Raw genomic sequence first — 144,179 nt, 5'->3', positions numbered from 1 at the left:
TTTTCTATTCTCAAAAAACTTATCTACTCAATAAATACACGAGAGCCAATATTCCTTTTATGAGAGAGAGGGTATGAGGGGTCAGGCCTCTTTACAACAACTGAGTGGCCCAACTCTCCTTTATTTATAATATGCAGGTGAAAGGGGGCAAGGACTGGGAGGAGCTTCTTCTGTGATGGACAGGATAGGGTGGAGTTACAGGAACCATCCTCTTAGGGGGAAAATTCCAGAAGGAGACAGGGAACCACTCCCAGGCAGCACCACATACTTCCAGGCTGGTCCTAGAAGCCAGGATTCTGAGTCCCACGGCTCAACCTGGTCTGATTCTGCTAAATAAGGACAGCTTCCCCCAAGTTTGTATTTTGACAGGGGTGGTAGTGGCACAAATCACACGTGATAAAACGACACAACTGGATGAGCACACTGTACCAATATCATATTCCAGGCTTTAATCCTACATTGTAGTGTCGTAAGATGGATCCCCTGAGAGAATACGCATTAATGATACACAGGATTTTGTCAGGGTACAGTTCGATTTTTGGTGAATCTACAGCTATTTCAAGTTTTCAAAATTTTAAAACAAAAAAACCACAAGGTGATATTTTCCAAAATTGTGCATGTAGCCTCACATGTACAGGTAAGAGAACAGAGGCATTGGGTTCGAATGCAACTTCTTTGATGTGTGCACATCTTTTAAATAAGTTCAAAAGGTCTACGTTTTTCTCCCAGATGTTTGATTTTATAATACACCTCCACTTAACCCCTTAAAGTTACTTAATTGTTTAGCAACATAACCTTGTAAAATTCAAAATTAACATCACAAGATAGTTTTTGAGTTATTGATGACTATGTTATGATTAATAGGAAACATGGAATTTTGGTGTTTAAACAAAATAGGGTGATAGAAGAGAATAAATTAGGTTATTATCAGATGAAAAGAAAATCTAATTAAAATCTATTGTACCAGAAAGTAGTTTAATTAATATTAAATGATCTATTATGATGTTTAGTTTATAGTAAATTCACAATGATGTGGAGCAAATCTTTTAATACATAATTTTTCAAGTTCAGCAACTTTTACATCTGTGTTTAAATTCATCATGTATTTTTGATCAAATGTTCCCTGGAAATGTGAAGTATGTGTTTCCTAGTACTTGATATTCATGAATCAGTCTTTAAACTCTACTAATTCAGTATATCATTAGTTTTTTAGAAAATAATATTTAGTGTTCCTACTAGGTACCGGGGACAAAATAACTAAATGAGAAAGTTAGCCCTGTGCTCAAGGCACTCGGGAGGAAAGGTAAAGAGAGAAAAAGGCCATTGTAACATGCAGGTTCTGGAACGAGGATGGGGAAACACAGGTACCACCAAAGCACAGAAAACGTCAGTAGTAAAATCTGTGCAGGCGCAGGGAGAAGTGATATCTGGACTGGTATGACAGATAAGGACAGTTTCCTCCTGGACACAAGTGGAGACTGTGTCCTGAGGTCAGGTTGGAGTGTTCTACAGAGATGGGGAGATACCCTGGTTTTGAGTTTAGGACTTTGCCTATAGAAGGCAAGTTACGCATCTTGGAGCTCAGACAGAATGGGGTCATGGCAATCTGGGATACAGAAGATGGTGCTGTAGAAAGGGAAAGAACTCAATGATTGTGTGAGATAGTTGAGGGGGAATGAGCAGGACTTTCTGAATGATCTGACATGTTTCAAGAATAATATCCAGGTTTTTGTTATGACATCTTTTATACTCATTGGTTTGATAATCAGACTAAGGTTCTTCATGAAAGAAGATGTAACATTAATCCAGAAACAAACAAAAAATAATGGTGGTGTGTGTGTGTGTGTGTGTGTGTGTGTGTGTGTATACACATAAGAATGGACACATACAGAGGTACGGAGGAGCTGAGAGGATCTTGTCATTACACTGATAGAAAATGGAAACTATGAAGTGCAAAATAGGGTTGCAAGAAGTTCTGCAAAAGAACAACTTTGTTCTTATTGCTAGCTGTTGCTGCCTCTTTATAAACACACTAGTCTCCTTAATCAAAACTGAAAAGAAATCTACCAAATTATGCTATATCCTTGTAAGAATACACTATATGATTCCTGTTTATATATATATATATATAATGATAATGCACTAGTTAAAATAGTAATAATAATAATAGAAGGGAGATTAGTAGAGAAGAGGATTAAATGCAGAAAGGGAGGGAAAAGAATATTTAGCAAATTATGTTATGTGCCTATATGAATATGGTGTAGTGAATCTCGTTATATACAAGGAACCAGTAAAAATGGCAGCAATCCTGAATTTTTCCTTCCAAGCATTTTCACTCACTCTATTAATGTGCTGGGTCTGCACACAAAGCAGACCTAAATTGCTAGGGATTTAATGACCTGGGTGTGACACTAAATCAAAGACGAAGGTGATGGGAAAATAAACCAACTCCCACACCTTTCCCATAGGATAATTCCAAAATGTGTTATGCACTGTCCTTCAGAAATTGCCCATTGCCCACCAGAGGAACCCACTCTACACACTCTTTATTGACTTCTCTCTCCTTCTGGTCTCATTTTTTCTTGGATCCCATTCCAAATACATTGCTTGCAACTGCTTTCTTGTCTTAGGATCTATTTTTCTTTTTACTGTAACTTTGAATAATATACTATCTGATATTTTCTGTTAATTTTGAAATGATATATTTTCTTGGATTAGAAAAGCAAGTAAATATACTTAGATAAGAAGCAAAAGTTAGGATGTTTCACTAGTTTTGCTTCCAGAAGCACCTGAATCAGCTGTATGGTGAAGTCATTGTCTTTACTAGGTGATATCTCACTGGATTTGCTTGTGTGATTCTCAGGCACGCTAATTCTCACTGCCTGTTTTATTCATCCCCTGTACCTCCGAGGTTTCTAGATGTATCAGGTCCTCTTGCAGAACCAGTGCTTTCCCAAGATTGTCACTTCTTATTCTGAACAATGTCATGTGCCTTCCTGTGAATTCCCTTGCAACTGTAGTATGCTCACCAAGTCCTGGACCTGTTCTTATTATTTCCTTATTCAGTCGAGAATGTTTTCACCTGTTTTCCATCCCCAGTGGACCCCATTCATTGTGGACACTAGAGCAGACTGGGTGGAGTTTGGACACCTCTTCCTAATTACATGTCAATTAAGAGGAGTTTTACCCCGTGTCCTTTAATTATACTGCATGCAGAGTCTTATTTTTTGTTGTTGTTTGTTTGGATGCTTTTTTATGGAACTCTGTGGTTATTGGTAAATAGACTTTTAAAATTTTGTTTTAGTTGTAGGTGGACATAATACCTTTATTTTATTTTTAGGCGGTGCTAGGGATCAAACCCAGGGCCTCACACGTGCTAGGCGAGAACTCTTCAACTGAGCCACAACTCCAGCCCGGTAAATAGATTTTAATTGGCATAGCTGTCACTAGTCTGTGAAACTGGAACCCCTCTTTCAGAAAATATGACTTCACTTAAGGAAACAAAAGTTCTACTTACTGGCAATCTGTGAGATCAGTTGGTAAAACAATACCACTGAATAAAGTAAAACCAGACACCTCTTACTATCAAAACTAAAGGCAGTGATTATAAGCTAATTTCTCACGTTTCTCCTTTCATTTGATTATAAGAGTAGGGAAAAAATGGTTTTGAAAGAAGCTTTGTCAACACTTTCAAATAATAAACATTGCCATTTGATAAAAGTCAGCTTTACTAGCTGTTTGATCTGGGCAAGTTATTTAATTTTCCAATTTGTAGTTATATCACAAATTATTTCAAAAGAAATAAATTACAGTAAATTCTTAGAACAGTCACACTTCATGGGACAAAGTTGAAAATGCAGTATTATTGAATTATATGAAGATAGGAAAAATTATGAAATTATATTGGGTACGTATTTGAGTAAATTGATAACCTCTGCTTAACTGACTTTTTTTATTGCTATCACTTTTTTGTTTAATTGTGATTCTTCCAGCATCATCTCAAGGGCGCTAGAACATACTTACTTCCTTGTTTATTGAGGTAAGTTGCTTGAAGAAGCCCTCTCAGTGCGTTTCAATAGAGCCAAAGTAGTGTGTGGGCTCAGAGATGCATACCAAAAAAAAATACAAAAACAAAAAAAGCAGTGATGTTTCATGGAGAGAGAAATGACAGAAAGTGTGTGTGTGTTCTAGTTTTTACAGTTCAATATGTTCTGTATCACTGTGAAAATGACTGGCTTCTAAGGCTGCCAAGTTAAACCCAGCTACTGTTAGAGCTCCCCCTAATGGTGGTTACTCATGAAGGCCTGCTGTGTACCTAATTTTTTTTTCTTCTAATGTGAGTGATTCCTGAAGGTTAAAAACTTACCATTCTTTCCCTTTGTGGTTAGCACAATAGTTAAATGCAAAAAGATCATTTACTTTGTAACATTATAGTAAAGATTTGCAATTCTCGGGATGAGAAAAATTGCCCGCTCTTTCTCTGGATGTGGAAACACAACCGCTTTTAATAGAAAGAGAGCTGACATACTTGAATGCTATCTTAAGATAATCATGGACATTTTGCTCAAATAAGGCATCCCATAGCAATTGGTGCATTAAATACGTCTTTGAAAAGTAAAACAAGAAAAAGGGAAAATATCGTATTCAGAAAGGTTTCAAATTCTATTCACACCATGAAAGAGTCTCCTGTTAGATTCCATGTGGGCTTAAAATAAATTGTCAGGGATTCCTATTCTATTTGAGGTCTAAGGCAGCATGCATGTCTTTACTTGCTGTTCCTGTAAGAGGGGCAAGCACAGTGTTAAACTGATGGCTATTTCCTTTCCAGACAAATATCAGCAATATTATTTACTCTGAGTGAATAGCATTATCAAGATTTGAACCTTTGCACATAATGCCTATATAGTCCCCTAATTCATTCAAGTGCTTTTGTGGTTCTCCTTTGAACAGGAAAGAATAATCTTGAAATATTTTCTAAAACAAATCGTTTTGAGGAAATAAAAAGCAGAGCTGTTCCAATTTTCTGAAATATTTTTAAATGACTACCCCGTTCAAAATAGTACAAAGATACATGAAAAAAGAGATGGCCATAATTTACACTGTACATGATGACGAAAAAAAAAAAAAAAAACCCACAGCATTTTATCCCAAATGTCATGTAATTGCTATATTCTTTTTTATGCATAAGAAAAAAATTGCTAGCCTCAGTGCAGAAACCAAAGAAAGACTGTATTTAGGAGAAGGGACTTTGTCCGACACTATTAAATGGTACATAGTGCCAACAGAGCTTACTGTGCTTCACCTTGGAGAGGACTTACCTGATTTTTTCTGATCAATAGGGTTTCCTTCTAAGAAATCATTTACCCATACAAAAGATGAACAAATCCATTTCCTCATTAGCCAAGAATCACATCAACAAAAGGGAATATTAATTAATTCTAGATCCAAGGAAGAAAGGATTCTACTGAGATCTACTTTTTGAATACCTCTTTGTTAACTTGAAAAATAAGTAATATCCGTGACAAAATTTTCAATGGATTTATCTAAGCATGTTCTTCTGTACTATTACAAGAGAATAAATATTAATTAGAAATTGACTGATATTAACAAGTAAATATTTTGACATGGTTTGAATTAAGTATTTATGCAGTGTGATGGTTTAAAATTTTAAATTATAGAATAGCAGTAATATAAATGTTCTTCCAAGGCAGGGTCCATTTCTTATTATTCTGTGTATCATTGGGTCTATTTTATACCTGAATATAACAAACTTATATAAGACTTATTAAATAGGTGGATGGATTCAAGTTAGATGTACTCTATTTCCACTCTTTTCAATTTTTGGAGATTAGACTATTGAGAGTTCTATTATCATATTCTTTCCTGGTTACTCAAATAATGTGTTATTTTTCTAGTATTTCTTGAATTATCTTTCCTTTTCCCAGGAAACTGAAGACTGAGAATGATCTTTTGCCCAATGCATTTGGGGATATTTGTATAGGTGTCAGGCACTTGGTGAGGCAGCAATGATATATTTATAAAGTTTAGATATATGTGAGCTATGCTTGTCTTGATAGTTCTAAGTGTTTAAAACAACATATAACATAGTTCCTCTAGCTTCTCTCAGATTTAAAAGGAACCCCAAGTTTTGATAATTTCTGATTAAACTTTAGAAAAAAAGCCCATGAAGTAATAAATCCTTGATGTCATTAGGCCGTGAAGAATGGTGTGTTTCTAATTGATTCAGCAGTCTGTTAGAAATGCCAGATGCCCAATAGGCATTCAAGAAGTAATTTATTTATTTATTATTTTTTAAAATTTTGGGTTCATTGTACACAAATGGGGTACAACTTTCATTTCTCTGGTTGTGCATGAAGTAGAGTCTCACGGTATGTGTAATCATACATGTACATAGGGTAATGATGTTTGTTTCATTCTATTATCTTTCCGACCCCCCTGCCACCCCACCCCTCATTTTCCTTTATACAATCCATCCTTCCTCCATTCTTGCCTCTCCCTCCTCCCCGCTCCGCCACGGTTATGTATCATCATCCACTTATCAGAGAATCAGTCGGCCTTTGGTTTTTGGGGAAGAAGTACTTCTGAACACAAATGTTATGAAAGACAGGTACATGAGTTTAGGAATTATTTTAGAAAGTTTCCTATACCCGTCATAATGATAATGTAAAATTTGTCCATGTTTCCAGTGTCATCTCATTGTAAGGGATTCACCTTGTCTTTCTTATTAAATTTTAATCAACTTTCCTATTCTATCTAATTATTAAGGAGTGTTAAAAACAAAACCAGACAACAAAATCAGCTGTGGTGTCTAATAAATCAGCAAAAAATTCATAGATTCATTCATCTGACTGACACTGTTCTGACTGGAATACTGTTTTGTTTTGTTTTTCTGAAAAGAAAATCACTGCTCTAAAAGACTTAGCAAAAAAAAAAAAATAAGTAAATGAAAAATAAATAAATAGATAAAAGGTTTAACAACCAAGACAAGGGATCTATTTAATTTTCCCTTAGGCTAAAACAATTTCTCACAGTACCAGATCTAAACTTCTAATAATAAGAATAACAAAATATGTGCACATTTGATGATAACACAACGTTAAAATTGTTAATATTGTATTGCTGTCTAGACATTTGCATGACCAGTTAGCTCATTCAACCTGTTCAGGTGTGGTTTCATAAAACAAACAGAACATATTTTCCTTTGACCCTAAATCCATGAAATTCTATGTAGTCATGATGCATAATTGCAGTCAGCTGTTACTCAGGAAGCAGTGCAAATAACATTGCAATTGATCACTCTTACTGAACCTTCCTAGAACAACCATGCATGGCAAGTATTTTGCTATTGATATTTTTAACCCATAAGAAAATGATTCGGAAGAAGGTGAAATCACTTTTACATGGCGACAGTTATATGTAGTAGAAGTGAGATGTGGACACTGACAGTCAGACTTCAGAAAGTTCTGGGTTCTACAAACAAGGGAAGTTGAGGTCTGTGGAATCAAGTCCTGTTCCTAGGAATCTTGGGACTTGTAACGGAGTTCCTCTGTTTCAAAATGGATGTGCTAATGCATTTCTTAGGACTTACCATCCTGCTTGGAACCTTGGGGATCAGGATGATAGCCCTAAACAACACCCCAAGCCCACCCCGCAGCATCACTTCCAGCAGTCTGTATTACACTGATCTCCCTTTGCCTGTCTCTTGCTTCCCCTCAGCTAAGCACATCTTAGGAATCCCTCCTAACCTATGGCATCCCCTAGTTTCTGACAAAGCATTTTTCTGTATGTGTTTTGAATAATGGAATCTTTATTTCTCAGTTCATAGGCAAGAAAGTCTAGATCAGTGATTACCCAAACATATTATACAGAAATATTTTCTTGCATCGATGAAAAAAATGTTGTTTTCATCAGGGTTAATGTGTATAATATTTTAAAATTTTTAATGAAACTATTTCTTTCATTAAGCAAAGAGATTATAAATGAGGTTGATTGTGTTCTCTTAGAAAATAAAACATTGCAATTATTAGTATTGGGGTGAAATTTTTAATTGTAGCTAGTCCATGAGATTCACAATTCTGATGTAAAGAAAATAAGACCAAGCTACAAACCTATGTGGATGAAGCATGAATGTAAGATGGAGAGGAGGCCATCAGAAGAATACAGGGTATGTTAAAAAATTTTGCTTAGAATTAGTTAAAATTTATTTTAACAATCGTGATATAAGACGTAAACTATAGTCTAAATGCATAAACTATTATTGTACCTGTTCTAAAATACGAATCTCACACTCTGCAAGCCACAGAGCATCTGCACATGACAGAACTCCAGGAATTGTTATTGGACCAGGTATAGAAACATTTCATAAGTATATCAGAAATGTGTGGAACAACCACGGGCACTGGATGGATGAATGTCAATGTCAGAGTCAGCTGGAAATGCCATGACTTTTTCTTTGACACTAGCATATTCGAATGTTGCATTGACTCGGGTGATGATACTTAGAGTTTGCCTTATAACTTTGAGGTTATGGTTATTATAAATAAACAAAGTGATGGATTACAACCTTAAATACAAAAAGACCTTTAGAAATTTGAAATAAGTTTACCTTTAAGAAAAGAATCTGATTACACAAATTGTTATGTTTGCTTGCCGAAGGAATTCACAACAATAAATTAGTTATCCATAAAGACAAGGTAAAAACAAAAGAGTATTTTTAAATCAATACAAGTCAATTTTGAGTGTGATGGTGTCTCATTTTGTATTAATAAATGATAATTTAAAGTCAGCACAAAGGAGAAACAATTCTTTGCTTTTGAGCAGTAGATACTGTATTTCAGATAATTTGGTAAAAGAGCAGTCTTTTACAAATGAGCCATTTTGTCTAAAAAAAGAGAAGTTGCAGAAGAAATTTGTCTATATTTCAAATATTTATTGGATTTAACTGTTTTAATCTGGATAGTATGTGTTCATAGATGTGCATGTGTGTATGTTTTACCTAAACGTAGAGATTCTATAAAGGTATCCATAAAGAAAAACTACTTTTGATTTATTTCTAAAAATGTTTCAGATTACATAATGTCAAAGTAAATGATTATAGAAACAGGTCTATTACAAAGGAAAATATAATGAAGTCATTTCTCCTGCAGTTGAAGTCACAAAGACATTTTATTTCCTCGAAATGACTGATGAAAAGTATAATTACTATTCAAAACATTTAAATATGGTGTGCTGTGAAATATGCATCTATTTTAGTAAGCTTGATTTGATTTTGCAGATAATACTGTCTTGAAAGGTGTGAGCCATATTTAGAGGACAATAACGCAGTCTTGAATACCTTTTTGCATTTTCACCTTTAAATAAATTTTATTCATGATAAATAAAGCAAGCAAATAATGAGCTGAGCAGTATGTCTTTATAAAGCATGTTTGCATTTGGTTAGACTTGATCAGAAATTCATCTGTGGAGCAAATGGGGTGGATTCAGACACTAAAGTTCATCTGCAACTCCACATGCTCTCTGCAACCCAAATATTGTTCTCCCTTCTGGTTATACTTACATGGCCCTTGGATGAACAGGTCTACTGGTAAATTTGAAGGTGTTGTGGAGAGTTAGACTCTATAACTTGAATAAATGGATTCCCTTTCCTGTGTTTTTAGGTACTTTTCTTCAGTATGGATATCACACTTCAGTGTCTGGTCTAAGGAGAATGTGTCACCATGATGAATGCCGTCCACTTCTCTCAGACAAAGTAAAAAGAGGGCTCCATTACGAACTGTAGTTCATTTCTGGTTTTAACACAGATTGGTTGAGCGACCTTGAGTAATTGGGTCATGTCAGCATATTGGAGTTTCTTGGCTACATCCTCGCCTGCCTTGTGTAAAATGAATGTATTGCATATGACCGAATTTCAATACCAATAATCAAAGTTTCAATAAGACAGCTGCAATTTTGCACTGTTATATATCTGGCATTTCTAATTCCAAACTTCACCTCAGAACTCATTCCTTTAGCAATGTTAGGGAAATACTTCTCTTTTCATCTGTATGTTATAGAGACATCTGTACATTGATTTTAGTTGAATTTACTGAGCTTAGAAAATTGTTCTCAATGTCTTCACCAGATAAATTTGCTCCATAGATATTGTAATTTCCCAAAAATCTTAAGTAAAAATGTTAATTTGTATTCCAAAAGATGTTTATTTCTTTCATATAGATACAATATTGTTACAAAAATCTTTAAAGTGAAAAATAAATCCCTCCACTGTCATCAATTCTTCTTAGAGAAATTATTTACTCTCTACAATATCTCTATTATAAGTGTGTGTAAATTTTTAAGTAATCTCAACACTATTTGACTTAGATGTAATAGTATTTGCTTATTACTTAAAAATATACATTTGAGAATATTTTTCCTCACAATCATGTGCAGATTCCTTATTACTTTAATGACCATGTGGTCCTATTTTAACAGAGTGTCATGACTCAATTTGTGTTAGCTGACATTTGGATTTTTCCAGTATTTGGGATTTGCAAACTATTCTGCAAATATGCTTAGATATATTTCATTTGCAGGAATATGCTTAGATATATATATCATTTTGGGAAAAAAAAGTCTTGGAAGTGAGATTGCTAGGTCAATATGTGATATTAGACTGTGAAAGATATTGCAATAAGACTCCAAAGTTTTATAAATTCACCTTCAATCAATAATGTTGAAATATGTTCATTGTTTTCACTCTCACCACTAGTTTTAAAGATGCCATCTCAAACATATGAATGTTTGTCACAATGGTGCACACCAGTAATCCCTGTGACTCAGAAGGCTGAAACAGGAGGACTACAAACCAGAGGCCGGCCTCAGCATTTTAGCAGGATCGTGAACAACTTAGCAAGACCCTTTCTCAAAGTAAAATAATGAGACCTGAGGACATAGCTCAGTTGTAAAGCATCCCTGGGTTTAATCCCTAGTATTAAAAAAAAAATCAAAACATTAGATTTTTAAAGTCTTATTTATCATCTCTTCTTCTTACTATAAAACTTCTTATTTGAAAAAATACAGAAAATATCAAATGATAAAATATCTATACCTCTTTATCATGGATATTTTTAATTTTATAATATCAAATAGTCAAGAGAGAATAAAGAAATAAAAATCATACCGGGTCTTTTATTCTTTTTTATTTTAATTTTTACTTATTCTAATTAGTTATACATGACAGTAGGATGCATTTATGCATTTTGATAAATCAAACATAAATGGAGTATAATTTTTCTCCATTTTCTGATTGTACATATTGCAGGATCACATCGGTCATACAGTCATATATGTACATGAGGTAATAACGTCTGTTTCACTCTACTATCCTTCCTACACCCATGCCCCTTCCCCTCCCTTCACTCCCCTCTACCTAAGCTAAAGTAACTCTAGCACCCCCACCCCATTGTGAATTGATATTTGATGCTGATACATTACATCAAATGGAAAACCTAGGGATAATGGTCACTTTTTCAGTGTTTTACAAAGAATACCACCAGTTTTCGATACTGTGACTGTAAAGGTACAAACAGAGAAACAAGATGTATCCCATTTGTTTACAATAAAATGAATTTAAAAAAGACAAAAAGAAAAAAAAAAAGGTGGCAACACCATTGTTAACTGAAATTGACCATTTTTAGGTTATTGAGACCTGGTTACATGTAGGAAAACATGGCAGGGAGAAAAGGCTGTATCCTCTGAGTCCACTACCTTTCAGAATGACAATTACAGACACTCCTGCAATTTCATCTTCAGGTGAGCATCTCTGGTCTTTGTACAACTGGTGGTGCTGACGTTGTGCCCTATGAGGATGGAAAGAGGGGACAGGTATTGCCCAGTCCATTTCCCACAGTCTCTTATTATTTATTTATTTATTTAGCTCACTCACTTGCTCATTCACTTTGTTCGTTTGCTTGCTTTTTCCTATCTCATTTCAACAGGCGGTACTAAGGTACCAACTATCTTTTTGAATACCCTCTTACTGTATTTGAGAAATGTTAAATAACTCTGATTCTATCTTTATAGAAATAGTACTTCAGAGTTCCAAAACAAGAGTTTGACAATTACCACTCAAATTTGACACGAACCTCTCCCCTCACGTGTAAGTGCTGCCATTCGTTTAGCCCTCAGAATTGTACAAATGGTACAAATTCTCATTTGTACAATTGCCTTGTAGAGAAATAACAAACATAAAGTAGCTAGCACAGTTCTTTAAATGCTATTCCTGACCCATTTTACAGATGAGGAAATGAAGACTCAGAGATACAAAGTCAAATTTATTGACAGTTCAAGTAGTCTAAAGTCAATAGGAAAGTCCTGTTATAGCGGGGTGGGATGGTGCACACCTGTAATTTCAGCTGCTCTGGAGGCTAAGGCAGGAGGATCACAAGTTCAAAGCCATCCTTGACAACTTAGTGAAGCTCTAAGGAACTCAGCAAGACCCTGTCTCAAAGAGAAAGGACTGGGGATGTGGCTCAGAGGTTAAATCCCTGGTACCAAAAAAAAAAAAAGAAAGAAAATCTGGTTATAAATTCATGGAAAAATAGAATAAAAATAATATTTAAATCTAATGAAAGAAATCACCTAAATTTGAATAAAATTACTATTTGAAACTAATGTAAGAAATAATTTAAAATTGGATTTATTCATAAAACAACCTTAACTTAACTTTTTATTTAGACACAAGCTAGAAACTTTAAATATCTGACTGAGCCCATTAAATTGGTCATTATATAACCTAGTGTAAAATATGAGAATGGACACAAGGAGAAATTCTTTGATAAGACAATTGCCATTCTTCTTCAAGAACTCTCACTAAACTAAATATGTTATGAAAGGAATGAATTTGTAACTTTCTACAGAAGAAGAAGAATGTGAGAGATATTAAAAACCTAAAACACCAGCATTAGATTTAGCATTAGCTGCAACAGAGCCATATACAATAGTGTGCTTCCCATGAATGGGCGTGCTTCAGACCACAGAGGACACCCAAGTAACACCAAGCACAATGCAAGATAAACGTCAGGCAGCAAACAATAGTACCTGTAGTCCAAGATATGACTGTAGTGGTAGCAACTTACTTAGCAACAACCTCTGGTGTAATCTGTAAAAGGCTGATAATTTTAATATGCCAGTATATTCTGTAAACTTTGAAAGCAAATGCTAAGCCTCAGACCATTACACATAAGCCTGTACATATTGAGTATTGCTTGCATTTGTTTCCAATCAGCACTCTGTTTCCCTTCTGTTGGGGAAAAGTTTAGGTGGGTCTGGTCCCACCCCTGTCTTTAAATTTATCTTGTAACTCAGTCTTGGGCCAGCAGAGCACAATGTCTTCTGAGCATAGTTAACGATCTCTAGACAAACACATTGCCCAGTCACAGCTAATTCTTGTGTGTGTTTGCAAGGGTTAATCAGGAGGGAGACAGTCTTTCTCCTATAGTCTTCAACGGTAAGTGTGGGCACAGGCAAGCTCACATGATGGTGTATGTCTACAATCCCAGGGATTCAGAGGCTAAGGCAGGAGGATCGCAAGTTTGAGGTCAGCCTTGGCAAATTAGTGATACCCAGTCTCAAATAAAAGAACGACCTTGGTTGAATCCCTAGTTCCACTCACCCAAAAAAATGTGGGCACAAGCTGACACCTATCTCACTTCTATGGGGAACCTGCTGGGGATGAAGTCAACCCAACTGAGCACCTGAAAGCAAACTAAATAAATAATTCCTCCTTGTTTTATTTACTTAGACTATCTTCATCCTGTCTGCTCTCCTAAGTCTTAGAGTTGCTGTTGTTCAATGTCTAGTTCAGATTTTAACAGCTTCTCACCCAACTTCTTCCTTGAATTCCCGGCGCACTTAGAGCTAAGTTACAGCACATGCTAGACACTCTCTCAGTCTACAGGGGATCACTGCAGCTGAACTTTTCTTGGGTCCCTATCTCACTATTACCCCAGTGCTTCCCAGCAAACACACACACATGCACACACACACACACACACCCTGATGAAAAACTCTCCCAGGGAAGGGAATGTGCTTGCACATATTCTATTCCCTATAGGGCCTACACACGTTGCTTATTGCTTTCAACTACAGAATGCCTAGATGATGCTTGCTGATGCAAAATTATTTCTCAGAATTTCTTTACAATATAAAATACATCCAGTGAATTTGATCCCACTGTGACTTTCGATATGCTCAAAAACCTACATATTTTTGTGATAGGGAATATCTTGTTATATTAAAGTTAACTAGATCTGAAGAAATAAAAACAAAAACAGTGTTTCGATCTCACAGTAAACATGATTTATATATATTCAGAAAGAACACCCTGGACAAAATGCACATGTATAGCACCAACTATAACTAGGAAGTATTCTTCAAAATGTGTCTAGAAGCAGAAGACTTTGGAATAAAAATGCAATAGAAACACAATAGCAATAATATTACCCAACTATATATAATACTTGGAAGCATTAAGTTATTTTTAGAGTGAGATGTTTGGAATCAAGGATGTTGTAAAAGGAAGAGGTTGAGAATGCTGTGCTAACATTTGTATCAACCAATATATGCATTGGGATTCTGTGAAAATAAAATTAAATATAAAAACATTGTCAATCTTAAAAATATTTAGGCTTACATAAACTACATCTGCTAGCTCTTTGTAAAGACACAGCTAGAAAAAAAAAATAATGCTACTACCTGTTACTTTTATTTCCTACTTCTTTGACCTTCCACCTAGCAAGAGATAAGCATTGATCAGTAGAGCTGATTGTAGCTGTGCTTTGATGTTAAAGATGTTTGTGATGACATCTGTGCATATCACTGATATCATCTGCAACTACCCAATTTTAAAGGTTACCTTTGAAGATAACCCTGAAAATTAAGCATGACTTTTTGAATGATAACTTTTTTCTATGGACAAGTCTGAAAACAAACCAATTGAAAGCTTAACAGTAATTTGTTACTTCAAATTTTCACAGAAAATATGTGTGCTTTTAACATAAACTGCAGACAAAGTACAGTTTAACCTTATCTCTTTCCAAGTTCAATTACTTCAGAAAATATTTTTGGCCATATTTAGTTAACACTATTTGGGTTCTGCTACCATTTTTCACTTACTTCTGAACATAGTTCATTCCAGGTTACATAATAATAATCTCTGAATTACATATTCATATTTATGAATTCATATTCTAAATTATTTGTTTCATAATAGTAATTTCTGAATAATAATAGTTGAATTAGGCATTCTGCATTTGGAAATCTTTAAAATGTCATTTTTCAGTGTTCCAAATTCAAGTCAATTTATGATATTCTTTATTAAGCTTCTTCTTTAATGTGCATCTGAGTCAGTCAACATGGTATATGTAGATTTACCAAAGAGAGAGAATGTGTAAAAACAAGTAATATACAGCACTTCAAATAGGTGTACACAATCATATTTATAATACGTCATTCATTCTTCATGCATGTGACCATAGTACTAAGTAATTTATATATATAAACAATTTCTCCTCAATCATCTTGCCTGTTATGGAGGCAATGTTGATACTGAAGATTGTATTTTATTCCATTAGGTAAGCATTGCTTTTTAAAAGACTTTTTTTTTTCTGTACGGTCATAAATGAAGTCAATTTAGGTGCTTTTTCAACAAGTTACAAAATATATTATGAACTTTAATTACCATTATATAAATATTTCAATCTTTGCATGGCCCATTTATGTTTCTTTTATAAAAATGTGACTTTTGAAATGTTTTGTATTTGTTCCTAAATCCTCAAGTATTTGATTCTTGAGTCCCTACTTGAAAGCCATCCCAAAGGAGGAGCATTGTATGGATTTAGCATTAATCCGAACTTTATTAAAAAGTATGATAATAATAATAACTCAAAACTCAGTACACATGCACCGTGTACCTTCCATCACACAGTAGTTCTATGAGCTTTTGCATTGGTCTACACTGCAGAACAAAGGAGATACTAATATCATTTCTCCATACTTTGAGCTATGAGGATTAAGTAGCTTACAAAAAAGATCCTGCTACTAATAAATAGCAGAGCCAGGATTAAGTGAAGTTCTGTGTGGAGTGTTGCATGGATACAAAAGGCAGAAATAAATATCAAGAACACGATGGAGCTTTGGTTTACAGCACGCTCTGAGACTGTGATCAGGGAAGGACACACAGACCTCCAACTGCATTAGTCACAGTCTCTTCCCTAAGCTATAAAGGGTTCTTATATTTTAAGATGCAGAATACGGTGGCATTTTAATAAAACCTCTGTTTAGAATAAATTTGAGCAGAGGCGAATGTATTAGATACATAATTTCATTTAATGATTTTTAAGTATTTTTAATATTTAATTAAAAAATCGGAAGGTAAATGGAATGTTCAGCATGAAACTTTCATCCCAGTGTGAATAGGGAACAGGGACATATGTTATTTTGACACCATTTATTCTTATGCTTTTAACCTAGAACTTAACCTCTAATTCATTAGGGAATATTTTAACTGAATCATATCAAAACTGGAGAAATTTTTATCAAAAAATCATTTTCTTAACCCAATTAAGCAAATATAGTCTTTTAGACAAATATTATGATTGGGACAGTTCAAGTATTATTTTCAACAGGAAGAGTTATTTTCTGATACATTTAATAATAAATGAATTTGCTAAAATTACTGGATTTTTATTTATTTTGAATTTTTCCAGTAGTAGTTTCTTTGATTTTTGGTTTTTTTTTTCAGTGCATCGTAATATAAATTCCAAGGGTGAAATGATAAGGTAATAATATCATAAGGAAACAAAGCACAGAAAAATAATTTTTCAGATATATTTTGTCAATAATAATAGATTTTTATGTCATTTTGTGGCAATTATAATTTTACCAAGTAGTTTTAGAAATAGTCTTTGTTAATTATTTCTACAAAGTCAATATTGCTGTGACAATTCATATAATTTTTAAATGGCATAAATATTAATTTTCTTGTTTGTACTGAATTTTATTGCTGTGCTTGTAGGTACTGTCTGTTGTATTTTAGGTTGATGTTCTTAAGTAGTGGCATGGCTTATGCATTTAATAGAAGATTTATGGTTTGTAATTTATTTCTTGGTTAATTTATACAGCATTTAAGCAAACTGTCATAGTAATGACCTGTTTCAAGAAGGGCAGATGTTATCATTGTAATGGGTTTTTCATATACTTCTAATCCCTATAAATTCAGTAGTTGAAACTTACATGCTGATTTCAAAACCAAAAGCAAATGATTGATCAGATCAAAATGCCCTCAAGGTTAAACAGGTCTTTATGATCAAATTACTCTGCCTGTTGAAAGGCAATGTCAAAACTTGACTCTACGGATAAGGTGCCTACCAAAGTGTCCCAAGTGATTCACCTGGGGCTGAATGGGGCTTGCATTTCAGGTAATTTTATTTTTTTGATAAGCTGTCTTTCTACATTTTGCTGTAATGAATATGTATTCCTTTTGAAATTAGGAAAACAAAAAACTAGCCAAGACACATGATGCAGGAACTTAGGTCACCTGGACCAATTGGTAATTGACAACCTGTACAATTGTAGATTTGGGGTCGGTTTTAAATTAATCAGTAGCTGCAATACATAAAGTCCTTAGAAAGGAACCTCTCTGGTGTCACAAATCCCAGTTGAGGAAACTATCATAGCATCGTAGTGAGGAATGACGTCAGAGTCACAAAGACAGCAGTGGATAGAAGAAAAACCAAAGTTATCAGGAATGAAAAGCCATACATAAGCAAATGGAATGAATTTTGGCTTGAGGCTCTCTGTTGTTCTCAGCATCAAGAAATAAACATCCAAACAAAACAAATATAAAGGGAAATCAATGTCCAAGTGTTTAAAACACTATAGAAAAATAAATTTAGTGTCTCCAGATATTTTTGTTGGAGCAATTAGGTTTGTTTTTTTGTTTTGTTTTGTTTTGTTTTGAGAACAGTTGCCAATCCACTATCAGGGTAGCCTGGGAGTTGAGGTTGAGAGGTCTGCTACATACCCTGGGTGCCAACTGTTTGGAAAATGAGAAGAAAGAGGTTGGAGGTGTCCCACGATTCAGAATTGTTGCATCTGTATAATCAGCATTGTTATTGGATGGATTTCCTTGGAAAGTAGAACTTGGGGCTTCTCTCTTCACCCCTCATCTCTTTTGTTCTCCGATGACTGGGTGTGGGTATCCCAGCACCATTCTTTCCTTTCCATCCTCTTAGGAGTCAGTGACCACATGCAATCTCCTGTTCCTCCTGCCATAATTTTATGGTGGCAATGTCTACAGGGCAAGCCCTAAGTCTCACAGATCTCACTTTGACAAAGTAGGTGACTCAGTGACATTCTTAGGAAAAGGATTAGCAAGACTATTTTTGTTTCCACTCTAAAGACACATCTTACCCAATAGTCCATGTTCATTATAAAGATTTCATTTTGATTCCCACCAGCCTACAGTTCAGCAGATTCTAAACTTGGATCTGAAAATGGGTTGTTACTTATTAAGACTTCTCGAATCCCCAAACCACTGTTGTTAGAATGTTACCACATCTGTTCCTTGGTACCTCAGGATGAAGCATATCAGATTTAAATTATTTAGAGAATAAAATTCCTAACTTCTGTTTTGTTGGTGAGTGGCTTCCACTTGCAGGTATATGTATATGAGGGGAAGTGAGGATGGATAATGGAATCTGTGAGGTCCTAATGCTTCTTAAATAGATTTTCCAGCAATTCTATTTTTTGGTCTGATTCCTCAAGTCCTATTGTCATAAACATTGTTATGTTCAATTCATGGACACTGAATTTGTGCACATTGGATACCTTTTTTGGAAAGTCAGGATATGCGTGTTAAGTTTTCTCTGCTCAATTATGTTTGTTACAACTTAATCATCTCTTCTCTCTCTTCTATAATTCCGTTACACTCTTAGTCAATAGTTAGCTTCTCCCTGTTCATTTTTTCTTGTGGATGTCATGGGTCTATATTATTTGTTTACTGACAATTTAATAGGATTATGGAAAGGGAGCAGTGTTGAATCTGCCATACTTTCCTGGAAGTTCCAAAAGTGTGATTGTCAGTTGATTAGCTAGCCAGAACTAAGGTCACCAAAATTTCCTATAAATAAGTATTAATTAGTAATAAGCCACAGAAATCATTTGAATAATTTCATAGTAATGGAAATAGAGCTGTTATGGCTTATATATGAGGGGTCTCCAAAAATTCATTGTGTGAGACAATGCATGAATGTTCAAAGGCAAAATGATTAAGTATTGAGGTGTAACCTGATCAATGGCTTAATCCACTGATACAGATTAGTTGCTTACTGTAGGCAGGTAGGATATGGCTAGAGTAGGTTGAAAGCAGACAGAACTGGGGGTGTACCTTTGGTATTTCTATTTTGTCCTTAGTGAGTAGAGCTCTTTGCTTCCTGTTGCCAGGTCCTGAGCTGCTCCCCCCGGACAAGTCCTTTGATGTTCTGCCTCACCGCACCTCCAACCCAGAGCTATGGGGTCTGCTGTGTAGACTGAGACCTCTGAAACCCACATTCCAGATAAACTTTCCCTCTCTAATTGTTCTTGGTAGGTCTTAAGGTTACGGGAATGAAAAAGCTGTCTAAAACAAGGGTTCCTATGAATTATTACTATTTAAAGTTATTTTATTTTTTTAATTTGTTCTAATTGGTTATACATGTCAGTAGAATGCATTTTGACACATTGTATACGAATGGAACATAACTTCTGAATTATTACTTTTTATCCATCACTCTGAACTACATTTTAGAAGGGTGTTATGATCTATGATTCATTAGAAAAGTTATTTAAAGAAATAAGAGAAATTTCATGAAAAGCCCTGGGAATAAGAAACCCTGTTTTTATCCTGGTCCTACTTGCTGACTATTTCTGTAACTGTGAAATGCTGGACTATTATTATGCAGTAAATTGTTGACTACAGTAATTTGATTCCAGGTTTTTAGTTTTAAATTTCTGGGTTTCCACCTCTTTAATCATGTTAGTGAATGTGCTTAAATAAAAAAAGTTTGAATGCAAATTACATGCTTATCACTAAAAAATTAAATAATAGAATCTAATATTTAGCAACTACTTATGATGCACTAGTTTGCTATGTACTTTTTGTGGATTTATTTATTCTTATATCAAACTATAGGAATAAGAACTTCTAAAGTCTCCCTTTTGAAAATGAAGAAAGTGAGGAATAGAGAAATGTAATGCATTCTAGATTAAGCAGCTAGGAAAGCTGGCACCCAGAAAGGCAAATTACAAAATCCGTATTCTTAACCAATGTGACTGCCACCTGTGGTACCCAGGGTTTTCCATGATACACTGTAGAGAGAATAACCCTTGCTATTTTATTCACTTTAAATTTCACTTCAGGAACTAGAATGATCCTAGCTGTTGAGTACACCTTGATACTGCAATTGAATGTTGGGTCTGAATTTTGTGCCTTTAAAAAAATGTTATATTTTTAAAAGTAAATATTTCCAAAATAACTGTGGAACCTAAATAGTTGAACATGGAGTGGAAAAGCTATAAACATCACCTGCAGGGCCACTACTCAGGAGAAAAATATTGTAAACAGTGTTGAAAAAGTACTTTAAAAGAATAATTTCCCGGTAGATAAAAAACCATTTCATCTCATTTTGTATTTTAGGAAATATCAATAAGACATATTTTCATTATTTCCACATTCAACAAATTATTTGATTTTATTTCCTGCTATATTCATTGCACATTTTGGTGATGAATTTAAATGTTCAAAAGTTCATCTTCATGAAAGAGGCCTTACTACAAAACCATTTTTTCTGAGCAAATATTTTATTAGTTCTATCCTTCTTGTTCTCTCTCTCTCTGAGCAACTTTCAATTTTATTCTATTAATTCCCAGATCATACAGTCTGACAAGTCTATTTGCCTTCAAGGAAAATATTGAAATTACATGGTTTTAGCCATTGATTTCTGGAAAGTGTTTCAGAAATGATTTATGATACAATGATAAAATGCTTTTTCAAAGCATTATAACTAATAATGGAAACTAGGGCACCAGCAATAGAATGGAAATTTGACAAGAATATAAATAATGAGCAAAATCAACATTTAAAGACATAAAAATGCAACTTGTCAACAGATTCTTGATTCTAGGCTACCCATTATTAATCCTGGCTAAGATAGAGAGTAATTAAGCAAAACAAATCTGCAAAATATAATGAAGGTGAAGTCCTATAAAAGAAACTGATGTTAAATATGATAAAAAACTAATCATTTTATATTCATGTTTAAGTAATGCAAATTCAGTTTTGATATTCATATCTGATAAAACTGCAAGAATATATGCACATGTATGCAAAGTGAATCTGTTAGTGTAAAATATGCTTTAAACCTAAGATGAAAATATCTCATATTTTAGGAATTGGACAATAGAAATAAGTAGGATCAGGACTAGCAGAGAAGTAAATGAATTTGCACCACAATAAGAAAAATTTCAAGGTTTATTTGCCTGTCCTTTGATTTACTACTCTTTTTAATGTGGATGTGATATAAAAAATGTGATTTTTAGGAGACAGTGCTATTATAAACCATTCAAATGAAATAACAAATATTTGTAATGCAACATATACTTTACAGAATTTAACTATATTCTATTTGCTTTGGATATTAAGAAAACAAAGCAAAAATAAATATCCTGTATACACTTACCAGATCATCCAAGCATTGTTCTTAGTGTTTTAGACATGTTACATAGGTTAACTAATCTAATGCTCATAGCAATGTTATGGTTTTAATTATTTTTCCTTAGTTTAAAAATAAAGAAGTTAAAGGTAGAGCTTATAATAAGTAGCTGAGCAGGACTCAAATTCAGGCAATGTGACTACAAGTTTTCTTATACGTATGGCTCGTCAGAGTAAGCATATTCAAACCTGGTTGCCCACAATCATTTTACCAATAAACTAAGTATGAGATCTCATGGTTATACATGTCCTGGTCTACAGTTGGTATCTTCAGACATTTTAATTTTTAAAAATTTGATTATGGTGTATTATTACATTTCCCTAAATCTTATTAAATTTGAGCATCATTCCTTATGCTGAGTAACTATATAATGTTTCTCTAGAATTTTAATTATTATATTTTCAAAAAAAATATGAAGGTATACTTTGCACACAACAAAATTCCCAGAATTTAAGCGTAGAATTTTAATGAATTATGACAAATGACTCTTTGGTAAGGAAGAGCAGACAACTCAGTGAACAGGGTTCTCTTTAGCCCCAGTCAAACCAGTTTTCTCAATTAAGCACATGTTTGGACCCAAGCGAACACTAATTTGTTTTCTGCTACTATCAGATTTTCATTTTCTAGTATCTTATGTAAATGAAATCATAGAGTATCCAGTCCATTTCTACCTACCTAACTTTTTTACTCAGCATATTTTTAGTTTCATTTATGACAACCAAGTGGGATTTATTCCAAGACTGGTTCAACCTTCAAAGACCAAGTAATGTAATAAATCAGCAAACTAAGGATAGGGAAAGCGTATGATTGTATCAATACACGCAGAAAAAGCATTAACAAAATCTAATACCAGTTCACAATAAAAGATGTACACAATCTAAGAAGAGAGGGAACTTACTCAGCTTTATAAAGAACATTTACAAAAAGTCTTGGTTGACATACCTCAGTGTCAGAAACTGGATCTCCCCTTATGATCAGGAATAAGGTAAGGGTTACCTTCCCATTTCTCCTGCTTGCATTATCCTGGAAGTTTTAAGTATTGAAATGTGTTATAAATACAAGTTAGCCTGCCTGTTTTTTTTTTTTTTTATATTGTTCTTATTATGGTACCAAAATGGTTAATAAACTAACAAAGTCAGAGAACGGATACCACCTAACTTTAGAAATTGTCATTTAGCTAACCAAGACCATGTAGTATTGGAGAAAGAATAGACAGAGAAGTCAGTAGATCATGAAACAGAGAATTTAGAAATATAGTCCATTAATCTTTGATAAAAGAGCAAAGGATATTTATTGGAGAAAGAATAGTAATTTTTAAAAAAATTTTTATATGTTCTTTATAGTTAAACTTGACAGTGGAATGTATTTTGACATATTATACAGAGGGAGTATAACTTCCCATTTCTGTAGTTGTACATGATGTGGGAGTTACATGGTTGTGTCGTCGTATATAAACATAGGAAAGTTATGTCCCATTCATTCTACTGTATTTACCATTCACACCTCCTCCCTTCCCCCAACTCCCCCCCAAATCCAGTGAACTTACTCAGCTTTATAAAGAACATTTACAAAAAGTCTTGGTTGACATACCTCAGTGTCAGAAACTGGATCTCCCCTTATGATCAGGAATAAGGTAAGGGTTACCTTCCCATTTCTCCTGCTTGCATTATCCTGGAAGTTTTAAGTATTGAAATGTGTTATAAATACAAGTTAGCCTGCCTGTTGTTAGTCAGCATCTGCATATCAGAGAGAGCATTGAACCTCTGGTTTTTTGGAATTGACTTATTTTGCATAGCATGATAGCCTCCAGTTCCATCCATTTATGGAAAATACCATAATTTTGTACTTCTTTATGACCAATATTTCTTTGGGTATATATACCATATTTTCTTTAAGGGATAGTATTTTTAACAAATGTTTAAATGAAAAACTGGAAATTCCAGGTTCCTTTCCCCCCACAAAAATTTAAACACTAGTCTGTCTTCTTTCAAAGCAATTAACTCAAAATGAATCCTGGACCTAAACTTGAAATGAAAGACTGAGGGGAAAAAAAAAAACATGAAAAGATATCATTGGAGAAAATCCAGGTAATCTTGATTAGGCAATGAATTTTAAGTATGAAATAAGAAGAACAATTGATAGAAGAAGAATATGTTGACTCCATTAAAATTTTAAATCTTCCTTTCTAAGATACAGCTAAGACAATGAAAGACAAACCATGGATTTGGAGAAAATCTTTTCAAAGCTTCATACGGATAAAAACTGGGGTCAAAAACATACAAAGAAGTCTTAGAACTCAACAATAAAAAGCAATCAATTTAAAAAATGGGCAAAAACCTAAGAGGATTTACCTGGGAAGACAGACAGATGCCAAGTAAGCATGTAAAATGTGTTTATGAGCCATGTAACCTACAATATGTATACTCAAAAAATTGAGAAATTACACTCCATTTATGTATGATCTATCAAAATGTATTAATCCATTCTACTGTCATGTACAACTAATTAGAACAAATTTAAAAAAAAAAGAAAGAAATGCAGAATCTTAGGTCTCAAACCTACTGAAATGAAGTCTGTATTTTAACAAAGCCCCAGTAATTTGTATGCATGTTAAAGAAATGCATGTTGAGAAGCACTGATCTGATTAATCCAAATATCATCAGAAGCAATTAAATGATTCAGATGGTTTTTGATGGGCTTTTATGAGTCAGAGGACTAATGAAATTGTAATCATTAAATTCTTATTATAGCATCAAAAAATATACATGATCCTACAATATTTTACGAAATTGTGTTTAAATAATTAGTAGAATGAATCTGAAATAACTTTCCTATGTACATGTATGAATACACCACAGTGAATCTCAATATGTAGATCCACAAGACTGGGATCCTAATTATAATAAGATATATTCCATGAAAGTATAAATAATATATCAAAATAGATTGTACTGTCATGTATAACTAAAGAGAACAAATAAAAATTAAAAAAAAATAAAAATAAAAAAATGCTCAACATAAATGTCTCCTCTGGAATTGTAAATGAAAACAACAAGATACCACTATAAACATATCAGAATGGTTGAAAATGAACCCATTGACTACCCCAAAGGCTGGAGAGGGTATGGGGCCTCAGGCTTCAGCATCTGAGTACCTCTGTAGCCATTTCTGTAGCCATTTCTGACTTCCACGCATTTCCTGATCATGTGTGTATACACCTAAAATATTTCACCTGCCTTATGTAAACCCCTATAGAGAAGTTTCTCCACCCAAAATACCATATTTCTGGAAAATAAGTCAATAAATGAATACTTGCTTCTTAAATACATCATCAACTAAATAAATGAGTGACTTCTGTGTGCTATGGTTGAAAATGAGATATTCCATGTCCCAGACATGGCCAGAACGTGAGCACTCAACAAACATGCTGAAGTGAACCAGGAGTATCAGTGGATCACTCAGGCCTCCTCTATCTTGAGGAGAAACAGCGGTACCATCCACACAGGTGTTGTTTGCCGTCCCACATAGTTTCACATCGCCACCTTCTTCAGTCCACCAGTCCACAGGTGAATGGTGAATAACCAGTTTTATGCAAGCATATTTTTTTTTTGCTTTAACTTATTAGGAATAACATTTTTTCTGATTAACCTTTTTTTAGTTGGAATATTCCTGATGTGGCTATACAAACTACACAAAATTATTTACTAAGTGAAGAGTCCATAAATTCATCTCGTTATTGACTCTGATGTATTTTTGAATATATTATATTATAGTATTCCTTTTTATTGTGAGCATTTAAGTATACTATGTAATATTTTTGTATACAAATATATAATGAAATAATTACTACTGTCAAGCCAAATAATATATCTAGCATCAAACATAGCTGTTTTCTCTCTCTCTCTCTCTCTCTCTCTCTCTCTCTTTCTCTCTCTCACTCTCTCTGTCTTTTTCTACCACAATTTATTTTTTCTGTTCATGCATCAATGTTTGATTAGAGAGGTTACATATCTTGGCTATTGTGCAGAATCATGCAATGAACCTGGGAACACAGATAGCTTTACAACCTGTTCATTCCATTCCCTTTGAATATATGCCCAGCAGAGGGATTGTTGGGTCATGAATATTCTAGAATACACTGACATTCTTAGAGCAAACTGTTGTGTGGCTTAGTTTGATCTTTAGCGACTGGCATCAAATTGCTGTGGTATTTGCTGCTTCTAAATTTTTCTTATTTCTTATTCTTTACTAGGAACTTTTGTTTCTAGATAGTTTCAGTCTGTCTAACTATAATAATGTTCCACCTCATCTAAATTATATTATTTCTAAGAGGGGCTATTAAAATATTTTATAAGATCTTTAACTGAATGAGTGCCAAGCTGCGAATTGGAACCTTTACTATCTAAATTTCTCCTCTAATTCCTTTGAGGTCTTTGGATTACATTTTGATTCTTTATTGCATTATTGAAATAGAATTTAACATATCTAGCTGAATAAATTGATACCACATCTCATGTTAAATATGACTATCTTTATTCCCATTGGATAAATAAATATAACTATATACATAATTTTTCCCAAAAAATATTACCAAAAAGTAAGACTAAGGGGAAAATTATTTTTCTCCTTTCTTTCAATATATTTATTTTGATGACTACCTATTTCATTTTCTGTTATTAGGCTACTTTTTAATAACTTTGTTCTGTTTTTGTTGGAATTTAAACTGCTTAATGTACTTGGTTTAACCTGTTTCTTGTATTTATTTTTCTCCTGTGTAGATAACTAGGATTTGGAGAGCAACAGGAACATTCATTTACCTAATAAGTACTTATGAGAAACTTAAGTCTTTAAAATGTCACACTTATACCTTGAACCACAGTAGACCTGATCAGATAATTTGGGACATTCGCTGTTACCTTTCAGAGAATGTATATAATTGGCATTTCTATTACTGAAGCTTAGAATTATAGAATGGTGTAAGTACATGTTTATTGAATGAAAAAAAATGAAAAAACAAAACAAAACAAACTTCCCTAGAATGAATACAGCTCCATTTATTTCTAAGTCTAAGTGAAGTGACGGACGGTAGTTTTCCAGTTATATTTTGCATGGAAATAGGATTCCTCAGAATGGGATTGGATGAAAAGTGATTGGGATTTTATGGAATTGTAGCTGAGACCATCAGTATTCCTTCATACTTATGCAAAGCATCCTCATGACCTCTGTAATCTACTTTTGTGTTGGTATTCTTGACTTTTCTAGAATTTGCTAGAAAACATAGTCATTGTTTCTTAAAACAAATGAAGAAGCATGTACAGTGCCTTCTCTAGAAGAAAGAAGAAAGTTTCAAGATCCAGTCAGTCTGGCCAGATTCAGATTCAAAATCCTGGCTTCCTACTTAATGGCTACATGAATAGGGAAGTCATAACCTCTACTTACCTCAGGTTTTTTTTTTTCTTTAAACTGAAAATATTAATAGCACCTACCTCCCAGAGTTGTCAAAATGAAATTAATGAATGAATGCAAAAGGTTTAAGAGTTCCTGGTTCACAAAAGCATTCACAAATAATAATAAAATAATCATTATAATATCCAATATGTAAAGCTGAAGAAGTTTCCATAGCAGGCATTTACTACATCGTAGTTTGTCAAATATGTCTGTGCAGCGTGGAGACATGACTACTTTGGTTTTCTGGCCCTGGATGTTCACCAGGTCCAACCTCCCTGAGTATCCAAAGAACATGAGCTTATGCTGGAAGCTATTTAGGTGATGTAATTGGAGAATCATCCTTTCTTCGTCTGAATAATTGCAATTACGTTTTGGAGCATAGCACGTGATTATATACACTGTACTGAAATTCATACAGGGAAAACTTGTTTCTAGTCAATTATGAATCTTTTCTTTCTTGATGATTTGCTTCTTGAAACTGCAGCTTTGCATCTTATTTTTCCATTGTTCAAAAACAGAAAAGGAGAGGAGAGGCAAGAAGAGTAAGAGAAGGAGAAGGTGCTGGAGACGGATTGAGGGTGTTCTTTCAGACTTGAGGAGTTCATTTGAATGGCAGCACTGTGCCCTCCGTGCCCTTACAGTCATATTCCCTTACTCAAGTGTCAGCTTCAGTGATGAAAATAGATCATTTCATTTTCTCTTTTGAGGTCAATTTCTTAGAGATGGAACAGCCCGTCACTGTGTTTATACTGAAATGGGCTTTTGAGTTGCACAGGAACATAGGTGGTAATACACTGCGTGATTACATTTAATTTGTATTTCAATTCTAACTCTCTGGAGCTCTGGTTCTGCTTTCTCATTTTCCCTTTTTATGACAGTGTTGCATGGGGTGATAACTATAGATTTTCATCAGTAACTCCCAAATCCCTTTTCGGGTTGGTAAACTACAGCAACCTTTTTCTCTACAATGTTTTTCCTTTATGTTTTGCTTTGAAATTTGGGCTGAATTTCTTTCTCCCCTGCACATCTTACTTTCGTTCAAAACCATAACATTTTATGAGATCTGGGTGTCCAGCATCTAAGCTTAACAAATAAGATAATTTAATTCACTTAGGTCCAATTTTATCAAACCTTGTTAACATCCATATCTTCCATTTAATTACCGTGGAATTCCATGTGCTTTGAAAATAATTCTTGTTTTCTCAAAATGAGTACCAAAACATTACAGTTGTGGAGGAGAGAAACCGAAATCTGAGCCTTGCAAAAAACTGTTGTTCTTAACAAACCCAAAGTTTTAGAATTTTGTCATTATTTCTTTTATGTGTTCATTTAATAATGTTCTCCCCCTTCTCCCATGTTAAGCAACACTGGCAAGTTTGAGACACTTTTTCTGTGTTCCTTTTACTTCTCAGAGGAAGACCTCCCTCCAAATGAAACAATTGCTGTTTCCCTACAAATGAGTGTGCACTTCAAATCAGGCAGTGAAACTATGAAGTAGGGCATTAAAGGGAATTATAAATTACCATGTAAAAGGTGAAGAATAAGTTGAATAAAACGCAGGTGTTGTGATGTCTATGAATGTTTGTGAATGTTGATAAATGTCAAATTTTCCAAATACCTTCTCAGCCATGGAGTTCTGAATGTAAATCATATCAATAGATATCTGCTGGGCTGCTGCTATTTTCCCCCCCTGGAAATATACTAGTGACTTGGGTACTTCCCCATTGCCGTTTGCATTCTACTAGATTACTATCACTACCAGTTTCCTTCTCTCTGTCCCTCCCCCACTAAACCCCTGCAGACATCCCCTGATCTTCTCTCTGCTTTATGCCGGCAGGTGTCCAGGGCAGTCCCTTCCTCCCGACTCCATAGCACTTCTTGTGTTTCTCTTTGATGCTGAACTGTTTGTATCATTCTCCTCGTGAACTCTGCCAACTGTGCCCTGTTCCACTGCTGCCCTCAGCTTAGCATCCAAATTTCTCACCATGATGCCATAGCCTTTGTTGTTGTTTGGTGTTGGTGGTGGTGGCGGGGGTGGTGGTTTGTTTTGCAACAGCTCTCCTCCCACACTTTATTTTAGGAGACCTTACCGCTCCCATTTCATAGTGTTCTGTTAGGATTGTCAGCTACGCAGCCTGTCCAGGGAGTGAGTACATGAATTAAACTTGACAAACTCTTCCAAGTATTGAATCCGTAATAGATCACCCTGAAGGACCAAAGGTGGTTGGAGCCAAGTCAATGCAATAATTGTGCCCCAAAGAAAATGGAGTGGAACCCTCTGAAATGAAGAGTCCTGGGACTCTCTTTGTTCCTGTGTCTCTTATGAATTGGTTACAAAGCTTCTCCTTTGATTATGTAATTTAGCCAGTTCAAATAATTTCCTTGAATTCCAAAAGTACGTCTACAGTTGAAATTTTTTTTGTTTTTGTTGCTTTATTAATGCATTCAGTTTTTACCACTTTACCTTCTTACAATTTCCCACCACACATCTAAGACTTACTGAATTTTGTATTCTTTGCTATTTTACCATCCTTTCATTGACTGTATATAATGACTTCTTATTTTCCCTTCACATGGAAACCCTATTTTCTTCTCTGTTTTTCTCTACTTCCTATACAACCTTCAGAACTCAGCTTTTGTCATGCCCAGATATTTCTACTCCAACCTCCTGCAGCCCATTTAGCACACTTTCAGTTGTTGCTTATCTTCCATGAAAAAGAAGGACTGGGGTTGTGGTTCAGTAGTAGAGCACTTGCCTGGCATGTGTGTGGCACTGGGTTCAATTCTTAGCACCACACATAAATAAATAAAAAAATAAAGATCCATTGCTAACTAAAAAAAAAAAAAAAAATTAAAAAAATTAAAATTAAAAAACTGTAATAAGTTTTGAGTCTTTTTTTAGTATTCATATTTGGTTCACAGTGCTTAGCTCAATGCAATTTACACAAAAAAAATTAACAAATATTTGTCAAATGACAAATAAATGAAAGCATGTGGGAAAAACTTAAGGAACTCTATAAAACATTGTATAATCATGTTCCAAACTGAATATAATAAAGGTCCAAGAAGTTTACCCTCTGCCTAAGAGAAAAACTGAAAAAGATCATTGCTGGGTCCTGTTACTCTGGAAGGAGACACAAAGGACATGGGGCTTTGGTACATGACAGATGGGATCAAGGAGTTGTAGAAAAATTGTGTAGGATATTTTGACCCCAGCATTGCAAACTTTACATTTCAAAATGTGTGTGAAGAACTTTGTCCTAAGGTAACATCACAACACTATGTAGATATGCTGAAAATAAAATTTATCTCATGTCAATTCTGAGTTTTTGTGGAATAATGAGGCCTCATCTAGCCTTGGCATGAATGAGTGTGGTGACTGATTAGCAATGTCTGCCTGGGAAGAGAAATTAGGAAGTATAAACAAGAGTGATAGAGTATTTTATATCCATATGCTGGTATAATGCATTCTCCTCTATTTGCCTTTTGAATTAAATTGCTCCAGAAAATTCCCAGAGGTATGTAGAAAATGCCAGATTGAGAAATCTATAGAAAGCTGACTACAAAATCTATAGAAAACTGATATAAAATCATAGAAAAATTAAGTTGTTAGGTTGTCCTAAGCATAGTTATTCATGTTATGGATATGGAAGTCAAGGACTAGAGAAGGTAAAATGTTTGCCCAAGACTGTCACCAGTCCATCAGCAGTAAAATTTATTTATTTTTTCTATTTCCTGGTCTAGAGTTTTCAACTTACATAACCCAATTAAAGTTTTATTTTTAAATCAAAGTCTGAATTTTAAAATCACTGTATTAGGACTCTCTAGAGGAACAGAATCAACATAAAGTATGATTATAAAAAGGACATTTCTTTGATTGGCTTACACGACCAGAAGCCGGACAGCCCACAATGTCTGTCTGTAGGCTGAAGAGCTAGAAGAACCAGCAGCTGTGCAGTCCAAGAGATGGAAGCCCCAGTACAAGAAGTATCAACAGTACTACCCTAGGCCGAGACCAAAGATTCTGGAAAGTACCTGGAGAATCACTGGGAGAGTCTGCTTTGGAAGAGTGAAGAAGCGAGAATCTGAGAGAATCTGATATCCTCAGAGGATCCAAGCAGCATTCAAGAACCAGTTCAAGAAGAGCCAAGCTTGCATTTGCATCTGCTTCCTTGTTCTTCCAACTTTTATTCCATCCAAGTCACCATCCTATTGGGTTATGCTGCCCACACTTAGGCAGGGCCTCCAATTTAGTTCACTATCCCACATTCCAATCAATCCTAGACACGCCCTCATTGACACACCCAGGATGTCTCTTAATCCAATCAAGTTGACAATTCAAATTGACCACTACAGTCACTTATTAGTTGTGATGACTTTCCCAATAAATTTACTTTAGCCCTTCTTCGAATTTGTAAAACATGCTTATAATTGGATCACATATTTATGTACTTGGCATTTAGCAAGAAATTAATAATTGTTGGCTAATATTTCCCTTGTGATATTTTATTTCAGGTATAATATTCAACTGACTCATCTCCTCAATCCCTTGAAAGGACTTTGTGTCCATTTTCAAGAATGTTTAAATTAGGGATTATGGGTAAATTTACTTTGCATAGTAGAGGAATTAAGACAGATTTGAATATCATGGGTAGGACTTGGATCATGGAAAGAAGTGAAGAGGACAATTAGAGGACAGAAGGTTGCCTGAGGAAGGAGAAAATGTGTAGAAGAAACCAAAACACCATGCGTGCTATTTAAGTAAGGTTGTCTCCAATACCATCTCTTGTAGTCCAGCATTCAATTTTCAAGATTGAGTTTTCCTTTTCTCACTACAGTGTCAGTCGATTATTTCATTTTATTTACAGAATCAAAGGTGGTGAGAGCAGCAGTCATAATGTTGGAACACCACACAACACTCTTAAGCCAAAAATATTATTATAAATAGGATAGTCAGTGATGAGCAAAGTTAGCAAGTATAGGCAGCTGCTATATGCCAAGCACTGAGCTCCTTGTTCTATTGTCATAAACTTATTTAATCACTGTGGTGATTCTATGGAAAAAAGTCCTCATTTTGTGCGTAAGGAAAAGAATTGCAGAGCCAACTTACCAAAGTCAGGAAGGTAATAACCAATTATAAAAATGCAAAGCCACTCTGTCTCCAGAGTCAACACCTTCGCCATTATAGCAGATTCTAGGAAGCCACTACCCTCCCTTGTTTTTTTTCTTGTGATTTTTCACAAAGAAGGTAACGTCCTCCACCATCATCTCCACTTGAATCAGACTTAAACGATGGCAGGTCCTTGGAAAACTCTCCAGTCCCTCTCCTGTCTCAGCTGCGTCTGCTTAGGGTGCATTATTTGGCTGGGCCAGTCTAAATGGTTTGGGAGAACTTCACACAATCTTTTGTTTCTGCCAGAAAGATCCTTCCTGAGTCATGTCAGTGGTCACTTCCATAACTTGGAAATCTTTCCCAACACTCAGGCATTAGTCAGATCATGTCCTTCACCTCCTCAAACTTTCAGCCTTAGGGGCTTCTCACCCCCCTGCAGCAGGACCAGGGCTGTGGCACTTACTTGCATCACATTATGGATGGAGCAGTATAGAAACTGTTCTTAAGGTCCCACTGTCTTCACAGGTAATGAGAGGACTGCAGAAAATCAGTTTTAACTGCCCTTCTATCCCTAGGCAAATACAACCTAATATGTGCTTCAAGAAAGTATTGAATGTATTGAATAATTAACAATAATGTCATTCCTGAAGAATTCTTTATGCTAGGCTTGTATCTAGTCTTTCAATGAATTGCTCTGTTCAGTTTTTTCAATGTGTCTAGAAGCCAAGAATGTTATTTCCACTTTAAAAAAGTTGGGAAAATAAGGTTTAGAGAGGACATAGGATTTAATCTTGTTCAGACAAAATTTTGGTCTCTTTAAAGTAGAATTCATATGTCACTTTCATTCAATCTCTTCATGAATGGAAATAATACAATTAGGTATCTGATTTTGGCTGGGTGAAGTAGTATACCACTGTAAGGGCATCAACTTGGGAGACTGAGGCAGGAGAATCTCCAGTTTAAGGTCAGTCTTGACAAAAATAAAAAGGACTGGAGATGTAGATGTAGTGGTAGAGTGACCCTGGGTCCTGGGTTCAAGCTCCAGTCCCCCCGCCCACCCACACACAAGGAACATGGTCTTGCCATGGAGGGCAGCATTGACTACTGATCTCATATTCAAAAGTACAATGGCTTAAACAGCCCATTTCCTTGTGCTATCACAGTATGCCCCAGTTGTCTCCAAATTGGCACTTTTGTACTTCTGTTTCGCTCTCATGATGCTTAGTACTTCTAGTCTGCTTATTCAAACCTTACCTGTCTATTTGAAGTAAATGGATTAGCATTCATACTTGATTTCCAAATTCACAGTGATGCACCCACCTCTGAACTCACAGTGCATTCAGTCTTTTCCATTCTGTGTCTTTCTTTTTTTAAAAAAAAAAAAATTTAATTGGTGCATATTAATTATACAGAATGGTGGCTTTCTTCACAGCATATTCGTACATGCAAATAACATCATTTGATGTTTGTACTTTTAGTGACATTTTGTTGTAGTTAAGAGCACAGTCTCTGCAGTCAATCAGAACTCAGTTTGTAAGTGACTCAGAGGCACATTACTTTTGCATTTGATGAGATGTTGGGTTTAAATGTTTGATACATGTCCAGTGCCTCCATGGTGAGTCACCTGGCTAGTAAGAGTCTTAGGATCAGTGATACGAGTGAGAGTGGACAGAACACCTGAGACCAAGGGCAACTGAAGGTTGTACCTCCAGTAAAGAGAACAGAGGAATAAGGAAAGAGAAACATGCAGCTAAATGGAAGGGTTTAAGAATTAGAAATCAGTTCAAACAAGATCTTCCATAGAACTTGGAGAATTCCTGGGATGGCTCAGGCACACTCTCTGAGTCTGAGGCAGCTGAGTACAGGAACTTGAGCAAGTCCGTACAATAGATAATCTTGTCAAGGACAACAGAAGGTTCAAATTGCATATTCCATTTCTGTCTTTAGAAATGTTTGATCTTGTGGTTATTTCTGCCCTTTTCTGCTTTTGATAAACAGGTTCTTTTATGTTGTTGTCATTTTCCCCCTGGATTTATCAATACAAATGGATCAAAGAAAGGAGATTTGACCTGTCCTTCAAAGCAGGAGCCCTTTGTTCTACAAGACATTTGTGTTCCATGAAGAAGAGCCAATGGAACAGTTGGGAAGGGGGAACACACTTATTTTTCCTGTGTTAAACTCAGGTGCCCACATTTCCTGCCACCTGGACCATTCAGCGCCCTGATTAAGGAGCATGGGGCCTGGCAGCCTGTGCGAGGCTTCTCCCAGAGCTGCCCGCACTGCCCCGGGCAGCTCACAGCCTGATGGTCTCCAGACAATCTGTCATTTCTGCTGTGTCCCAGTGACCTTTGGCAACAGCAAAAGCAAACAGGTGCCTAGAGGCTGAGGGATTCCAATAGAGAGGATTTGCCCTTTGTTTATTTTTAAAAATGTAGGTGGCATTGAGACCACAAAGAGTCCTCTAGAGGTTTCTTTTCAATCAAGATCACCTTTGGGCTTGTTATAATTCTAGACCAAAAAATGTGTGGTTATGCACCTTTGTTATGCTTTTTACTCTGTCCTCACCAGGTATGGAGAATAGGAGGAGATATTTAAATATTGATGGAGATAATAACTCAGGTATGTATAGTTCTCTCCTGATGCACATTGTGTGTGTGTGTGTGTGTGTGTGCGTGTGTGTGTGTGTGTGTGTAGAGAGGGGAGAAAGAGAGTGAGAGAGAGAAAGGAGAGTCTAGAATACATTTTTACATATAAGCATACATAAAAGTAAAAATATAGAGATAGGTGTGTATATATATATATTGTGTCTTGCATATTTAACATGCAAGTATATAGAGGAGAGATATAGAATCTTGAATATTTCATATATACATATATCAAAATGTGTAGATACACATATACCTATCTATATCTATACATATGTATATATGTATAGATATAGATATACCTATGTATACATACATATATAGATGAGTATATATGCATCTCTAAATCATACATATATAAATATATAAAGAATGATATCTTGAAATTATACATGCATGTATACACACACACATACACATACACACATATATATAGAGAGAGAGACAGACAGAAAAGACAGCTACAGAGTTAGAGAGAGACAGTTCAGAGAGATTTAAGACTATGCAGTTATTATGTCCCCAAATATAAAAGAGTTAGTTATCCTCTTATACAAATGGGGGACTACATCAAAACGCCTACAGTCCCATTTCTGTTGAGATCAACACAGTGTTACAGAATATGGATCTCCAAATGCCTACGGATTGAGAAATAGGACCATGAATATGGCCAGGCCAGGGTGCTGGGTGTTGGGCAGGGTGATGGGGGAGAAGGGGAAGATAGGGGCTATGGAACACCCTGAGCTTCATGCCCAGTCTGGAAGGGTCAGCAACCATTTACCTCCCCTTCCCTATGGTCTCACAGAATATAGGTCCACTTTGCCACGACCAGAGTGCACACAAGTTCTTTTGACCTACAAATGTGATTTTATTTTGTTTTGAACAAAAATACACCTGCAAGTTGAATCTTGTCCATGCGTCATTTTCTGTAGCCTATAGGTCAAAATGTTCAAGTGACTCGAATTCACTCATTTCACTCCTTCCTCCCCCTTTCTTTTCTACTGTAATATATCTTTAAAATTGAAAGATTGTCATTTTTATTGAGCCTTCATTATTCCTTTAGATTGGAGATGTAAGTTAAAATAAGTCCAGAATTAAATGACGTATTTGTATTTTTCCTTCATTAAATGTCAATATATTTAGAAAATATATTTCAGAGTGATTAGTCTCTGTGCTTATATTTTTCTTATCCCATGATCTCTTCAAAGTATCTCTGATTAATGTTTATTTATCTACTATGAACATGGCTTTTCCCTGTTTCATAAAACCAAACCTATTTACTGAGGTTGAACTATTTTCCTTGTATGTAATAGACCCACATCTTTTCTTGTGTTTGAGTTCATCTAAAGTTCACTGGTAGGAATAATGCAATGCCCACTCTCTGAGTCTCCCTTGTTCAGTTCATTTCATCTTGATCGTGATCTCTGCCCTAGGACATTGGAATTATTTTGGTTTTGACCCATCAGAGAAAGTAGCAGCGTTCTGATACTATTTATTGCAACTTTAAAGAATACATGCCCCTCCAATTTTTCCAGTGCAAACAGCTTCATCTATTGTTCTTCCAAGATCCCTTTCTAATTCTCTGCTGGTAGTCCTTCTTTACATGTGGTTTATAAGTTTATAATTTCCAAATTTAGACTTAAATTTTTCATAGTTCCATCCTCACCCCTCAGGCGATAGTCAATAGATAGGGAATGAATAAACCTCCCATGTGGGAACATATTGAAGCAGAAAATAACTCTGTTTAAGTTTTGGTTCCTAGAAAATTATATTTCATTAGCAGACTCACTGAACTCAGAGCGGGTTTTTCTAACTGCCCTTTCCATTTGGAGAAGAAGGCACTATTTGCCTGTTTTTCTAAAAACTGCTTGGGGCATACACATTATTTTTCTCTCCCTGAAAGCAATTTTCATCTTCTTCCAAATTAACTCTCTACATGTTTTTCTGACTCTGTTACAAAAACAGTTCTGGTGTGTCGTGTTTATAACTTTGAAAGGACACATATTCCTAATTCAGACAAAACCTCCTGGCCATTAGCATTTGATTAACTACAATAAGATCTTGTTATACTTAGAATGAAGTCCAACCTCCCAACCCTAGTCTACAGTGCCCTACAGCAGGTGCTCCTGTATTCCTGTTCAGTATCTCCTAAAACTTTCTCTCTCTTAAGCAATACGTGCTCTATTTCTCCTGTAGCACCAGCTCGACATTTCTTTCTGATTCATGAGGCTTACTGATGGGACTTCTTGTCTTTCATGTCTTAGAACTTCTGTTGACTTCCACAGAGATCATCCTTGGCCAGTGAGTGTTTTATTTATATGGGTTTATGTTCTTAATTGTACTCATTATTTTAATAATTTTAATTATGCTTTTATTATGTGTCCCACTTGAATGTAAAGTCGATAAGATTAGGAACCTGTATTGTTCACTTTGACATTGCCAGTGTTTACAGCAATGCCTTTATTTGGGGAAAAATCATTCTTCCCACTCCCAATTCTCACTGTCTTCCAGAAACTATAGGAAGACTAATAAAATGACTACCTCTGCTTTTAAGAAAATCTGCTACAAGCATAAATGATAACCAATTCATTAAGCTGTAAGAATTCATCATCTACACATGGAAAGCAGCAGCATAGTAAGGAAATAACCACAAGATGCTGCTATTTCTGAAATTCTGCAAAGATGTCTAAGGAAGACATCCAGAATATCTCTGGTGAAGGTCTGAAGGGATGACGTGGAGCAATATTTATCGAAAGAGCGTTTCTCCTTCATGTAGCTTAGCTGTAGATTGAGGCATCTTTCTAATGCAAATGCAACAAAAGCAACCGGTTTCTTTAATCTGTCACTGATTCTTAAGCATTTGGTCTCAAGACCCCTTTGCTGTACAATAATTTATTGAATATGGCAGATTTTTGTACCTATGTTTTTTGCCCATCAATTTTTACTATTAAAATTAAATGAGGAAATATTTAAAATATTCATCACTAAATATTTAATAAGTATCATTTATTATTAATTAAATATAAACATTTATAAAAAATAATAAATTCATTAAATATAAAAATAAAAAACATTTTAATGAAAATTAACCGTTTTTCAAGAAACAACAAGAAGAGTGACTTTGCTTTATTTTTTTGGCAAATTTCCTTTGGAACTTAGTAGAAGAAAGCTGAATGCTCCTTTCTTATTCTCATTCATTCTTGTGTTGTTCTGGTTTCAATATATGAAAAAACTCTGGTCTCATATGGTGATACAGTTGAAAAAGGAAGGGTATTTATATCATCACTGAGGACAGTCATAACTATTTTCTCCTATTACATAAAAACTTGACCAATCATAGTTTCTTAAATGGTAGCTGCAGTGAAGACGCTAAAATGGTATTCTTTAAATTTTTTAGTCTGTTGCATTAACATCCATCAGTCTATGTGCATAACGAATGGATATTTTAAACGTACATAGCTTGTTAAAAAAAAATTATGCACCAGTCATTTGGGAAATCTTGTTTCACTCAATGAGTTATGTAAATCTTTCCTGAAAGTGCAGATCCTATCATGGGTGACAAATATTATCAGTTGTTTTCCTTGAAGAGAGAGGATGACTTCATTCATTTTTGAGACTATGTCTCCCCAGTGCCCAAATTTAAGTCTGTCAGTAGATTTTTAAGTAAAAATGATATTCCACAAAGCAACACTCCAGATGGGAATTCAAAAAAAAACGTTTAAGTGCTTTTCCTTGAGACATCATGGCAATTCATCATGTGGAGAAAGTGGTTTATGTTACTATCCATTTTATCACACAGAATACTAAGAAGGGGTGAACTCAGCGGTTGAGATTTAATAAATCGTTCCACTGCTCTGTCAAGGACATTGCTAAGTGAAACTGACAGTTTTTCCCCCTGCAAGGTGGAGTGGTAAATAATGCAATGACGATTAGTACTTTGGGCTTTAGCAGTCCTGATCTGTTCTTGATTACAAGAAGTTTTGTAATCACAATTGCTGTTACATCATCAGTGCAAATGTCAAGACAGTCAAACAAGGCAAAAATCTTAGTATCATTGTGAAAATGGTTTTGACCATACAGATACCTTTAAAGGTCACAAAACCCCAGAGGGCCACCAAGCACGTGATATTATTACCAAACACTTGAACATATAGCAGGACAGATGGCTTAATCCCCAGTTCATTTCTGGTCATTCAGGCAAAGCTTGGTTCACACTGACAAAGGGTCAATCAATCTTATTTTTTCTCAATGGAGTAGGCAAAACTGTGATATTAAAGAAACTAGAATCATCACATCCAAAGTGAGCTTGTCTTTCAAAGAAGGTGTCCTTTCAAAAATTCAGTTGGACTCCATAGAAGAAAGTAACAAGTAGTTCTTGCAGACTGGTTACCAAGTATACCATCTCAAATTTTAAGGTAATAAAGTATCTTGATTCTGGAGTAATGAATTCAGGAGTGAATATTTAATATTTTATAAATAAATACACATTCATTCCCTATAAAGAATATAGAAGATTTGTTCCACCCCCCCCTGCAGAAGGGGGCCTTTCTTCTACACAATATACATAAAAATATGCTCTTAAATCAATCTTTAATCATGAAAGTTCTTAACAGTTCTTTGTATCAATTTCTCATCTTTGGGACTCAGGTGTGAACTAAAAGACAGTCTTCCAAGGGATAAAAGTAGTAGAACAAAACAAAACAAAGCCTAGGTTTAAAGGGTAGGTAATGGGAATGAGATTGATCGGATTATTTCATCAAATTTTATTACAAATATGGCATAATAATCCCACTATTGTGTATGATTATAAAATATCAATAAAAAATTTTTAAAAATCAAAACCTAGACTGCTTGCACACTATAATGGGTGTGTTTCAAATATAAGTTCTATGACATATCAGAGTACATATCTCCCAATATGTACAAAAATTGAACTTAAAATTATGTGATTTTACCAGACCTGGTGGCACACACTTCTAATCCCAGTGGCTCTGGAGGCTGAGGCAGGAGGATCGGGAGTTCAAAGCCAGCCTCAGCAAAATGTGAGTCACTAAGCAACTTAGTGAGACTCTCTCTCTAAATAAAATACAAAATAGGGCTGGGGGTGTTGCTCAGTGGTTGAGTGCCTCTGAGTTTAACTCCTGGTACCCGCCCGGCCCCCCAAAAAAATAAAGTATGTGGCCTACAGATTAATTGAAGAAAATACTGATGAAAAAATGGAAGACAAAAGCAGGCCCCACTCTCCACCAAGTTAGCTAGTACCTGACTTCCTTAACAAGACCCCTAAAGTACAAGGAGTAAAATCAAGAATCAATAAATAGGATCAACTCAAAGTAACATGCTTCTTCTCAGCAAAGGAAACAATCAATAACGTGAACAGAATAGAAGAAAATCTTTACCACCTGCACCTCAGATAGAGCACTAATCTCCAGGATTACAAAGAACTCAGAAAATTTAACACCAAAAAAATAAAATAATAATAACAATAACCCAGTTAATAAATGATCAGAGGAACTGAACAGACACTTCACAGAAGAAAAATATAATTAATCAACAAATATATGAAAAAATGTTCAACAACTCTAGCAAGTAGAAAAAAGCAAATCAAAACTACACTGAGATTTCATCTCACTCCAGTCAGAATGGTGATTATCAAGAATATAAGCAACTATAAATACTGGCAAGGATGTGGAGAAAAGGTCCATTCATATATTGCTGATGGGGCTGCAAATTGGTGCAACCAATGGAAAGCACTATGAAGATTCCTCAGAAAACTTGGAATGGAACCACCATTTGACCAGCTATCCCACTTCTCAGTTTATACCCAGAGGACTTAAAATCAGCATCCTGCAGTGATACAGCCACATCAGTGTTTCTAACAGCTCGATTCACAATAGCTAAGCTATGGAACCAACCTAGGTGCCCTTCAACAGATGAATAGATAAAAAAAATTGTTGTATATATACGCAATGGACTATTACTCAAACTTAAAGAAAAATGAAATTATGGCATTTGCTAGTAAATTGAAGGAACTAGAAAATATTATAATAAGTGAAATAAGTCCATCCCAAAGAATAAGAAGCAGAATGTTTTTCTGATATTTGGATGCTAATTTACAATAAGGAGTGGGGGAAGAATAGAGGTATTTTAGACTAGACAGTGGGAGTGAAGAGAGAGGAGGAGGCATGGGTTAGGAATGATAGTAGAATGAATTGAACATTATTACCCTTAGTGCATATATGATTACATGACCTGTGTGAGTCTACATCATCTAAAACCAGATGAATGAGAAGTTATACTCCATTTATGTATGTTGTGTCAGAATACATTCTAGTGTATCACTAATACATGTATCATGTATAACCAATTATGTATCATGTATAACTAATTAGATCAAATAAAAAATGGAAAAAAATGGAAGACTTCAGAACTGTAAGAACTGGAACTCTTTAGGCCATAAAGTCTCCTGAGAATTGCTATGCAAATGCAAGTCTCTATACTTGCCTATAAAGGTTTTTTTTTTTTTTTTTTTTGAGAAAGAGGTAAAAGGAAATCAGGTGTAAATTACATGAGACTTACCATCTTGAAAGTCTGTTTCAAATGCTTATCAAAAATCTTCCCTTCTCTCCCCTCCAAAAATAAATAAATGAATAAACAAAATAAGAAATTTACCTTTTTTAGCTTTGAGTTAAAATTGATATGCAAAGCTCATATGCACTAAATATGCATAGGTATATGTGTATCCTTCCTGATGAGTTTATATATATATGTATACATCCATCATCACAACCAAGGTACTAAATACATACATCACCTCCCAAAATTTCCATGATTGTTTTAATCAAATATTTAGCAAGAGTTCTATCCTCTTAATCTGTTAGAAAGAGTACGATATTGTATTGTTAATTATAGGTCCTATGATGTACAGAGGATCTGTAGAACTTAGTCATCTTGCATAACAAAAACTTTATACCCATTGAAAAACAGTCCCCCATTTCCTTCCTTGCCAGTGTCTGGCAATCACCATTCTGTTCTCTTTCTGTGAGTTTGAAAACAACGTGGAGTTCGAATAAGTGATCCCACAATAACCTGGCAAGGACTAGGGGACCAGGACTTTTGGCTGGAAATATTTCTACGGGCTTATAAAGGTGGGTAGAAAAAGTGAATTTAGTAATATCTTAACGCTCTGAATTAGAAAATAGTGCTTTGGGTATAAACAGAGTGTGGGATAACTGGGTCAAAATGTGGCTCCATTTCAAGTTTTCTGAGGATTCTCCATGCTGCTTTCTAGAGTGGCTGCACCAATTGGCAACTCCGTCAGCAATGTAAAAGTGTGCCTTTTTCCCCACATCCACACCCACATCTATTAGTGTTTGTGTTCTTGATAATAGCCATTCTAATTGGAGTAAGATGAAATCTTACAGTTGTTTTAATTTGCATTTCTCTAATTATTAGAGATGTTGAACACTTTTTAATATATTTATTAATTGCCTGTATATCTTCTGTAAAGTGTCTGTCCAGTTCCTTGGCCCATTTATTGATTGGGTTCTTTGTATTTTTGGTGTAAAGTTTTTTAATTTCTTTATAAAATTTGGAGATAAGTGCTCTATCTGAAGTATGTGTGGAAAAGATTTTCTCCCACTCTGTGGGCTCTCTTTTCACATTATTGATTGTATCCTTTGCTGAGAAAAAGCTTTATAGTTTGAGTACATCCCATTTATTGATTCTTGCTTTGATTCCTCGGCTTATACCCAAAGGACTTAAAATTAGCATACTACAGTAACGCAGCCTCATCAATGTTTATAGCAGCTCAATTCACAATAGCTAGATTGTGGAACTAACCTAGATGCCCTTCAACACATGAATGGATAAAGAAACTGTGGTATATATACACAATGGAATATTATTCCACCATAAAGAATAATAATATTATGGCATTTGCAAATAAATGGATGGAATTGGAGAATATCATGCTAAGTGAAATAAGCCAATCCCAAAAAACCAAAGACTGAATGTTTTCCCTGATAAGTGAATGATGGCATATAATGGGGTTGCAGGTGGGAGTGAGAGAAGAATGGAGGAACTTTAGATTACATAGAAGGAAATGAGAGGGAGGCAGGTTATGAAAAATGGTGGAATGAGACAGACATCATTACCCTATGTACATGTATGATTACACAAATGGTGTGAATCTGCATCATGTACAACCATGGAAACGAAGTGATGTAGCCCATTTGTGTACAATGAATCAAAATGCAGTCTGTAAAAAATAAAAAAAAAATAATTAAATTTAAAACAAAAAGAAAAGAAAATAGTGCTTTGGGGGGTATGGCAATATTTTTTAAGCCAACAAAATAACTGTTGGGCACCCACAATGAACCAATATAACCTGGGTTACCATTTGCATGAAAAGTATAAGTAGTGCAGTTTGTTGATGTTCTTACAATAGAAAGACAATCAGGTAAAATACCTTCAGTTTTCCTGGTACCATTGATGCTGATGTGTTGTTCAGACAGAAATAAGTGCAACCAGCATCCTGCAAACAGCATTGCCTAGGGAGGTGAGACCACCTTTCAGACATCACCTTTGCAATAAACTATGCAAATTGGGTTATCGGTTTTCCTGTGCCGTAGTGACCTCATCTTTAAAATGAGGCTACTGCCCTGTATCTACCTTTCAAATTCCCATTACCTACATTTTTACACTTAAAATAAATGACTCTGATTCCTGGTATTTGAATGTTTAAAAATGACCCATTTGGGTTTATTTAGACTTCTTTTTTTTTTCCATTAGGGGTAAACAGTGCTTCTAGGGTTTTAATAAATGAGGTTTTGGGGGTAATGCTTAAAATGATGAAGATGAGCAGACTCAGGAGGATGCTCATTTGATCTGAAGATGTCATTTCCGCTTTATGCAGAAAACAATGCTTTTGCTTCTCCTGCAGCCTTGTTAGATATTTAATCCTATTACAAAAAATAGTTGCTTGTGTACTTCTCAGATTATGAGAATTAAGTATTTGGTTCCAAATGGTGACATGTGAAAAATATATTGAATCCCCATAAATAGTCTTCAAAACCTCTAAGTATTACTAGAAAAAAAATCCTAAAAGTATACCACCCTCCATAGTCATGTGCTCCAGTACTTAAAGACACAGAATCCCTTTCCAGTAGACAAGACTGCTAGCAAATTTCTTAAATTTGAAATTTGAACTCTTAGTTGCTTAGTTTATGCAAGGACTATACCATTGGTATTCAAATCACTGACAATTTAGAAGGTCCTTAATGACAGATCTATTCCAAAAGTTGTGGCTCAGAGAGAACACTCATTCCTCCAGGGATAGGAGAATCTATTTATGTGCTTACTTTAATTTCTTAGGGCTTATATAGCAAATTATCACAACCTGATGGCTTGAAACAACAGAAATTTATTTTCTCAAAGTTCATAAATCGACAAATCATCAGGTCTGCACTCCCTCCTCAGGCTGTGTGGGATGATCCTCTCTTCCGTCTTCCAGATCCTAGTAGCTTCTGGAGTTCCCCCAGGCTGCATTGCTGTGAGCTGTCTCCATCTTAATGTGGACTTCTCTCTGTGTGTTGTCTCCTCTTCTGTCTGGGTCAAAGCTCCTTATGCCACTTGTTTTTACAGTCACTTTTAAAAACTTGTCATTAAAGTTAACACCAGATAATGAAGGCTGATCTCATCTGGAGATCCTTAATTATATCTGCAAAGAACACCCCCCCCCACCACCACCACCACAAATAAGTTCACATCCATAGATTTCAGGATTTTGGACAACATGGACATTCATTTTTGAAGATTGTCACTCAAACCAATTCAAATACAATTGTGTTCATGTGTCCCACCAAACCTTTGGTCTGTTACTCTGCATGGTACCTATGCATTCTTAAAGGGAGAGATGTTCCTAGAGATGGAGGCCATATTGTTACCACCTTTATCTTCCTGAGGTCTAGGACATTTCTTGACACATAGGTCAACTTATAATGTATATGCTCAATTAATGAGTTTCCTGTAATATCCATGGCATGAAGCCACATTTCAATTGTTTTCAACATTGTTTTGATGTCCTTTGGGTTAAATCTGTTTCTTCTTCTTTATAATGTGGCAGAGTCAAGGGTTCAGAAAGCACAGGGGAAAGTCCAATATGAAAGATCAAGATCATGTGTTTATTTCTTGTTAGAATTTGAGAAATGAGTATAATTCTGGATCTTCCTTGACCAAAGGACTTATCCATTCTGGCTTCAATGATTTTTTTATTTATAAAATAAAGTTTATGAGGACAATGTACCTCCAAATATGTGAACTCAGACTCTGTAAATTTTCCAACTCCAAAATAGTCTGTAAAAAAATATGACTGCTGAGGAACCAAAAATCACCCATATTCATAGAAGAATTTTTAAGTACTTACCATTTAGGGATTGAATAACTTTGTTAAAGAGAAGTACTTGACAATATCATGAAGAGGCTCTTATTGTGTCCCTTACTTTGAGATAATTGTGAAGTCAGAAATAAAGAGTGCATTCAATAATGTTTTTTCTCAATCTGCAATAATAAACCTCTAGGCCATGCAATATTATTATATGATATTTATCACACTCTAAAATTAGAACATTGTTAGCATATTCTATACCTCATCTTTCAAGATTGTAAGAAAGAATAATGATTATAATATCCATAAACATTCCCTTGCTCTTAAATCAGTGGAAAACTATATGGACAGAGGAGACATAGCTATAAACAGCAGAGCAGATGTTACTGTTTGACCTACAAATAGATGGGCTGTCATGTAGAGAGGAGAGTATAATCTCATTTATAGTGTTGGAAATTGAGTTTCCTCTTTAAAGGACAAAGCAATTTGATTTTTGAAAATATTTGAGTTTTATTATATAAGAAAAAGACCTCTGTGTTATAACAGGTTCATTGAATTTTATTCCTTTATTTTACATGTACTCACTGTTTCATTGATGGGCAGAATTTTATTCTTGTTACCAGTTTTGTATTGAATGAGACAAAATCTCCAAGATCTATTTGGATATCTTTGAGTTACTTGTCATTTACAGTGAACGGTATATGTTTCCTAATAAAGCCATATTTCATCATTTAAATCCTCTGTCTTCCCTCTTTCCTCTTGTACATGGATCATTGCCTTAAATTCTGAAATAAAACCAGTGAATCCATAAATATAGACAGGGTTGTGTTGCTATCATGTGATAATGTGTACATATCTCAAAGTGTGTCCCATAAACCAGCAGCATCAGCATTGTCTAGGGACTTGTTGGAAATGTAAATTCATGGGCACTATCCCAGATTTGTTGAATTGGAAATTCTGCAGGTTGAGTCCAGCAATCTGTGAGGTGACAAGCCCTTTCAGGTAACTTGAATGCATGATTAAATTTGAGAACCACATGTCTATAGTAATGCACAGCACTCAGGGACTGAAAAATAATATTCCTTGCAAAAGAACGTCTTTGTTTGAGTATGGAAGCATGCACGTACATGAAGAGAAGGGCAGAATCTTTCCACCAAGGTTCTGAACAAATCCGTTGGTAAGAGCATGTGGATTGGATTGTTTACCTAGACTGATTCATACTGTCCCTTAACCCTACTTTTAATTTACAGATAAGAAATTCCTACCTCCCTTTAATTTTTTGATATGGCTGGCCCATTGAAAACATTTTCTTCTCTTTTAACTCGTTTTCAGATCTTTTTTGCAGGTGGAAAGAAGGACAGAGACTTGAAAAAGAACTACATTTTGCAAAAGAAACTGGAGATCAGACAGTATGCTAGATCTGTTCTATGCACTTCATATCCGTGATTCTTCACAGCAGTTCTTCCAAATAACTATCATTATTTTCAGAACTTCGTTACAGGTTAATGGACAAAACATTAAAAGTACCTGTTTTAAATGCACCATTCTGTAAATTGTAGTAGATTAATAAAGTTGTGCCACCATAATCCAAAGGCAATTTTAATCACATATCCATTGTTCTAAAAAGATCCTTTATGTATATAATACAAATTTCTCCACATTCTCAATTTATAATATGGTCTATCATTTAATTATGGCTCTTCCTTGGAAACAAATTTTTATATCATTGTGGACTTAATTTACATTTTTCTAGTGACATAATGATATTGAACATCATTTAATATACTTATTGACCATTTTTTATGTCAAATATTTAACCCACTTTTAAAATTGGTTGTTGGTAAACTCATGGAGTTTTATGATTTCTTTATATATTCTGGGTACATGTCCATTATAGATTTAATTTTCATAAATATTTTCCTCTATACTGTGGTTTGGGTTTTAAAATTTTTCTTCCTTGTTCTAATGTTGCACAGACATTTTTAATTTTGACTGAATATAATGACTATTCTCTTACAGATTTGGGAATACCCAAGAACTATTGACTTAACTCCAAACCACATTTTACTGTCTGTATTTTCTGCATATTTTATAGTTTGGGGCTCCTATACTTCGATTTATGATTTAATTTGATATATTTTTTAATTTGGTGTGAGATGACAGTATTTTATATGTGTCTTGTATCTTTTTTGTTCTTCTATTCCTGCTTTATTATCTCTTTGGTGTTTGGTAGACATTTTCTAGTGTGCCATTTTAATTCCTCTGATATTGTATTTGTTTTGATTTGTTTTGTTTTTAATTTTGCTAAGTTGTACTCTTTTAAAATATTTATTGTTTTATTGGTTGGAGGTGCCAGAGATTGAACTCAGGGGCACTCAACCACTGAGCCACAACCCCAGCCCTATTTTGTATTTTATTTAGAGACAGAGTCTCACTGAATTACTTAGAGCCTCGCTTTCACTGAGGTTGGCTTTGAAGTTGTGATCCTCCTACCTCAGCTCCTTAGTTGCTGGGATAAATAGGGGTGTGCCACTGCACCCAGCTTAAATATTTATTTTTAGTTGAGAAAATTATAAAAATTATCATGTGCACCATATTGCTTTGAAATGTGTAGGCATTGTAAAATGGCTAAATTGAATTTGTTAGCATATATATTACCTCATATATTTTTGTGGCCTGGCCCCTTAAAATCTACTCTTAGGAATTTTCAAGAATACATCATTTTTAACTGTAGATATCATGCTATATGATAGACATCTTGAATATATTCCTTCTAACTGAAATTTTGTATTCATTTAGCCAACATCTCCCCAATTCTACCATTCTACTCTCAACTTCTTTTTTTAATTTTTTAATAGGTTCTTTTTAATTATACAGGACAATAAAATTAATTTTGATATAATTGAACAAGTACAGAATATATCTTATTACTATTCTTATGGATGTATATATACAATGGTGGAATTCACTATGGTATATTCATATATGTACATAGAATAATTATTTCAGGTTCATTTTACTGTCTTTTCTTTTCCATCCCCCTCCCTTTTCTTCATTCCCTTTTGTCTAACCTACTGAATATCTATTCTTCTCCTCTTCCCCCTTATTATGTGTTAGGTTCCACCTATCAGTGAAAGACTTCAACCTTCAGCATTTGGGGATTGGTTTATTGCACTTAGCATCACAGTCCCCAGATCCATCCATTTATTTGCAATTGTCATTAAAGTCATTCCTCTTTACAGCTAATACTCCATTGTGAACACATACCACATTTTCTTTATCCATTTATCTGTTGATGGACACCTAGATTGATTCCATTGCTTAGCTATTGTAAATGGAACTGCAAGAAACATTGATGTGGTTGCATCATTGTAATATGCTGATTTAAAATCCTCTGGGTATATACCAAGGAATGGGATAGTTGGGTTAAATGGTGGTTCCAATCTTAGTTTTTTGAGGAATCTTTATACTGCTTTCCAGAGTGGTTTTACGAATTTGCAGTTCCACCAGCAATGCATGAGTGAAACTTTTCCCCCATGTCCTCACCAACAGTTATCTACTTTCAACTTCTTTGAGTTCAACATTTTTTAGATTCTAGATATGAGCAAGATGCTGCAGTGTTTTCTTTCTTTGCCAGGGTTTTTTCATCCATGTTGTTGTAAATGACAGAATTTCCTTCTTTTTAGAGATTAAGAAGTATTCCATTGCATATATAGCCCACATTTTCTTCACTTGTTCATTCAGCAGTAGATATGAAGGTTGCTTAACATGTTATTATCTTTGAATGAAAGGTCTGTCCTTTTTTACCAGCAGTCATGCCCACTGCTAAAATGCCTGATGAATGTTCAATCATCCTTCAAAACTTAGCTCAATTAATGCTTTCATATAAAAACTTCCCTGATATTACTACCCAAGTATAAATACCCTCTACCTATGCATTTTTCTGTAATGACATTATCACTGGAAGTATTATCACCTTAGGTTCAGTTATTTTCTATAAAATTATGAACTACCTAAGAGTATATTTTCATCTGAAGGGAAAAGATCAATAAATATTATTTCCTTCCCATCATTTGGCATGGTTTTTAACACACTGAAGGGAATCTGCAAATATTGGTAGGATTTTAGTGTAACTAAGTCAGCATTCGAAGTTAAGTGATTTGACTGAACTGTGGGTATAAAAATCAAGTGTTTGTTCTTATTGGCTGTAAGAATTGCATAGATTTTAGAAAACATCAACAGAAGGTTATAACTAACTGGTACAGTGAATTACAAACAGATGGTCAGCAATAATGCCAAGTCCTCTCTCATTTTGATTCTTTTGATAATTATATGGTGAGCCTTGACATGGAATTTTTTGATAGCTAAATAATCATAATTTATTACCACCTTTTTTTTTAAGGAATAAACAAAAATCAATGAATGTGAAGGTTCTGCTGGTTTACATAGGCAGGTTTTTTTTTTATTGAATAAGGAATTTTCTTGGAGAACTTAAGTTTGTTAACTCTTCTAACTCCTGAATTACCTGTAGAAAGCTGAATACTCAACTTGTTAAAATACAATTCACTTTGTTTTCTCAGAACCACCATCTGACAAAGAAAGACTTTTTTTCTCATATAGTCTGCTTTGTAGAAATTGGACTTCATTTTATACTTATCATTGGAATGACTCTTGGTCTTTCACAAGATAATACTTTGATTAAATTGATTATAGAAATTAAAAAATTCTCCATGTAAACAACATAGAGTAATGATTCTCAACCTTGTCTGCACACCGTCACTTGGGAAACTTTTAAAACGATAGTATTCAGACTGCATCCAGAGTCCTAGAGGATAGATCAGAAACCCAATTTCCTGTATTAACAATAGACACAAACAAGCTTCAAAATCATTTTAGCATTTTTATTCTGTTCCATTTATGTTTTATAAGAATCGAAGTGCTACTTTTAATACCAAATGCCAGGTGTTTAATGAATTTCTATTTTTCAAGAAATTCTTCTGTAATCATAGTTCAGGATCAAACTATTAATAGGTCTTCAAAAATCTCAGTTGTCCTGGGTTCCTGACAGTACCTGGTACTCTCAGGTCCTCCTAAAGTAGGGCAATAGATGGGCTTTTTGATAATGTGAAAAGAGAGTCAATATTCCATTTTATTATTGAATAATGTTAGCTTTATTATTATAATAGAATACAGTAGACATAAAATTAAGAGCTTCTGCTAAACTTTGTAAAGCAATACATGCATCTGCCATAAACAACCTTGACTCATGTTAGGTTTTATTGCCACTTCACTGCACTGAGGTGCAATAAACATTCAGTGTCATCTTTAAAAAAGATTTCCTGGGAGTAAACAGGAACTGTCCTCTATAAGAGTGTAACTTTATTTTCAAGGAAGACTTAACTAGTATTACATGGTTTAGCAAAGCACTGTAGAAAAGCTACATAGAATAATTTGTCTCTGATAGTGTGCAATCCATTTATACAATAGAATACTACCCACATATACTAACAAACTAAGAAATGATAGTAGTGCAATCATTGCATAGCAGAAAGCAGACTAATAAGAAATATTCACATCTAGTGAGCAAAATACAGACCAAAATTTAACCATGAGGTGTCTGAAAGGTAAAATGCTCTCAATAAACACATTAGGATAATGTCCAAAAATAACAAGATAAACAGCACAGAAGTTAGAGCCATAATTTATTTTATTTTCTATACATAATATCTACAACATGGTACCAGAGGATGAAAGGTCCTTAGGTTAGCCTTTATTGGCCTAGCTCATGAAATTTAGGCAGGACCAAATTAAACAATGAAGCACATTTAAAATGAAAACCAGAGTTTGTTTAGGAAAACACAGTATATTTTCCTACATCATTGGATAGCAGCTTTTTGAGAAAAACATTGCTCAAATCTCAGATATGGTTCCCGACTGTCTTATTTGGCAATTATGCTAAAAGCTTTACATTGTATTATTATAAATGTGTTTAGACCATGATCTGTGGATTCTGAACACTAAATTTATATATCTGTGAAATTCTATCAGACAAAGGAGACTTCAAAAATACCTTCTGCATAAATATTTATCTCTAAAACATCTGGGCAGTAATGAAACAGACTAGAATTTTGATAGGGAGTATTAATGGACCTCTTTTATTTAAAGCCCTTACATCATATGCCTACAAATATATTGCTACAGTATAAATGAAATGTAATAATATTACTCAATAAAAGCTATTTCCTGTACATTCTTTCATGTATTTTTATATTGAATGCTACATATGGTACAGCACTTATTGAAATAGTTGGTATCAGCAAATATAGCAATAATATACAATTGATTTTCTAATTCCAACTAATGCTTCCCATTTTCTTTTTATTTTACAATAGCTTAAAATAGGAAAATGTGGTATGGCAGGACTTGAGCAGATAGCCACTGATCTACTGTTGAACACTGGACAACAGTTTGGAATTATCAGCTTTCTCTACATAAGTGGACTTCATACCCATATGTTTTAAGTACCATCTGCTTCCTTCAGGCTGTTCTGTTCTTAAATGCAGGCTCTGAATGTATTTCCATAGCATTTAACAACATTTTAACAGCTAAGAGTGGAGATTCCTACTTGGTATTTTAGGAACTTAACTTTAAAAAAAGTAAAAAATGTACAATCTCATGCTGAATATTTACATATATAATTTATATATTCTATTTTTGTTTGCTAGTCATAAATTTCAATCTAAAGCTTTTTAATGTAGTTATATAAAAGAATACATTCAACAATTCTAGAGCTTGCAAAATATTTTTGCCCCTCTAAAAACATCTCCATAATAAGAATCTAGTGATTGTTGGGTGACTGTATTATCTGAAAATACGGTGCAAAATAAAAATTAATTATCACTAATTAATTTTTAGTTTCCATTGAGAACATCTGTTAAGAGGATGCTTCATAGAGTCTAATGGAAAAAGCTCAGATGGTAGCAAAGGAGCCTATTTAAAGCATTTCTCTCCACTGGATTAAATGTGCTCTGCAATGAGCAATTGCACCTTTGCCTATGAAATGTCCATAAATTTCAAAATAGCATTTAACAACAAAATAATGCATTAGAGATCTTTTAAAAGGAGAAAGAATGGGCTTTGGAAACAAAATGTTAAAGCTATACATCAGCTTAAAAAACTAAACAAAATCATAAGCACACCATAATTTGTGCAATAAAGACATAGATTTTTTAATTTTTTCTTCATTAAACATTTATATTTTATTCTTTTAAACACCTTCACACAAAAATATTTTTGACATGTACAGTAGTTTTTTATAATATTTGGAAATATATATCTACAAATGACCTAGGGATTATAGGTAGGCTCTATTTTTCTTCTACTTTTTTTCCTATCATGGGACCTTCTTCCCCTTCCTTTCCTCTCACGTCTGTCTCCTTCTGATATGGTTTTGCTCTCCTGCATCTTCTCTCAGAATCCTGTCTCCAAGCTGCATACTCTGTTCTGCTCTGGACTGCCAGACAGGGGTCTCTTGTTCTTATATGAATTATGGAAATAAGGAAACCTTCAAATTCTTTAAGACAGAGGCAATAAAGCAGGTGGGAATCTCTGCGTTGAGGACAGAAAGCAATTCCCTGTTCAGAGGACTGAACAACAGAACGCGACTAAAAGAACCTATTGATGTGGTGTAGGGGCTTTTAGCTGAGGCTCTCTGTTTAGATACGTAGCCCAATAGACTAAGTTAAAGATTCCAAATAGCAACGGGAAAGCTATTCTTGACAGGCGGTCAATTTTGCTGACACTGTTAAAGGTTTTCTTGGGCTCTGGTGGCTTCGTTTCCGGTTTGACTTCTTTGGGTTCTATGGTTGCACTTTTAGCAATGGTGGCTAAGCCAGGGTCACCCCTTGCCAAGTTAGGGGTGTAGCTGGTTGCTGTTGGAGCATAAGTGTTGTTTTTCTTAATAAGAGGATCTTTCACCTTCTTTGGCTGTAGAAAGGAAGAATAAAACCATTTGTTTAGTAAATTGTGAGAAGCTAAAGTGTCAGCTGCTCAGCAAAGCAAAGTTGTGCTTTATTTAAAATTCTAGGAATGTAACTGATGATGGCCTTTTGGGGAGAAATTAAAACCGTAGACAATATTTTACACCCTCTGTCATCAAGAGGTGGAGTCTATTTCAACCCTCATTGAATATAGAACGGACTAGTGACTTTGGCAGAGCCATGTGACACACGCTGAGGATTCTAAACTCAAAAGGCTTGTCAGTCTCAGTCTTGAGTTTCTGGAAATTGCCACTGCCACATGAAGCAGCCCAGAGTAGACAGGGGAATGGCCAGAGACCACCTGCAGTGACAGGCCTAGCTGATAAGCAGGATCAGGACTCAGGCTCTGAGAGACCCTTGCAGATCTTCTGGCCTGAATGGGAACTTCCAGCTGACTGCAATCACGTGAGCAAGTCCAGGTCATGCTGAAGAAATACCACAGGCTTGCTCCCAAGACAGAATCCAGCATTTTGAGCAAGTATTCTGCTGTGGTTGCTGAACCAATTATTATTTGAATGAAGGAAACATCATGTTTCAAGTGAGCAAATAATACAGCATAGATGGACTGGGAAGGCAGCTCAATTGTAGAGTATTTGCCCAGGACACCTGAGACCCTGGGTTCCCACAAATATAAATAAATCAATAAATAGAGAAGGGTCAAGCAGCATGTCTTGAATTCAATGCCTTTTCAATTTTAACTGCCCAACAGTTTCATCTGTGCAATGATTGACACCTACAGCACTTCTCCGGTTTCTTTATAGAGACATTCCTAACAGGAATCATGGTTTAGAGCTATGCAATCCAACACAGTTACCATTAACTCTATATGATATTTGAAATGTAACTAGTCTGACTTGAGATGTACTGTGAATACAAAACATGCAAAGGGTTTTGAAGGCTAAGTATGAATAAAATACCATATAATGTACCTCCTTAATAATGTTGTGTATGGGATACATGTTATAAAGCTAACATTTTATTTACTGAAATGAAGTACAGTATTAAATTTAATAATAAAATTCCCTTCTTTGTTTATACTTTTAAAATGAGATGACTAGAAAAACTTAAGTTACATATGTGGCTCATATTTTTGGCTTACACTATATTTCTGTAGCATAATACAACTCTGGGAGTGTGGTTCCCATTTCTTGGTTTGCACTGAATTGTGCAAACATTTATAGAGAAAACGTGCCTGTACTTGACTTCATTGAAAACTAGGGATTGTTCACATTGCAAAGTCAATTCAGTCAATCATGACAGTAATGAATTTATGACCAAAGTGATCAGGCTTAGAAAACAACCAAAAGACAATGATTTTCACACTATAAAAATTACAGCGGACTTGGTGCGGAATGTATTTGGGTAAGTTCATTGGTTTCTAATGTCAGATTTATTAAGCCTGTTCTCAAATCTCAGAGACCATAGAAGAGCACATTCGAGTAGAAATGTCGATCTTGCTTTTTCTCCTGCCTCTCCTTCACTCTACCCACACTCCTACTTATCCAAACAACTTCTCCTTTAAATCATAAAATTATCTCTTCAATATGCCATTTACACACATAAGAAAAAAAAGGAAAGAATCCTCATTACCTGCCTCTGCAAGTTTCGTCCAATTCCCTGGGCCCATGTCTTCCAACTTAAAGGTTGAAAAAGGCATAATAGTGATATATAATGGGAACTAGGAAAGTCTTTACCTTCTCTGGAACCACGCTTTTCCCGTCCCATGCGTAACCTCTCTTGGTGAAATAGTTCACTGTGGCAAACTCAATCAGAGCCGAGAACACAAAGGCATAGCACACGGCAATGAACCAATCCATAGCTGTTGCGTAAGCCACCTTAGGGAGGGAATTCCTGGCACTGATACTCAAGGTTGTCATGGTCAGCACCGTTGTTACTCCTACAAGGAAAGACATTAAGCGTGTGGGTTCATACAGCAAAATTTCATCCCCAGAAGTCAATCTACTTGAGCAAAGGGAATCAACAGTATCAAGTACCAAACATGGTTTTTCTTTAATCCCTTTTTGGTTTGGGATGAAGAGATCCTAATTTAACCCCATTGCAGAGTGTGTGTGTGGTATGGCAGTGCTGAGGGGGCCAGTCTGTCCAGGAACTATTAACAGGATCCTAAATAGGCACCTCGTACGGTTTCCTAGGTAGCCTAGGTAATAGATTTTGTTACTGTACCCAACACCTGAAATAGAAATTAAAGATCTTCAATGCCTTGGGTTGCCAAAAAATCTTTAGATCTTTGGTTTTGTTTAATATTCTGGGTCCTAAGTATAGAAACAAGAAAGTCAATGACATCTTGATAATTCATAAGCAAATAATTTTAGGATGAAGATTTACCACATTAATAAATCATCTTCTCTTACAATGTTTTATACTGATTCTAAAATAGACTCATAAAGAATAACCTGGAACCAACATATGTATACATAGCAACTTACATAAGTTATTGTATACAAAAATATTGTATATATATATAATACTTCATATAGATACATAAAGTTTTTTTGAAAATATTTTTTAGTTGTAGATAATCTTTTATTTATTTATTTTTATGTGGTGCTGAGGATCGAATCCAGTGCCTCACACATGCTAGGCAAGCGCTCTACCACTGAGCCCCAGCCCCAGCCCCTATATAAAGTTTTGTACCTTTCTTATGGTCTGACGGCTAAGAGTTACCAAAACTAAATTTTGAACATGTGCTCATCTGCTTCAGATCTCTGATTTTTTTTCCTTTCTGCTAATGCTGCCTTATCTTCTCTACTCTGCAATTGTAAACTATGTGATTAAAATGATCCATAAATAAGGTCAAAGCATTTTCAAGTCAGTTCTTTTCAGTTTATTTAGATATTTAGGTGCGTTGGCATGTGAAAGATGATATTCTTTAATGTTCATTCAACAAATCAATACTGTCAGTGCCAACCAACTATATGTCATGCACCATATTAGATATTAGGTACTAAGTACAATACTATAAGGTTCCTTTTAAGGCATTTGAAAATATTTAAAAATAATTCACAATAACTCAGTCATGGGGGATTATAATCCATGTGACAATGGTCCTGACCTTTTCCAGTGAATAGCCCCAACCTTAGCACTTAGGACTATAGTCATGGGTAAGTAAAAACTGACAGGGACCTGGGTCTCCACATGTGCAAAATGGATGATGTGTTCTTCATTTTCTCTACTGTCCACACCATCACTGAAATTCTCCAAGGGAAATTTCTGCCCAGTCACTCACAAGATTATTGTGAGAATTAAATATAATATTCAGAACTACTTTAAATATTTTACATTACTCATTGCTATGGAAAGTATTGTCATCCGTGTGTCTAAAACTTCTTCCTTCTTTTGATAGTTATCGAAAATTAATAGGATCAAAAAGCCTCTAGGTAGCTAATGTTTGTAAGTTGCTTTAAACTGATCATTATTCTTTGTTCCTCTATTAATTTCAAGGTAGATGGCCTTTGTAACTACATTAGGAAGTGAAATGATTACAAATGAACACTGAGATTTTTATTAAATTTTATTTTAGACATATGGTTAGGCTTGTAAGACATAGATTCACTTTGAGCTCTGGAGGGGTTTCAGAAAAATTTGGGGGAAATATCCACTTTATATAACTGACAAACAGTTTAAGTAATATTGACTGGAAAATTGCCCCCAAATTTGTATATTGATATTAACTAGAGCAAATAACAAGGTAATTAAAAGTCAGTATTTGGGGAACAGAGCAACCTAGTTTCTAGGCTCAGTTCTATAATTGCTGAATGACCTTGGGAAAATTGTCTAACAATCTTGGGCTCCTGTTTTTGTTTTGTTTTGTTTTTTAACTTTTAAAAAATTTTCCTTGCTAATTGATTGTATTAAGTTCAATGCAAAGGGATAGTGTGAATAAGAAATAATATAATGTAATAAAGTGTTTAGTAAATAGCCTGATAGTTACTAAGGGCAAAACTAATGTTTATTATTATTGAAAATTTCAGTGTTGGGTTTTAATTTTGTTTTTTAATTAATCTCTACTAAAGTTTTTTTTTTTTTTAATTTTGGTTATGTAGGGGGTGATCAGAGCTAATTTGACAATGGATATTTCACCAAATGTATCCATAAGTCAAGATCATTGAAGGATAGCATCGAGAAAGGTAGGTGAATGTTTGTGGTCTTGCAATTCTTGCTATAGAGAAAGAGAAAGGAACAAAAATGTACTTTACAGCTTTTACATGCCAAGAATTAAGCCTGACGATTTATATATTTTGTTTTCTTTATTTAATTCTTTATTTTAATTGTATTATTATTATTCCTTTTAATGAGAAGGGATCTTGCCATGCTGCCCAGGTTGATCTCAAATTCCTGCATTCAAGGGCTCTTCCTGCTTCGGTCTCCCAAGTGCTGACACCACAGGCGTACACCATTGCCACCATCATTTAAATCTTAAGTAACACTACTGTACCTTCTTGTCCTTTCCCTTGACAGAGAGTGAAAGCTCAGAACAATGAAGCAATCTGGCCAGTATCACAGTGCTGGTAGGTGGTGAGATTGAATCTATAACTTGACTCTTTTTGACAGAAAATTTATATGACAACATTGTCTCCAATTAAAAGTGAGCATGTGAAGTCAAAACTACGATCTTTTATGACATAAAATAGACTTCACTTGGGTGCATTCTGGATTCCTTTGAATAAACTGCTAAACAATAGAATTTTTTTTTAGGGTTTTTCTTTTTCCTTTAGTATTTCTTTAAATACCAGTGATCCTTTCAGGGAGCTATAAAAATCAGAAGAATGTAGTAAGTTGAGATTCAAAAGAATAGAAAAGTGTACTAAATGTTGAAAGGCTAAAGGTCTAGAAATACTGTACTTGTGATTTCACTGAACTTAAACATTAGAAACTTATAACTTGATACACAGAAATACTTGCCACTGCTGAGTTTACAGATATGTAGTTATGTTCACCAAAAGGGCATGAGTTGATTGAAATGTAATATCGTTGAAAATGTTGAGTGATGTTTATACCTTATAAACATTCTGAAACGCTTTGGAGAATTTCCATACAGAAGGAGTAGGATTTGTTGGAGTGAGAGTGGGAAAAATCATCATTAAAAAAATACACGTTTACATATATATATATATATAATGTACATGTGTATACATATATATATAAAATACATGTGTATCTCATATATATATATATATTCACTATAGTGCTGACCTCATTCTTCAAAAATAAAATAAAGCAAAACATATAAAATAAATAATTTCCATGGTCTAATTTGGTTTTTATTTCCCAGTGACTAAAAGACTAGAATGGCATATATCTATAGAAGCAAACATCTTCCCAAGAGGTCAGTCTTCAGTGGCTTCAATCCTTGCCAATATTGACAAATGGTTATAAAGAAAAATTAATCTGAAATGATCTGCTTTTTGGCTCTGCTGCTTGAAATCATTTTGCACCTTCCTTTAGCTGTGTGCTTAGGCTACTGCCAGAAAGACTATTTGCTGTCACATGTGGCAGAGTTGCTTTTTCCCTCAGATAACTGATTTTTTTTTGTACCTTATACATTGTGGAAGTTGGATACATGGGAATCTCTGCACATGGAAAATCGTCACCTTAAATCTTAAATTTCTGAAGTCTATTTTGTAGCACTGGGTCTTAAACGCAGCAGGTGCCTAGATGGCATTTGGGGAGTGAAGCTGGATAACGGCAACTTTCACCAGTGAGTATGTGCTTGTTATTTCTAAATGAATGATGCTGACCACACAACTCCATTCTGGGTCTTGCCCTTGCAGCAAGATGGTGCACAGGTGACAGTACAGTATCATCATTAAGGCCTCAGGACCCAGCTCCAAAGACCTGGGCCTGATTTCTCACTCCCTCACCTAATAGCTTCTGGCCTTGTATAGGTCACTTAATCTAATGCTCCTTTTCTCTCATTTTTGCACAGTAGTGATGGTGGTAGTATATAGGATGCTTTTAGGGTTCTGTAAGATAACAGGCAAATTTCCTTGAACAATGCCTAGTACAAAAGCACTCAATAAATACTCTCTATGATCTTAGTGACGACTCAGATTTCACATTCCAGAATGTAAGCTTCATGAGGGGTGCCAACCATGTTCAGTCCACTCCTGCATTTAGTTTCTCACACTAATGGCTCATAGTATGTTTCAAACAAAAATTCATCAAACAAACAAGTCAATATACTGACCATACTGAAATATTTGTTTTTCATGAGTCTGAAAAGTACAACTAAGAGAGTGTTCTGAAATAGTCACGGAACACCCTTTCCATGAAATGCAAGCTCTAAAATACTACTTTAGGAGATCAGTTTTCCTCTTAGAAAAAGAAAAGAATTTAAATAATTCTCCTCTAGAGTCCCTTTAACTTGAAATATTGAATCTTATAAAGGGTTTTAATAGGAAAAAGTAAAATGTATAACTCTTCAGGCATGCACACATTAGGTAAAGGGAGATGACCCACTATGGACAGGGCCATCAGTAAGTTCTCCCTACTTAAGGCAACTCTGTTTTTTATGTACATAAGGAAGGAAGGAGTTCTGTTTATATTTTCTAAAATTTCCCAAAAACTTACTGATACATGCTACACATTCTAAATGTCGTTTTCTGTATATGTGTTTTCAGTTGAGTATGATGCTTTTTCTGCTTGCTCTGTGAAGTTATCAAATCAAATGTCATCAATCCCCTCCACTCACAAGCACTAAAACAGTTTTTTATTTCAAGATGCTATTTTTTAACCCAACTACAGTAGGGATGGCAATTCCTTGAACCTTCCTGTTGTATAACTTTAGACTTGAACATGTAGCAATGTTTTCATTCTCTTTGCAAGGTCATGGACATGGCATAACTTGCCCTCTAAACCTTTGCATGCATGTCTTGACTGACACTTACCAAAGACAGTTCTTGCTGGTACAGACTCTCTGTTGAGCCAGAAGGAGACTTGTGACAGAATGACCGTCATTATGCATGGCAGGTATGTTTGAATAACAAAATAGCCAATCTTTCTCTTCAAGTGGAAGTGAGTAGTCATAACAACATATTCTCCTGGAGGGTAAGACAGACAGTGAGGTTGAGTAATTTGACCTTGAAAAGGACTTATTCTGCGGTTTTCTGTTAGCAGTAAAGACCTGGAGGTTAGACACATCCTTTCTCCATGTGACATTCAGTCCCTGGAGAGAAAAGCTTTTATCTGAGAGAGAAAAGAGACATTTTAAACACGCACTGAAATGACTCTGTGGATGAGATGGAGGTACCAGAGTCCTCGTGGGTATCTTTACCTGCTAATGCCACTGTGTCACATATTCAAGGGACAAATTCTGGGCTTATATTTACAGATTGGCTTTCCTGATCATGAAGGCGATGTGCTAGGTTCTGTGACCTACATTAGTGTATTGTAAACAGAACAGATCTCCAGGGTGACCCTTGCAAAACAGACTCAGGATGCCCCTGGAGCGCTATGATGGGCAGGTTGGTACAGCTGAATTCTACTTGCAACACTTCTTTGGATCTTGGGTGAGTAATTTAGTTGGCCTGCTCTGCAAAATTAGGGGTAGGGTAGAATCTCATTGGTTTTCAAAATCTGTCTCCTGGAATCACCTGGGAAACTTTGGAAAGATTCAGTCCTACTACATTTACAAACCAGTCTGAATTGTCAGGGAAATCTGGATTTATAATCTGTTTTATTTTTTCCAGTTCTGGGAATCCACTTGCTAGGCAGGTGCTCCCCCACTACCACCAAGCTACACCCCAGCCCTAGACCAGCTTTTGAGCTTGCCCCACTTCCTAGGCTGAATTGGGAGATGGTGGATTAGGTAGGCACATTCCATGGTCTTTCTATCCTCCAAATCCTGGCTTCATTTGGTGGACCCAAGCAGTAGACACAACCTAAATTCCCACAGGGTTTTATTATTCTTCATGTAATATTTTTTCAATTACAAATCTTGGAAGTTTTTAGCCTGATTCACCCAGAAGATATGCTTAGCTCTCTGTGGGTGGGCAGGAGAGAAATAGATGTGTTCTGGATAAGAAAGCATCCTTCTATTTAGAACACTTCTCCATCTTTCTCCATCCTTCCCTCTCCAAACTTCTCTCTACTTGAATTAGCATTTTTATCTCAGTCCATGGACATCTGAGCTCAGCCCCTGTAATGGGATGGAAACTGCTCAGAACCTTAACCTACACAACTGAAGCCTCTTCCTCAGTCTTCCAGCTGTTGACTTCCTTCATCACAGCTTTAATTAGTGATGTCCCTATTGTCACTGCAGTACGCTCTTGATTTCCATTTTCCTTTTATCTCTCATCCTCAGTTTCTTTGGCTAACTCATTGATTGTTTCAATCAGAAATTTCTTAATGAGTTGTTTGTCAGATGCTTCTTTTCTTCTTTCTTCAAGGCAAAGGTATGGGTTTCTGAAGTAAATGAGGTATCATTTTGTTCAGGGTTTCCTTGACTCTGATAAGATATTTTCCATCTCACCCTTGCTCCTACTGCTTCCTGTATGCAGGTGTATAGATGGCTGACAAATCTACATCTGGTAAACAGGCTTTCAAATAAAGATGTATATTCCCAAATCTAAACTAGACTAGTGTCAAATTCTCTGTACTCCCAAGTCAAGGCTAGACAGTATCTGTCTCACAGATATGGACTTCTCATTGGCAACATCAGCTACAATTATAATTCATACTAGCTAACTTTTCTCAAGAAGAATGACCAGCACATCTCTGTCTATTGCCTCAGGCTGAAAATCTGCATGCAGTCAATTCTTAGATAACAGATTGTGCTTTGGAAAAAGACAAAGAGAACTCTCTTGATCACACAGTTTCAGTGTTACCTGAGTGGTTCCTTCTGTTCTGACTCTATTTATATTATGGTCACTGCCCTTATCAGTTTTGTAAGATTATTATCATGACCTATTAACTATCATATGTGCCTCCAGTTGCATCTTAACTATAAGTTTCCCTAAACTTTCCTGTAAATTAATCTTTCATATGTGATCATGTCACTGATTTTCTCACCAAAAATATCTTAATGGATTCTCCTTGTGATAGTTGACCCTGGTTGTTGTCTCTAGTGGACTGAGAGACACCTAGAAAATTGGCAAAGAACATGTCTGCATGTGTCATTGAGGATGTTTCCAGAGACCATTGGAATGTAAGTCAGCAAACTGAGCAGAGAACCTGCCTTGAATGTAGGCAGCACCATGCAACAGGCTAGGGCCTGGATGGAACAACAGGTGAAAGACCAGGGAAGCTCACTTGTATGCCACGTAACTCTCCTGCAAGGGTCAAGTCTTGCTGCTGCTATCACTCGCCCAATTTCTTCACACTTCGAATGTGGACTCATGCCGGTGTCTTTCCAGGGAGCTTCCAGGTCCTCAGCCTCAAACCAGGGCTGCATTATTGGTCTGACTTATACTGAGGCTTCCAGAGTTTTGGACTGAGCAGATTTGCTCCACCTCAGGCTCCCTGCTATGATGTTCTATCTAGCCACAAGCCCAAAAGCAATGAAGCCAGCTGACTATGAACTGAAACCATGAGCCAATATCTTTCCTCCTTTTAACTTCTTTACCTCAAGTATTTTATCACAGTAACAGAAAACTGACTTACATACCCACTCTGCACATCAAGGTTTCCTAACTTCAGCACGATTGGAATTTTGTACCAGATAACTGTTGTAGGGGACTTGTGTCTTATGTACTGCACAATGTTTAGCCATGTGTCTGTCTTCTCACTAGTTGCCAGTAGCAAATGACGGTTTCCCCTTCCCCTGTCTACAGTTCTCTTAAAATTAATGAGCAAACACCTTAACCCAAATTCAAAACTCTCTCAACATCATAACTCTAACACACATTACAGGATTTTTTCTCAGCACACATTTTCACATTTCAGTATCTTGTTCTACAAGACTGTACTTCCCGTCTTCTGTGGTGAAATGTTAGTTCATCTGTAGGTTGGGCCCAGCTTAAGCACCAGGTTCTGAGTAAAATAGGAAGACATGTTCTGACAGAAAAGTGTATTAGCTTTGGAAGGCTATGGACTCGAGTTTAAAACCCAGATCTGCTATTTTCTCGCTATGTAGCCTTGGGAAACTCATACAAACCTTCTTGTCCTCTGTGTTCTGATCTACAAAATGGTGGAAATTATGATAAAGCTGAATGAAGAATGAGAGTCTAATTAGGATGCCACCACAAAGCATGCTAAAATAAGTTTCAGTCCCTTTCTTCATTTTCTTCACTTCCCTCCCAGTCAGAAGTGAAGGAACTATCAATCAGAATCAATGGAGCTATTGGCAGAAGAGATGCACTCACTGTTTACAAGTGGAAGTCACCAGTGCATTTATGTATGCTTTCATTACTGTTGTTAATGGTCATGCCCGCCATTGACTGAGCGCTTCCTAAGTATTTTATTTATAGCTCCTATTTATATTTATAAGAAGACCTCAGACTTTGCATTTTAGTTATTTATATGTATATCCCTCCCACCAAACTGAAAGTTAATTGTGCAGAGGACTCATCTTTTGGATATGGCATGACCTCCCAGATCCTCAGGATCAGTTCCTGTCAGTAGTGAAAATGTATGATTAAGGGTTCTCATTCCCAATACAGTCCAGGAGCATCTCTGCCTTGAAGGGTATACAAAGCATTGACTAATATTGCTTTTCAAAGTTTTCCCTATGTACTTTTGGTGATGTCTGTAAGGTTATTTGGGGGAGAAAGAAGTGATCCAAGCTTGAGAAAAAATGTAGAGAACCAATTTTCCCAGAGTTCAGTTAACATGTCGTCTTGGGTGGACAAACCCTTGTTATAATTCACCCTGCTGGGGTACACATTATTATTCCTAACCATTCATTCATTTGTGGCCTGTGAAATGTCATTAGCTCAAAGAAAAAAATTCTGCCTTCCCTATAGTGTCAGTAAGAAGAGTGTCTACATCTACTCCATTATCTTTTTCTATTTGAATCTGACATTTTGGTGAAGATTGTGAAAAGAATATGATTTTTGGAGACCTGAAGAGTATTATTTGACACTGTATTTATTTTATAAACAACTTCTTTCCCTAACAGATTGGAGAAAGAATAGAAGGGTTTTCAGTGTTTTGAAACCTTTCTAAACTAAATGAAAACTAAAAAGTATCAGTATAAAACTTTTCGGTAAGGGAAGGAAAGGACAGCAACATCAGAATCAAGTTGTAGTCATTTAAATATGAAAGGAAAACAAGGCAACAACAAAAAGCCCCAGTCTCCTAAATTAGATTGAAAGAGAGTCTAGACAAGAAGGGCTTATGTGCTAAGCATGTCGATTTCTTTTTCTCTAATTCAACGGTCTAGAAGAATTGTAATTCAAATATCTTTGCACATCATCTCTCCCTGAGGGAAACTTGTAAATTAGATGTGACAATGTTTCTGATATAGTACAATATAAAATTAAGGAAAATGGAAGAAAAATAATGGGATATAATTTTGCGAAGCAGTATTAAGGATTTGTGTAGAGTTGACTTCTAATCTTCACTTTTTCAAATGTTAGTTTCTGAAAGATAAATACCTTGCTTAGCTTCATCTGGCTTCAGTTTCCTGATATATCCAATTCATCTGATAGTATTTAGCTATCCTAGTATGCTTTAAGGCTAAAAACAAATGATAGGTGTGAAAGTACTTAAAAAAAAAAAAAAAACCTAAGTCGATACAGATTTACAGTGTGAAGATGGAAAAGGTAGATGTGTATTCTCTCTCCAGCTCAGAAAATCAAATGTTCAGTCATTGAACTAAATTTTATTGAGCACTTATTTCTTCTATAGCAATCATGTTCCTTCCAAGTTTTTAAAATTTAATCTTTTCTGATGTATCATAATACAACTGAGGGGTGACTGTAGGGGTATTTTAATAACTGCTTCAAAGGCTATTGAAATAGAAATAAGGAGAAAGAGAAATAAGGAGACAAGTCTACAGTTCTGGGACATTTCACCTTTCTGGGTCCCTGTCCAAGCTTGAAATATGAAGTGGTTGACCAGATAACCACAGCCTTTTTTTCCCTCCAGATGTCTCTAAGTTTGTAAATATTTCTCTGGAGATGGTGTACAAGGCTTTATAAATGGGAGTCCTGAGGCGTCCATGGGGAGTGCTGACCACCACTGTCATTCCACAGTCAAACACAGTTGTTGTCCTCATTGTTCTGACCTTGCAGGGTCATCCTTAAATCAACTTCTCCAGAGGAGCCTCTGTATCTCAGAAAGAGGGTCCTCCCATTCCTCTTAGCCATTTTTTTCTGAGGATAAATGATTGTCATACAGGAGAAACATCTTATTCCCAAACTAATCACAATTTCCTTTGAACAAATTTACTTTGGTAAATATGGAGAGCTTCCAGTCATCTTTATGTGTTTTAAAAACATTTTGTGTCATTACATTCTCATTGCTTTCTGGACATCAATATCAGTCTTATGACTAATCGCCAAAGTATTTTATTTTTATGTGTAAGTCATATTTCATACCCTTGAATCACTGTTGCCATTTTTGTAAGGACTCTCCTTAAAGCTTTGCTTAGCAAGCATCATGTGACGTGCGGGAAGGAGAAGGGGTCTTGCCTAGAATCCAGTTCCAAACTGTCTTTCCTGATACTTCAAGCAGAAATGACCTCTTTTTCCATTTCTTTACCACTTAACTCTCTTTTACAAGCTGGGTCATGACCACAATGGCAACATCTGCTATTTTCAGCATGGTTTTTACACATCAGACCCTGTTTATAGCAGTTGACATGCATTTTCTCATTTCAAAGTCACAGTAATTCATGAATCATATAACAACTATGAGAATAGATGGATAGAGATACTAAAAGATTTGCCAAAAGGAACAGTTAATAAATAAGTGCTCAAGCCTGCAATTTAACCCTTGTTGAAAAATTCTAGAATCTACTGCCCTAATTATGCTTCCCCATGTCTTATGTCTATGGTGCCTTTTATTGCTATTCTTTGCAGTTGGAAGTATACACTCTGCAACCAGAGAGCCCAGATTCAAACCACAGATCCACCTCTTCCCAGCCGTATCATCTTGGAAAACTAATTGAACCCCACTGGGCCTCAAATTCCCATTTATAAAACCAGGATAATAGTAATAATACAAAACCCCTAGGATTTCATGAGGATTAAAGATTAGAATACTGGCCATAATATTTAGCTACTTATATCACTCAACCATGAGCTTCTTGCGGGCAAGGGCTGTGTATCTTTCATCTCGCTTATCCAGGCTCAATCACAGTGTTGGAAGCAATAAATAAAAATTAAAAAAAAAAAAAAACTGTTGAAAGAATAAGTGGATAAATGAATGAGTAATAGAGAGCTATATTGGATTTGAAAGCTGATGATAATTTACCTTTTCTATGTGTCTATAATGATTTTGCTTCACCAGGTGAATAAGTACTCTTCAAAATGAGGCTCTAATGAATTTTCTTTCCCTACCTTTGACAACAGACTCTAAGGAAGAGATTACATCTCTAATGTGTTCATGCAGAATCAAGAAAACAAATATGGTGTTAGGATTCCCATCATTTCCCCTTTGGTTTCACTGAAACGATCTAGAAGTATTTTGATCTGGGATTGAGTGTTTATGTGTTCAAATGTGTGCTGGTGGCAGGCAAGCAGGATACCCTCTAACCTTGTCAGAAGTGATCTGAACCAATCACCCCCCTTGGAGGACTTGAAGGAAGACAAAGAGTCATTCTCATTGTGAGGCTAGCTCTTATCACCATTTTCTAGTCTTCTGACAAAGAGGGGTAGGGATATTTCACCGGATGCCATTTATCTTAATGTTTTCAAGGTTACACAAAGAGATGTGAAATACAGCACTGAAGACCTTATACCAGATCTTTGTTTCTTTCCTCTGAGGTCTAGTAGGGTAGATTCTTGATGAGCTGAATTCAGGGTCCTATTGTGGAGCTGAACATAAGCATCACATGGAGCTCCCATCCTTGAGAATTTGCTCATTATTCTCCCTCTGCCCAACACTTCTTATGGAAGTAATAGGGGAAAATTCCTATTTCATACAGGCAAACTAGCTGTTCCATCGCAGAATGACCACTTCTGGTGGACTCAGTCCATGAAGTCTGCCCAGTTTGGTAATCCAACTCACTGCCTCTCATCCCCCTTGCTTTTTTTTCTTTTTCTCCTCTCCCTACTCTCTCTCTCTCTCTCTCTCTCTCTTTCTCTCTCTCTCTCTCTCTCTAGTAACTGGAATGCAGTTAGTTTGAATCCTCAGGAAATGAAATTGCAATGGATTGGGATATGGCTCAGTGGTAGCAAACCAGCCTAGCATGCATGAGGCCCTTGGTTCAATCCCCAGCACTGAAAAAAAGAAAGAAAAGAAATTGTGAGGGAGCTCTTCGAATTCAACTGACAAGGCCAACTAATTTTATACACGTGGCAATTGGGGTCTGAAGACGGTTACAGTGACACGCTCAAAGGTGTTTAGAGCTAGAACCAGAGTGGAGGCCCTGCTCCTCTGAGGACACCTCCAGGCTGGCACACCATGGCCTACGTACTATTGAAACTGAATTCTTTTCTTGACGTACTCCAACTTCCATTTCTATAATAATAGGTGGCCTCTTCATCCCACAAAATGTTTGCCTCTATTATTTGCAATGCTCTTGGCCTAGAACATGGATTATTTGTCTCTCAACAGATGTGAACTAGCAAAATGAAAAGCCAACTTCTGAATCAATCCTTCCTTAAATATTCTAGTCTCTATTCATTTATGTAATTTTTCATTAATTCAGAACATTTCTTCAGTACCTCCTATGTCTGTCTTATCTACTACAAAAATAATAGAGATACAGAGGACAGACATTGTCTCTGACCTCACAAAAATGTTAATTCTACCATCCATTTGGGTAATTATGGTGTTCTTCTGCTCTTAGACTTTGGATTCTATGAGAGCAAGACCTGTGCCTTGTCCGTCATTGAATCTCTAGTACCTGTCATAATATCCAGGTTATAATAATGCTTGATGTTGAAGAAGTAAATATGGCTTATTTTAGTATCTTTTTCAATACAGGATATTTCAAAAGAGAAAAGTCTTCAGCACTTCCTATGTTTGAGATATGTTCAGGACTACAGCAACAGCTACTACATGCCATTTTAAGCATCTACCAAATAATATTCTGCAATATTTAACACTATGTCATCTTCAATGCAAAGCTATGACTTTCCCATTTCTTAGAAAAGACCAAAGTTTCTGTTTGGATAAAGGACTTATCAAGAGTAACAAGAATTTCTAAGCAATAAGACCAGACGTCAGTCTCCATCTTTCTCACTGCAGAATCTAGAACCTTCTACCACTCCATTTCTTATAAAAGTCAAACCAAGGAGCAATCTTGCCCATTTTTTTAAACAAGAAGCATAAATATGTAAGCTTGTAAAGAAGCTTTTAAAGAAACAAAAGACAGATCCTATTAAGCACAACTTACCCAAACAATCATATTAAAATATATCAACCAATTAGTTTAAGGTATTAGAATTATAAGGTTCTCAAGACAAAGTCTGAAATCTAACAGAAACTTTTTCTGATAAAAATTGTACTAAATTGTACAAAATCATCTGTCTTTAGAAATCCCAAAACAAAATGAATAGACAAATTTAAATTACATAAGATATCCATAAAAATAATTGTCCATTCATATTAAATATTTCAGTGATTAAACATTTTAAAATATTGAGTTTGGGGGGTATAAGTTTTCTTAATTGTTAAATTCATCTCTTATTTATAACTATTCTGGCTTGATGATCACATTATCAGTACAAAATAGTTATTCACATAATTAACCCTCAGTATTTGAAAAGCTTCAAAAACTCAGTATGCCTCTAATGGTATCTAATCTAGTTCAGAGAACATCATTAGTGAATCGTTACAATACCCAAAAAAAGGGCAATCCACCTACTTTCAGTTCCAACAGGGAGGATCAGTAACATGTCTACAACTCCATTGGCTTTTCCTATGAAGATCTTTGGTTAGAGACACAAATACATTTGTAAAACAAACTTATTTTAGATGTCCCATGTATAATGATCATTGTCACAACTTCACCAAGAATCATTGATTCATGGCAAGAAATGGGGCCTGGATGATATTAAGAGCCAATATTTGTGGAGAGTTTTTTACAGCAAGTAATCTTCATGGATTTAATCTCTTCTTCCAACAACATGCAGGGTGACTGTAATCAATTTACAAAATGGAGGAGTAAGGAATTCACCCAGACATTCATCCCTGAGTTCACACACTTACCTGCTATGCTACACTGATCACATAGAACCAGTTCCTTATTTTGCAAACAGAGAGAGAAGTCAACTGTCATCAGATGACAGGTCTTATGTCTCAGGTCTACAGAGTTTATGTCTACTCTCAGCTCAGCTCACCCCCAGTTTTGTGTGATTTACTAGAGTACTCACTGAGTTCTCATATCCTCGGGGTATATTTTTCTACCCCTTCCTCATACCTGGAGTAAGCAATTGGTACTTACCTGTGCTGGATTGGACAATTCCAGAGTCCACTGTTTGTCCAAGAAGATCATACTGGTTTAAGCGTGACCCATCTTCGGCTACCACCACCGAGCGTGCTGGCTCTCTGGTCCACTCATAGACAACTTCTGCTCTCGTATAAGCATCTGAAAGGAAGAATGTAAAATTATCCATGCATTTGCCTCTTCGATTCTTTTGGTTAATTGACATGTTTTACCAGCTTCATATTTCCTCTCACGGTTTCAGAGGGAAGGTTAGCACAGGAAAACTCACATTCCTTAGTTTGGGAACACCAAAACACCTTTTTCTGACTCTTTCAGTCATTTGGTCAGTCTTCCAGAAAATTCTTGTTAAGAATCTACAAAGGGCAAAGTACTGTGCTGGGGATAGTAAAGAGCATAATAAACAAGGTGGCTGATCTCAGGGGAGGTACATGATAGTGGTGGGGACAAAAGCAGATGAGCAAATAAATATAAAGTTTCAATTACATTAAATGCAATAAAGTCATAGGCAACTGGATAAAGAGATGGAGAATGACGTGTGGGAAGGGACTATTTTAGGGCAGATAAGGACTCAGAGGGTCTCTGTGGAGTTGGCATTTACACTCATGGGGAGATGGTCCAAGTGAGGTCATGGGGAAGAGCTCACCCAATGCACAGACTAATGATATTTTTCTTCTGATGAAGGTAAAGAGTTGACTAAGTCAATATGACTACAATGAAGGGCATGAGAGATAAAATAAGATCAGAATCAGTAGCAGGGTTTCATATTATGTTCAGTTAGGAGACGTTTATGACAAATATGAAAAATAACATTAGAAATTTTGCTACAAAGCTCTTTGCAAAGGAAGTTTGAATTTACTCCCTTTTATCGACTATGCTTCTTATGGATATTTACCACCATTCGGAAGGGAGGCAAATGATGGTAATGAGTTACATTATAGAGCTTTGCTGCTCAGTCACTTTCAAATGCCCTGTCACTTCTAACCGAGTCATCTCCTATGGAAGAGGCTTGGCCATAAATCACTGCAGGCTGGAGGATGAGAGTGCATAGGCTCAGAGAGAAAGAGAAGGAGAAGAAATTCTGCAACCCTTCTGGTTTCCAGTTTCACATAGGCTGACATAATGGTATATAGTCCCATCTGCTTAGCTGCAGAGCGAGGCTCAACATTTAAGGACTATCCCATCCGACACAGTAGGCTGTTTCCAGGGAGTTCGCTGGGAGAGCACAGTAGCAAAAGTTGGCCTTAATGTATAAACCGGACTCACTGGCCAAGGGCCAACTTCTCCATTAGACACAGTGGGCACAGTGCCCAGGCCCTGAAATACTTTCAAAAAGCCATAGAATGTTTTAATATTTTTTAGATTAAAGATAATAAAATAAACATAACTTCACCCGGCTTACATTCATCTTTATACTAAGGTAGTCAGAAAATATAATTTTATATTCCTCTTTATATTAATATAATCAGAAAATAATTTTTTTAAATTTGGTTTTGGAGGAATGGTCCCTAAAGGCAAAGATGCTGAAGACACACACACAAAAGAATTCATGAGGTGGCCCTACTTGACCCAACCCTCACCCCGGGGTGGCCAGGCCGGGGACTCAGGCGTGAATATGCATGTTCCCAGCCTCAAACGTTATGCAATCTAAAACCAGGGGTGCCTTTTGAAAATGAAGGTGCCTGAAGGAAGAGGCACACCATGCGTCTTAGGGGCTGAAAGGAAGCTGCTTAAAGTGACCACGTTCCTCTGAGTTGACAGAGAAAGATGAAGTCAGTGTTCCCTGGCTTCACACAGGCATCCTGTCTGTCCTGGCATTATTTCTGGATCAATGTGCAAATATGTATCTCTTTAAACAATTTTTTTCCCTGTAAGTTTAAGGAAAATTAGTTTAGCTGTTTCCGAGAAAGATCAAGGTGAAAAATGCAGAATTTGGAATCTGTCCTTCCTAACTTTTCTACTTTTTAAGGGTCCTCGCTGGACTAGACACTGGTACTGTAGGTAATAGGAAGGATGCATCTGTCAGAAGGGTATAACGTTTTCTTTATTATTTTTAAATCTCTTAGAAGAGGGCAGAGCGCACTCGTTTGAGATGGAACATATTTCGTACAATTTGGAGGGAGCTACGTTCAGTGCAATGTTTTTCTAGTATACATTCTCGTTCTCTTACCTAAGAAGACATTCTTGGTTGATGGTGGCATAGGACGATTGAATACTCAACTTGGAACAACCTCAAAGGTCATGCAATTTCATCGCATTATACAGGTGGTAAACTGAGGCACAGAATGTTAAATGACCTACGTCAGGGTATATCATGTTTATTGAGAAAACTGAAGAGGATGCCATTCATTCTACTCCACTGTTGTTTTGAAGATTTTTCTAGGGCCAAAGCTGCATATGTATTTTCATAAGCCAAGAAAGGATAGTTGGTGGTCATGTCATTTTTGAAGAAGCCAGTTCTAGATCTAAAGTCTCTTCACAACAAATTAACCTCTTGCTATTATATGACGCTGCTATAAGCAATAGTGATTTGTCATGCGTTGTCACAGGGATGCTGATGTAGTTGTGGAGGGAAATTGTTCCCCACTGACTTCTCATTTCTTCTTCTTCTTATTGGTACTTGGGGTTAAACCCAGTGATGTTTTACGACTGAGTCATGTTCCTAGATCTTTCTATGTTTTATTTTGAGATAGTGTCTTACTAAGTTACTTAGGGCCTTGCTAAGTTGCTGAGGCTGGCCTCAAAATTATGATCCTCCTACCTCAGCCTCCGAAGTTGCTGGGATTACAGGTGTGCACCACTGTGACTGGTTTTCTTTCCATATAATTTTAATAGGGCAATCAATGAAAACTAGTCATGGTGCATTCTCCCACTAAGCAAGATCATCTGAGCCTGTTTCAATGTCAGTCTCTGTTTTAGTTTAGTACCTCACACATCTTTTCTCTTTTCTTAGGTTCAAATATTGAAGTAGCATTTAAAGTCTGGTTACTGTAATCGTTACCCATTCAATAAACATGTATTGCATAGCTACATTTTATTACCCTCTGCACTAGGAAATGCTGAGTAATATATATCCTGATCTCATGAAGTTTGCAGTCTTCAGACAATAAAAAGTATCAACCAATAAATAAAACTAATAATTAATGCCATGATAAATAAATGTGTGTTGGGATCAAGAAGACTGATGAGGCTGTGGGTAAGTACCTATAAAGTCATCAGGGAAGGCTTTAGGAGATGACATTTATACTGAGATGTGGGCAGACAGAAGAAGTCAGCCATGATAAGTACCAAAAGAAGAGTAACCCAAGCAGAGAGATGAGCATGTGCAAAGGCACTGAGGTGGAGACGGTGGCATGTTTTTCTTTAACATCAGTTTTTCTATGTGATACACTATTTTCTACACATCCATTTTCTTTTACCTAAAACACCTTCAATATTTTTCAGGATAAAAATGTGCCCAAATAAAAAATATTTTCTTCCCAATCTCCTTTGCAAATACCATTGGCAATGTGATGAACATTTGACTATTGAGATGTGAGTAATGCCTCTTAGGATTTTATGAAAAACTTTAATGTTTTTCACACAAAACCTGGTCTTTTCTTAGCTTTACTGCCTCTTCCCCTTATTTTTGAAAGCAGACACAAAGGCCAGAGTTTCAGCAGCCATCTTGTGATGAGAACAAATATCTGAGGACATCATAACACGTCAGCTTTGTTATGATGCTGAAATAACCAGCAATCAACCAATAATAACTCGCCTTCATAATCTTGTATAAATATATAAATGCTTTTCTTCAGCTATCCTTACTGCTGACAAAAATCCTGACTAATGTAAAAAATATGCAATTCATTACCCAAATTAGGATACTGCTAAAGATAAATGGGGACAGTGTTAGCTATTCTACTATATCAGTACATCTATGGTATATTAGGGATATATCAGTACAGCCTTAGGAAAACTACCACAAGTAATGTTCCTAACAACAATGCTATGTTATGGACTAGTAAGTTTATGAATGTTCAGACATTTAATACACTACCTGGCATGCAGGTAACCCATACTATATATTATCATTGTTAAAAATGGAACTGGTATTCAGGATAACACGTACTAGCCCCTGATTAAAATGTATGTTAAATTGAGAAAACTGTGGGGAGAAAGAAGTTATCACCAACAGCCTGATTAGCTGATGATTTTTGAGGCGGATTATCCTTAATTTTCTGTACAGAATGAGTTTTATAAATAGAGAACATTTTCTCTCCATGCCTAGTGCTGCTAGGACCATGAAGGTCCTTGGTAGGCTGTCTTCCTGCAAGACTGCTATTTTTCTTCGTGAATCATATCTTCACCAAAATAATGGTTCCGATGCCTGTCTAGTGAGAACACAAAGCTGGTTAGGTATCCCAGGAGTGGACTCAGTCCTTGTAGGCAACACCTTTGCAGGACATCAGGAACTCTCAATTCATGTGCACATGCTGGTCAAAAGCAAAAGGGCAGAGAGAGGACCGCAGAACCAAGGTCTCCAGGCCACTGTTCTCTTGGCCTCTCTGAGATGCACCTAAGTCTATCCAAACACTAGGAGCCCAGAAAGTCATCATGAACGAGCTGTATCTAGAAGACCATTCAAAAGCATAAGCACATTCATGAATGCTATGCAATGTCCCAACTGATCAGGAAAGATTTAAGAACTAGAAGAATAAATTATTTTCTAGAAATCTCCATAAGGGGCAAGCTTCATTTTTTTGCTGGCTAACATTATTTCCAACTTGCAATTATTCTTAAGATCAGATGACGCCAGTAATGATATACAAAGTATGCAATAATCTCTGATTACTGGAAGGAAAATGTTATCCGCCAGGTACAAGCCTCTTACTCCACTCTTTATTCAAGAATACCTCTTCAACAAAAATAGAATTCTTCCACTCAATAGCCTAATCTATACTTTGTAGTCTACTAGACAGAGAATTGCCCTGATATAGTATTAGACAAGTTATCCACCAGTCCACCTAACTATAGCAAAACTTTTGAGAATTAAAGTAGATGAAAGCAAATAAAGAATTGCATTATGAGGTGGGGGGTATCCTAATGTCCCTGATTGATTTTTACACACTGTGTATGTGCACTGAGACATCACAGTAAGCCCACTAAATATATATGATTAGTACGTGTCAATCAAAAATAAAATGAAACTTAAAAAACACACAGAGAATACTACTTATAGGAAGCATTTGCAGCATGTTGCTTTTGGAAGTTTCTTGATGCCTTTGTGTCTCTCTAACAGACATAAATAATTGGAGGTTTCTTGATAAAGTCTTAGGTCTCTTGTAAGAGTAAATAAAATGTGAGGTAAATGTACTCACAGCTTCCAAATTTTAATGGGCAGGCATGGGCGTCCATAGGGAAGTCCTCCAAATGCATTGGGCATTCGGCTCTCACGGTCAGCCTGAGGAATTAAGGGAAAGAAAGGCACAAGCAAAAGACCTGTAGATTAGATGCCCCCAGACAATTAGAGCAAGATGTTATTAACAGAAGCAGAGATTTGAATAAAACAAGAGAGAGACAGGCATGAACTACATATCATGCTGACTTGTTTGTAAGCTAACATGCAAAAACAATTATTTATAACAATGACTGAATTCTGTCCAGTTTTTGTTTGTTTGCTTTGAGAAAATAGGCAATACTTGGTTTTATGCAATGAGCAAGCATTGCCCATGTTTCCCAAATAACATATCATCCAATAATCTACTGGCTACAGCAAAACTTTTAGGAATTAAAGTAGATATGAACAGATACATATTTGCATAATGAGGTTATGGGTATACCAATTACTCACATTTGATTATCACGCAGTGTGAATGTGCTTTGCAACATTACAAAAAAAACCCTAAGATATGTAATTATTGTGTGCCAATAAAAAATAAATAAAACTTAAAAAATACATGCATAAATACTAATTCGTCATGGGTTGAGAAGAAGATATCAATGGCAAGAAAGAGCAGAAAAATTCTCCTGTCCTAAACGAAGCTCTGTCTTCTACCCTAATTGTTATCAAATGCATAAAACAAAGACGGATTGGGGGAAGGAGGAAGTGTCCTCAGCTTGGTGAGACTGAGATTAAAGTCTTCCTGAGAATTTCTACATGACATCATTGTATTCCAGCCAGTTATTCTTATTAAAAATCCACCACCTAGTTGGAGCCAGGTCTCTGCTGCACTTCTCCTTAGTCCCTGGGATGTTCTGGGGAACTGATTTCTATTCATGTTTTATAAAAAAAGGATGTTGAGGAAAGAATCCACTGAAATATATTTGCTCTCCATTTGTAGAATTATGAAGGAATTTATATTCATTTTCTTTATATGATTTTAGCAAGGTTTTATTACCCATATTATTATGTCACTAAAAAATGTGGTAGGCTGGCTTTATAGCCAGTGAAATTATTAAGTGAGCATAACACTGATTACAGCAAATATGAAAAGAATAAGTTAATGACTAAATTGCATTCTTAAATCAAACTGCTAAAGCAGGAACATGTTACCAAAGGTGGTGAGAAATTTAGGAGATGGTTTGTAATATGCTGGTTATTGATGAAGAACTTAACATCCACCAGAAAACAGTTATCATAAACTAGTTGGTATTGCAAATCCCTGCCTAGAAAATTGCTTCCTGGGAGGAGTGAACACTAGATTTAGGTTCCAAAGCAAGTGCAGGTTTTTGTTTGTTCGTTTGTTTGTTTTGTTGTTGTTTGTCTTTTTAACCAAGGAGCATTTCACATTTCAAACATATTTAGGTTTTGGTGTTTTGTTTGGTTTTGATGTTTATTCTGAAGTTGTATTATACTGTGATAGTTGGGTCCAATACCTAAATGGCTTTTGAAGCAATTTTTTTCTTTTTCATTTGGGTGTTTATGTTTGAAAATGCAGGTATTCTGGCAGCAGTTCTCTCCAAGAGAAAATTATCACTCTATTCCCATGCTGAATGCAACCCACTAAATTGAGAATTTTGCCTCTATTACTGTTTTATACTAAAGGAATAACTGGACAGTCTGAGTTACCTGGTGTCGCCAGGTCTTTGAAAATATCATTCTAACAAGTCATCTGGAAATGAACTATGGAAAATTCAAAATTTCCCATAAATTGGGAATATTCTTAAACACCTCTTATTTTCCTTTAAAGTATTTCTTTAAGATATTTCTTTAAAATATTCCAAACTTCTTTTGATCCATGCTTTCTTCTTTCAACCGTAAACGTATTGAGCACATTCTAGAGGCTGACTTTTGCAATCATCTTGAAAAGGGAGAAATGTTTATATACCAGAAATATGTGTATATATAGTCTTCAGCTTAAGCAAAATCAAGAATATCCATGCACTAATACCATTTGAAAATTCATGTACTACTCCATGAACACATTTCCACATGAATTTTTATTTTCTTTTAAAAATTTTAAAATTTTTCCTATTTCTGTTTTTTTGTTCTTTTAAGTAGAAAGATTTCGAATAGACACCATCAGATAACTTTTGGAAATTTAATTCAGACCTGACTGAACAGTTGAAATTCATGAAGTTTTAGTGGGAAAATGAAGTTCCACATATAGAATTAGAGAAGGTCGAAGAGATACATTGTTTTTTTTGTATTGTCTAACACACAGCAAACATTTTTTCTCATTTTATGTAATCATTGTTTGAACATGTTAATGCTTCCGTAATGTTTCAGCAGACTAAGATTTCACAGGAGAGTAATTTTTAAGATTGGAAAACTAGAAAAGCCGTGTTCCACTGTCACCCCTCAGCTTGGGGGTTGCTGTACTTGGAAGGGAAATGCAGAGAGGGTCAAGGCTAGAGTGCTATTGGGCTCACCTCATTGTGTACAGTAAGGTGCCATCCTCTGTGATCCGCAGGAGTTTATTAGGCATTGTCATGTTATGGGCCACAGACTTCTTTCCGTTGTGAAAAAAGGTGTCTGGAGTCCAGATCTTACTTGCCATTAGGTTGTTTAACCGAAGAACTGTCATGGGTCCTTTAAATTTTAATCTCTCGTCCTTCCAGCTTTGACGGAAAAACACATCTATTGTATATTCCTAGGTAATTTTGAAAAATGGCAGAGTTTACTGTGCTGTGATTTGCAATGCAAATATCTGACAAACAATGCATAATTCTTCTAACTTTGGAAGGCAAATATGAGCTAGATGATGTTTTAGTAAATTGGTGGCAGTACGTACGTATTAGTGTCAGGCGAATCACTGGTTGGTGTAACAATTTTTTAAAAATATCTATAATACATGACATTTTTCTTCGTAATAGGAAAATGTTTCCAGTTATCTCTTGAGATACATGAAAAGAAGTTAACCCTGCCCCACTAGGCCAACACTGAAAGAATAGAACACAAGACTGTTGAAAAACAATCTTATGCTAGAAGATATGTGTAGGAAAATATTTAAATTAAATATTTCCAGCCATACAGATAAAGTCATACAGATAAATCCCCATACAGATAAAGGGGGATTCCCATGGTCTCTTTGTCACACCCAAATCTGTCAATCGTGAATCTAACTTAGGTGTGAAGATCCCATCTTTTCTCTGGCTAGGTAAATGCTTTCTTTTTCACAGATCGTATATATATAAACTTCCAATTCTATGTATATAGACTTCCAATTCTCCTATTGTCCTACACAATGAAGAAGATTATGAAAATAGGAATTCATTTCCACTGGTAATTTGGATCTGCCCCCGACCCAAAAACAGAAGAAGAATACAGAGTATGTGGGGGTGTGTGAGTGTATGTTTGTGATTGTACATGTGTCTAAGTCACATGAAAAATGTGTGAAGCTCATCATCATTCACAGCCAGGGAATCTATTTATTTGAATAAACACAGCATTCCTTATGGCAATACCCAGAGACAAACATCTGCTAATCTGAAAACAAGCAATTTGACTTACCAGTTCCTAAAATTGAAAAGAGTAACATTCATCTTCCTTGCGGTTCTTGCTACACTGGTACTAAATTTGGAACTCAATGGTTGGAAATAAAGATCACCACATTCTCCATTAATCTTATCATGCTCAAAATCAGAAGGAGGACTAACTTGAAAGCACCATCTTACATTTTCCTAATCCTCTAAGCCCCAAAGCATCTGTAAGCAGCTGTTCTTCAAATCTTACACATATCATCTTTAGGATGTACAAAATACATAATGTGTGTCTTTAGTCATTTTGTGCACAAATTTAACCACCTGTCTTTTTTTCCCAGGATGTAAGCAAGACTGGGCAAAGACTGGGAGATTATCATTTTGGCACATGTTTGATATTGCTCAGCCCTTACTGATCAAATAACTCACAATAAGTGGCAAATGGCCTATGATGCAATAACAGGAGGGATAGTAGTTGACTGAGACAAAGAAGAACACATAACCTGATTCTGTTCTGTTGACGTGGGCAAGTTACCTTGTTTGCTGGTTAGGTTTTACTGTGTCTAGAAGTGTCAGATGAAAGCCACTGTGATACAAGATAGGATTTACTTACCAGCAAACACTCTTAAGCATTGCTAAATTCAGCAGAGGGAGAACGATTTAGGCTCAGTGCTGTCAGAGAAACACATGGAGGAGTAGGATGGGCGTACAATGGTATTTTTCATGAGGAGAAAAATGGGGAAAGAGACTGAATTATATACCAGGAAGTGATACAGGGAAGCAGCATTTATCCTGGAAAAAAGGTGGCTGAATCTCTAGTCTGGGTTCAGCATGTTCTCCTTGTGAAGTAGGAATAGATATAGGAGGATATTTATATTACTCACAACCTAGTCACATAAGTTCCATGTATCCGACTGAACTTCTTCAGGCTTGTCAACAACAGAGGGAATGGCCACTTGTAAATCAAAATTCCTAGTATGTCTAAGTGGGCCATATTCCCACGAACCTTAACATTTTGGTTCATTTGTTTGCTAGCTCCAAGGAGAATTTTTTTAATAAATTAAATATTAAAGATTAAATAAATTTAAAATAGAGTTTTTAACAAATTTTCAAGATATATCCCAAGTGCAATGATTCCCTCCCAAATAAAGAAAATTATATCAAGATTTGCCAAAAGCCTAATGTTTTCATGTTTATCATGTTAATAGCCAGCCTTGCTTGATCACCTGTGTTAGTGGCAGACAGTGGCAGACAATGAAATCCTCCAAATTCATTTCACATAGGCTGTCTTCAAATATTGTACCAGTCACAAATGCACACTAACTAGCTAAGGTTGATTTCCATTTTCCACTGTATTAACAGTAGAATTGAAAACTGAAATTAAATCTGGTGACGGTGATCAGCTCCTGCCTAAGCAAGAGTATAAATATTTAGCTTCCCATTTTCTAAGAACTACCTCTGCATGATTGTCATGGCAGCAGAAGGTGGCTCCCAGTAGCTATTTATATAGCAGAACCTTACTCCTATGGTGAGAATTCATTAGCTTAAGAATAGGCATCTGGACCAAGATAGGCAGACCCCTTTCTTCAGAACTTGGAATAAGAAGGAGGAGTGGTGCAGATCTATAAAATTAGTTGTTATGAATATAAATTTTAAACCTGCTGGCTAAGTTATCTCCAGGAAATTTGTAGCCCAACTAAGTCTCCATGATCTAACCTATGAAAGTGGGAAAAATTAACTTGACTATTGTAAGAAGTGAGTTCCTATTTGTGAACAACTTGTACGAATTTCTAGAACATAGGAAACCCATAGTAGATGTTAGAAATTATTCTTTGTCTCATTTTATTATTTTTTCAACACAAATTTGTGTTTAAATTAGATTTCTATGAGGGTGGGAATGCAAAAATGGGTCTTTTTTTTTTTTTTTTTTTAAGTTGTAGAGCAGAGATTCTGAGGAAAATGAGAAGGTGATCATGACCATGCCAAACTAAAGCAGCATGCAAAAGAAGGAACTCCATGAAAAGAGTCTGAACATATAGGAAACTCTGCTGAAAAAATTTTTTCTTCAAGTTTCAGGGTTTCAGACCATACCATCCAAGTGAAAAATCTGAGTTACTCCATTCAATAAAGCAGGTCCCTGGAGAATGTGAGCCTTATTCTGAAGATCTGGGACAAAACATCCGCTATGTTCCTAAATAAATATTGTGTGGAACTGTTATCACTTGTACCATTTATTACCATCTGTGTGTGCTTTGACTTCATACATTTTAAGCACTATGGAAAACAAGACTCTATGATTGTGCTGCCTGGATATTTCTGTCAGAACCTAGTGCCCTGGGAATGTGCTGCTTGATGGCCAATTAATGATTTTTAAAATCAAGTTAAGGAGTTGTCCTAATTTTGTTTTCTATTCCAGATGAAGTCAGATGCCTTGGGAACCATGCCGCCCATAGGGAAGGATAGGCTGGAATCTAGTTGCCACAGTTAGCTAATGGGTCACTTTCCTTCTCTAGAAAATGTGAATATGATTAATATTTAGATAAACCGTTTGCAATAAGAATCAGATGAAACATGATTTGTAAAGCTTTTGCATAGTGTCTAAGGTATTGTGAGCATTCTCTAATGGTAAATGCTATTGTGGCTACTGTTATTAATTAGGTATTTTATTAGTTCTCAGTTTAAGTCCTACAAAGCTTTTCCTGTTTTGAAAAATGGCTTTGTCATTCTACCTTCTAACTTTGATTGCCTCTAAATCATACTTTTTTTTTTTTTTTAATGCACAATTCTTCCATAAAACGGCTTAAAAGATTGATCTCCTGAAGCAAGGTGATCAGGTACAATTTCCACTAGTCACTTAGTCAATCAGTGGCAGACCTATGGCCAATTTGATCCTTTGAAAGCACAAATCAAACATGGTCTGATTCACAAGTTTTAGGCAGTAGACCCTGGCTTTGAAACTTATTCCTATCTGATGTTTGACCAAAGGACAAATATGAAATGTTCAAAATAACCATAGGGCTGCTGTTGTACCAAAAATCCTATTCTGTGCATTTATTCTAAGAAGAAAAAAAAATCTCATTTGAGAGAAGCCTTAGATGCTTAAGCAATTTGCCCAAGGACACGCTGCTGGTGGTGGTGAGATTTGAATTCTGCCAGTCTGAATCCTAGAACCTTCCCTACCAGCCTACAAGACTGATTGCCTCATAGAAAGCAAACAGTTAATATTGTTAACAGGTGAGGAAGTAACGACAAAATCTTTTGTGGATTACGTGGAATACAGCTAGAAGGGTTTGAATTTGACCTGAATAATTCTGTAACTTTTGTCCTGACTCACTCTGAGCTACTTTGAAATCGAAAGATTTTTACACTAAACACTAACAAAAAGGCATTTAAGAAAATAAGTTCTGTTAATGTATCTTTAAAATAGTCATAATGGTATCTCTTCTTGGCCTCTATGATGCTTTACTTACATAGAAGCTTGGCCGGTGTGAATTTAGAATATTATATAACATCTGCAATGTTTTACTGATTTACCACCTCCTATCAGATGGGCTAGAAATGCATGTTAATTTATTTGAATTGGGAAGAGAGAGGACAGGTATACCTTCATTTTATTTGCACTTTGAGTAATAATTTGGTGAACCTTTTTAGCAAAGAAGCAGAGTAGTTAACATTAGTATATTTTATTTTAACTATTTCTCTGCCTAATCCTGGTCAAATATTCACTCAACTGTTTTCTCTTTAGAGCCAAAAAATAATTCAGAAATTACAATATCAATGGTTATTCCATAAACATTACTAGCTACCTGAAAATCACAATATCCTTGGAGTCAACATGGCACCTTAACTAAAGTGAAAGAGAACTCGCACATGGCTTCCAGAACACAAACCAAGACAAAGTAGTCGTCCCAGGGTTGGAGGAAAAGGAAGAAGAACGTGGTTAAGAACCACATAAATAGTACTGATCTGGGAAGAAAATGGCCGTATATAATACACACACACACAATATTAGATATTATATACATAGAGACAAAAGGGGGCACAAAGAAATATTCAAGCTTTTTCAGGTTGCTCCATAAGTACTTAGTCAATTCTTTTTTCCCAAACTTAAATTTAAAATATATGGAAGATGCAGTGTCACTTACCATATCGTGGTCTGAAACTGGTCCGAAACTGGTGACGAAGATGTCAGTCTTCACTTCGGTTACACGCTCTGATGAAGCAGGAAATTGGGCCAGTGAGTGTCTATCAACAGCCCTTATTAGATCTCACCACCACATACTCACACCCAAATGGGAAATTTATTGGCTTTGATTAGCTCTTTCTAAAATTGGTCCACTGTGTAGTCCTGATAATTTACTGCTTACACATGAAATTTCACAGTTAATATGTTCAATGGAGAATAGAGCCCAAATATGCCACATTGGGAGGCAGACTTTATGGAGAACTCAGCTGCTTCCTAATGAATTCTTCAATAAAGGAGATAGGTGCCTAAATGATACTAAACCACTTGACATTACACTAGCATAGGAGTATGCCATAAGCTTAAATATTTTTACACAACTAGACAGATCCTCCAAGTATATAGGCTACTCTTGGGAAGTATATTCTATGTTTTGGCAAGCTTTCTTAACTCTTCAAGCTCTCAAGAGAATGTTTTATAAATGATTGATTGCTTTCTTGCACTAAATCTTAACTGAATTATCCAAATTCCTCCCTGGGAAAAATATGAAAACCTATGTAAATATTTTCAATTTTTAGGATAAGTAGAACACATTATGGCATAGAAAAAATTCATTTAATGCATTCTGTTTCATGTTCAATGTAATTTTATTATATTGGCCTCTGAGGACATATATATCAACCAATAAAACATATTTGCTGTAGTTCTGTGACAACTCAACACAGACATTGTCAAAGAAATACAGTCACTTATCAAGAAACTGAAAAAATGTTACTTGAAGAAAAGGAAACAATTTGTTGAGGGGTGAGAATGAGAAATACGTCTGTGTCATTTTCACCTTAGCTCTGAGAAATAACAGTCTAGTATCTTAAGCAGTGCATTTGTCAGTATCTTTGTATCTCTGGCACAGAATATTAAAAACATGATCCTTTAAATGCAAAAATAAATTCCCTTGAAAATTAAAAGCTGGTCTGTCTCCTTCAATTAACTTGTGAATAGTTAAGACTTTCAGCATAAATTCCTAGCAAAGAGGTCATGTCATATGCTACACATTATGCATATTTCAATTGATAAAACTATTTGGAGTTGGAGATATTCCCTTCAATAATGGACTAATGTTTTCTTTGTTGTTCTTTTTTTGCAAAAAATATCATTGGCTCAAAATGTTCAAATAAACCCTTGACACAGGAGTTATCTGGGATTTACCCTTTAAACAATTCAAAGACATAGCTTGTGACAAAGAAAGTAGAGTTGTGTATTTAGAACTCACTTCCAACTTCAACTTCAACGTGCTTCAGCAACTGTGCTTGGGTTGAGAGGCACAGTTGTCTCAGCAAGTCTCAGCTCTGTCCTCATAAGGTCCTTGTTCTTGTCTCCTCCAGCATTTCCCCACTAGACACCGCTCTCTATCAAAATGGACTCCTCTCTCAATACCACACTTTCTCTCACCACAATTTTTTTTTAACTTCACTACCACGTATCCTTAGTAAAAACATCTTTATTTCTTAAGACTCCATCAAGAGCTTACATTATATTAAAATATCAGGAACACTTTTCAATTAAAAAAAAAAACAAAGAAAATCTATGCCTCCTACTCATGAAAGCTAGACTATATCATATTAAATAAGCTCATTTTTTTCTTTTCACTTTCATCATTTTAATTTGTGGATCAAGCGAAAGAGCCATCACTGGATATTCTTTGATATAATAATATGAAAAAGAACAAAAACATGACAACAAATAATCACGTGGGCATATTTGCATGCTCAATTCTTTTATGCCAAGTCTGTCCCTTGTTGGAAATAAGTTTGCTTCTTATCATTTATAAATCAATTAAATGCAATTAGATGCTTCTGAAACAGTGCAGTAGGAGAACTGATGTCTAAATTATCATCTGACATGTCTTGATATGATCGAATGTTCCTGTTTTACTATTTTTATAGTTGACTCAACCTCATTTTGCTTCCAAGGTTTAGTTGCTGTTTCCTGATTATAAAACAAAAGTAAATAACTTATGGCACTTAGTGACATGGATGGAATCAAAATTTTGTCCATTCTTTTCATTTTATTTGTTTTTTGAGATGCATGATAATTTAAAGCATACCTATTGATCCTATCTGCAAACTTACACGCTTGGCTGCCTGAGGCAGCTCTCTTGGAAATCTTCCCTATTGTCTATTTCTTGAGTGTAGTAGAGAGCATAGTTCTACACTATAAAGAAATGCCCTGGGATAGCTAGTTTTTAAAAAAAATTGGCCCAGTAGGTGCTTTAGAGCAACTGTTTTGTATTATTTTGCATAAAAAAGTGCCCTGAAGAAGTGAAGTGTCCATTTAGCAAATATAGGGGTCATTTTTCCTCCATTGTTTTTAGATTCTTAATAGATGACCATGCTACAAAAGCAACAAACTAAAAGACTATTTATAAAGATTATTGAACCAAACAGGACATGGAACATGGTTAAGTTTAGAAACATTTACTGCCATGCATAATTGTTACTGTGCCATACAGAGATTAGGCATAAGTGGAAAGCAATTTACATAAATGACTATAACTACATTTTTTTTTTCATTTTTTTTTTCTATCCTTGGCCCAAAATTTATTTACCACACTGGTTCATCGTCTTCAGATACTTCATCTGATTTCATACCAGCCACCTGCATCTGAGCTATTCCAAAACTCACCTTTACAATATTCCAAGGCAAGTACTCTGACCTGGAGCCCCTACATCACAAGTCTCTGAAATGACTTTCTCACCAAGGACTCTAATCATAGATGCATCCCTGTTCTCTATGTTTTTCTTTCTCTTCCAAACATTAAAAAAAAAAAAAAAAATCTGTGTCAGAGAACTGAAGGATGCCTGTGAGGGACTGCAGTGACCAGTCAGCTACTAAGTGGGCGGGATGAGGGAGGGTATATAGAGGGAAAGAAACAAAGTAAAAAAGGCTCTGCACACAGTCCTGTTCCTGCGAGGGCAGGATCATTACAGAAGAGAGGAACCGCTTTCCACACTTTCCCTTCTAATGTATTTCCCTTGCTACATACCCAAACAATTTTCTTTGATTTTTTTTTTTATCAGCTGTTTACAGTGAATGTTCAATGGAACAGGTTTCCATAGCTGGAAAACTCTGCTTATTACCTATTTCCTGTGGAGGATTCAACATTAGCATCTTTAGAAATTATTTTTAAGTAATTATCATCAGTTTTGTTTATCTGTTTCACCAAGTTATTTGGGGATGCAACTCTAAAATGTTACCAAAGTTTTATGGTAAATTTGAGGACAATTAATACATCACCATTTTGGTAAAAAACAAAAAAGTCTTAGTGTAAGTTTAGAAAACTCAGAAAGATGTGAAAAAAAATAAAAATATTTCTGGGTAAATAAATAAATTAATAATAATGAATAAACCTACTTTTCATTCAAATCTATACTTTATGATTTTCCTCAAACCACGTCTCCATTTAGCCCAATATAATTACAATGACAAGGAGTAGGTTGCTTTGGTCAAAGTAAATCCCTGAATATACCAGGAATTCCCTGAGTGCTCTGTGAGGTCATTCTGTTTCAAGATAGGAGAATGTTTCAAGATAGGAAATGCAAATGTTCCGGAGAGCATTGTGAATGAATTTCAGCAAAATCTCACAGTGGTATGGGTAACTCCTCTTCCTGGCAAAGAAATGGTGATTTGAAATTAAGACCTTCTTAAGCCCAGGACCAGGCCTAAAAGGAGAATGTTCATGTACTATACACTGTGGTTGAGGTCTACAGAATTTGTTCAGGAACCCTCCTTTGCCCAAGTGCTGGAGAAATTCACTTCTCTCCAAGAGCTACCCTCAAGCAGATTCCCACAGAATATCTATCATCTATCTAATACCTATCAGATCTCTATCTGTTAATGAACATTAGAATCAAAGTCATGTTTTCTTAATACCAGAAATATTTGACTAAGCACCAGAGTCTATGTTATTAGAAATACCTGAAAGGTACCCAAAACCTTTTTGTAAATCACATGATGAAAAGTCAACATATTTTTGTGCTTTGATGTATTCTATTTAAGAGCATATAACATGAGTCAGGAAATTCAAATGAAAATTAGGAAAAATAATTATAGACCCAGTTAAATCAATATATAACGGAACCCCTTTATATAACTAGGAAATTCTCTGAAAATGGATATCAGTAAAATAAATTGGATAAAAAAAACATTCAAAGAGCTTATCCATCAAATAATTTTTTCAATGATATTTTCTTCATAATAATCTTTCCATGTCCAGAATAAATGAAAGCTGACAGATCAAGTATAAAAGTACACATATATTCAAGTTGTCAGGGGAAAAATATGGAATAGAGTTATACAAAATAGGATCATAATAATGATGATGATTGCTATTAAAACTGTTGAAAATAGCTCAAAATAATAAATTAATGTGTGAAGTATCTGAAGATAAATAAATAAAATTTAGTCCTTAAACAAGCACACCCATTCAATGCTATATATGTATATGCACATACATACAAGCATATGTATAAATATGTTCAAATACTGTAAATTATGTATTTAAGATAGCAGATCTGTTTTTACTGGGAATTTCCTACAACGTTGATATCCTGCTGATAAGTATTAAAATAACAGATGTTTTGAAGTGATAATTCAGAAAGATGATTAGTATCAGAGGTATAAATGAGAAAAGCAGTATATTAAAGTAAGTAGTAAGCACATTGGATTAAGACTCTAAGTACTCAGGTTTTAACTCTGATTTCCCTTGAGAACAAGCTGCATGATTTTTAGGAACAATCCTATAATCTCTCTGAATCTATTTTCTAACTCTTTGAATAAAGAAATACCTATACAGTCAAATAAATAGCATCAGTGTGAAGGTTAAATAAGATTGCAATGCCAAAAACACTTTGAGAAGTATTTGTTGGGTGAGTTAATTTAGTCAACTAATGTTTACTTAGGATTTTCTATGTTCCAGCTAGGCACAATGCTAAGTCACAGCAATATAACGATGAATGAAGGTGAATATGCTCCTTCTCTAGCATACCTCAGAGTTTTTTTTAGGGAAAACATATTTTCGCTAGACTAGGTCGGTAGGTAAGTAGGTAGATAGATGGATTCAAAATGGTATTATTTTAAATACAGTTATACATAGACCCACAAACACAAGTTATCCTAATTAAATTCAGATCATTTTAAAGTGTTCTGAAAGAATGTCCTGAAACAGATCTGAGAGATGAGAAAAAGTCATTCATGGCCAGATCTAGGAATAGCATTGAAGAGGAAAAATCAAGACAAAGGATCTTTGGTGAGAATAAATGTGTCATGTTTAAGAAAGAGAAGGTGGGGCATATCTGGAGCCTGGTGGTTCTAATGATCATGGTACAAGACGATGCTCTTGAGGTAAGTGGGACCACATTTGAAGAGTCTTGTATATTTCAGAAAGCCACTGACCTTTATTCTTATGCCGTAGGAAGGCTTTGGGTACTGAAGTAACGTGATGTTACTTGCAGTTTAGAAAGACAGATGAAACTATGTAGATAATGGATGGTGAGACTGTAATAAAGAAGTGGAATGGAAAACAAAGAGGGCAGAATTGTAGTTGATATTTATTAACAATACTTATGACAACAATTTGTTCAATGTGGCACTGGTCATATTTTCACTGGAAATGCTCTCTATTAAGGAACTCAGAGTAATATTCACTAGACCAGGTTCCAAGGACCCATAACTTATGAAGATCTATTGCCTCCTTTAAGCTACTCTATTAATTCTTAGAGAAAGACACTACATGGATGCCAAACAAACTAGTCATCATAATAAAATTTATCTCAAAATCCTACTTTAAAATGTTCTTGTTTGGAAAGTGAGAGTATCCTGGGCTCCCACATAAGCATCAATGTATACTCCAATGGACTGGGTAATATTCTAGCTCCTGGCTGACCTGCCTAGAGCAACATTTTTGCTTCCTGTCCTTTGTTTCTATTCTTTTATTTATTTGTTTATTTATTTTTACAGATTGCATTTTGATTCATTGTATACAAATGGGGTACAACTTTTCATTTCTATGGTTGTACACAATGTAGATTCACACCCTTCATCATACATGTACATAGGGCAATAATGTCTGTTTCAGTCCACTATCTTTTCATCCCCCACTCCCTTCTGTCCCATTTCCCTCTACACAATCTAAAGCTTCTCCATTCTTCTCTTACCCCGCCCCTTATTATGTATCATCATCCACTTATTAGAGAAAACATTCAACTTTTGGTTTTTTGGGCTTGGCTTGTTTCACTTAGCATGACATTCTCCAACTCCAGCAAATGCCTCTATTCTTTTAATGCCCTAACAATATTGGCATCTATTCCCTGATTGATAGGTAGAGCTACTTAATTTTGGCTCTAACATTTATCTACTAAGTTGGAATAGATAGTGAAGCTTCAAGATGCCTAATCAATCCTGCCTTTGTGTTTTTGAATTCTAAGAACACGGACGATACAAGCATCTCAAAGAGGAAGGGTAAATTTTATTACAATAGACATTTATCCCATTTGCACTGAGAGATTTCTGCCTTCCCTCCTTATATATAATATGAACAATTTCCACTTGCAAAGAGCTAAACAACCTTGAGGGGTTTCTTTGGTATATATAAATCTTGATCTAAATTGTACAAGTTATTACAGTTTTGAAGCATTATAACTTCTGTTATAGTATTTTAGTGATGTGAGAATGATAATATAAAAATCTTGGAGGAATATTCTAACACGTTAGGTCCTTGTTTTCTGTTAAATTTTCCATAAATTATAATCTGTGAAGTTTAGCAATGACATTCTTGTCTTAGGTATCATACATTCTTTTGCAGTTACAGATTTCAGATTCTGCCAGGAAAAAAAAATCAATAGTCTATAGAAAAAAATGCGTTTTAAAGATCTCATGTTGGTACTAGAATCAAGATGGGAAATATAAAGTATTAAAAAGGTCCAGAGTAGTTGCATGGGAAATAAACTATAGCTATTTACTGAGACTGACCTTTAAATTTGAGTGCAGTCTCAAAGGCTTTGTTTTATCTCAAAAAATGCTTGGTAGCTGCTTTATACACAACAGGAAAGATGAGAGTAGAAAGTTTCATAAACATGCTAGAACATTCCTTTGGGTATCTAAGTTGGATGCATTGGACAAGCTGGATTCATGAACCAACTGGAGAGCTCGGCAGGAAAGGTTAGAAGGTGCTCTTCTGTTCATTTTAACAGGTCCTCTTGGGTTTTTGGTAGCTGTCTTATCTCAAAAACTCAACTGAGGTATAGAATATCTTGATATAGTATTTTTGTGAAAATGGGTTGAATTTGCCAAAGTCTGAGCAGCTGCTCCACACCTTGCATTAAAATAATAAGATAAAACTACAGAGCTTCAAAAGGAAGGATGCTTGTGAGTAGAATTTCAAAGCAGAATACTAAAGGCTATTTTCTGATAAAAAAAAAAAACAACACTAAAATAATAACAAGAAAAAGGAATTGAATAACCCCAAAACTTTTTATATTTTACTTTTTCAGATCTTGTAAGTGGAATCATTTTAATTTATCTAACAGTAATACACTGTGACAGAAATATCTTTGTCCTCTCTATTTTTGAAATTCTGACTTTTTAATTTAAGTACAAAATGCATGTTTTTCCTTAGTTAAAAATGAATGAATACAATTTTTCTCTCTGAACTAAATACCACATGGGATGCAAAATAATAATTTTAAAAAGTTTTCATGAGTATCAGACATCTTATAAACTGGAGGTAGATTAAATTTCAGTTTTAAAAATTGTAAAGCTGTATTTCTTTCCCAATTCTCTAGTGACCCAAGCTTTACAAACTTGCAAAAAACAAAATTCTCAAAAGGTAATCTACTTCTTTCAGTACTCTTAACTTTTCATTTTTTTCTTATATTTACATGAAAATAAAAAAAAAAAAAACAAGGTCCAGGCTAATTTCCTTTAAAAAAAAAAAAAAAGAAGACCATCTGCTAGCTGAAATCACTTTGACTCATTTTAGGAGTTGGGGGTTCTTATGCCTTAAAGCTGAGCTCTCTTGCAATAATTGGGCTAAAGATTAGTCCAAAAGGTTTTATAAGGGTCTGAATAATCCAAGATAAGGAAAATTATAAAGAGAATGTCTGCTTGGAGGCATAGATTATTTTTTAAATAATATATTAATGCTAAAATGCCTTGAGAAGAAACTTCAGTTGCAAATATTCTTCTTATACTTTTAATTAACTGCTTAGATTTCAATTACTCTAAAGCTATCTCTCAGTTATTTGTTTAGATTTGCTTAAGCAAAATCTAAAACAAAAACAAAATCTTAAAAAATCAAAAAAGTCAAATCTCTACCACTTATAGCACAAAGAAGAAAACTAAATACCATTAAATGTACAGTAGGATAAGGTCCATTCTCTACTTATAACCCTATCCACTTGATCACCCATCCCTTGGGGTCTGTCACTTTAGGAGGACACATACATCTCTTTCCCTGACCATCTTCATTCATGCAGTTTGAGGATAACGTCTTTGGAAGACATCAATCCTATTATTAAAATTAAACTTATAATTGAACTTAGAAATTATGACAGTATTTCCAGGAACTACCATAAACAGGGATGGAGTGGAGGGAAAGTTCTTCTGCAATCCCTTCAATTCCATCCTTACTGGTGTTCCACCTACAATGGGATGATTTTTCCTAATTTGTGTTCAGAAGAGTGAAATGAAATTGGTTATAGAAGAATGTGTCTTTTGAAAGCTAAATGAGGGAGACTGAGCCCGTGGACAGGAGAAAGGGGAGCCCCTAGCTTTGTGAGGTGACCTGGACAATGACTGTGCACACCCTGGCTCACCCAGGATTCTTGTACATCTTAAACGGTAGCTGATAAATACAGAAGGGCAAAGAAGGGAAGAATGTCATTGGAAGGGTCTTATTTGTCCTTGAAGACCTGAAATATTTCTTCAGGATTAAGCTTTGGGTGTGTTGATGATTATCTTTTCCTACTCCCAAAGCATGGGAGGAGCCCATGTGAGAGATAATTCACCTAGATGTGTGCAGATCAGCAGAAATATTATTTAATTTTTCATGAAGCTAGAGCATATACAGTCTTCCTCCATTTATTATACTCACAAGTAATAAGGAGAAAACTTGGGATGAGTTTACTCAGAGGATTTTTGGTTTGGTCATGATTGAAAGTAAAGAGAGAAATCTTGATTATCCATGTGAACGTCGTGTCTACCAGTCATAATGGTAAGGATTCCTCTGCTTTACAGTTTCCTGTTCCTCTCTGTTCCTCTCCAGGGCCGCAATCCCTCCCACTTCTCCCTATTCAGACTCCTTTTTTCTATCCTTTTGTTTTTATTCTCCTTTTTTTCTGAAATCTTTTACTTATTCATCTTTCTATTTTTCTGACTTCTACCTTTCTTTCCCCAACTCTGTCATCCTTCTATACTGACTTTATTTCAGTCAAGATTTTTCCAATATATTTTTCGACTCCTAGTTGCAGTAAGAAAGCAGTCCTTCATATCTTGTCACCAAAGGATATAATAAATGAGAGTGTATTAAACAATTATTCACACAATTCTGATTTGCATTTTCTGGCTACTGATAATTTAAATTCAAGTTTGTTTAAATTTTTTTATTCATTTACTTTGTACTTAAAATAAGAACTTGCTTGAGTTTTCTCTTTAGGTTTCCTAGTAGAGTATATTAAAAATTTAGAATTCCATATAATTTAATCTATTTTAACTCTCCCACCTTTAAAAAAAAATCCCTTCCTGGATATCTTTTTCTGTTATCCTTTTATTTTCACCTTCTTAGGCTGTTTCTTGACGCTGAAAAAAAAAAAAACCTTTTCCAATACTGTTGCAATATCTGCCAGCTGATTTCTATAATCTGGATCAACCCCGTTACGTATTTATGTCCTGGTTTGTACCCACAGTGTACATCCCTAAGGAGCAATGTTACACTTCTGATGCAGTGTGTTTCTAGAAAACAAGTCATGATGAATTTGAACATACAACAATTTCTTATATTATTCTTGAGTCTCAGCTTATCATGTTTTCTGAAGATATTCAGAACAAAACATTCACACCTTTTGTAAAGTGTCATTATTTTTATAAAAATCAAACTTTTGTCATAATAAAGAAGACAGTAGACAAGATGAGACTGTCCTAACTGTAATCATGAACCTACTGAAGGGAAACTTTTACCCTCTTAGTAAATAATGATAATTGTTCAAGCATTTACCACAGTTTTTTTCATCTGAAAACCAATGACTCATGTCAAAAAACAAAAGGAAGGGGATTCATTTTGCAATAGGAATTTACTGGAATCCATGTCATACTTAAATTTGCAGAAATGCATGACAATCTAAGGAAATAAATATATATACCAAAACAGTAATGTTAAAGATGATTAACGTAGGTATTTCTGTAAGCAAATCTCCTAGTATTGCAAGTACTCAAATATAACCTTTCAATCTATGCTTAGTCTGGTTTACAACTCTACAAGTCCATGACTCTTTATGGTGTAGGTATGCATATGAGGATTAGTTCAAATGCTTCCTGCTCAGATTATATTTGAATAATGAATTAATATGTACATTTATTAAAGAGTTATGTTCATTTAAATGAAAATTAACAGTCATGGCTTGTTACTTATATCTAGAACTATAATACAACTACACAGCTCATCATTGAAGAAAATAATTGTATAATGTAAAATTGTTCAAACAACTGAAAACTACACACAAACCTTTCAGAGGATATTTATGTGCACACATTAAAATATTAAACAGAATTTACTAAAGTAGGATGAAAAAAAGTCTTTATAAATGTTATGAAGTTCTGCTAATTTTGTAGGAAATGATATAGATCAGGAAAGAGATACCGTGAAGGAATTATACACATTTTTATGAACTTTCAGAAGTCTTGCTTTTTAAAACTTACATCAGTAACCCATTTCTTACTTCTGTATATTCCTCCCCTATCTGCAGTCTTTATAATTTACTTCAAATTTTATGCACCAAAAGAAATTCCTTGGAGCCAATATAGATGTTATGTATTCATAGACATATCAACATATGTACACAACCATGCTTTTTTTCTTTTGTGATTGCCCCATGTCCAGTTTGTTTTTCTTTCTGGAGAAAGGGTCTCTGTATACTGCCCAGATTGGCCTCAAATTCCTAGGCTCAAGGGATCCTCCTACCTCAGCCTTCAGAGAAAACTGAGTCTTACAGGCACCTTCAACTGAGTCTTGTAACTTTAGGATTTTTTTTTAAATTGAATGAAAACTAAGGGAAGAGGAAGCCTGATGATTGTGTAGCATGTCCTCAAATGAACATTTGAAATAGATAAGAATGGACACCTGGTAAGACCTTTGACATATACTTCAGCTGTGAGTTTGAAAAAGCAGTTCCTCTTAAACCTCCAAGACAGTAATGACATTTAGCAGCTTGAAAATAGACCATGATGTACATCTCTGTGATTACACTACATAAAGTATTTTTTAAATGATTCTAAATCCATGCTACTCCATTCAGTTGTAAAATCAGTGCTTGATTCTTAAGCTTCTTACTCACTGCTTATCTGTGCTGTCTAAACGCAGAAGAGGTGCCTTTCTTAATATTGCCATTTAGTCACTGTTTAAATATTGCTATTAGTTTCTACAGGTACTTTGGAAAAGGTGCTATATTGGATTAAGCTGGGAATCCAAGATTCTAATGTTGTTTTCCTGTGTGACTTTGAACAATAATTTATTTTCTTGCTTGTTTTACTATAAATCCAATCAATATTTTGATTTTGTTTCATTCATTTTTGTTTAACCAAATATGATAATTTGATTATTTTTTTTCAAAATTATTCAAATACATGTATAGTTTCTGGAACTATTCATTCTGACTGTTAAATATATTTATATTTAGTAATAAGTTCTATTTTCTTCCTTACCAGAAATTCTTCAGTATAACCAATGAATTGATATTCCAAGAAAAATAATTTTACTATAGAAAATTAGGGTGTAAGTTCAAATGTATGGTTAAAAACACTATCATTTATCTTATTCACCTTTGATCCTAGAGGTGGTGGTAATCTAGCATAGCATAGTGGATCAGTATATATAAATGTTTAAAGCAACAGAATCAGTATATCCTATTTAAATTCAGTGCAGACTTAGCAAAATCAGGTGAAGTCAATGCAGTCTTTAAACTAGAAGAGAGTGTCTTCCCCATTGCTTTCCCTGTATAATCAAATTAAAGAGAGAAAACATTGTGCTTGCCAAATAAATGTAATATCTCTTTCATGTCATTATGAGAATTTTGCGTCTTTTAATCCATAAAGTTATGTGGCCACAACTATCATAGGGAATTGAATTAACATTGAGCAATCTATTAAAATAGGATTGATCATTAAACTACACGGTACCATTCTTGTTGTTTTAACATGTAAAGGAAAAACAAGGCTATCATTGTAAAGATTTTTATATTATTCTATAAAATAAAAATATAGCAACACAACCCACCTCCCAAGCCTGGTCTCAGGCGATTGTCATAACCGTCTAGGAGTCGGTCCAAAATCCTAGTGAAGACTGTGGTGTTGTCTTTAAGTTCATCTTGCAGTGAGGGCTGTTCGTAGCTAGAAGTAGCAGAAAAATAAGCAGCATTATACGTTTCCACTGAAACCTCTCTCTGATTAAGACCTTCCCCAGGTTTTCCTACTTTTCTTTTACTCAATCGTTGAAAATTCCAACTTTGGATTGTGTAGAAGGAAATGAGGCAGGGGAGAAGGCAGGGAAAGGAAAGAGAGTGGACTGAGCCAGACATAATCCCCTATGTACATGTATGATTTCACGAATGGTGTGAATCTACTTTGTGCACAACCATCGAAATGAAAAGTTGTACCCCATTTGTGTACAATGAATCAAAATGCAGTCTGTAAAAATAAAAAAAGAAAGAAAAAGAAAATTCCTGCTGTTGTTTTTTTTTAAAATGTCATGTTTTAACTCTTGCCATTTTCTCATGTTTGTCTTCATTGATGTAGGTCCATATTTCTAAATATGAAAGGGAGATTACAGGAAATGAATTCTACCTCCTTACTTTCTGAATTCTCAGCATGTCTATTATGTCATAATGTATATCTTCTCTGAGCAAGCAACAATATTCACTCAACTTGGAAAGAAAAATGTGGGAAAATTCTCAAATTTAAAAAAATATATGTGTTTGTGTGTGTGTGTGTATGTGTGTGTGTGTGTTTGAGAGAGAGTGAGAGAGTAAGGTAGTGAAAGAGATTTACAAAAATAGTTTTTTTTTAATTTAACATGTAGCAAAACCTAAGTTTCACCTACCAACATCCATTTCTTTATCCACTGCCGACAGATCTATTTTGATATTTTGATGTTCTTTCAGATATTTAGATGAGAAGCAGATAAAACTTTGTTTACATTAATTCTATTTTTAACCAATATTCAAAATTTCATTCATTTTAAGATTTATGCTCCAATTTTAAAAATTTATCTGTTCCAATATCTAATTGAATTTTTGCAATTGATGGTCTTATATGTGAAAGAGTCCTTGAAAAAGAGGAAGCTCAATAGTCTTAATTTGTGGTTTTCAAACTGTAACACAGTTTTAGTGTTCAAGAAGACAAAGCTATTTGTAAGCAAAGCTCGATCTAGAACCCAGTTTCCTTCAACTTTTAGGCAAAACTTCATTCCTATACTTTTGTATAGAAATAATTATTTCTATTTGAATTGTACTTTAAGGATGTAGCTTGTATCCCTTTTCATTATCAGTCTTTGATTTTCAACCATGTTGTGACCATAGTTCAAACACCTTCTTTTATCAACTGCATTACTGATTATGCTCCTTGAACCATTTTATGTAATGATTAGCATGACATTTCCAAAATCCTTTGAGAGAAGCATTTTCTATCTTAGGATGGATCACACTCACTGATAAATTTCAATGATAGTTCTGACCTTGAGTAAAAAAAAAAACAAATACAGGGTGTAAATTAAGGAACTTTTACAAATCTATGTCTTTCACATTTCTTACTCAATACACTTTTTACTTCACTCTTGTGTGCTCTTATTACTGATAAATACAAGGAAAGTATTAACATTATAAAAAAGAATTTGCTTATTTGACAGTATCAAGAAATACAATTAAAGTATCATTTTGAAAACACTGTTCTGCAGGTAATTGATTTAATATTCGCCAAATGCAAAGGCCATCTTCCTGAAAGTTTTATTTTAATAAACTTACTAAAACTAAAAGCTATCCAGGATATTAAATGTGTTAAATGTGTTCCCATGTATCAATTTTTTATTCTGCCAAATACAACATTAATGCCACGCAGATTGAAGGCTTACTCTCTTTCAGTAAAATTAAACATCTCTTTCTAATCAAATTTTCAATGAGTTCTGTGTTCTCCAGTATGTCTCGTTGATGAATGGGAAAAATAGTTTTCCGAATCCTATTATTTATAAAAACTCATTGTCACAAAACTAACTGCCATGCTTGCATCTTTCAAGGATATTGGAAGGTCATCTTGATAAAGATGGAAAAGAAATGCTAGCACACCTTAAGTTGTGATGAGCTCCTGATAGACAGCTCTAAGGAAGAAAGTAATAAAATAGCAAGAGAGAAAAGATGAGATGGGATGACAAGACAGAGCATAGTGAGGTTGTTTGCACAAACCTTAGAATAAGAGCTATTACCTTTACCTGCATGCCCTAAGTTTATATAGCTCATATAAATTCAGGAAATGCTTTTCTCTCTGTTTTTTTCTTATAAATGTTTTCACCAGTTCTTTGCATTGAGGTACAAATACCAAAGGAGATCTCCCCTTACCCCAAGAACATCAGCTCCCCTGTCCCCTTGGAATGGAAATCTCTCTTGTGTGATTTTTCTAATCAGATTCTCCAACTTTGCTTCTAATTTACTATAACTAACTGTAATTGTTAAAGAAAAAATTTGGGAAAAAACATCACAATTATTTATCTGGTAATAAACATTCATGCCAATGCTGTGTTTCCTAAACAGAATGTATATTTTGAAGAGAAATGTCAGTTACAGTACCTGATTTTGATTCCATATGAAGCACTATATAATAAAACCCTGTGCACTAACTCCATCTACAGGTCATTACAATAGTAACACTTCATGTAATTTTTCAAAAGCAGTGAAGATCATTTAACTTCTCAAATTAAGAGTATCTGACAGTAATGTATGTCTTGTTCATCTGATAGTCATATATACCATGCAAAATGGCAAAATATAACAACAGACAACTTCTCAATTAGAAAGCATTCCTCCAAATTCACAAATCTTTCCAGGGTATTCTGTTTCTCTCCTTAACTCACAAGGATTCACTTTCCGTTTACATTTGAAGAATCTCAGGTTTTTGTATCCTGTCTAATAATCTCTTATGGGCCACAAAGAATAAAGAACACAAGAAATAGTAAAGCAAATTTAAGAAACTGAAATATTTGGTCATTCATATAATTTTACTATAATAGCTTATAGTCTTGATTGGATCATTAATCATATTTTGAATATACTTAAACATTGATTTTTCCTTTAACTTGTCTACATAGTAGTTAAGCTTAATTAGATAAGTTTGATTTTACCTAATGTTAGTAAATATTTGTCTAGTGTATTCCATCTTTATTGGTTATATAAATATAGTTTTGAAACACAATATGCACATGCATTCATAGAGACATGGTTTTCAAATTTAAAATATTATGTTAAACTTTCCACTTCCATATATTCACAAGTTATTCTATGATCCTTACAAATGGCTAAGATTTCTTTTGGAAAATCAGCGTGCATGGTATGCAGACATTAATTAGGGTAACTTTTCCTATGAATTAGGAAACCGCATGTTTTGTTGAGTTACAACTGAATAGTGAAAAGTTCAATCCAAGACTTAAATGTTGAATTAATACATTTATTAACAAAGTCTTACTAAGTGTATTCTAACTGACATGCAAATAAGAGGTTTATTTTTCCTTACTACTCTTCAGTCTTAACTGGAATTTTACTGCACTTAAGTTTTTTGAATTCCCTTAGTCATGAATTCATCCATGGATAATTTTCTTCCCCCTAATGGAATAAATGAAAAGTTACAGAAATTCTCATGCAGATTTAAAATAAAGTGTCCCCACCTTCTTCCAGTCAACGTGCTCAGAAGGAGGGTCCAGGCCCAAAGATATTCAGAGAGACCTGGACTTCTCTTCATCGCGGACTTGAGCAGCTGAAAAGTAGAATAAGTAGAGATCAATGTGTCTTGCAAGGAACATCAGGTTATAACCACTAGGGCTGACTGAGGCAGTTCAGATGAATGCTTTGAAGTCAGGAAATGACCTCACTGGAATATGACACCTCATTGGAAGCAATGGAAACCTGGACCATCCATTCTTCACTTTCCCTTCCATTTCTCCATTCAGAAATACATCAGTACCTTAATTTTTCCTGTAAAAGAATACAAGGTGAAGTGCTTTCAGGTGACAATATTGCTCAACATAAAAACTGTGAGTTGTTTTCCCTGGTTTTCTTATTTATTTTATAATTTGACTTCTTCTCTTCTGTTTGTTTTTTCATCTGAAAATTTTGACCTTTCTGCTTTGAGTCCCCATGACTAAACTCCACATTGGAAAATTTAAGCTAGTGTCAGTAATAGAGAGAAAATGTTTGGGGTGGAATGGGGTTGGTTAACCTACTCTGTTGACTGAATTCATCTCTGAATTCTAGATGTACCTTGATTTTAGAAGCAATTGTATTTATCTCTTTATAAAGCCCATTGGAAACACACTGTTGAATGCCAAAGTCGTGCTTCTATTCTGTGTCTGTGATTGCCTTGTTAAATAAGCTCACAAATGTTTCTGTGCAGCTAAAGGACACACTTTATAGTCAAGCCATGTACTGATCTCTCTCACATACCAAATACACACACACACACACACACACACACACACACACACACAGGAATGCACACAAACATGCCCACACAGATCTTTTAATCCCTCTTCAATTCTGCCAGGTTGTTGCTGAAAAATGTTTCATTCCAAACAGATGGAAGCTGGCATGCTTTGCCTTGCATGAAAAGGGGGATCTTTTTTCCCTGTTAGGTAAAGTGCAATCCATCACTATTGATTGTTGAATTTAGACTTGGTAGTGGGATGCTGGGGGAATAGAGGAGTGGGGAAGGCTTACAGAATCACAAATATGCATAACCTATTTAAGGAGTGTATTTCAGAAATTCAGTGCACTACCTGGTTAAAGAACAGAGAATCACATCTCACTTCGGTGTACTGTCATTAATTGCAGTCACAATATGAGAATCGTTAGAAGTATTTGTTAGCACTTCCCTCTATCTCTACTCTTCAGTAGGATCTGGTGATTAAAGGATTACAAGTATTTTAAAGCATATTCTTCATTTGGCACTCTATAGTTCAATGTACTTTACCTTTAATTGTATCTACAAAATGCTTTCCACACTCTCAGGGATCATTTAAATCAGTAAAAACCATTACAAACAGGCATGTAAGCAATGAAATATAATTAATGTGTTTGGAGTGAAATGGTGTAGAGATAAGAACTGTGAGCCACATCATAGCTTTTACTTAATTTAGTGACTGGTTTTGACACAGATGAGTAGAATATGACAAGAAATCTTGGATAAACATCATTATGTTAAAATATTGCATCTAAACGGCACAATTATTATTCACCCTTTCATTAATCTTCAGCATCTGTTACGAAGGGGAAAAACAACTTCTTTTAGCCCTATTAATTTTCTTGGATCTTTATAAAAGGGGAAATTCCTGAAGGAATAAACAAGAAAACAAAACAAAACCCTCCAGGCAAGACACCATAGCCTTTTGCCCTCCTCTGGTATTTTTAAAAAAGAAAAACAACGCTTCAGTTGTTGAGTAAGAAAGTTTCCTGCAAATACAAACATAATAGTTTAAAAGAAACGCTAAACTGCCTCCTTACCCCTTTCCACCTCCAACCTCCCCTTCCAGATAGACACTCCAAACATCCGTAATATCCCCTGCCACCCATTTCAAATGACAAGTTGAGTTTTTCCTGTTCAGAATGGAAGAGACCCCTACACCAGGGGGCATTTCAGCAGCGTCCACGGGAAAGGAGAAAAGAGGCAATTTTTCAACCAGAATAAGAGTGCCTTCCCTGGGATGGAAGAGGGAGATAGGATTTTTGTCCCAACGTCTTAACTTTAGACCTTGGCCCCCAACGCCCCTCCCAAACTCACCCCAGCTCCCTCTGGACCAAAAAAAAAAAAAAAAAAAGACCAAAACAACATGTCACCACCCACCCCGCGGAATAAATCCAAATCTGCCTAAGAAAGGAAGAGAGAAAAGAAGAGAGGGAGAAAAGAAAGCTCCTATATCGCTGCAGTTTTAGCCCTGAAAGAAAAACATTCGTTGCTTCTACCTGCTATGGGCTCAGGCTCCTGTCCTGCTCGCTCTTTCTTGTTTTCCCACCACTACAGCGTTTCTGCCTCTCGGGTTAGGAAAAGCCATGTTCAAAGCGCTGTGGGTCGCGGTCCGAAGCCGCACTTACCTCGGGCCCCCTCTGGGCACCGGATCGCTCAAGACCGGGGGAAAAGTCTGCGAGAGAGAATCGTGGAGAGCTGGAGCCGGCGCGAGTCTGCGAGTCCGGGCGCGCCGGGAGCGGAGGGGCGTCCTCGCTCGCTCCCTGCCTCTCACTCACTCGGTCTGAGCCATCATGGACTCTGCGTGCTCCTGTGCTGAAGATTTCACACCCAAATTTGCTTCCCAATATCCAATCTGCAGCTATACAACAAAAGATTTCTCTTTACCAAGACAGTAGTAATACGTCCCAGGGCAAACCGGATGTGAAATAGGCGGTGACTTCATGCCAGAGAGATTTTATTTTAGAAAGGAAGGTGGTACCAGCCTCTGGATCTGGAGACCAATCCGCCCATTTTTTATATGCAGCACAATTTAACTTGCACCGCTCTGGCCCTAATCCCCTTCTCTCTAGCTGCAGACTCAAATCCTTCCACAATCTGCTGCATGCATTCCTTTTAGGGGGGGAGTGGGAAAGGGGAAGGGAAAGGTAGAGAGGGTTAGAGACCTGGGGACAGCACTTCGGATCTTTACACACTTGCAATTGATGAACACCCTATTTTAAGGTGTGCCCATTAAAAATACAACCGAGCAGTATAACTGTTCCACTTTAGATCACATATGTAACCAATGCATACATATGAATGAACGCAAGCCTTGAAACAGGCAGACGCAGGGCTACACGTGTGGAGAGAGCGCAGGGTCCTCTCGCCTCTCTGGCTCACACACACTCTCACACGTATGTCTAAGTCCCTGTGTCTTGCAGAGTCATGATTGCTGAGTGACGGTAGGAAAGAGTTCTGGCCAGTAGGGAATTGGCCACTGGGGTGAGAGTCCTTCGCACTTTGGCATGTTGCGAGCGCTTTCCAGCCCACCTTCCTCTGTAGCTTAGAGGACAGCAAGAACACGCTCCTGAACCCGGTTTTGTTTCTTGTTTTATTTTCTTCGTAGGCAAGTGCTTGTGTACGTTATCACGAAGAAAACACAGGCGTCTTTATCTCTGAATTGTGTTGGATTCCCTGAAGAGGAATATTTAACTTTAAATACATCATTCTGATCATTTCTAGGTTTGAGAGGCATATCTCCATTTCCGGAAATCATTCTTTTTGCCTTGAACTGCACCATTCTTGGATTAGGAAAATGGGAGAGGGATGGAGGGATTTTTGAGAAGTCAGAACAAAACTCGCTTCCACTCCCCCCGCCCCCCGCCCTATTCTATTACACTCCCTGGTAGCTCTCCACCCACGAATAATTATACACTCAGGGAAGGGGTGTGTGCTCAACTACCTAACTCAATTTTCAAGGAATCAGGGATGATTGTGGTTCGGATTTTGTGAATGGCTCTTTTTAGCAGAGTAGATGGGTGCTAGCTTCCTGGGAGCACCTACAGAGAAGACCCAAACCACGGGGAGCTGTCCTTTCAGCACTTTCGTCCAGATTCGGTAGGCGGTGCTGAAAAGATGGGATGTCCCCGTGTAATACATCTGCAGGAAAGGTGCAAGCCTTTGGAAATCACCCGGGCCACTTTCCCGGAGTAGGTTTCTAGCAGAGGAGACGTTTGAGATGGGGCTGATCATGGTTAAGAAGACACTTAAATAACTGGTCCGTATCACTTCTGGGTTTTTGATTCTACAAGTGCTCCTTGACCTTGTGGGGCAATGATCAACACACATGAATAAACTTAAGGAAGGTGATTGAAAGGTGATGAGGAATGCAAAATTCAAGACCAAGTTCAGAGTGGGGCTTAGTTACCTTCTGAGTTTTGAGATGAATATTACTAGTAAATGAGTTTAGAAATAAATTTTTGGAAGACAGGTTTGCAGATCTTAGGATGATTCTTTTGGTCGGCAGTGGTTAGCTGTCAATGGATAACATGAAAAAATAAATCAAAGTATTCTTAAAGATATACATTTAAGGAACATCACAACTTCCCTGTATGGCATTACCCAATTTTTGTTTACTTGCCTACCCATTAATTTATTTACTTATCTATTGAGCAATTCTGAGAACAGAACTGATTTTAATAAGGTCTTGAAACCTTGAGGTAATAATTAGAAAATATTATTTTTAACATCCCACATAATATAATACAATTCCATAGTTTCATTTTTTTAAATTAGTAGTCATTAAAATGTGATATTTTATTCTTTTCTTCTCCTTGCTAAATCATTGAAGATCCGTATACCTTCCTCTGCAAATTGAGAACAGCTTTATGCCCAATATCTACTGTCACATAAAGAATTCACTCCACTGATTATGGTTTTTTAAACACAGTTCCTGGAACTATAGTCTCTAAGAACAATGCCAATAACATCTGGCTTCGGATTAAAAATATTAAGTGACTACAATGGGATGAAATTTATTTTTATATCCTTTAAAACATTTATGATAAATTTTGGAGATACAGCATTTATATGGAAATGGAAATGCCCTGTAGGATTTACTAGATGACTCCCCATAGATATAATCTTTATATACATTTGCTTTGGGGAATCCATATTTTTAATAAATAAAATACAAATGTTTAAATATTGATGATCTTACTATTTCCAAAACAGTAATCACTACCCTAGACTATGGGTGTTTTTTATTCCCCATCTGAGACATCATTACCATGAGTACGTGTTGCCAGAGAATAAAATAGTCAATTAATGACAAAAAGGTTTTATATTGTTTTGTTTTATTGACTCTTTTGGATAATTGCTGACATTTATTTTTTCTTTTATACCAGAATACATGTCTTTAAAGTGTGCGTTTGCACTTGATAATATAAGTTATTGAACCAATAGTAACCATGATGGTTATCATTCATGAAGTTCTACCTGGATTCAAGTAATGTACTAACCACTTTGCGTAAGTCACTCAGTTTAATTCTCAGAAAGTCTATGTGAGAACCAAGCACAGTTTTGCATGCCTGTAATCAGTGACTAGGGAGGTTGAGGCAGGAGGATCCCAAATTCAAAGCCAGCCTCAGCAATGGCAAGACACTAAGCAACTTAGTGAGACCCTGTCTCTAAATAAAATACAAAATACAAAATAGGGCTGGGCATGTGGCTCAGATGTTGAGTGCCCCTGAGTTCAATTAAAAAAAAAAAAAAGAAGAAGAAAGAAAGAAAGAAAGTCTATGTGAGAATAGTCTTAATATTCCCATTTTACAAAATATTCAATAAATTATGGATTAGAGAAATTAAAAGGACTTGCCCAATGAACACAGCTAGTGAGAATCCATGCTAGAATACAAATCCAAATCTTCTGATTTCAAAGTTTATTCTCTTAACCACACTTTTAAACTTTTAGAAGGTTATTAGCTCATATTAAAATCTTTGTCATTCATTGTATATTCATGCTTGACCATTTTTGTGTCAGTCACATAAAAACCTATCTCTGATAATTTTTATTATTTATTGAAAGTATGAATCTTTCTTTTGATACTATAGTGTGTCCATCTCTAACATACTTATAGGCTTACTCTTGTATTTCAGAGGTTTCTGCTATTTTTCCTTCATTCCATCAAGCCAGTGACCAAAACCCTCCTAATAGTTACTACTTCTTGGCAGCAGGAATTAGAGGTCAAATCTAGGAACAGAGATCTTGGGAGGTCTAATAACTCTATCTCCAATGTTACATCTGGTACATTTTTCTTTTTCTGTCAATTTTAAATGGCAGGAAGCCCTGACCTAATTGAAGAAGTGGTGCTGATTCTGTTCAATAGAAAAAATGTTTTTACTTTCTTCAATTAAATGTGAATCAAATGAGAAAAAAAAAATAACAAGAGTGTTTCCAGTTATTCAGTGCAGTTTTTTTATCATTTACAAAGTAATTTGGGGCAAAGGAGAAAAATAAGTAGAAATAATAAGATGTGAAATAAGCCTTGGTTGAAACCTTGAATAAAGTAATCCTTTAAAATTAGCATGGCTCAGATATATGTACTGAAAATATTTCTTAGTGTTAACATACTATGAAACACAGTTACAAATCTGGAGGAAAAAATGTGAAGTTTGCAGTTCAACACCTATATTTATGTATATCTGGGGTATTTCATAATAATCGTCCAATTAGTCCCACTTTTCTAATTTTCCTCTATAATATACACTATCTTGTTCAATGAACTATGCTAGTATATCCAGAGGGATATCCCTTTTTCTGTAATTGTTGTTGAAATATAGCTCAGTTGGGAGGAAAAAAAGCAAGGAAGTGTGATTTAGAAATTAGATCACTTTTTGTACCTTAATCTAAATACCTTTGTCATCTGAATTATGCAGACAGATTGTATTTCTCACACTGGCAAACTAGTTTAGCATTTCCGCATATTGAGAGACACAATAAATATAATATAAAAACAAATTTTCTTTAAATTTGAGTCACAAATACTTGGCACTCTATTGGGAAGTAGAGATTGCTTACCCCAGATCATAAAGAATTTGAATGCTACAATCTTTGTGGAAGTAGAACTTGGTTTACCACAGTACAGCGGTGATCAAGCAAGGACATCTATCCCAAATCACTGAAAATAGTGTGGCCATGGGCACATTCCTGGGCCTTATTTTGTAAGTGCTCAAATGAGGTAATGACACCTCAAATGCTAGGTGTGACATTTACGTGGAAAAATGAATGTTAATCACCTAGCCATCTTATGTTAACATTGAGAGGTAACTCTTGAATGATAGTTTTCTTCCTTTTATTCCCTCACCATAGATTTATTTTCTTATAAAGCCATGACCTTTTAAAAAATTTTTAAATGGACATGATACCTTTATTTCTTTATTTTTATGTGGTGCTGAGGATCAAACCCAGTGCTTCACTTGTGCTAGGAGAGCGCTCTACTACTGAGCTACAGCCCCAAACCCCATAGATTTATTCTTATCTCAGCATTTCCTGCATTATTTACAGTATTTCATATAATCCATGGTACTGATTGTAGTATCCACATTTTGCTTAGGATATAATGAACACACAATATTATCAATTATTAGACAAGGCACTATGACAAGATAGCTCCCATGCCATTTTGGTCCTAAGATTATGTTCTTATTTCTAAGGTGTTCTGAGAAAAAGACTGATTACCAGTACATCTGCCTTAGGCATAGAGTGTTCTACATACACACCAATCTAGGAAGATTTGATTAGGGTACAATGCATGGAGGGCCAACCACAGCAAGCCCCCCCATCTGTAGCCACTACAGGCAACCCTAGACTCCCCCAAAGACATATTTACATTATTTTCTCCACAGATTTAAGAAAAAGTCAGCAAGTACCGTATGCCAGTCTATTTAATACTTACATAAGTAGGGCACTATCTAATTTTTCTCTGTTGGCAGTTTTCAGTTTATCAGCAACTTATATGTAACCAATATCCACCCATTTTCTTTCAAAGACTTCTCTTTTCCCTGATGTAAAATCCACCAACTCAAGCAGATAAATGCATATTTATTCAGAATTAGGGGAAACGATAATCAATGGATGGCTAGATGCAATTACTTTTTTTAAATAAACAAAAATTAATCATATACCACATTTTGAAATGGGTTTTTTTGACTATGTAGATTCAATTGGTAGCTTGAAGACTGTAGCATAAATCAGGAGAAAGGTAAGAAGATAGTACGTTAAAAAGCTGTCACTAGTTTAGATATTTTAAAATTCTATATCCTATATGACTTGATTGAAGCAACAAGTATTCTCTATTTTTATAACAAAATTACAGCATTCATGATGTGTATGAATATCCTTTGTTAAAGTGTGTGTGTGCATGTAAACTCATTTTAAATTACAGGATGCATATTTACTTCTGTTTTTCATTTATAATAAAAATGGAATGAATAGATACTCAGTAACAGTTTTTAAGTGTCAAGCATTCAGGAAAAAAGGATCTGAGTTAAGGAAAAATTTGGAAAGATTATTTATCAGAAATAATAAAAAACAATACTCATGTAGTAGCAAGAAGCTTAATTTGGTATGTGCAGAATCTTTTGCCATGATTAGTTCAGAAATTTTGAAGATTTTTAATGTGGTCTTATTTTCCTGTTGGACATTTGCCTTTACATATTTATTTAAAATCATAAGCACACACAAAAAATAACACTACCATTAAAACAGCATTTAAAAATCATTCATTATTCTCTGAATGGCCACCAGATTTGTGGAAAGGATATGAAACAGAAGGATTTACTAGAACAAAGATCAAGAATTAAGACACTAATGCTCCATCTGTTCAATAGCTCCCAATTCTTAATGTTTACAGTAATTGTGTTTTGTGTTTTGTGGAATGAAATAAAAATGGGTCTGTGAATATGGATGCTTTTTTATTATAATGGTACATAAATATACCCAAATGTAATTAATGGTACTGTGTTCAATATAGAAAATGGAAAAATTTAGAATTCATTTACTATAATTTACAAGTACACAAAATAGCTTATCTTAACTTAATGCCTTTTCACATTTGTTTATAACACTGACTAAAATTTTTCTTTAGAAAAAAATTCAATAAAACCTCTGTACACACACATATAGCACACACACACACTCACACACACACACACAAACACACACACTTATATGTGTAAGATTGTGGATAGGTAAGGAGAGAACTAAAGTTTTGAAGATGAATGTCAATTGCTTTTGCATGATTATTCATGAAACAGTGACCAGCTCATGCAAATTTCAAAATAAAGTAGACTTCCCCAGTATAACTTGGGATTTGTTTCAGGGAAAAACAAAAACAAAAACAAAAGCAAAAAAATAACCCCTCTCAAAATAAATACATAAAGCAATGTCAAAAAACATATAGCTCAAAGTCAACTTAACATGTAGAGTCAAGATGGCAAATGACAAGTGAAGATATATTTACTTACCCTATACTTTGCTTATAAGGTGTCAGCACCTAATTACCTTTAATAGAATGATACTTTTGAAAACAATTCAGTGGACTTATTGCTTGTCGCAACTCAAATTCAATATCAGAATTCAGCCTAATTTAGATCATTCTTAAATTCTTAAGGGGGATAATGTATAAATTTCAAAATAATATTCCCTTCCCTCATAGAAGAGATCAACTCTTATTTAGTAGTTATAATGTACTAGTTACCATACTAGCTTTCCCCCCAACACAATCTATAATACAATTTTCACAATAGTGCTGTTTGTAGATCGAGATAATAGGTTCAGAAAGAGTAAACTACTTTCTCACAGACACATAATTTGTCAATCAAACTTGAATTTGAATACAGTCAAAAATTTCCTTGGTTCCAAAAATTCATAATTATAAGGCTGTGAAGGTAAATTTCTTTCATATAGCACAGGAGTGGAACAGTTATGAGAGATGGCTGAAACTATTTTGCTCACAAAAATTTGCAACAACAAAATGTAGTTATTATGAAGTTAAAAGTGTTGAGTTTAGGGAAGCAGTCTTGCACAATATTTAAGAAATAAATTCTCAGGTACAACCTTTATGTCTGTGAATAAGTTACTTTTATATCTGTGAATAAGTTACTGTTTATTCACATGTCTGAACTCCAGTTTCTCTATTGAGAATGGGAAGTTTATATTTTCATCTTACATGGAATATTCATGAGATGATATCTGCAAAGTGGTTAATACATTAAAAACTCTAAACAATTGGTAGCAGTGGTTATTGAAATAAAATCCTTATTTAACAGTCTGTGATAACAAGTATCTTTTCCTGGGGTATTTCTCAGCTTTCACATACTGAAATTAAGTCTTTGGATATAGCAATCAATTCACTTGAGGTTGTAGTTGAACCAACACAATCAGCCAAAATTTATCAAATATCAGATTGATCTTTTGGTCATATTATCATATAGTTGTAGCCTAGAAAAAGGAAGTCTTGATCTTTGCAAGAAAAGTGAACTCATTATTTCAGAGAAACTCAACTCAGCAGGTGGTGGAACTCAAGACATAAAACACTTACAATTGAAACTATTGCAAAACTCAGTGATAACCTCGACGGGAGGTGAAAAATTCTCTAACTTCTTTCAATTGCTTTACCAATAAGACAATGTAGGTTTAGTGAAAAATGAAAAAGTGCTTAATATTGAAATCAAATAAAATGGAACAAAAATAAATTGGTTGAAATGTAATGAGTTAATCAGAGTCTAAGGGAAATAACCTACTCTTGCTATGTGGTACACTTTTTTGGAGTTGATAGTGGTGCAGTTAGAAGCAATTCACAAAACTTGGGAAGGAAACACTGAAAAACAGGTTATTTAGTTTGAATTCAGCAAAGTCTGGAATTAGAAGACCTTTTATGGTACAAGTGGAAGGATCTAGGAAAACTCTTAAAGTAGCCCATTTTTATACCATGCTTTTGATTGAGTGGTGTGGAAATACTTTAGCAGGCAAGTCCACTCCATGATGAACCTAGTGATATCGGTGTTCTGAAATTCAAATTAAACACAAACATCAACTGGGATTGCATTGAAAAATCAAACAAAATATTTTGTTTTGTTTTAGATTTCTTTATTTAGAACAACTTGAATTAAAAGTTTGTTTATATTTCTTCTAAACTATCAAAGTGGAATGAAGACAGAAAAGCAACCCAACAAGACTGTACTTCTGTTCTTATCCTTCATCAGTAGCTCTGTGAACCATGCTAAAATACTGTAGTTAGTCTTCTGGTGACCTTGAGAGATTTCATACCTCTAGGAAAACTAGCTCTTTTACAGATTGAACTGTCTTAAGTTAGTCTGACAGCCATATGTTTAAATCATGATTTCAGTGCCTAAAGAAAATTTTTTTAGGCTTCCAAACAAGTCAACCAATTCAGGAGAGTTGCCCTGTGGCTTGGAGGAACATGCTTGGGGAAGGTCAGTCAAGGTTCAGAAAGCCTTTGTCAAAGCTGAAGGCGGGCTCCAATTCAATCCCTGCTTTCAGACAGAATGGCATCTGTTTCCAATACACATGCTCAAGGAAGGCTCCATAAATTACCAAAATTGAAAAAAAAATCCATTATAAAATATCTCCTCAGATTTCCTGAAATCATTGTGCAATTTGACTCTGGGCAATATATGTATGAAAAGTAAAGAAAAGAAACAGAAGATAGGATAATATATTCTTGAGTAGGACCTTGCCAAGTACTTAGTAATGGTTGAGGGAGAGAAAATGAAAACTTTAGACCCAGATTGGTTTGAACCTTATAATCGCTCTTTTACGACTATCAATGGTGCATCCAGTGAATGTGTTTATAAAATTCAAAATTACTGTCCTAAATTTTCTTGTATTTATGTTTCCCCTTCTGAAATGCCATTCTTACTCTAGCTTCTTCTCTCTCTGAACATTATCTCAGACAAAGGGAAATACAGTCCTCAGACTTCATTAGAGCAGATACTAAGGAAAAAGAAAATCTCATATAAAATCTAAAAAGAGTGCTTACAGGACAATATAAGTAGTCTTCTGTTCATCTCATTTTTATTTGAAAGACCTCAGTAACCTTTGTACAGATCATTACCTTAGTTTCTAAATCTCAACCCAAACGTGAAGATTCCTTATCTAGCCTCAGGAAAAGTGAGAGAAGATGCCTGATCAGGTACTTATGGCACTTTATCACACCCCTTGGAAGAATTCATATCTGCATATGTGTTTACTGCCTTGGAGTTTCAAAAGTTTCTTCACATAGTCTTTAAAAGTTATTGCCAGGTGAGGTGGTGTGCGCCTGTAATCCTAGTGGCTCAGAAGGCTAAGTCAGGAGGATCGTGAGTTAAAGGTCAGCCTCAGCAATTTGGCAAGGCTTTATGCAACTCAGCAAGACACTCTCTAAATAAAATTTTAAAAAAAGGGCTGGAGATATGGTTCACTGGTTAAGCGCCCCTGAGTTTAATCCCTGATACCAATAATAATAATTGAATAATTTGCTCAGAATTTTTTTCTTTTAGAACTAGTAAGGTTCTAAAAAACCTTGAAAAGTTCTCTGAAGGACTTAGTGTGAACCAAAAGATCAAGAAATTTTTATAAAAAATTAGTCTTCTAGCAAAGACTAGAATTTTTTCTACTAGATACAAAATGTACATAAAGCCATGGTAAATAGAACTTAATAGTCATGGCACAGAAAGATTTGCACTGCTAAAAACAAGTGAAGAATTAAGAAACAGATCCAGCCAATTGTGAGAAATTTTGTATAAAAAAGTTTCCCAAATCAGTGCAAATTATTTTATTATGTAATACATAGAATGAAATAAAGATCGTATGTTCAAATAAAATACATCAATGCAAAAAAAAGCCTTTAAAATTGGTTAATGCTGGCAAGAAAAATGGATTCCTGGTGAAAGAAGAAATCTACAAATACTTTATTAGTAATAATAATAATAATAATAATAAAACAGGTTGAAATGACAAGTCAATAAAAAGGTTCTGTTCATGGCCAATAAATATGGGAAAAGACATTGGACTGCAGTTGTGATCAGGGAAATCCATACAAAAACAATTTAATGCCATAGTTGTCTAAATAACAAAAACTTTGTAAAGAATTGATAACATTCAGTATTCCTCTGAGTCATTAGTAATAAAATTGGCAATCTCTTAGTGTACATCAAAGGACAAATACATATGAAATTGGGATTAGTATTCTATTTCTAGGAATCTATCCTCTAGTAGCTAATGCAGTGTGAGAAGGTATGTCTAGATGGAGGTTGAAAGTAAGTTTATCTATAAATACTTCTAAAATTATTTGTATATTAAATATCTAAAATTAAGAGAGTGCTTGAATAAGTTCTGATATATTCACATCTTGAAATTTTATGTATTATTTTTAAAAATGAAGTAAATTTCTACCCAAGTTTTAAGATTTGGTATATATACTATATACCCAATACACACACACACACACACACACACATATATGCAGCTTTTTGTAAAAGGTGTGTGCAATGTATTGCCTATTCAAAAAGCAAAGGTCTCAATAGTTTGATTTTTGTTTTTAAAAAATACATACAAATGAAGATAAAATATAGGTCTGAAATGTACACATTTCACATATCAGATACATAAAAATGTTGACAGGGTCATCAGTTTTTATTTTACCTCTTCCATATAGTATGAATTTTAAAATGAGTATACATAGCTGTTCTAAAATTTTTTATAAGACAGTAACAAACACAAAGGAAAAGAAGGTGATTTAGAGACCTGGATACAGAGAAGATGACTCAATGATACCCAGAGTTCACTTGAAATACCAAAAGTGACTTTTTGCAAAGACAGGTTTGTTATAATTATCACCCAGGAAGAGTTGAATTCTCAAAATTGCTGAGATTTCATGCACTTGTGGAAGTTGAGGAGGAAGTGGCAGCATAGTGCTAAAATCTCATACTCACTTTATCTTCTTAATTATATAGTCCTCCAGGAGTAACACTTTCCTTCAGGAATAAGAGACTTAGTCACTCCTCCAAATAATGTGCTTATAGGCTCACTGTAAATTCAACAACAAATGATTGAAAATAGAAACTGTCAATCAATGGAACAGATATATTTGAGTCAGAGAATCTCTGCTGCCTACTATAAATATCAGCTCATTTTTGCAGCATTACTAGTATGGTGACTTGCAGTCACTTCTTTTTTTGGTTTCAGGGAGAAATCTTTTTATGCCTGCAAATACCCTAGGGAGCATATGCTTAAGTACGTTAGCATCATATTGATGGGAGTCAGAGTTCTTAGCCTACTTCCCCATCTACACCCTTGGGAGCCCTTCACTAGTCATGTAATTCTTATAGTCTAATTGTTAAATGAATCACCTCTTATTTTCTACTATGAAGGACATACGAGTTTGGTTTTGTGGTTTTGCACAACAGTTATTTGAGTAAATAACTTCAAAATCCTACCAAGAATTTTCCTTTCTCACATTTACAAGTGCTTGTCCACACAGCCTCAGCAAGGTGAATATGTTTTAAAATAGAAGTGAATTTAAAAGTCTCACATTACTTTATTTTTGCCTCTAAAAAACATACCACATTAATTCAGTTTTTATAGAGGCATAAACAGTTAATCTCATAGTCAAGAAAAAAAACATAATTCTTCTTGCATCATTTACTAAGAAAGATAATTCTTCCATTTATGAATAAACATTTGGGGTCTCCATTTTCTATGTGGTAAAAGCATAGTTCTCCCTCTGAAGGATAAAAAGATCAGGCACAACAATTGATATTTTTCAGGATTTTATGGAAACACTTCTAAGTGAAAACTTTTGATTTTTACATTTTACTGTAGGAGTCGTAGATGAAATTAGCATTTCTTATTTGTCACTCAAATTAAGTAAGTATGCATTTCAGAAGAATAGGTAAATTAAGATTAACTTGATAGTTCTGTATTATAGTCCCATGAACTATGACATATGTCAATCTGCAGACTGGCTATAAAGAGGGTTTTCTTCTGCTCTTGAGAACAAGTGAGCTACATGTTGGAGGAAAGGAATGGATGTCTAGTCTTGGGTAAGCATAAAGATGCTTGAGAGATTTTATTCAAGACTAGCACAATGAAATAAATGAGTAGAGGTATAGCAGAGCAATTTCAGACAAATGTGGATTTATATCCTTGCTCAGCTAATTACAGAACTGAGATAAACTACTTAAACTTTCTATATCTCTGATTATTTTCACTAGAAATTATTAATAATCACCACCTCAAATGTTTTTTATAAAATTCAAATAATATAAGACAAAGGGCTTAGCATAATATGTGTCAAAAAAGGCTCCATATGAGTATTCAAAAATGTTTCTGGTGACATGACTACTCTTATTAATACTATTAATATACTTATCAATACTATTGTCACTAGTGTAAGAAAATCTTTCAGACAGTTTCTAAATCTGTTCGTGTGTAAATAGTTCTTCCTCAATAATCCCAGGGAAATCTCACTGAGGTTATCATTGCGGAGGGCACTTGACATTATAGTATTTTCTTTAAGGAATACATTATGTCACCATCGCTTGAGAATGTGCTAAATAGCTGTGTAAATACCGCACACCAAGGAACACATGTCTCTCTGAATACATGGCAATTCTATTTAGGATTTTAGCAACTTCAGTTATTAATTATGATGCAATTTAGGATTTAATGGATGGATTTAAGATGACGTTCTAGGAGAAATGATGCCAATCTGTATTAGCATGAGCGGTCTTTACAGGTTCCAGATAATCCTCTCTTAAAGACCACACACCATAGTCATGAAGGCTTAGAAAGATTCAAGTATAAAACACTGATGTTATATCAGTCAGAATGCAAAATCATTTCGAATCCTGTGAAATAGAGTTCCCTGTGTAGGTAAAAGTATTCTAATATTGGTCTTCAAACTGTATATGGCTCCCTCTCCTTCCTCACTTCTTTGTAGAGTAATAATGATTGTGATTATTATTGCAGAAATTAAGTGGAAAAAAAGATTCTATATCCATCAGCCCATACATTTCTTATGAATACAGCAAAAGACCTTACCACACAGTTTCAAAATCTTCACAGCTCAGATAGTAGTGCCTCAGTTACCAATGGACTGAAAACTTTCCTCCTCTAAGCCCAACTCAATAAACATAAACTGTGACTGTATTCTAAATTTGAGGCACATTTCCAACACCAAGATGTTGGAGCTTTGCTAATTGGAGACATTCTGAATATTATAAATACCAAAAGCAGTTATTCACACAAGAATATTTTTTTCAATGCAATCATGCTCTAACTTCTACTGGGTTTAATACTCCTAATTGCATCAGAGGAGAACCAGTTTTCCATTCTCATTGAATAGAGAGTACTTACCTACCTCCTTTCTGCTATACATAGGGAGACAGAGAAACAGTGGCAGTAACTTAAACTACTTAAGAACCCTTGCTTGTGGTGTTGGGTTAGAGCACGGGATACTTGTATTTGAGCTGAACCTTCTATGTTTCCTTACTCCTTAGTATTAGACTGTAAATTCCATGAAGGCCAGAAGCAAATGAATGGTTCTAAAGCGTCATATAGAAGCACACCATGGACATTGGGTTGAAGTTTAAGAGTTAGAGGGACCTGTTTGGAGACAATTGGATCTGGCATTTCTACACATCCCATGAGCAGAACATTGACTTCCTTTACTCCAGGTTATCTTTTTGTGGATGCTCCTGTGGAGATCATGTTTCTCTCCAGAGCAAAGAGCACATTTGCTTACAGCCTTGGAATGCAGAGATAGTGTTTCCTTGTGGAAGAAAAGGCAGGAAGCTCACTTCTTCTAAAAAAGAATGGGGGTTCCCAAAGTGAAGGGTTCCTCTCCTGGTGTGTACCCTTCTCCAAGTGGAGGTGCAATCAAGTCCTCTTCATGTTACCTTGTGGGGAGTGGGAGAGGGGATCTGATGCAGGTGCTGCTTGCTGTTCCTTGAATAACACAGTCTTGTGTCTTAGACCCAGGAGTCTTACACCTTTGGCCCTCATCCATGTAATTGCAGCAGGATGAAGTAGGGTAAAATATTGGAGATCTCATATTTCTTGACAGAACTTAGATAAATAGAGTGATACAGAAGTAAAAAAGAATGCTAGAAAGGAAAAGGAATATAAGACAGAGATCTCCTTCCTTATGTTTAATGAAGACTTACTTAGAAGTAATTCATTTATACATATATTGGGCACTTTCTATATTGCAGATATTATTCTACATATCAGGAATATAGTACTGACTATGGCTGATAATATTCCCCCTCTTGTGCTGCGTGTGTTCTATGGAGCAGAGGAAAAACCAAACATTCTAATAAACATATATTTTAACTCCAGATGGTTGTGAATGCTATGAAACAAAATGCAATTTTGTGCAATGAGAAAAATTTTCTTTCATTAGGGTGTGCAGGGAAGGTCTCTTTGAAGTGATAGCATTTTATATAATGTCTTTGATGTAGAATTTTGGGGAAAGAGCATCCCATATGACAAAGGAGAATGAGGGGGGGAGAGAAATAGCAATTGTGGGGACCCTGAGGATTGACCAATTTTAATTCTTTTCTATAAAGACAATGAAAAGTACAGTGGCTGGGATATAGGGAGTAGAGGAAAAGGGATACTGGATGAATGCCGCTATTTCTGTAGGAATCAGGTCATATGGAAAATTATAGACTATAGTAAGGCAATCAGATGGGAAAACTTCTGTTTCTTTTCCGTTCTGAAGTTAAATCGGCTCTCTTTCCTCATTATTTTTAAAAAGACACAAAGCTTATTGATTCCATGAGCATTTTGAAAGTAAGGAAGATATTGGCCTGCAGAATGCAGGTGTATGGATTTCTAGAACAAAGGGGGAAAAGAAGGTTTTACCTAGAAACATGTGGAGAACAGAACTAAGAATAATTGCAATTAATCATACTGTTGCTGTTACTACTAAAACTTGAACAATTCCAACACTACTAAAAATGACAACATCCAATAAAGCAGAGGAGGAGGTAGAAGAAAACAAGGAGGAAAACAACAAAATCACAAATTGTGAAGAGACACTTCTATGTCAAGAATTAGGACCAAAGTTTTACGTACTTGCCCCAAGTTTCAAAATCGCTCTGTAGAGTAACCTGATGTTTATTGCAGAGATGAAAATTCAGGATCCCAGGAGTAAAGTCCTGCGCTTGAGATTCCCCCAGCTAACCAATGTCTGTGCCAGGATTTGAACCTTGGAACTCTCTGACTCCAGAGCCAGAATATTTGCACAACGTTCATCCCCTATTCTAATGTGGCATCTTTATGCTGCAGATGTTCCTTCCCTTACAAGGCAGGAGCTTTGTCTTCAGTTGATAGAGAATTGTAGTACTGCAAAGATTGTTATGTTCCGTCCTGGGACAAAATGATTGGTGGTTTTTATCTACATTGTTTGAAAAGCCTGGCTCTATACAGTGGCTGAAATACAGCAGATATTTTATTTTTCCAGTGGATGCCACGGCAGACAACAGATGTACCATAACTACATAATAAGATGGGCAGAAAGGCCTAAATCGATTGTCTAGCATGGGTTCTAGCTGACCCATGCTTTATTCCAGGTGCTGCCGGACTTCAATCTTTTAGATGAAAAATGATAAATTTCTGGAAAATATCTCTAAAGAGAAAGGATTATTATGATCCTAAGGAAAATACTTCATAAATACACAAAGGCAAAGGGAACACATAAAATTACCAGAAAAAGAAGGTATTTATCTAATAGAATATCAAATCCATGGAGATCTGAAATTCATTTTTTGAGAACTTAGTAACCAATGATAGGTTGCTACACTGGGAAAATCTATCTTAGAAAGATAGTCTAGACAATGCTTCCATATCTATGTCCCAAGGAGTACAGGTTTCCAGAGAGGGTAATGTTCTATGAAATTAAGATTTCATAGTTTTAAAAACACTTAGCAGAATTGATTTGTTCACACCCTGTTTTCTTAATGGCAGGACGGTATTTAATTATATTTAGGGAAGGAATGTAACCTAACCTACGTTGTCTATGTATCTGCATTTCTCAGCCTATGTTTCATTGGACAATCCATTAAAATGAAATTCTGGTCTGTTTAGAGATAGATTCTCTGAAGGGCTCTCCGTGGCTTGGAGGAATACCATCTTGCCACAGGTGCTTCCTTTATCATTGTGCAAGTTGTGTGTGTTGATAAAGCTCCAACCATTGGTAGTCTTATTACATTACATTGTTTTTAGGATAAAATCCACAAGTTAACATAATAAAACTTGTAGATCAAACTTGGATTGATTTTGTCACCACGTTGTACCTCTACCTGAATTCAATTTTTGTCAGAATATAAAATCCTGGTGTGTTTAGCCAAGTCTCTGCCACTTACCAGGCATTGGACACAGTTTCTGATATATTTTATATATTCCATTCTTCTCAAAGGTTTGAGGCACATTTGAGGATTAGAGAAATTGAAAAGCACAGTCATAAATAATACCTGTGTAAATGAAAGAGCTGTTAAGAGATTTCCACGTGCTAGGCATTGTGCTAGATTCTGAGGAGGCGATTGGACAGGAGAGGCTGATTTACTCTGAACATGTCCTAGAAGGAATGCTTCCCAGGAGCTTAGTTAGGGTTCGAAGGATAGATAGAAGTTTTCTAAAGGGAGAAAAATGGAAATACAATTCAAGAAGATAATATAATAAATGAAAAGAGACATAGATGAGATGTTTCCCAAGCATTTCATCATTCTGGTAGAGTTGGAGAGTAGAAGGGGCTGGTCCTGTGGGTGGGTGCCTGGTCCCAGAAGAAAGCTGCAGTTTGATAAGGTAGAAAAAGTCGCACTGTAGAAAGGCTTTCTATAATGGTCTAAGGAACTTAGGGACTGTGCTGTAGGCAACAGGGCACCATTAAGAGTTTCAGGCAAAGAGATCAAGATTAAATTTGTGTTCTTGGGTGACCTTTCTGGCATCAGTGTGGAGGATGGGTAGAGGAGGCTGTCTGTGATAAGGGAGTGAGGCTGGCAAGAAATCCAGTACAAGAAGCTAGGTGGAGTCTGCTGGAGTTGTCCAGGACAAATATCAAGAGGGCAGAAGCCTCTGCAGTAGCAACTGTTTTGCTAATGGATAAAGGACCACACACTTGTATTCATGGGACAATGCCATTTCCATGAACCTATTCACCAGTTGTAGGAAATAAGGGGACACTGACCACTCAAAGCAAGCTTACTTTTGAGGAAATTGATTTCATGACTTAAAATTTAGAAAGTATCCTCCTTACCAATCCCAAGTTGCTTTAAGAATCACTTTTTATTAAGGGCACAAAAACACAGGCACAATTTTGCTTTAATCTGATATTCCCATGAGCATTCAGCAGCTTCCATGCTGAGAACTTTGTAATTTCTCTGCTGCTTTGGAGACCTGTCACTACCCTGAGTAGTGATACCACAATGTGTCCCCGAGTCACTACAATGTGTAGTCAAAAAGGCTCCCATTTTCCCAGAGCCCACTCTTCCGGGCATCTAGAAGCTGGTGAAAGCCAGCTTATTGTGGTGTGGCATATAATCAGGATGCCCTCTTGGGCTTTCTGACTGAAGTCAAGGTTATCGTCACTGAAGTCAAATCATACACTGAAGATCTAATGATGCCAGCACCCGCAAAAACCTACCTAGTCCTTATTTCAAAGGAAATCATTTCCTTGAGACAAATCAACAGCCTTAGAATCCATTGTCATCTCTAAAATGATTTACATCCATATCCAGATTCACTGACTCTTTTGCAGCAGAAATCTACCTTATCAAATTCTGAGTGGTCGGGGGAAGCCGGGGGTACGGGGAATTGTGTGATGGTTTCGCCTACCTGGTGAGCTTAATACATAAATATTATAATTAGGAAGAAATGTTTAGGAGTCTGAGAAACATATTACTCTATAATGACCTACTTAGAAAGAAGTATATTTTCACTTACTTTTATTTTTATTTGGCCTCCTGCTTATTTCCAGAGAGAATTGAAAGTGGCTCGAGGTGCACCCTACTTGAGTTTTAACATTATTATTCTAGTAAAGGTTCTCTATTGGCCTCCCACAGTACAAATTCAATTAAAAGCACACTACCAAACATGGTAGAAGTCCCTTCTCTTTTAGTCTTATCAAATGCAATTCATTATTTCCATAAAAAATGTAGGCAAGAATGAGACGAAAAGGAAGGACTAGACCATTGGGTAGTAAAAAACGAACCATGAAAATCAATTTTCGTTTTTCACAAATGGAGATGAAAACAGTAGTGTAAAAATCATGGAAATGAACCATTAAAACATTTATAAAACAAAGTTTTTCAAGAAAAATGGGCATTTTGTCATGTCTAAGAAACATCATGACAACAGGCTTAGAATTAATAAAAGTCATCAAATCTGTAATATCTTGAAATGAATCAGTTTATGAAATGATGATTCTTAGAGAAAATGTAATTCATTGGCTACACATTTCAGAGAAGGAAACTAAAACTCTCAGAGTGGTTAAGTAACTTTTCTAGCGTCACACAGTAATATGCTAACTGAGACTCTGAATCAATTCCCAAATTACTAGTAAGTGTGATGGGCTGACAGATCTGGCTCCATGAGAATGTTATAGGCCAGACTCTAAGGGAAATGACTAAACAGACTCCATTTTGCTCTGAGACTCCATGTTATGTAGGAAATAAGTTTTTCCCATGGGAACACCCCACCTCTGTACCCATCATCAGTTACTTAGCGTGACATGTTTAATAATATACAGTAGCAACTCCTATGTAGTAAAAACTGCTCTCCTTTGACCTTTATTGCTCTTAACCAAAGTACCATGTAAATGGTAATTGTGTGAATGTTAGTAACCATTCTTTAGTTTGTACCTAGGTAAGGGTCATTTTGACCCACTTCCCCCTCTGTTGATGATCTCATGATGTTAGTTTGTAATTTTGAAATCATAGCAACAGACACTTATGATGGATGTGATTTTTGGTATAAGAACCCCTACAACCCTGTTGTTGGGGCTGTTCTCCCAATAGCCATTTTTGGGGGGCATTGTGTGAGACAGTCAGCCGGCCAGCTTAATAAAGACTCTCAAATTTGGACTTCTCAGTGGTGATCGGTCTGTCCTTAAGTTGCGTCCCATAACATAAGTAATGTACTCCTGGGTGACTGACTCTAAGGAAAAGTTCTGTACTACGATTCCAGTTTTGCTCCTTCTACAAAGTAGATAGATGATTAAATGAACTAGGACATATTTTTCTGACTTTTTGGTAGAAGGTATGATTCTGATTTATAAAAATCTAACAAAAACCAGCTAAAGAAACAACATTTGAACCAATGTCCCAGATCAAAGACGGAAAGGTCATCTGCTTAGAAATTAAATGCAAAATAGTTCAAATGAGATTTTTAGAACCAGGCAGAACACTTTACACAGTTACTTCACTTAAGGAAGGGAGACATGAGAAGACATTATTTCAAATAGTAAAAGAGTCCTTCATCATATTCAGTCCAGCCTCTGCCAGTTAAAAGATTAAAGAATCTTCTCTCGGTTTCTAGCAATACTTAGTAACCCAGTTTCATAAGATCCCATTATATCACAGCAGGGTACTTGTTTAAGAACTCTTGGATGTAAAAGTTTTGCCTCAGGAAAAAGAAGAGCTATTCTACTGGAGGAAAAGAATTCACATATTTTTTTTCCAAGTTTCACCTTTAGTAATTAAATTAATCAAATGGATATTTTTCACTTTTCTTCCATAAAACACCTTTTTAGAGACCATGCAAGGACAAATTGCTCTCAGAATCATGCTAATTGGCTCTCTGGCAATTCAAGAGGTGACTTCTTGATGAGGAAGATAATGACAAGCTCACAAGGGAATGTAAGGAAGAGCAGTCCCACTCCTGGTTTTTTTTTTTTTAGGATATAAATAAGAACTTAGAATGGAAGCTAGATAAGGATTCCTTAAAGGGAAAGTAATGCTGGTATTCCCAGTCTTTTGGACTTTTAGGGTAAATTTTGACCTCTAGCCTTAGACACTGAGTTATTTTCTACTGCTGTGATACAAAATAAATGCTTATTGTAAGTCCTTTGGGTATAGGCCAAGTGATGATACACAATGGGGCGTGGGAGGGGTTAGTTTTAGGGTTAGAGTTAGGGTTAGGGAGGGGGGCAAGAATGGGGGAAGGAAGGACTGTATAGAGGGAAAAGAGGGATGGGAGGGGTGGGGGGGAGGGGAAAAATAACAGAATGAATCAACCAACCTTACCCTATGTAAATTTATGATTACACAAATGGTATGCCTGTACTCCATGTACAAACAGAGAAACAACATGTATCCCATTTGTTTACAATAATGAAAATAAATAAATAAACAAATGCTTATACTTTATAGAGCAGAGATGTCAGAATGTTTCTGGAATCCATGACCCCGGTCAGCAGTCTCATTTCATTCTCTCGTCTGCCGACTTCTTAGCTGCAGAACCTCGATTAGTTTGGATGTTCACCACCATATAGCTCAGGAAAGAAGGGGAGGCTGATGATCAGTTTCTCTCTTGGGTAGTGTTTTAAACAGTGGTTTAGTTGCTGAGACTAAAAGGATCTGACCAGCACAATTGAAGAGGAGAAAAGGTTTATTTGAGGGCTCACAGTTTCAGAGGTCTGAGTCTTAGTCCATAGAAGGCCGGCTCCATTCCACCAGGCTCCAGGTGAGGCTGAACATCATGGCAGGAGAGGGTGCAGGAGGGAAGCAGCTCACATCATAGTGGTCAGAAAGCAGAGAGGGAGGAAGAGAGAGAGACTCCACTTTCCAGATACAAAATACATATCCCAGAGCCTCAGCCCAATTCTCACCTCCTCCAGTCACACCCTATCACTTCAATTAATTCACTGATTGGGTTAAGATTCTTCCAACCCAGTCATTTCTCCTCTGAACCTTCCTGCATTGTCTCACAGGTGAGCTTTTGGGGGACACCTCACATAACAGGTGGATAGCGATTAGGCAGGATACGTATGACCCAATCCTGACCAAAGGGACAGGAGGAAAATTCTAGCAGCATGGCTTCACAAAGAACACTTACGAAGGAAGAGAATGCCTGTTTCAGGAGGTATGGGCTACTGTAGTTTGGGTGTAGTCTGAGTGTCTTCCAGGGGTCCATTGAGATTAAAGTTTTAGACCCCAGGCTGGTCCTCTCTCTCTCTCTCCCTCTCTTTCTCTCTCTCTCTCTCTCTTTCCTCTCTCACTGACTTTCTGTTTGCCAGTGCACACTTCTCCACAAACAAGCACTCATGCCATGTGCCACAGACCACTGCTCTCACCAGAAGCCAAATCAATGCCTTTCCCACTTGATCATAGACTTTGAGACTCTAAAACTGTGAGCTAAATAAACCTTTTCTCTTCATAAGTTAACTGCCTCGGGTATTTTGTTGTAGTAACACAAAAGCTGACCAATACATGGACATAAGCTGATATTATATTTTAAAATCTTGCAAACATCTTGTAACCATGAGTAGAGATACTAGCAAAATGATGAGGAGAACAGAGGATAAAAATATTGTGTCTCTGGGTCCATGATAATGTTGCTGATTTGCTAAATCACCTCTGAAATCCACCTGTAGGTAGGTATTCATTTTCCACATGTCTAGTAATTTATTATAAATCTATCAGCCACAGGCACTGACTGTTTTCTTTGATTGATCCTTTCAGGTTGCTTGTATAATGAACAGTTTTGGCAGATACAATGTCTCCTTCTGGAATGAAGGGCTGTTCACTGGAGTAGAGATAATGCACACCTCCAAGACAAAGTTCAGAAAAAAAATTGTGGCGGGTTGCAGACCACCCTGGTTCCTGAAGCTTAGACTTCATCTCATGTAATGCAACCAACTTCATGGATAGGTGTCATCTGGCCCTGTTTTTCCCTATGAGAGTAGGGCTCACAATGTACCTGGTTTGTTCTGATACTCTTCCTATTATCACTCTTGAGAAATGAAGTTTTGTGTTTCTGCAGTTGCCAATGCTGCAATGCTCAGAAGTAGAGTAACTGGATCATAAGGACTCCAACCTCTTCAGTGGATTAACAACAAGCTGGGGGCCTAGTTGGAGTCAGTAAATAACTGGGGCTGTACCTGCCACCTCCTCATCTTCTGTCTTCCCATAAGTAAACCACCTTCTTCCAATATATCTACCTTTCTGCTACTAGGTTTTGCCTCACCTCAGGCCCAAAGCTCCCACGGAGTCAGTCACACACGGAACTAAGACCTTTGAAACTGTAAGCCAAACTCAACCTCTCCTTCTCTGAGTTGTTTCTCAGGCATGTGTGTCCCAAGGATGAAAAGCTGACTCACACAGACTGGGAAAGTATGACATGAGCTTTATACATCACATTGTATCTCATGTTAAAGTAGTATACAGTGACCGTTGGGGACATGTCGAAATCAAACAGGAGCTAGTCTGAATAGGACAATTCTGGCATCAAAATCAATAATAAGAGGAACAGACTGTGACCTTATTAATAAAATAGGAACCTGTGATTTTATACAGACTTATATAAATGAGGAAATTAATAACATCATGGCTTCCATTATAGATAATTTAGTATATTACAAATGAATAGATAAATTAAGAGTAGAGACACAATTCTTACATAAAATGTCAATGAAATTTGGAAGGAATAACGGACATATGAAAGTTCCCATTTTAGCAACTATGAAAACTAATGGTTAATTAAGGCATGTGCGATCAATGAATATTAAAACCATTTGGTGGTGATTTGATAAGGAGCCATTTTATAACATAACTCTAAAATTCTTTCCTTCAATAAACTAGTACATTAAAATGAGAGACTGGGAATTGCAAGAGGTGAGATCTTGGTAGATTCTAGTACAACGAAGTAACTAATGTTAAAGTCACCAGAGAAAGCACTGGCCCCTATCACGTGCCTCCTAGAGAAGATGCACCAAGGAGCAAAGGACATAATTCTAATGAAAGTCCTGCCATCGATACTTAACCTTAGTCTGGACAAGAAGGAATGTCAGATGGATCAAGAATGAAGTCTATGACCCAAAAGGTAAGGTCTGTTGCCTTGGAACCTATCAAGGACAGGAGAGGCAGGGAAATCCTGAGGGACTCATTCAGCATGCAGGAATTTAAAAACATGAACAATCAAATGCAACCTTGTTTCCTGGATAGAACAAAATCCACCAAGTGAAAAGTTACAGTTGACAGTGTTTGAATGGAAACGTAGGTATGAATGGCCATACTGCACCAATTTGGATTTCGATATTGGGGGCAGGGGTTATTGTGTAGTTGTCCAAAAAAGGTTTTTATTTGAGAAAGATAAATACTATACTATTTGAGATGAAGAAATGTTGTGTCTACATTTTACTCTTGAAAAGGACAGGAATCTCTATAAGATATTGATTATGAAAATTGTAACGATTGGAGGATCTGGATAGGATGGATAGAAGTGGTCATGGGAATTTAAAAAAAGAAAACTTAAAATGAAGTATGTATGTGCATATACTGACACTTAAGATAACATTGTTATTGATAAGATCACAGTCACTTGCATTTAAATTTATGTTGGTATACAACATCATTCATTACTTCAATGAATGCTGAGATTTTATTAGGGTTGCTCCCATGTTTTAGGTGCAGAATTGAACAGAGGAGAACAACTCAATCACCCCACCTACACATATCTAGTCTCTAGCAGAATTCGCATAACCACGTCAAGTTCTTTCAGTTATTTTCTGAAGTAATTAAATCATTAGAACACTATGTTCATTTTAGTATTTTAACACATTTCTGTGGCCTCATGAAAGGTGAGAAAATCTGAAGGGGAATAATAACCTTCAACAGAATAATAAATACATTAACCGAAGCAGTTTATGGCAAACAAAGTCTATTTTCTAATCCCTTGGAACTTGAGCCTAAGAGGTATTTTCTATAACCAGGATTATGAATGGAGATTTTTAAAAGATCTTTTCCAAGTACTTTCACAAGCAGGATCTCATTTATGAGAGCTGAAAGCATTCTGATAGCACTCTGCTTTCTCAAATCATAAATACTGTATTCTCTTCCTTTCAACTCATAGTTTCTTAAATATCAAAGGTCAGCAGCCTTCTGAATAAAAGAATAAAGACCAAAAGCCTTATAAATTGTGGTGGAGGCCTCAGTAGAAATAGTATTTTCAAATTTCTTAAACCAAAGCAATAAAGAAGGGGGTATTCACAGGACCTTGGCACATCCCTTCCCAACTCTACCTTTTAAAACAATAAACTCTTTTTATTCACTTTATCCTTTATCTTGTACGTGCCTGAAATATAGACTCGCAAAACTACAAAAAAAATGTAAAATCCCTAAGAATATTCGCAATTCAACTGAGAAAGTAGGTTTTGTTTTGTGAAGCTCCAGTTCCTTTTTTTGTAACGGGAATATGACAAAGGACTAAAAATAGTTAATTTGGTTTCACTTTTCCTGCATAATATGAATTTGTTTTACCTCCATGTGTATATTACTTATTTAGAATATCTAGATATATGAATCTAACCTAACCTAGAAAACACACACACACACACACACACACACACACACACACACACATACACTGTGCATATGTGTATGTGTGTGTGTGTGTGTGTGTGTGTATATTTTTTCTTCTGGTATTGGGAACTAAACCTTGGGCCTCACATATGTTAGGCAAGCATTCTACCTCTTAGCTAAATATCCAGCTCCCCATCCCCTTTTTCATGGTGAAACAGGTCTTCATTATATAGTTGTCCAGTCTGGTCTCAAACTTGGGATCCTCCTGCCTCAGTCTCCTAAGTGGCTGGGATTATAGGCTTGTACCACTGCACCTGACTTAGAATATGCTTGTTTAATGGTTAGACCATTTTGAGTCCACACAAGAAACAAAACAAATGAAATGCAGTTCTTCCACAGGAAACTCACTTTGGTATGCTGTGTAAACATAATTCAATAAACAAGTGCATTGATACATCTATGATTAAGAAAGAGAGAAAATTTAGAGGAAAGCATGACTGTCTCCATCAGAGGAAGTACCGGGGATGGCTTTCTGGGGCAGAGGAAGACAATCCCTTCTAAGACTGAAAAGAATTGTCAAACAAATGTAAAAAGAAAGAAAAGTCTAAAATGCTCCAAAATCATGGGGAAAATCATAGAAGGTGGTAAATATATTTATTATTGCCTCAGTATTGTGTGCATGTGCTTGCCTGTGTGTGTGTGTGTGTGTGTGTGTGTGTGAGAGAGAGAGAGAGAGAGAGAGAGAGAGAGAGAGAGAGAGAGAGAGAGAGATGGGAGGCAGTTGCTGATGAAAGTCATCATTAGCAACAGGACAGTATACAGGAAAAGTTGCATTTTACCAATAGGAAAGTACAAGTTCCTGATGACTCTATTTTGCATATGAAATTAGGCTAAAGTAGAGTTCCACTCACATTGCAGGTCCTGTCTGCAGGCAAGGCGCCTTTCTGTGTGATCATTCACACTACTTCAGAGGGCAGGCAGCTAGCTGGGCAGTGATAGAAGGAGACAATGACATCTGATGTCAGAGATTTGGGATGATACCATGTGATGGTAAAATTCACTCTTACCATGTGCCTCCTAATCATATAAGATAGCCCCTTTCCCATTCTGCATATCCCTCCAATGACAGTGTGTGTGGTGCAAAGGTGTATGCACATATACATAATTATTGTATTTATATTTGCTATTTTCTCTCCAATAGCCAGAGTGACCATATCGAATCCTGTTATTGTTCTATTGAAGATCTCCAATGACTTCCTTCCACACCTAGAATAAAAATCTGAGTTCCCTACATGACCTAGCTTGCTTGTTTCATCTCCTTTCAAACCCTTTCTTAGTCATTCACTAATTTCTAATGATATTGGCCTTTTGTCAATGTTATGGTTTAGATATGAGGTGCTCCCCAAAAGATCTCATGTGAGATCGTGCAAGGAAGTTCAGAAGTGAAATGATTGGGTTATAAGAGCCTTAACCTAATCAGTGCAATCTGCTTGAATGGGTTAACTGGGTGGTGACTGCAGGCTGGCAGGATGTGACTAGAAGAAGTGAGTCACTGGAGGCATGACTCTGGGGTTTATATTTTGTCCCTAGAGAGGCTAATCTTTTTCTGATTCCTGCTTGTCATGTCCTGAGCTGCTTTCCTCCTCCACACCCTTCCATCTTGATGTTCTAACTCACCTCAGGCCCAGAGCAACACAGTCAGCCATCTATGCACTGAGACCTCTGAAACAATGAGCACCAATTTAATCTGTCCTCCTCTAAAGTTGAGTCTTTTGGTTACAGCAATGGAAAAGTTGACTATAACAATCAGTTTTTAGAATAATGTTTTCCCTGACATATGGACCTTTGAACTTACTGACTCTTCTGCACAAAATATTCTTCCCATTAGCAGTGTAACTCCTTTATATACTTCATGTTACAGATTAAATGTCACTCAACTCAGAAAAGCATTCCATATGGTTCAACCTAATACTACATTATGCTGCACTCCATGGTCAGTGACATTAACTGTTGGAAGCAAGGTGGGAACAGTTGGCACAATGGGATACCCACAGGGTTTGAATTCAAATCTGTAGTGCAAATTCCAGTTGTACAACATATAAGCTGTGAGCGCTTGGATAAATTCCTTGAATATCTCTTAGACTCATTCATTCATTCTTTCGTTCAGGTTCTGTTCTAGACATCAGGGAGCAAGCAGTGAACAAGAAAAGCAACCCTGCATTTACGATGCTATGGGATGCAGGTTGAAGACATCTATTACAATTTCAAGGAGTGATGGGTAAGATGAGTAGGATGGAGCAATTTCTGCATATTTTTACTATGAAAGGTCTTTCTGAGGAAATGGCATTTTAACAAAGTGGAAAAATAGCATTATTTCACTTCCAATATTGGCATACTCAAAGATTAAAATGTGTAGATGCTGAGACCTATTTTGCAGAGTTGCTGTTCTTGAGAATAACTGAAGTGTAGGGTGTGCTGCACAATGCATGAGCTGAGCACTTGACAAATGTTAGTCTCCTCCCCTACTTTCTTTTCTCCATCCAACTCTCTAAGATTAAAGAGAACTGAGAAATAGATAAAAGCACACTGATGTTGACTAGCATTGTTACCTCTTGCAAACTCTTACTCTCTCACACTGTCTCTGTGCCTATAACTGTGGTCACTTGAAAGTCTCGCTGAGACATACACATCAGGGATAAAAGCCAGTTCTTCCCAAATTCTTGATCACATTTTCCAAAGGCATAATGATAGGTGTTGCTCACAGTTAGGATGTCCCCATAATGTAATGTGATGTCAAACAAAGCAAAACAAAGGGGATTGAATTCAAACCAATCTTACTGTAAGTATGTGATTCATCATTCATTAGCTGTGTGACATTTGTTTAAGTCACCTCAACTTTTTGAGACCTAATTACTTCACTTGTAAGATGAGAAAAGAATTTTCACCATAAAGTTAATATGTAGGTTCTTGGAGTGCCGCAGTCACTGTGTTAAGGATGTGGCATGTGCTAGCATGTGTTCCCTGTGATCACCTTCTGATTCACTTGAGCTCTTACTATTCTGAGGGTACAGATGAGGAATCTGATGACTTACGGTATTTGCCCAAGGTCACTTTGCTGAGAAGTGTCAGAACCAAAACTGGAAAATACTGTACCTATAACATGAGCAGAAAATAAATGACGTAAACTCTTGACACTGTTTGTTGTTTATTATCATAACAGAACTGTTGTATTGTTGGAGCTTTTATTAAGTACACTCATACATTATGACCCTGAGGAGGGAGCTGCTATATGAAATTTGCTCCATTGTATTTTATTTAGCATGTGAATGTAACAATTACTATGTATAGGTGATGTGTTCAAAACTTTATAAATATTAACTTTTTAAATACTCCATGTCAAACTATGGTGCAAGTACTATTAATGTTCCCACAAAAGAGCTAAGAAAAAAACTGAGGCACAGAGAGGAAATGTAACTTGCCTCAGGTCACAAAGCCATGGATAGCAGAACCAGACTCTGAAGCTCCAGAACATGAATGTGAGTTCTTGAACACCATGTTATGATGCCTTCCACACGTGTGCTGTGTTCCATAAATCTGGGACCAATTCCTTATGGAGTTCATGTGGTCACTTCCTGAAGGTTGTAAATGTGAATGTCATGAGTATAGAATGGTCTCAAAGTCACAGTCTCTGGTGGACGCTCAGTAGCTGTGTAGCTGCCCTCTTGGCTTTCTATTCTTTCCTTGAGTGAGGAAGATTTCTCTTCTTCAAACACCATCTTGACTCTATGCTCTAGTCTTTATAATTTACCGGGTATTGTACAGTCAAAGCCTTTATGTGACTAAAATTTTGAATGATGCTACTTGATATTTTGTTAGAATATAAATACAGTTCTCAACTCCCGAAATGATTTCATTAGCATTTAGTAAATTTGAATGGCATAAGGTGCAGAAAGAAAATGTGCTTTTAAAAAGCTTTCTGACTTTGAAAGTTCAGAGTTATTGGAGTGTTTTTAGAACACAATCCCTTGGCAAATTGTGTGTATTAGCAGTTTTACACTGGCACAACATGAATGAGAAAGCTTTAAATTTTATTCTGACCAAATAATGTAAAACTCTATGCAATTTCTGAAATCCAAAGCAAAGGAATACATATTACTGTGCTGTAGCAAAACAAAACATTTATTTTAGAAATAGCATAAATTCTGATATTCTCCCTCAGGATCTTCTTATAGCTTCCATTTACATGATAGGAAGTTGAGTTATTGTCACAAGATTGATGGAATAAAAACAAACTGTCCCATATCACCCTGTATGTATGCCACCACAAATATGTAGAAGGAGGAAACTCTCTATCATACCTTCAATCATCATTTCTTTAATGGCTACTTGAGGAGAATCTCAGGAGAAAGAAGACAAAGTGTGAATCTGAAAGTGTCAACATATGGAAAAATGTTTTGAACCATAGGGAACTGTGTTGACTCAATGATGATAATTGCCAACTTTGCAGAAAGAGTCAGGAAGGCCTGCTTATAACAGTTTATGCAACATTCTGAGGCTCAGGGTTACTTATACTTTCGCCCATAGCATTTCTTCATTGAAATTGGTTTGATCTTGCTCATACCATTCCTCCACCCCACCTACAAGTGTCCCTGCTGTCCCTGCTAGTAGTGTAATGAATCATTTTTACAGCATAAATTCCTTATGTAGGTATGAAACCAACACCTTGAGAGAGTAGGTTTGAGAATAGACCTAAGGACATGAATGCCATCTGCTGAATTATTGCTCATGCATAGTAATTTTTTTTCCAGATTAATATGTGGAGACTCCCAACCATGGAATAAGATTGCGGAATACCTTTGAGTCTCACAAAGCTCAAAATCATGGTGGAGCAAGGGCATTCTTACAGTGTACAATTAGGCCATTAAACATGTCATTTTTAACAATTGTTTTATTAAATTAAAAATTAAATGTTTTGCAATATTTTTCTTTTATAGTTTATTCTCAATCCTTTACTATGTGGCTCTAAATCACATATAGTTAAAAAAAAATCTGCTGAGACCGGGTGTGGTGGTGCACACCTGTAATCCCAGGGACTCAGGAGGCTAAGGCAGGAGGATTGTTAGTATCAAGCCGTCCTCAGCAACTTAGTGAGGCCCTAACAACTTAGTGAGGTGCTGGCTCTCAATAAAAAATGATTTAAAAAAAGGGCTGGGGATGTGGTTCAGTGGTGAGTGTCCCTGAGTTCAATCCATTGTACCAAAAACAAACAAACAAACAAATAATCTGCTAAATTAGACTTTTTCTTAATTGTTGTTTTGTCTATTTTTCAATCATGGTTATTTTTCCAGATAGTGAATACAAATATACGTAACCTAAAATAGTGAAACTTTTGAAAATCTTGAAAAACATGTAACAATAATCTCACAGTTCAAGTATATTTTCCATGAATATTTTATTTCTTTTTTCTTACCTTTTTTTTTTTTTGAAAACAACAAAATAAATACTCATTTACACAAATAATCTCTTTCCCTCTTCTCAAATATCTTAAAATAATGGGCACTTCTGGAAATTCAGAATTGAGTTAATAAGCAATGTAGTAATTTGGCTTTAATATTAATTCAACATCCCCTAAGCAGAAACATACATTTGAGATATGTGGTAACTTGATGAAAAATTTACTTGACGGTTTCATAATATCTTTAAATTTTTAAGAACAACATGTCAGAACTGCAGTCTTTCAAAAATCTAGTTACTATCATTCATAGTAAAGATTGATAACTGTACTTCAAGTATATCGATTTCTTTGATTCATCTACATGATGAGAAGTTGGTTTAGTATCATAAGAAAGAATAACCTAACACCAAAAAAACCCAAATAACCCAATCATCGAATGGACTAAGGAACTGAACAGACATTTCATAGAAGATGAAATACAATTGATCCACAAATATATGAAAAAATTTTCAACATATCTAGCAGCTAGAGTAATGCAAGTCAAAACTACTCTAAAATTTCATCTCACTCCAATCAGAATGGCAATTTTCAAGACTACAAGCAGTAGTAAATATTGGCGAGGATGTGGGGAAAAAGGTACCCTTATATATTGCTGGTGGGAATGCAAATTGGTACAACCACTCTGCAAAGCAGTATGGAGATTCCTCAGAAAATTTGGAATGCAACCACCATTTGACCCAGCTATCCCACTTCTCAGTTTATACCCAAAGGACTTAAAATCAATATAATACAGTGATACAGCCACGTCAATGTTTATAGCAGCTCTATCACAATAGCCAAACTATGGAACCAACCTAGGTGCCCTTCAACAGATGAATGGATAAAGAAAATGTGGTTTATATACACAATGAATATTAGTTAGCTTTAAAGAAGAATGAAGTTTTGGCAATTGCAGGTAAAGAGATGGAGCTAGAGAATATCATGCTAAGCAAAATAAGTCAATCCCCCCACACCAAAGGTGTAATGTTTTCTCTGATATGCATATGCTAATTCACAATTAGAAGGGGAGGCTAAGGAAGAATAGAGGGACTTTGGATTAGGTAGAGGGGAGTAAAGGGAGGGGAGGAGGTATGGGGGTAGAAAGATAGTAGAATGAATCACACATTATTACCCTATGTACATATGTGATTACACAACTGGTGTGATTCCATATAATGTATAACCGGAAGAATGAGAAGTTGTACTCCATTTATGTACCATGTGTCAAAATGCATTCTACTCTCATGTATAAACTAAATAAAAAAAGAAATTTTAAAGAAAGAAAAAGAATAAGAAGCAGGGTACCTTAGAGTCTCACAAAACTCAAAGTCATGATGGAGCATGGGCATTTTATTAGTGTACAATTAGACCATCAAACTTGTGATCTTTAACAATTATATTATTAAATTAAAAAATTTAAAATATTTCGGTATTTCTCTTTTACAGTTTATTCTCAGTCTTTCCTATCTGATTCTAAGTCACACATGGTTAAAAAAAATCCACTGAGTTAGTTTTTGTTTTTTTGTTGTTTTGTCTATTTTTCAATCATGGTTATTTTTCCAAATAATATATACAAACTTACCTAACCTCAATTAATGAAAATTTTGGAAACCTAAAAGTTGAAACACATGTAACAATTATAAAAAAACATAAAATACTCCCTTTTTTTTTTGTTTCAAATAGCATTTTATCAATTCAATTTAATGGATGAATTCTAACTGCTTCCCAGGTAGCTACAAATTAAATATAAAACATGATGTATTTTTTCTTATTAGTCTATAATATTGTGGGCAAGGCAAGCTACGTGCAGGCAAAGCAGTGAAATAACATGAAATTGCTAAGATTTGGTGAAAAACAAATAAGAAAAACACAAACCTGATGATTCCCTTTACCTACAGTAATTCATAAACTGTATTGCTGAGACTGAAAGTGGGAATTGTCTTGCCCGAAACCAGTGATAGTCTCCAAAGAAGAGCATTATTCACATGATTCCATTGTATTTCTCTGTGGGAAAAAATAGAAGAAAAAAACCATAAATAATTTTCCAACAAAAGATTGGAATCTGTAAAGGGGTGAGAAGAAGCAGGATTTAGTCAAGTGGGTAGAAATTGAGGAAGCATGCCAGGTGCAGGATGGTCAAGAACTCACCTGTATGAGCACACTGCTCTCTGCCTGCTCTTCAGTGGAGGGGCTCAGAAGTGTTTGTTGAATGAATCAGTGAGTCAGGTCTGTGACTTATGTGATCATGAGAACGAAGATGGACACATAGCATCAATGTGCATTATCTGTATAGGGTTAAGGTAGTTTTTTTCTAAAATTCTATGTTTAGGAAAAGCAAAAAAAAAGAAAAGAAACAAGCCCTCTCAAATTCTCCTGACATAACCAAAGATAAATTCAGGATTGAATGGCTGTTTACCTGAAGCCCTCAGAACTGAGGTTTTTGGATTTTTTTCTTTACTTTTTTCCTATTGAAAAAGTGAATTTAATGCTGCGTGGATTTTAAATGACATAGTTAAATGAAATATTTTCCCCCTCAGCCTTCTGTCATGTGGGGGAGAAGAAGGGAAGATGGTAGGATGAAATAAGAAATGGAAAAAAAAAAAGATCGTACATTTTCTAATTTTTTTTTCTAAGTATAGTGAGAAAAACTTTTCCATCTCTGTCTTTGCCACAGCACATGCAAAGTTTTTAAAGAAATGTCTACCTGTGTTGAAAATAGTTATTCACTATCTTTACATAACTCAAATGAATTCCCTCCAGTATTGATATGGCATGCAATTTCTGTTGTGGTTAAATTATTTTAAAATATACATGAAAAAATAAAAAAAATATAAAATCCTAAGTGTAGATTCTTTAGTAAAGAAAAAAGCTGCATGAGAATTTCTTTTAATAATTTTCTTTCCTGAGCAGATTTTTAAAATGTTACTTCAATTACAAGTTTTCCATACCATATTATTTTATAATTTTCTTGTGTTTAATCCAAAACCACTTTAAAAATCAATGTTTAAAATTGATTTCTTAAAATGAGTTTTGTTGAAAAAAGGAAAGCAAAATTCTCCCCTCAAAATAATGTACAATAATAAATATTAGCTTATAAAAGAGGCTAGAATTCTGTGCTGTGTTTATCCAGCCTGGTAGCTGTGAAAGTAGTTATTCAGTACTTTCCTTTGAGTTTCAATTTCCTAATGGATAAAACAAAAATATTGAAGAAGAAATGATCTTAAAATATTTCTATTTTTTTTCCAAATACTGTTAACAGTGCTTTAAGCCAAATAATCTTCTTTTTAAATTTTTTAATTATTTTTTATTTTTACAGGCTGCATTTTGATTCATTGTACAAAAATGGGGTACATCATTTTGTTTCTATGATTGTGCACGATGTAGATTCATACCATTCGTATAATCATACATGCACATAGGGTAATGATGTTTGTCTCATTCCACCATTTTTCATACCCCCGTTCTCATTTCCCTGTACGTAATCTGAAGTTCCTTCATTCTTCTCTCACCCCCCACCCACCACCCCCATTATATATTATCCACTTATCAGGGAAAACATTCAGTTTTTGGTTTGGGGGGACTGGCTTATTTCACTTAGCATGATATTCTCCAATTCCATCCACTTATTTGCAAATGCCATAATTTCATTCTTCTTTATGACTGCATAATATTCCATTATGTATGTATACCACAGTTTCTTTATCCATTCCTCTGTTGAAGGGCATCTAGGTTGGTTCCATAATCTAGCTATTGTGAATTGAGCTGCTATAAACATTGATGTGGCTGCATTTCTGTAGTATGCTAATTTTAAGTCCTTTGAGTATGAACAGAGGAGTGGGATAACTGGGTCAAAAGGTGGGTCCATTCCAAGTTTTCTGAGGATTTTCCACACTGCTTTCCAGAGGGACTGCACCAACCTGCACCTCCAATAGCAATGTACAAGTGTGCCTTTTCCCCCACATCCACCCCAACATCTATTATTGTTTGTGTTCTTGATAACAGTCATTCTAATTGGAGTAAGATGAAATCTCAGAGTTGTTTTAATTTGCATTTATCTAATTACTAGAACTGTTGAATACTTTTTCATATATTTATTAATCGCCTGTACGTCGTCTTCTGTAAAACGTGGAGCTTGGGAGAAAACACAAGTCTTCATTTCACTTCTCGCCACTCCCATCCCACCCTTTGGATTTTGTCTGAGTTAATTACTCCCACAGCACATTGACTGGCCCACCCTGAGAGTACCTATGGTCTCCTGCCTTATTTAAAAAGTATTTTCACCACAGTACCACCTTAGGACCACAGAGGGCAAGGACTTCATAGTTCCAGGATTTCCTTGGAGAGACAGCATTAGGAGAGATACTAAGGGCATTTGCAGGGTAGAGTTAAGCGCAGCCAGGGGTTCAAGTTCTTTGCTACCCTAGACTGCAGGTTGCTGGAGGACCAAGACTCTACTTATCTTGAAGATGGCACAAGCTAAGCACAAGGTTTTGTACATGGTGGGCTTTCACTAAACAGGTATATTCACAGATGCAGAATGAATAAATGAGGGAAGTGCATCATCCCGTATTTGGCATTTCCTTCCTATTCAGATCTGAAATGAAATGAAAAACAAGTTCATTCAACAGGTTCGATTGCTGGAGTAGACCATGTCACTCTGAAAATGCAAGTTATGAATCTGCACCCACTGACAATAAATGCAGGCAGAGAAGCACACCTGTCATGGAGAATAGTAAATGAAGAAAGGAAAGGAAGACAAAGTCCTGAAATCTGAGACTGCAAAGCTGTTGTTTTCTCAGGACCTGATTCTTTTAGATTTTTGATTTTCCTGTTTCAGGCATTTCTGGTGAAAGGCTGAAACTGGCTGAGAGTCCTTCGGAATTTCCTTTGTACTCTTTTAAAGCAAAATGGAAAAAAAATTCCTTTTGTTATTGAGAAAATATTTTGAAAGAAAAAAAATCCTTTCAACTAAAATATATCTTGCACAAAAGAAATTTTGAAGGACTTTGGAAACTGATGCCCACATCTATGATCAATTATTCGGTTTGAAATGAATGCCACCAAGTGCATTTTAAAACAGTTGTCTAAATCTGAAATTAGAATATCATAAGATTTTAAAGGATTGCCTTATCTCATTGCTTCTATTAGAGTCCCAGATCATGAACAGCTTTCTAAATGAATCTAAGCCTTGTTCAGTTACAGCTATCTATAGATAACCTTGAATGAGTGGCTGTCACTCAACATATTTGTCTGCATTCCTACTATGCGCGAGACTGTGTGCTAGATGCTGGTAGTATGAGAATCACTCTTTGCATTTTTGGAACATTTATCCAAATGGAAGGAATTCACAGAGATGAAACAAAAATGGAATTCAATGTTGTAAGTTGTTAAGTGCTAAAGAGAAAAATAGAGCAAGGACAAGGGATAGGAAGTTCAGAAAACGAACTGATATTTTAAATAAAGGTATAAGACCTAACTCAGAAGATGACTTCTGAGCACAGGAAGAAGAAAGTCCTGTGGCAGTGTAATATTATAATATTTGGAGATAGAATGACATCTCTTCCCACATCTATCTCCAGATATTATGTTGGAATGCCACAAGAATACAGAATAGTCACTTTTACTTATTTATTTACTTACTTTCATTTGTACATCTTTATGGATTCCATTATGGTAATTCGACACATGTACACAATGTGTAAAAGTCAAATCAGGATAACAGACATTTCCATCTCTTCATTCATTCATCATTTTATGGACTGGAAATTTTGTACTCTTATTATTTAGTCACTTTGAAATGCATTATAGGTTATTTTAACCAATAGTTATCCCATTGTGCTAAAAAAGAATCAAAAGCAATTATTCCACTCTGTGTTCCGGTGCCCCTGAATTAATTTCCTTCTGTCCTTCTTCCCTCTGCCTGTCCCAGTTCTGAATGACCACTATTCCATTTGTTCTTCTGCAAGTTTCACTTACTGGTTTCTACAAATGAGTGAGAATATGTGGTATTTGTCTATCTCAGTCTGACTTGTGTCACTTAACCTAATGAACTCCAGGTCCACACATGTTGCTGAGAATGCCAGGATTTAATTCTTTTTTATCTTGTTGTGTAAATATGCCACACTTTCTTTATCCATTCATCTACTGAAGGACATCTTGGTCAACTCCATCCTTTGGTTATTGTGAATAGTGCTACCATAACAAGGTAGTTCAATTTTCTTTCTGGTGTAATGATTTCATCTCCATTGACTATATACCCAGTAGTGGATCATATGGCAATTCTACATTTTTTTTTTTTTTGAGGATTCCCCATAGGGTTTTCCATAATGGCTATACTATTCTACATTCCCACCAATAGTTTTATGATTTCCAGTTTCTTTGCATCCTCTCCAGCATGTGTTATTTTTTGTCATTTATTTATTTGCAGTCCTGGGAACTCAGGAGCACTCTACCATTGATTGACATCTCCAGTGCTTTTTATTTTTTATTTTAGTTCAGGGTCTCACTAGATTGCCAAAGCTGACTTCAACCTTATAATCCTCCAGCTTCAACCTCCAAAGTAGCTGGGCTTTCAGGTCTGCTCCTCTACACTCAATTGCTTTTTGTCTTTTTGATGATATCCATTCTAACTGGGCTGAGATGACATCTCATTGTCATATTGATTTGCATTTCTCTGACAATTAGTTCTTTAGCCCATTCCTTTATCTACGTGAATTGTTCTTGGTTTTTTTTTTTTATTTGTTTGTTTTAAACTTCTTGATTTTCTTATCTATTTTGGAAGTCAATCTTCTTTCAGATGAATAGTTTGCAAATATTTCCTCCTCTTCTGTAGATTGTCTCTTAATCCTGTTAATAATTTTCTTTATTGTGTACAAGTTTCTTTGTTTGATAGAAGTGGCTTTCAATTTTCACCCATCAATTAAGAAGTGAAGTTCAGATTAAGCTTACAGAACCTAGGTACGAGACGAGTGTTTGTAAATTAGATCAAGGACCAACAGATTATACTTTTTGTTTCTTTTTTTTCCATTTTCTTCTCTTCCATCTATATACTGCATTCAAGTAATGAGTCCCACAGGCTTTGTTTTGGTCACATGTTTTTCTTGGTACAGCTCCAAGGTGGTATCCCTGCTTGAAAAACACAGTAGACCATTTTGATATTCTCCATATAATACAAGCAAGCAAAAATTCTATCATTCTGAATTAACAAGATATCCAGGTGGTTATCTCCACAATTTTCTCTGCTCACTATAAAATTGAACAAAGCTTTGTTTACTCCTTCTGCTTCTTTTCTACAACACCCTTTAAATTACAAACTGTTTATATCTAATGCAAGTTAGTGAATACAGTATATCCAGAGAAGCTGGGGTCCTCAGATCATGCCACTCCGTCAACCAAAGCTGGATATTCCATGCAGTCTCTCAGGGGAAGACTTTGCTTGGAATTCTGAACAGCACACCCCTCTCACTTTCTCCCTGGTCCTTTCCAGACCTGAGAGATAGGCATCTAAGCCTGCTCCCTGAAAAGTCCTTCTCAATAAAATGTGAAGCAGCTCTTCAAACAGTATTTCTTCTAAGGACTGATGTTTTCACAAGTGGTCAAAAGCTCAATGTAGAAACTAACATCCCTTGGTTACTAGAGAAAAATCTGGGAAGAAGCATGCAGAAGGCTACTTTCCCTCTTGCTTTTTTTTTTTTTTTTTTTTTTTTTTTCTTATCCTGGACTCCTAAAACAAAGAACTGAGTCCCTAGAAAAGGAAACCAAATTCTTCCTTGCTGTGTGTTTTTTTCCTTCCTTCCTTCTCTCCTTCCTTCCTTCCTTTCTTTTTCTATTTTGGAGGGTGGTATTTAACCACTGAGCTACATCCCCAGCCCCTCTAATATTTTATTTTGAGACAGGGTTCCCTGCTCTCTCAGGACCTTGCTGAGTTGCTGAAACTGGCTTCAAAGCTGGGCTCCTCCTACCTCAGCCTCCCGAACTGCTGGGATTACAGGCATGTGCCACCAATGTCCCCACTGCTGTGCTGTTTTTCATGCTTTTTTTCACAGACACCTAAACAAGGCCACTCAGAATGCCAGCATCTTCTAGGAAACTTGTGGATTAATGGATTTGCACTTGCCACATAATGAAATATCATAAGGACATTGGAGGATACCTTAACAAGAGAAAATGTCCAAGGCATATGGATAAGTAAAGTAGGCATGGTATAACATGGTACATCTTTATACATACGTATCCTTGTGCCCACATATGAACATGTAGATAGAAAGGTACAAAGTCTGAGATAAGCACACATGCATGAAGGAAATAAAACTATCTCTGGTGTGGAATTACAGGTAACTTTTTAATAACAATTATTTATCAAAATCTTCTGCAGTTTTCCAAATTTATATAGCTCACAATTTCAATTTTATAATTAGGGAAGGTAATCTTTCTAAATGATATGTTGTATTAACCAATTGTTTTGTTTTGTTTTGTTTTTTTTCCCCTCCACAGAGAACAAAATGTGTGAATCGAATAGGAGTGTCTCTCAACTGCTTAAATCCCTCAAAGGGGAAAAAAAATCTTAAAATCAAAAAGCTTCTTCCCAGTCTTTACAGCACCAACAAGAGAGATGCACAAGGAACTGAGGTCGAAGAGCATGTGCGTGCTACTGTGCATAGACTCGTCCCCAAGAGGGTAATTCAGAGGACACTCAGCCTGAGAACGTGGAACACAGATGTCCTGTTTTCTTAGACTGTTTGCAACATTTAAATGCACTTGGCAGTCTAAGCACATAGATTCTTTCTGAAGGAGGTTTTCTGCTGAAGGTTATGCTGTGCTTTCCATTAAAACATAAATCCGTTGGCTGTTTATTAAGCTTCCCGGACAATGAAATCAAAGCAGTCTTCAATGGATATGGTTCCCCAGAAAATGTACACTGGCTTCCCCACCCCAAGAGGAATGGATTAAATAATGCAAGAGGTTTTGCACATGCTCTCCACACACAACATCTCTCTTTGAAAGGGAAATTTTGACTGCAATACTCCCCAATGCACCTGCCAACTTTCTCTCTTCTCCTAAAAACACAAATTCCCATTACACCTCGAAGAATAAGTAATGACTCTAAAGTGCCCAGAATATGTTACAATAATTGATATTTCATCCTCTGGTGCCAGGGATGCATGGACAGAGTACTTTATGGGGAAAGCTCAGGAATGTGCTTTTGTCCCTTTGGTATCCTGCCCAGACTAAGCATTCCCATAGTCAGCAGGGGACCAATGCAACCTGAACGCACAGGAGAGCACCCTGAGGCTTGTGCAATATATCTCAATATCCAAGTTCTCTTTGGGGAGATAAAAATATAATACAGCAAATGCCTGGGGGTGAAAATATTTTTTTTCTAAAGAAATCAGATCTATATTAATAAGAGTACCTTGAATGGAGATTAAATTCAGAGCTTAGCATACATATAAATATCCTTTAAGTATTTACATTTATTGGCATAAACTGTTTCTTTTCTCTACCACATTTTTTGAACGTTATATTTACATCAGAATAGGGTTTTGACTAAATTAATATTTTAATAAAGTAACTTTCTGTCATTTGAAAAAATAACTATAAGATATACACTTCCTTAAGTAGTTTTACCATGCATGATAAAGATTACCTTAATGAAGAAAGAGAATAAAAGATGTCAAAAGTCAAAAGGATCCTTCAGTAATATGAAGGCTAGTGTATTATGTCACATTTTTCTTTAAATAGTGGAGTTTTGAAGGATGGAGATTTTTATCATTATATGACTGTTTGTTGTTTTATGAGCCTAACTTTATTAATTAGAATAATTTTTGTAGAAATTTTAAAGCATTTTGTGGAAATATTTTACTGCAAATATAAGTTATAAACATTTAAGAACAAAAATTAATACCTGAGGGTAACCCTTAAAATGTAGGTAGTGGCCAATTAGTTATTATGCATTGATTAATTAATTCTTTGATAAATGACATCTTCTACAACCTTTGCTTTCTTACCGTCCCTGTTTTTCTTTCTCCTTACATCCTTACACTGCAATGTTTTACCAAATCAAAGAGTAACCTATAGAAGATTTTCCCTAAGTACCATGAATTAAAAATCGAAGTGACTAATTCTTATCTTTTAGAGGTGTATCCAGTTATCATCCCTAGAGAGTTCAAAAGCACTCCTTGGAACAGGAAGTGAACAAACGACATCAGGAATGAGCATGATGTTTGTTATGTCTGTTTCTCCAAAACAGAAGGTGCATGAGTTTATCTGCTTCCCAAGACATCTCAGCTTTCCGATTTCAAGGACCTGCTTTTGCACAAATGCCAGTTTTTCAAGCAACATCCTATGGAAATTTCATCACATGGGCATGTGGACGATGTATCTTCAGCACAGTTGGAACCACTTTCCTGACTTCTACTTTCAAGATCAATCCCTATCCCTAATATTAGGATCTAGTACTGTTTTCTCTGGTCAAAGTGAGTTCCCTGCACCACACCAAGATCTCATTAGTGCTCATTCTACTTTCAGTGATCTAACTTCACCGTCTTAAATTTGTTGACCACTCTTTTTCTACTCAACCAAGCCTGAGTATGCACCCAACTAATTTACCAGTCCAGCCACATATACTGTGTTATGAAATTTAATTCTTGGATTTCAGGCCTTTGAGAGAGGGCATTTTCCAGCACACAGTGTTAAACAGGGGAGCAGAATAGCCAGAAAAATAGAGGACCATTATTAGAGGAGGGATGGACATTAAGTAGCTGTCATGGGAGGTAATCCGAAAACTGATGGCTGATGTTGTGGAGCAGGAAATATCCTCTAGCAAAGACAGAACAAGATAATGCAAGAGTCTGAGAACAGGCATTATATGATATTAGAATTGATTTTATCCATTATGAATTTCAAAAATCAGATGTTTAATTATTGAAATTGGAGGAGGTAGAAAACATCTTGACAAAGGACCACCTTTTTCCTTATCACCCAATTGTGTCTTATAGAAGAATAGCAATGATACTGACACTAGGTCATCAGTGCAAACTAGTACAGACACTACTACTCTGTGCATTATGACCACGTCTTTTTTTTTCATCAATATTTTATAAAATTCAATGGATAAAGATAAGGTTGCTTAAAGTTTTACTCCTCTTACAAGTAATTAAAAAATTGACCATTTTTATCTTTTAATTATTCTAAATTATTGATGTTAGTTTAGGGCTTTTATCTTTCTTTATTTACTTTATTAATTGTACAGATTTGTTTTAAAACTATGCGTCATATTTGTGCTAGTCACTGGTGATGCAAAAGTAAACAAGGTAGGTGAGGATTCCACTTTCAAGATTCAACTAGTCCAATGGGAAACAGACAATAGTCAAATACTCTAGGAAAATATCATTGGAAATTTTGCCAAGTCCCATGATCATTAATAATAACCTTTCTTAAGGATTTGATTTGTATCAGACACTTGCATAAATACTTCAACAGTACTGACTCATTTAATCCCCTGTGCCACCTTATGGGGATATACAATTATTATGATCTTTTTTATAGGTAAGGTAGTGGAAGCCAGAGAGATTAAATAATGTAGTTTAAGAACTAAGACTCAAGTGCAGAATGGATGTGGACTCTAGGAAATTTGAGTGTAGAGAGTCTACAATTATCACGGTATATTTGCTTTAATATATTTTTTAAAAAACATGCTATCACAATGTATTAGTCAGTTCTTACTATGGTATGCTGAAGTAACAAATATACACCGTTTCAGTGACTAGTGATAATAAAGGTTTATTTATTTACTGCTCAATTTAATGTACCATATGGATCAATAGCTTCATGTCTTTTCTGCAATACAGGCCCAAAAAGTGCTCCTTTCTTAGCTGTACCAGTTTTAAAGTCCTAGTATAGACATGACACTATTACTTCCACTTATATACAATTGTATAAAGCAAGACTCAAGATAAAATTAGATATGGATGGGGTGGAAAACTTTCTCTGCTGTAAAGAGTAAGGCGGTTGGGGTTTTTCCAGGATGAGTCTAGAAGGTTGAGTATATTTTGAAGCAATGATAAATACAATGTGTAATAGATACGTGAAAGGGTT

General features: G+C 35.6%; 1 protein-coding gene across 2 annotated transcripts; it reads right to left on the bottom strand.

Moving 5' to 3' along the window:
- Positions 1-50,422: 50,422 nt before the first annotated feature.
- Positions 50,423-102,090, bottom strand: Gabra1 (gamma-aminobutyric acid type A receptor subunit alpha1). Of its 2 annotated transcripts, none has more exons than XM_047556831.1 (10): positions 101,650-102,090; positions 99,231-99,319; positions 95,583-95,695; positions 83,004-83,071; positions 77,809-78,029; positions 75,315-75,397; positions 69,955-70,098; positions 60,347-60,499; positions 55,133-55,335; positions 50,423-53,385 (listed from the first exon to the last, which is right to left on the bottom strand). In XM_047556831.1, the coding sequence occupies exons 2-10, from the start codon at positions 99,302-99,304 to the stop codon at positions 53,074-53,076; spliced, it is 1,371 nt and encodes a 456-aa protein (XP_047412787.1). In that variant the 5' UTR covers positions 99,305-99,319; positions 101,650-102,090; the 3' UTR covers positions 50,423-53,073. The 2 variants fall into 2 exon arrangements, with proteins under 2 accessions (XP_047412787.1, XP_047412788.1); XM_047556832.1 differs by lacking the exon at positions 101,650-102,090 and adding an exon at positions 101,521-101,588.
- Positions 102,091-144,179: the final 42,089 nt, after the last annotated feature.

This window comes from Sciurus carolinensis, chromosome 6 (genome assembly GCF_902686445.1).
Source record: "Sciurus carolinensis chromosome 6, mSciCar1.2, whole genome shotgun sequence".
In the NCBI taxonomy this organism is placed as follows: domain Eukaryota; kingdom Metazoa; phylum Chordata; class Mammalia; order Rodentia; family Sciuridae; genus Sciurus; species Sciurus carolinensis.
Note: the sequence above shows the minus strand (reverse complement) of the source record. Positions and strands in the feature narration are given on the sequence as shown.

What these genes read in the sequence shown, in the direction of transcription:
- Gabra1 (XM_047556831.1), bottom strand. Translation starts at nt 99,304, where the DNA reads ATGAAGAGAAGTCCAGGTCTCTCTGAATATCTTTGGGCCTGGACCCTC. An exon ending in AGCACGTTGACTGGAAGAAG is followed by an intron (nt 95,696 to 99,230) that starts GTGGGGACACTT and finishes TGCTACTTCTAG; the next exon opens with CTACGAACAGCCCTCACTGC. An exon ending in ACCAGCAAGAACTGTCTTTG is followed by an intron (nt 55,336 to 60,346) that starts GTAAGTGTCAGT and finishes CTTTCCTTGTAG; the next exon opens with GAGTAACAACGGTGCTGACC.